At 36.0% G+C, this 144,179-nt stretch overlaps 5 protein-coding genes across 8 annotated transcripts in view; all 5 read left to right on the forward strand.

Annotated features, from left to right (window-relative positions):
• Positions 1-2,264: 2,264 nt before the first annotated feature.
• LOC106882920 (galanin receptor type 1) lies at positions 2,265-5,343 on the forward strand. The gene has a single exon (XM_014933761.3). It carries the CDS (start codon positions 2,743-2,745, stop codon positions 3,757-3,759), a length of 1,017 nt encoding a protein of 338 aa, XP_014789247.1. The 5' UTR covers positions 2,265-2,742; the 3' UTR covers positions 3,760-5,343.
• A 19,281-nt stretch (positions 5,344-24,624) lies between these two features.
• LOC106882979 (gamma-glutamylcyclotransferase) lies at positions 24,625-32,946 on the forward strand. Of its 3 annotated transcripts, none has more exons than XM_052968561.2 (4): positions 24,625-24,761; positions 29,741-29,864; positions 31,812-31,945; positions 32,567-32,946. In XM_052968561.2, exons 2-4 carry the CDS (start codon positions 29,760-29,762, stop codon positions 32,838-32,840), a joined length of 513 nt encoding a protein of 170 aa, XP_052824521.1. In that variant the 5' UTR covers positions 24,625-24,761; positions 29,741-29,759; the 3' UTR covers positions 32,841-32,946. The 3 variants fall into 3 exon arrangements, with proteins under 3 accessions (XP_052824521.1, XP_014789316.1, XP_014789324.1); XM_014933830.3 differs by lacking the exon at positions 24,625-24,761 and adding an exon at positions 25,273-25,481; XM_014933838.3 differs by lacking the exon at positions 24,625-24,761 and adding an exon at positions 27,903-28,050.
• Positions 32,947-39,470: 6,524 nt separating this feature from the next.
• Positions 39,471-84,841, forward strand: LOC106882966 (dnaJ homolog subfamily B member 12). 2 transcript variants are annotated; one of them, XM_052968560.2, is made up of 10 exons: positions 39,471-39,612; positions 56,177-56,366; positions 60,518-60,663; positions 60,930-61,064; positions 62,995-63,051; positions 64,816-64,880; positions 72,711-72,854; positions 81,301-81,410; positions 82,456-82,619; positions 83,764-84,841. In XM_052968560.2, exons 1-10 carry the CDS (start codon positions 39,480-39,482, stop codon positions 83,874-83,876), a joined length of 1,257 nt encoding a protein of 418 aa, XP_052824520.1. In that variant the 5' UTR covers positions 39,471-39,479; the 3' UTR covers positions 83,877-84,841. The 2 variants fall into 2 exon arrangements, with proteins under 2 accessions (XP_052824520.1, XP_014789306.1); XM_014933820.3 differs by lacking the exon at positions 72,711-72,854.
• A 14,794-nt stretch (positions 84,842-99,635) lies between these two features.
• LOC106883014 (protein lifeguard 1) lies at positions 99,636-137,991 on the forward strand. Its single transcript, XM_014933877.3, has 11 exons — positions 99,636-99,864; positions 122,520-122,614; positions 124,482-124,560; positions 127,040-127,093; positions 128,691-128,781; positions 129,006-129,043; positions 129,449-129,494; positions 130,275-130,316; positions 132,016-132,105; positions 133,590-133,637; positions 134,966-137,991. Exons 2-11 carry the CDS (start codon positions 122,539-122,541, stop codon positions 135,116-135,118), a joined length of 717 nt encoding a protein of 238 aa, XP_014789363.1. The 5' UTR covers positions 99,636-99,864; positions 122,520-122,538; the 3' UTR covers positions 135,119-137,991.
• Positions 137,992-142,891: 4,900 nt separating this feature from the next.
• LOC106883006 (pre-mRNA splicing factor CWF19L2) overlaps positions 142,892-144,179 on the forward strand; it is a 41,795-nt gene continuing 40,507 nt past the window's right edge. Inside the window, exon 1 of the mRNA XM_014933869.3 lies at positions 142,892-143,017. Coding sequence (XP_014789355.2) covers positions 142,931-143,017 — 87 coding nt within the window. The 5' untranslated portion in view covers positions 142,892-142,930. The remainder of the gene's footprint in view (positions 143,018-144,179) is intronic.

Here is a 144,179-nt window from a genome sequence, read left to right on the forward strand (position 1 = left end):
GCCGACTTGACCAGCACTGTCTGGCATGTTTCCGCTCAGCTTCCGAGCCTCGCAGGGGAGCTAGGCTCAATACAGTGCCGTCACTCGCAACTGCACTCAGATTAATAGCGACTGCCTGCTTATTGGCGTTTCCCTGAAGCTTGATCTCCTGATCTGTGAGCCTCGTGAATGCTGCTGCGGAGGATTATTTCGGCCTCCACCGTCACAATGCTGGCCGCCTTCCACGCCATATTGCCTTTAACATGATCGTAAAGCACCGCCTAGACATCGCAGGCTTCCCTTTCCAGCTCGAGCCAGCGGGGCTAGACCGAGTGGACGGTAAAAGGTTGAATGGTATGACAATTTTCCCGTTCTGTGATGGTAGACCACTCATTAGGGATGAGCAGATTATAATTAATAAATTGTGTAAACTTGAAGACTCTGTTAATATAAACAATATCTGTGGCGTAATGTTACAAGAAAGAGATAATTTTATAATTAAAACAGTAAATTAACAATTAAATTACCTTTTTGCTCATAAATATAACCAGCGGACCAAATGACTTCGGTGTCAAATCGCAGCATACGTGAATGCGTGTTTGTGAATGTGTATATGTGTGTGTGTGTGTGTGTGTGTGCGTGCGTGTGTGTGTGTGTGTGTGTGTGTGTGTGCGTGTGTGTGTGTGTGTGTGTGTGTGTGTACAAAAATCGGAAATTGATGTTTCTTCGCAGGGTCAAATAACTTCTATCTATCTATCTGCTTTTATGGAGATAGACCTTTATATACATGTGTGGTTTGGTGGTTAGAGTGTTGCACTCATGACTGTGAGATTGTGATTTCGTTTCTTGGACCGTGTGACACGTTAATTTCTTGAACAAAACACTTCATTTTACATTGCTCCAGTCCATTCAGCTGGCAAAAAAAAGAAGTAATCCTGCTCTGGAATACCTCTGTTCGAGCTAAATTTAACGATTTTTATGTCCCTTTCTTTTAGGGACAACTTGATGTATTGATGAACAGTCAATAGCATTGGAAGGTATAAAGATTAAGGCTGTACTTCGGAAAAAGCTAGTTGACATAGAGGACCGGAAACCATCTAAATATTGGAAAAGATTTACCTGTATCATGATGAATCGTGCCGGGTATCAAAATGCCGACATCATGACTGCTGCTCGATGCTCTATGAACACTGTGAAGGCTGTGAGACGAGACATAAACAGCAACAACGGTGAGAACGAAGCGTTGGCCAGCAAGAAGAAGCACAGCATGAAGATGTGGTTGTTTCCATCGTCTTTCTGGCGTCGGGCTGACACAAATGGCCTCGAATACGCTCTCAATGTAGAGATGCAGCAGCTGTCTCTTCTCCTCAGCCGTGCATCAGCGGCCATCAACCCTCAGATGAGGCGGCATGCCTGCCGAACGCCTAGTCCTCACTAGTGAACACACGCCGGATTTTATCCAACAACCGCAGCACAAGAACCATAGACCCAATTCAGGCAGCTATAGGAAGCTGCTGGAGACTACAGTCAACCCCTGGCTAAAGAGAGTTGCTGCTAGAAGCAAGTGGTTATCGGAGAATTTCTACTTCACCAGCCCCAATTTTTGGCCTCCTAATCCTCCCAATTGTAATTGTAATCCCATGATTTACTATATGTGGGGCGCGGTTTAGAAATACACCAACCGCTCTACCTGCAACATCCAGGCAGAGCTGGTGGCCAAGATCAAGGAGGTATTCGAAAATCTTCCTACAGGCACAGTGAGGAACGCATACGCCATCTTGAGACCGTAGTGGAAGCTGAGGACAGCTATTTTGAGTAAAATGTAGACCCCTTGCCTCAATCTAGTTGATATTTTTTTATTTTAAATTTTGGCTAGGGTATTGTGTTTTCTTTTCCTTTCATGCAAACAGTCAAATTTAGCCCGAATACTCTGTGTGTATGCCACTAAATCCGGGAAACCGGCCTTATGAACGTATGACTAGGGGAGGATTTTGATCGTTTTTTATATACATGCATGCACAGCAAGTTTGATATTAACACACTATTTGATAATATAGAATCATCCACGCAGATATACAGACGTCTACATGCCAAATAAGGTCAATAGTTATGTATTCCTTACCACTACCACAATTATATGTAATTTGAACTAAGGATGGCCTAAGCATTTTCAAAATAAACATTATCTTGCCGTTAGCCGGAAACACTTACACCCTATTTAAGTAGTTAATTACAATGGGGAATTTATGAATGCACTTCATAGATGTAAATCGTAAGTACTCGCAGTGTTGCATTTGTTTGACCGGGAAATATGATTAGGAAACCACTTTAGAATTACTAGAAAAGCTTTATTCTGTAAATATTTGAAAATGTCATCAAAGATTTTCCCACTCACACATTTTCATTGTTCTAGCTTAATCAAATTTTATCTCTTAATCACATGATCTCTTCTTTATATGTTTGCTTTTATTATTTGTTTTTAATTCAGATACATATTGCCCCTGAGAGTATAAGTATGTTTCTTCGTCTGTGTAGCTGAAAATTTGAGCCTGATGACGCTATAGGATAAAATGTATAAAACTTTATATTAACATTTTGTATTTGAAACATTGAAGTACTTCCTTTCGATTCAAGTTACGTTACTGAATATAACTGTAATCCAATGTGAAGGAGAATTATCGATACAGATATTAAATTTATGTGGAAAGTGAATATATTCCAGCTGGAAATTCATAAACAAAAAACACAAATTAAAATAACAAGATGAATAACAGTAACAACACAATTGAAGATATTAATAGAGAGTATTTTAATATTTTGAAACCAGCGTTTATTTTCGTCTCTATTTTATTGCCTATTGGTCTAGTTGGCAATTCTGTGGCCTTATACATTTATGGTTTTCGTTTCCAGAAACTACCAGTTCATATTTTCCTAATTTCTTTGGCTGTTTTTGATATGATTGGCTGCATTTTCGGAATACCACTAGAGATGGTCGCATTGTGGTATTCTAAGATGTATCCTAGCAACATTCTTTGCAAACTGGAAAAATTCTTTATATTCTACAGCAGCATTACCTCATCTATAACCTTATTTGTGATAGCAGTGGAGAGATATAACAAAGTCTGCCGCCATAACAGAAGACAGCTTTCGGTTCGACAAGCTAAAATAATGACTGTGACCATTGGTTTCTTATCTGTCGGATTCGCCTTACCCGGCGCCTTATTCTTCCAAAGAATGAACGATCCATTTTCAGTCAATTCAGTCGAACTGATTTGCTTTTATAAATATGGGTATGAAATGCTCCAAAATTATTTTCTTTTATCTCTCGGAATTGACTTACTTATTTTAACAATAATGTTTATTTTATATCATCGCATCTGGAAGGTGGCCAAGGAACATTATTTACCTACAAACTACGCGGTAAATCTTAACCTTAATAATATGAATGCGCGCAATCAAAACACAAGAACCTACGCAAAAATCAGACAAACCAATAAAATTCTCGTATGCATTACATTATTGTTTGCTATCAGCTTTATCCCAGGTTTAATACTCGGAATTACTTACCCACTAATTGAAGGTAAACACATTCCAGTACTTGCGGAGTATTTCAGACACGTGGTCATTCGAATGTGGATCTTAAATTGTACAATGAACCCTATAGTCTATGGATTATTAAATACTCGCTTCCGTCGGATTGCCAAGAACATATTTTTCAGAATTGTTTGCTGGAAAACCAATGAAGCAGAGACGACTGCCTCCTCAGATACTTCACGATAAACGGAGAAAATATCCCTTTTCACTAGTAAACAGTGAGAATTAGCTTCATTTTCATTTTAACTGTCTGTGTTTTAACATACCATTATCATAGTATCAAACTTATTGAAAACAATTCATGTCACAATGAATGCTGACAAGTGGCAAAACATTTCGGAATAACTATACATAACGTTTTAGTTTCGAAAAAATTATATAAGTTTCTGTGTACAAATACACATGCTTATACATACATACATACATACATACATACATGCATACATACATATATACATACATATACACACATACACATGCATACATACATACATACATACATACATACATACACATGTGTGTGTGCGTGTATGTATGTGTGTGTGTGTGTGTGTGTGTGTGTGTGTGTGTGTGTGTGTGTGTGTGTGTGTAGGCGCAATGTCCCAGCGGTTAGGGCAGCGGACTCGCAGTCGTTCGTGGGATCGCGGTTTCGATTCCCAGACCGGGCATTGTGAGTGTTTATTGAGCGAAAACACCTAAAGCTTCACGAGGCTCCGGCAGGGGATGGTGGTGAACCCTGCTGTACTCTTTCACCACAACTTTCTCTTACTTCCTGTTTCTGTTGTACCTGTATTTTCAAAGGGCCAACCTTGTCACACTCTATGTCACGCTGAATCTCTCTGAGAACTATGTTAAGAGTACACATGTCTGTGGAGTGCTCAGCCACTTACACGTTAATTTCATGAGCAGTCTATTCCATCGATCGGATCAACTGGAACCCTCGTCATCATAACCGACGGAATGCCACGAATATATATATACTCACACACATGCAAAGTGTAGAAACGTATACATGTGCTTATAAATGTACGACATATACATTCATATACATCAATACATCCATAAGTGTGTGTGTATGTGTGCATAACTATTTATATGTAAAATATATTTATGTATACATGTATATATATATATACATACATATTTATGTATATGCATAAACATCTATATATCTGTGTGCATGTGTGTGTATATATATATGTATATATATCTATATATATTATTTTATTTAAAAGAGTTCCAACTCTGTCTGTTTTTTTATGTTTTTTATTTATATTCTTGTAAAATTTATGTGGGATATAGAATATGGAATATATAATATATAAAAAGAACTCTACCAGGAAATAGAAGAGAGATATAACACCGAATTTAGGAAGTGTATAGAAAAAGCATCGACAACAGATTAAAAACCCAGAAGTCCGCCAAATACCACTGAGTAACCATCTGGCAACATGTGGTCATCAAACTGCCTTTATATATTTATATATTTAATCCTTTATATTGAACACTCAATATTTCATATATTCAATAAGACATATTCCATATATTCAATAAGACATTCAATACTTCATTTCATTGTACCATCCATCTTTTTTTATATTATATATTATATATTCCATATTCTATATCCCACATAAATTTTACAAGAATATAAATAAAAAAACATAAAAAACAGACAGAGTTGGAATTCTTTTAAATAAAATAATATATTCCTCTATACACGATCATACAAAACCCTTTTTTTTTGTATTTATTTTTACTCACATATATATATATATATATATATATATATATATATATATATATATATATATATACATACATCTCTTTCTCTCTCATTCAAAAGAATTCAAACTCTGTCTGTTTTTTATGTTTTATTTATATTCTTATAAAATTAATGTGGGATATAGAATATGGAATATACAATATATAATATAAAAATGGATGGTACAAAACCCTTTTTTTTGTATTTATTTTTACTCACATATATATCTATATATATATATATACATACATCTCTTTCTCTCTCATTCAAAAGAATTCCAACTCTGTTTTTTATGTTTTATTTATATTCTTATATATACATATATATATATATAAATATATATATATATATATATATATATATATATATATATATATATATATATATATATATGTATATACATATATATATATATATATATATATATATATATATATATATATATATATATATATATATATATATATATATATATATATATATATATATATATATATATATATATATATATATATATATATATATATATATATATATATATATATATATATATATATATATATATATATATATACATATATATATATATATATATATATATATATATATATATATATATATATATATATATATATATATATATATATATATATATATATATATATATATATATATATATATATATATAGTGAAACTATTATATCACATTACAATAGAGATGTTATTGTTTTACTTTTGACACGTAATACAGAAACAGTCTAAGAAATTGCTCCGGGCTCGCATTAAGGAAGAAGTTGAACATTTTTTGAGCCCATGACACTCCATATATATATGTGTGTGTGTGTTATATATATATCATACCTTGATACTGTGTGGACTAAGATCTCCATTGACAGGTCGCTGGTATTTATAGTAATACATGCGTAAAATTTGAATGAAATCGGTTGGGTAGATCTCGAATGTGTGTGATGCACACACACATACACACACACACGCACTCACACTTACATACATACATACATACATACATACATACATACATACATACATACATACACGCACACACACTCAGTTTTATGTATATAGATTAAACAAACAAATGCCTGATACACAACATATTACAAGGGAAATAACTACGATTGAATTATAAAATGTTTGAAATTTTAGACGATGTGAATTTAAATTTTAAAAATGAATAATATTTTTGTTTCATTATTCTACCCACTTCAGAAAGTACATTATAATAATGAAGCTGAAAAAGAAAATAAAAATGTTAATCTGTATCAAAGGGTTGCAGGAGGACAATGGAAAATAAACAACGTTTATCCTTTGTTGATACTCGTCATTTCACTAATGGTAATCAGAACAACAATTGCATATTTCTACATATCTCTACATTCGCGTATTGCTGTAATTGTTGTTTCTGTGATCAAGATTTCTCAAATCTTTGGTATTTATAAACATTCAATGCATCGCTACGCGCGTTTCCGCAAGTGACATATCTCTTAAGATCACAGTGTGTATTCCTGGCATGATTGCAGCATAATGCTTAGTATCCGTGGGCATCAGGTAGATCATTTTTTATGGATTCATTTCTTCAGGTGATATATAAATATATATGTACCCGTCCTAAGAATTGAAATCATGATCATTGAAATCATGAGTGCAACATCCTAACCACTAAGCCATGCACTCTCGCAAGCACACACACACACACACACACACACACATGTATGTAAGTACGCATGTTGTATGTATGTATGTATGTATTGGAGGAAAAAGGACAACAAAAGTCAAGGTAGGATGAGTATCTCAAGTCATTTCAAATATTTAATTAGGGTAAGGTGAATTTAAAGTCTAACGGATGACCGATTATAGCACTTACTCAGCGTACCTATTCGTTTAGATCACCAGTGAACTAAACCCTTCATATTCCTCATATATATATATATAGTTGACGTCACAAGAACTTTGGAGAGAACGTGAAGTATTTCTTTTTTGAAACTGGTTCTCAAAGCACATATAAATATATAAATAATACCATGCAAATATCTACATACTATGAGTTACCGTTTCATACATCCACTTCCTAAAAAGAATTACAGATATATATATATATATATATATATATATAGATATATATATATATATATATATATATATATATATATAATCTTTAACTTTTTTCAGTTGTTAGGGTAAGGTCATGCTAAAGCACCGCCCTGAGGAATTTTAATCGAGTTATCGAACCCAGTACATATGTCTCTTTTTTTTAAGCCTGGTAGTTATTTTATCGGACACTTTGCCAAACCGGTAAGTTTCGGGTACATAAACACTCCAACACCAGTTGTCAGAAGTGGTGGGAGGCAAACACAGAGAAAAGCACACACACACACACACACACACACACACACACACACTTTCTTTCCTTCCCTGAGCGTCTGCTAATACTTTGCATGTACCATGTCCTCACGTTGTTGTTTTTTCTTCGTTTTGGGAGGGATTTATATGTATATATATGTATACATATATATATATATATACATACATATATATATATATATATATATATATATATATATATATATATATATATATATATATATATATATATGTATGTATGTATGTATATATATATATATGTATACGTATATATATATATATATTTATATATATATATATGTATATATATATATATATATATATATATATATATGTATATATATATATATATATATATATATATATATATATATATATATATATATATATATATATATATATATATATATATATATATATATATGTATATGTATATATATATATATATATATATATATATATATATATATGTATATATATATATATATATATACAACTGACTTCTTTCAATATCTGTCTACTAAATTCACTCACATGGCTTAGGTCGGCCCGAGGCTATATATATATATATATATATATATAAATATATATATATATATATATATATATATATATATATATATATATATATATATATATATATATATATATATATATATATATATATAGGTCGGCCCAGGCTATATATATATATATATATATATATAAATTACATACGTACATACGTGTGGTGGGTAGAGAGAGTGTGCTCGCGCACATGTGTGTGTGTGTAAGTGTGTGTGTGTATATATGTACGTATGTATGCACTTGTTTACACACACAGACAACATATTGAGCAAAGATGCTTTACCTGTTTCGCCTGATATATATACGACGACTATTAATCGTTGATTCTTCTCTTTATGCATCCAATAACATGATTCTTTGGATATGTTCATCGCCAAATGTTTGAACCATCTCGCCTTCATGATCTTCAATATAATCATTTGTAGATTCATTGTCCAGTGGACACAATAAATCATTTCAAACCTGCTGTTTTATTTTTTACTTTTTCTTGAAGGAGAACAAAGTTGTAACATACTGATTAAGAAGGTTCCTAATTCTTCACCAGTATGTTTTACTCTGAATGTTATTCTGACCACTATGATTCTGCTGGAATGCTCACTGACTTTGGTGTAATATAAAATTTATTAAGTTTTAAAAAATGATGCTAGAAACGAACGTCAAATATACATTCTGAAATAATGTAAGGGAAATAAACGTTAGTCAAAACAAAAAAGTATCTTAGTTATCTCCCTTACATAACAAGCTAGCCGATTCTTGATCTTTATAATTTGCTGTAATTTGGTCCGACGCTTTAATATTCCGAGTTTAAATTCCACTGAGATTAAACTTCGTCGTTTATCCTCTCAGAATCAATACCATAAAGTACCATTCACATACAGAGATCGACGACTTTGACTATAGCCCTCCCGTCAAAGCTACTGGTCTAGTTCCTATATCAGATACCATTATTAGCAGAATATTGGGGAAGTGACTCGGAGGAATAGTTCGAGCATTCAAGGAAATATCTCGCGGTATTTTTTCCGGCTTTTTGTACTTCATTTCTGCGGGACCGATCAAATAAAGTACCGGTCCAAACAGTGAGGTCAATTTAAACGACTAACCATTCCTCCAAATTTCTGGCCAAATGCCAACGTGAGAACAATTATTGGCAGAATATTATTTTCTGGCTCTTTACGTTCAGGGTTCAAATTCCTACAAGGTCAGTTTTGCCCGTCATGCTCGCCCACACACATGCACATGTGTTCGCCCAAACACACATATACACACGCACACATTATCCTCTTACACATACATGCTCGCGTACACAACTTTAGCCAGTTATTTTGCCATCCTTGCCTCCAACCAATTCGACATGTGCAACCGTTCATCGACATACTGTTTTCTCTGTCCGGCTTTTATTTTTCTTCCTTCCATCTGTTCTCTTTTATGGTCCCTTTTCGGAGAAAAATTGAGCCTCGAAACCTCAAAGTCTCTTCCACTTTTCCTGAGTGTCAAACTAATATACCTTGCTTGTTGTTCCTGTGTCTGTCTTTGTTTTTTGTTTATTGCACAATTTTGTAATATATTTGTAATATATATATATATGCGCACACGCGTGCATGCACACACACACACACACACACACACACACACACATACACACACGTACACACAATTATCACTAATAGTAACTGAGGGTGCATGGTAGCACTTACATTGGTAGAAATAACACTCAAAGACCCTTATAACCACAAACATAGCACAAGTCTATGTACTGACAGGTGAGTTAACCACCCCACGACGAAATTGAAGTTCATTAATACAACTTATCCGTCGCTGATAGTTAAGTTAAATCCAACCTGTCAGTACATAAACTTGTGTTATGTTTGTGGCAATATAAGTGCTACCATGCACCCTCAGTCACTATTTGGTTTTATATTGCATCTAGCAACCTTTTGGTGCACCAGCATGACCGCAGCCACTTGGCTGAAACACATAAATAAATATATATATATATATATATATATATATATATATATATATATATATATATATATATATATATATATATATATATATATATATAAAAACATATAAACACACACACACACACACACACACACACACACACACAAACACACATACACACTGGGTGCGGCAGAAGTAACGCCCTTTTGCATTTATTTACCATAAAAGTTATTAAATGCACAAAGGGCGGATCTATTTTAAAACGGGGGCACCAGTTTTCATTTATGTTTTATGTAGTGTTTTTGGTACCGAAAGACTTTCAAACTTCGTATACTTATCTATTTTGTGTTATAGAATAGAAAAATATTTTTGTATTCGAATTTATTTCATGTAAAAAATTGTCTTATTTCGATAATTTCTACTAATCACTGACGTCTATTCAGTTGAAAACAGTTAGCGCTGTAACGGTGTATATCGTATTAATCCCCTAACCCTAACCCTAACTAGACTGTTAACCGTAACCGTAACCCTAACCCTAACCCTAAAACTAACCCTAACTCTAGAATCCGAACTCTAAAATTGTTACACACATAGATACGCACAGCGTAATTTATTATATAAACAATATATACGTATAAATTACGATTAAACCGGATGAAATATGTCACAGGGAATAACATTTTTATGACCGCCCAGCAGTAACACTATTGAGCTGAATAGACGTCAGTGATTGGTTGAAATTACAGAAATACGACAACTTTAACATGGAATAACTTGCGAATTCCTTTTTTTTTTTTTGTTAAGAAGACTAAGAGTAAAAGATGTTTTATATGACACATTCTACCAGTGTCCCAAGTTTCAAAGTGTTTCGTTAGTGTTTCGTTAAGAAAATACTGGTGCCCCCGTTTTAAAATAGATCCCAAAGGGCCGCCATAACATATCTTTATTATTGTCACTCTGCCTTCTGCGCAGACGTGCTTATAGTTGGTATTATTGTGGTCACGTGATCGAAGTTTGAGCCTGATCGCGCCATTTTTCTTTCTGGTTTTACAGTGTAAGTGTAAGTTTGGCTGCTCCACTAGCAATGTGCACCAAAGAAGAACAACGAGCAGTGATCCGATCAACAGTGCAAGATACAGTGCTTTGCTAGCCAGTAATTCGCACCAAACGCCGAAGCTTACATTCGAAGAAAGTTTGGTTATTACATGACAATGCACACCCACGTACGGCCGCCCAGACCGTTGAAACCATTACCACCAATTGGGTTTTGGAGTGCTGGAACACCCTGCCTATAGCCCTGATCTCATCCCTTCCAACTATCATATATTTGGACTGCTCAAAGATGGTTTATGTGGTGGTCGATTGCCTACGGATGAAAATGTGAAGGAAGCGGTGCATAAATGGTTGCACGACTAACCGAAAATCTTCTTGGGGAAAATACGCAAGTTTGTAAATCGCTGAACCAAGGTCATCAAAAAGGAAGGTGACTATACAGGAAAATAATGTACCTGTTTATCCTCTACTTTTGTGTAAATACATCGAAAAAACAAGCGTGCGTATAATTTTTGACTCTCCTCGTATTTATATATCTTTTATCTTTTACTTGTTTCAGTCACTTGACTGCGGCCATACTTGAGCACTGCCTTGAAGGGTTTTAATCGAACAAGTTGAACCCAGGTCTTATTTATTTTTAAGCCCGGTACTTATTCAATTGGTCTCTTTTGCTGAACTGTTACGTTATGAGTTGCAATAAATTGCTTCAGGATAGTATCCAGGGAACGCGCCCTACACGACGCCGAGTGGTTAAAAACAGCTGAACGTCACAGAGTAGTCGGAGACAACTCACCTCGGAATCGCCGAGAATGGTAGATTCCGACTTCACTCTATCTGGATGTGAGTCACAGACCAGCGATTCATTCCGTTCGAGATGATCCGAGTAAATGGTATTGATAAACCACAATAATGGCGAAATGTCGATATCTACCACTTGTTTATTCTGAGACAAGTTGTCTCACCTACTCTTTGATATTTAAGTGTTCTTTAACGATCGGCGTTGTATTGGGAGCATATCCTGGATGCTGTCCCGCACCAAATTTAGCGTACAAACAAAACACGTACACACACACACACATACATATGTGTTTGTGTGCATGCGTGGGTACGTGCGCGCGCGTGTGTGCCTGCATGTGTGTGTGTGTGTCTGTCTGTCTGTTTCTGTGTCTGTGTCTGTGTTTGTCGCCATACATCGCTTGACAACCGGTGCTGGTGTGTTCACGTCCCCGTAAATTAGCGGTTCGGTAAAAAAAAAAAAAAAAGACCGATAGCATAAGTACTAGGCTTACGAAGAATAAGTCCTGGGTTCGATTTGCTTGATTAAAGGTGGTGCTCCAGCATGGCCACAGTCAAATGACTGAAACAAGTAAATGAATAAAAGAATAAATGAACATATGTATATATATATATATATATATATATATGATAGATCGCTGACCACTACATTTATATTTTTTTCTCTTTGTTTCTCTCCTTGTTTCTTTCTGTGTTCCTTTTAGTTGAAGAGCGTAGCTTGAAACGTCAAAGACTTTCTGTATTCCAGAGCGTTAAACTAATACATCCATTTGTTGTTTACACCACCTGTCTTCGTCTGTTGTTTTTTTCGTAAATTCTCCCATATATGTGTGTGTGTGTGTGTGTGTGTGTGTGTGTGTGTGTGTGTGTGTGTGTGTGTGTGTGTGTGTGTGTGTGCGTGCGTGCGTGTGTGTGTGTGTGTGTGTGTGTGTGTGTGTGTGTATTGTTGATGTTGCTGGTAAGAACAGTGTCTGAAATTGGAAAAATTTGAAGGTTTGCTTCGGTCAAGTGGTTGAACGTCTGTGAGCTGTATTTGATTCGAATTTCACCATCCCATAGATACATACACATAAACACACACCCACACACACACACACACACACACACACACATACACACACACACACGCACGCACACACACACATACATACATACAATCTCCCGCCAAATTTGGCGTATAAACAAAACACGTACACTATGTATGTGCGACCGATATATATATATATATATATATATATATATATATATATATATATATATAAGATTTAATTTGTGTATACAAATTTAATTTGCGGTCCATGGGAAGAGCCGTTTTAACGATGCGTCCTGCCCTTCGAAACGCCGGTGTTAAAACGGGGGTAGCTGATGAAGTAGAATGTTCTCTATGTGGCTTGTGTGTTTTCTCGTCTCTGTTTTGTTTGCAATGTCCTGTACCCAGATATGCACCTATACATACAGGTAGATGTCGGTATGCACATACCTGTACGTATATATGCATATACTCATTTACTATTTGTTTATATATATATGTGTGTGTGTGTGTGTGTGTGTGTGTGTGTGTGTGTGTGTGTGTGTGTGTGTGTGTGTGTGCGTGTGTATACGCGTGTGTGTGCCTGTGTGTGTATGTGGGGTGTAGTGACTGTATCGACCGGACTATTGTACATTGTTATACGTTGTTGGTCACAGTGCACATCCAATTCATTCTTGATCGCGCCATTCTTTTCCACCTTGGCCTAAATCGTTTAACTAAGTCATCTTCCCATCGTCGTCACCTTTTCTGATCACATGGATACCGCTCAGCAACAACGTGAATCCATCTGTTGTCTGTGAACCTTGCGAAATGTCCCGGCCTAGCGGAGCTTCTGTTTCAGTGTTCTGCGATCGCGTCGTTTCACTCAGCACCGTTTTCGAAATACTTCATTTCGGTTATATTCACGGAGTGATATTCTTAGCATGTATCTCTCCATGACCCTTTGCGTTATAGCCAGTCGATGTTCCTCCCTCTTTTCCGTATCCCACTGCTAAAACTGCATCACAATAACCAAGACTCCTCTACAGGAGAAGAAAAATCTTCAGGACTCCAGGTATCTATTCCATCTCAATCACAGAATTTTTAATTATTTTTTTTTTTAACTAAACAGTTTGAAACTTCGAATACTGGTAGAATTTCTCACGTAGAACACGGTTTACTCTGTCAAAAACGTTCAGAGTAAACCGTGTTCTACGTGAGAAATTCTACCAGTATTCGAAGTTTCAAACTGTTTAGTTAAAAAAAAGATTCATTAAAAAATCTGTGATTGAGATGGAATAGATCCCTCATCGGTTACTAAAGCACTGCAAAACCCAATAATACCACCACCATCAACGCAATCATACTATCAACAACATCACCATCGCTAACATCACTAATGGTATCGCCACCACCTCGCCACGAACACCACCACCAGCTCCATCCCCATTACCAACAGCACTATCAACACCACCAACATCAACACCACCAACAACGTCGGATCTTGTTCAAAACGAGGGCAGCAGTTTTCATTTATGTTTTATGTAGTGTTTTTGGTACCGAAAGACTTTCAAACTTCGTATACTTATTTATTTTGTGTTATAGAATAGAAAAATATTTTTGTATTCGAATTTATTTCATGTAAAAATTGTCTTATTTCGATAATTTCTACTAATCACTGACGTCTATTCAGTTGAAAACAGTTAGCGCTGTAACGGTGTATATCGTATTAATCCCCTAACCCTAACTAGACTGTTAACCCTAAAACTAACCCTAACTCTAGAATCCGAACTCTAAAATTGTTACACACATAGATATGCACAACGTAATTTATTATATAAACAATATATACGTATAAATTACGATTAAACCGGATGAAATATGTCACAGGGAATACATTTTTATGACCGCCCAGCAGTAACTCTATTCAGCTGAATAGACTTCAGTGATTGGTTGAAATTACAGAAATACGACAACTTTAACATGGAATAACTTGCGAATTCCTTTTTTTTTTTTTTGTTAAGAAGACTAAGAGTAAAAGATGTTTTATATGACACATTCTACCAGTGTCCCACACATCCTGCATCCTTTCCTGCACCATCTAATCGACGTCTTTGAAGGATAAATGACGATGCTAGCTTATCTTTTTCTCTGAAGCTCAAATTTCGCCAACTTCGACAGAATTTCAATTCAGGACGTAAAGTCGGATGAAAATGCTGCAAAGTCGACTATGGAGGCGGCGGCAGCGGCGGTTAAAAGCTACCAACGAAGGCGCTCCCTCGGCCCAACAATTGTTTCATTCATTATTTACAATGACGTCAACGACAGAAGAAAATCTCAATGCTGTCAATTATAGAAGAGTAGGAGTGGCAACGTGAGTTGTCATCACATATGAGTATATTTATGTCGAGTGTGTGTGTGTGTGTGTGTGTGTGTGTGTGTGTGTGTGTGTGCGTGTATGTGTGTGTGTGTGTACACGCACATATATATGGGATCTTGTTCAAAACGGGGGCACCAGTTATTTAAGAAAATACTGGTGTCCCCGTTTTGAACAAGATCCGTTCTCATTCCAAAGGTATTTTTTTATGTTATTATTATTATTATTATCATTATTATTATTATCATTATTATTATTATTATTATTATTATTATTATTATTATTATTATTGTTATTATTATTATAACATCAAAAAAAAAATACTAATGGAATGAGAACCCAGGTCAACTTTGCCTTTCGGGGTCAATGTAATCGATTATCTCCATCCCTTAAAATTCCAGGCATTGTGCCTATAGCAGAAAGGAATATTTTATTTTATATTTAATATATTGATATTGAATTTTTAAAAAAATAATAATAATTTTAGAAGAGTAAAACTTAATTACGCTTTTTTCTTTCTTAATAAAAGTAGCTGGAGAGAAACTAATACACTTGATTATCTAATATCTTTTACTTGTTTCAGTCATTAGATAGCAACCATGCTGAGGCACGGCATTAAAGAATTTTAGTTGAACGAATTGACCCCAGTACTTATATATATATATATATATACTCTCTCTCTTCCCCTTACACCGGCATGGTCACATGCTTCCGGTCAATAATCCTTTTCTTCCTTGGCTATCGCCGAGCAAACACGCGTAACTACTTCGTCCCTTTCAAGTTCGTGCCTCACAGCGTTCATACACAAATAATTTTTCTCGTCTGGCCGTAAAGCCTTTTCTGTTTGTTTTCCTGTCTTGTTTTTTGTCCGCCACTACATTCCTCTATGACAAGATTTAATTTGTGTATACAAATTTAATTTGCGGTCCATGGGAAGAGCCGTTTTAACGATGCGTCCTGCCTAGCTCTTCGAAACGCCGGTGTTAAAACGGAGGTAGCTGATGAAGTAGAATGTTCTCTATGTGGCTTGTGTGTTTTCCCGTCTACGTTTTGTTTGCAATGTCCTGTACCCAGATATGCACCTATACATACAGGTGGATGTCGGTACGCACATACCTGTACGTATATATGCATATACTCATTTACTATTTGTTTTTATATATATATATATATATATATATATATATATATATATATATATATATATATATATATATATATATATATATATATATTTGTAAAGCTTGGTACTTATTCAATCGGCCTCTTTTCGCGAACCGCTAGTGTTACGAAGGCATAAACACACCAACAATGGTTGGCAAGTGGGACGGGGGCAGACACACGTACACATGGATGGACGGATGGATGGATGGACAGATGGACGGACGGACGGACGGACGGACGGACAGATGGACGGATGAATGGACAGCCGAACGGACTTCTTTCAATTTCTGTCTACCAAATCCACTTACAAGGCTTTGGTCGGTCCAGAGCAATAGTAGAAGATACCTACCCAAGGTACCATGCAGTGGGACTGAACCCGGAACCATATAATTAGGAAGCAAACTTCTTAGCACACAGTCACGCCTGTGCCTACTAGCTGACTCTAATCTTGGAGTTTTACAGTATATAAGCTTAATGAAGGAAAACCAAGAAGCGATAGAATGTAATAATGAAGGAAAATAACCAAGTATGGCAAAGTTAAGTAGGTTAGAGGAGAAGGGAGTAATCTGGTGAAAACATACACTGAGATCGAATACTAAAGTGACACTACACAGTGGTCTAACCTGCTAAAAATAGCAACCGAATCTCAAACTAAATCTCTTAATCACACCCTATTCATCTTAGTTCCTGATATGCAAAGACAGGACAGCCACGATGGAGACACATTTGAGCGTATGTCTGCTCATGTAGAGATAACAGAAGAGCAGTAATGGACAAACTGTGACTCACAGTACTCACTGAATAGTATGCCTAACTAAAAAATTACCTTGAACTTTTTTTTATAGTACATCAAGCTTGATGGTAAAGCACACCTCAAGCAACTCATTGTTGGAAAAATAGGTCGTATAATATTTGCCTCAGAGCGAAACGATTTCACAGATTTCACCGTCAACAATTTCAGTCACCCTGTTTATTTATTATCTACAGCTGACACTCTGACCTTTCCTTGCTTACAAGCCCATATCAGACTTGTTGCTACCCAACCATAAACCACACTTACATTTTCTTTCCCCTCCCTCTGTTGTTAGAACAGTCTACACTCATTCCACTAAAAGGCAAAATATTTGTACATGACACCCAACACTACTGCATGTCATCAATACTGTGTCTTTGACATCCATTGTATCTTTTCTTCCCTTTGTTGCTCATATCTTTAGCTGTTTGATCTGTTTCTATGGTCTACTAATCTCCCTAACATCTTCCATTCACATATGTAACGACCGTGCGACCAGGAGAGGTGACAAGGAATGGCTCCTTTAGTACATCGCACGGTCGATACAAATAAAAATATGAAAAGAAGATAAATGCTGTATAAATGTCAGAAGGAAAAGAGAGACACAACTGGTAGAAGGCTTAAGAGAAGATTTTATTGATATGTCAACTTGTGTATGTCTGTGTGTGTGAGTGCAACATATAAACATAATAATAGACAGGCTGCCCTGTAAACCAAGTATATGTGTATACAAACATGGATGTATGCGTGTGCGAGAAATACAGAGCATAGAAAAGAGTCTATAATGAATTTAGAAGAATGTCCAGACACAAGGATGGTAAAATACCAGTTCATAGTCAAGGTACACAGTAGTTGAGGTGTTGTAACAAGAAGTTGCGGCGGCAATGCAGAGCCGGAGGAGAGGCACATGCCGTGTAAGAAGTCGAGGCTTCAATGCTGTTATATTCGTGGATAAGTGACTAACCAAAATAAGTGGAGCTATAGTTTAGGAGAATACTATTAACTTGTTTAAGCCTTGTACTGGATAAATTGAGAAAATAACTAAAATAGTTCAAATACTAAGAAGTAAGTATACTCAATTTCATTTTTACCAAATAATTTACGAAGGATGGAATGGGTTATTTCCCTTGGAAGCTTAAAATATTTACGCCTGCCGTTCAACTGCGCCCAAATGTTATTCCTCCCACTGTTTACCCAAACATTTTTTCAAAATCAATTTATACTTAAAACCTCCCCAGACACATAAGCAATGTGTCTGTGAAGTTTAAGAAAAATCGGTCGAGCCGTTTTGGCGCAAAATGAGGACATACCGATACACACACACAGAGACATTTTCAGTTTTAATATGTAGGATTAGAGAGAGAGAGAGAGAGAGAGAGAGAGAGAGAGAGAGAGTTGTATTTCAGGAGGGTCGTTATGCCAATAATATCCATACGCACTGGCTTTATTTCACTTTATTATTTGTCAATTGTCAAACTAATCACTCGTTTGACTGGTCATTCAGTCAATCAATCAATTATTCGCAACATCTTCAATGACATGCCTTCTCTACTCCAATGCGTGTGTTCATTGTTAGCATAGTGATCCACCCAAGATACAACAAAATCTATTTCAACACACAAGTTCACATCAAGAATCGTGCAAACTAATTACAAAAACGATGTGTATCGATGCTGCATGCGAGCATGCATGCTTGTGTGTGTGTGAAATATAAGCTAAGAGAAACAACTCAAAGTGACCAGTTCCATTTATCTGAACAGCAAAACCGAATAAGAGTATATTATATAATGTACACAATAAATTTGTAGAGGCGCGTGGCTTAGTGATAGGGGTGTTGGACTCATGATCATAAGATTGTGGTTTCAATTCCTGAACCAGACTGTGCGTTGTGTTTTCTTGAGGAAAATATTTCATTTCACGTTGCTCTTATCACACAGCTTGAAAAAAGGAGTAATTTTGCAACGGACTGGTGTCCGATCCAGGTGGGGAATATATACGCCACGGAAACTGGCCCTGTGAGTTTATCTTTATCTTTTATCCCTACAAGATAAATTGATTTATTGATATTATCTCTGCTTCCAGAGAAGATAGAACTGTTTGGTGGAAATTGGAACCAGCACCAAATGAGGAGAGATAATCTCAAGAGTCAAGATTTTGTCTGTCTAGAACAAAGACAACTGTTGGTTCATGTTTCTACCTCGATAGTCATCATTAGCACAACAGTAGTTCTTTGAACATGTTTATCAGCCAATGTAAATTGGCACAATTAAAAGAAAAATAGCTAAGTGAAATATATGTATCTATGATACACAAATCGTTGTATTTGGTCTCTCAGCATTTGAAACCATTGTTGGTTTGTTTATGTCCTCATAACTTAGCAATTCAGCAGCAAGAGAATGATAGAATAAATATCAAACTTTCGCCTGACTGGCCTTCGTGCCGGTGGCACGTAAAAGCACCCACTACACTTTCGGAGTGATTGGCGTTAGGAAGGGCATCCAGCTGTAGAAACTCTGCCAGATCAGATTGGAGCCTGGTGTAGCCACCTGGTCCACCAGTCCCCAGTCAAATCGTCCAACCCATGATAGCATGGAATGTGGACGTTAAACGATGATGATGATGAAAAAACAGAATGAAATAAAAACAATTACTGGATGTGATTTGATCAACTAATATTTTCAAGGCAGTACCCTATCGTGACCACAATCCAGCGACTGAAACAAGTAACAGAATAAAACGAATACACATAGGCTTGTCCTAAATTTTTCTCATTATTCCCCATTCGTTCTCACAAAGACTTGAGTGCTTCATTGTTCATGTTCTAAAGTGTTTATACAATTAAATACTTCAGTGGACTATTTGTATAGCGTGAGAAGGGTGCCAGGCATAAAAGTGGAGTAGGACCAAGAGCGATCAAAGTTTTGACGTACACAAAATAAAAAGTAGAAAGAGCAGTCGTGTCAGGCTCTGCTTGTTGAAGGGGAAAATATCCACCACATCTCTTTCAATCAAACACAAAATATGGAATTCAAGAAAAAAAGAAATTTAGAGAAACAAAATGTCTTCTTTTATTCACTTGCTATATTATATAACGCTATACATATATCTAGATATCTGAATGTAGGTTTGTGTATGTATATTTGCATGGGTGTATTTATATATGTGGTGTTATGGGCTGTGACGAGCTATGTGTTGAGGTGGAGAGGGGTGAGGCAAACAGAGGTGAAGCCAGACCAGAAGGGCCAAACCGGAAGGGTCAGATCGGAAGTCGGCGACACGCGGTCGAAGGCTAGCACGTGGGGCCAGTGAGAAAACAGCGACTTTACGAGAAAGACGTGTTCTGATTAGGTGCGATCGTGTACCCCGCTGCGGTCGGCAAGGTAAGGTCCAACGCTTCATTCTGTCCTTTTGCTTCTTGTTGTCTTCTTCCTCCATCGCACCACAAGCTATTTCGGCCCATAAGAAAAAAAAAAAAAATTATGAGTGTAGTCAGGATTGCTAGTGACATAATTAAGCCGTTTTGCGGCGACACGGACGTAGTCGCATAGCTAAAGAAGATGAAGCTAGCCGCGAAGCTCCAGGGAATATGCGACTTGGCAAGTTTTCTACCGCTCTACTTAGATGGTCCGGCGTTGGCGCTATTTTTAGAGATGGAAGAGAGGGACCAAGTTAGCGCGGAGAAGATAGAAATCCGCTTGATGGAGGCCTTCGCAGAAGGGATGTTCGAGGCGTACGCTCGCCTGGGGAGAGCGAGGTGGACCGGCGAACAGGTTGACGTGTTTGCCAACGAACTTAGGAGGTTGGCTAGACTGGCGGGGTACGAGGGAGAATCGCTGGATCAAACGGTAAAGTTGGCGTTTGTGACTGGGTTTCCTGACCACCTATCGGTCGAATTGCAGAAACTGCCGGACGTGAGTATCATGCCCATGGCGGATATAATATCGAGAGCTCGTATGTTAGTTTCCTGTCGTAGGTCGTCACCGCTGGTAGCAGCAACGACAGCAAAAGGTGGCCGGCCAAGGAGTGGCGGAGAGGGGTCGAACAAGGAACGTGCGCGTCCGTTCAAAGGTCAGTGTTTCCGGTGTCAGGGCCCGCACATGGTCCGAGACTGTAAGTTACCTAAGCCGTTGTCGTGAAACGGGGCATATAGCCACCGAATGTCTGCAGGGAAACGGTCTAAGGGAGTCTACTGCGCCAGCGGTCTCCTTTTCAGATCATTAACGGCGCAAATTTTTCTACCTGTTGTTGATGTGCTAGTGGATGGGAAGATGTCGCGTGCCCTTGTGGACACGGGTTGTACAACGACCCTGATGACTCCGGGAGTGGTAGAGACGTGGAGTGGAGAAAGCAGTGTGAGGGCAGTCGACGGAAGAGAGGTACGCTGTGAAGGCATTACTGACGTGCAGATTGAGGTGCAGGGAGCAAAGCTAACGCTGCAAGCAATTGTAGTTGGCCGCTTGGTGGATGAGATTGACGTGGTGTTGGGGATGGACGCCATCAACCGTCTTGGTGGCGTTAGGATTGCAGGAGATGAGGTCACGTTCGGAAGCGTGGGGGCATCGTGCGCCGTGAGTCGTGACCGCCAGGGAGAGCAGAGCCCCGTCGAGGACAGCGCCGCTTACACCATCGAAGACAGATTTTCAGGCGGCGTTTGATGGTCGGAGGTGGACGATAGAGTGGCGATGGAAGGACGAGCCCCCACTGCTAAAGAACAGGGTGAGCTGCTACCAGCATACGTTGAAAGGTCACGCCGGCGTCGAGTTCGACGAGGAGGTAGAGAGATGGATCAAGGAAGGAGTCCTTGTCCCGTGGAAAGAGGAGGTGGTGAGTGGAGTGCTGCCCCTGATGGCGGTGGTGCAGCCGACGAAAGGAAAAGTCAGACCGGTGCTGGACTTTAGGGAGCTAAACGACCATATATCGTGCCACACGGGAGGCGAGGCAACGGACGTTTGCGGTGAGACGTTACGTGTGTGGAGACAGTCGACCGGGGCAGCGACGATCGTCGACTTGAAGTCGGCATATTTGCAGCTCCGTGTGAGTGACAAGCTGTGGCGATACCAGCTGGTGCGGTACAAGGACCGGACGTACTATTTAACCAGGCTGGGTTTCGGGCTGAATTCCGCTCCGAAAATTATGGCGATGGTGCTCAAATTCGTCCTAGGGAAAGAGGAGGATAAGGAAGGCCACCAGTTCCTACATCGACGACATTTTGGTTGACGAGACTGTAGTGCCAGCCACCGAGGTAGTGAGACACCTGGAGAGGTTCGGGCTGATTGCGAAGCCGCCTGAGTCGTTGGTGGGGGGAGCTGCGCTGGGGCTGAAGCTACAAAAAGACAGATCGGGCGAGCTGGTGTTCCGGAGAGGAAACGAGATCCCTGAACTGGGCACCAGCGTGAGTAGGCGGGAACTGTTCTCAGTGTGCGGGAAGCTGGTGGGACATTACCCGGTTGCAGGATGGCTTCGGACAGCATGTAGCTTCATCAAGAGACGAGCCGAAGGAGCAAAGTGGAATGACAGAGTTGGGGAGAAAACGACCGACATGATGCAGGAAGTCTTGGTCAGAGTGAGAGCAGAGGATCCAGTGAGGGGCAGTTGGTATGTTCCCAAATCAACGAGTGGGATCGTTTGGTGTGACGCCAGTAGCATCGCAATAGGGGTCGTCTTGGAAATGGGAGGCACCGTGGTGGAAGATGCAGCCTGGCAGATGGATGACTGCAACCATATCAACGTGGCGGAGTTGGATGCCGTGCTGAAGGGGGTGAACCTGGCCTTGAAGTGGGGGCTGTGTACCATCGAGATTAGAACCGATTCGGCCACTGTGCTTGGTTGGGTGACGACAGTCCTCACCGATGAGCGGAGGGTGCGAACCAAAGGGGCTGCGGAGATGCTGGTAAAGCGCCGATTGGGAATATTGCGGGAGCTAACCGCTGAGTTCGATCTGGAGCTGAGCGTAATCTTTGTGCCTTCCGAAAAGAACAGGACAGACGTCCTAACCAGGGTAAAGCGAGCTTGGTTGCAAGTGCCAGAGGATGCGGAGCGGGCTGTGGCTGCAGTATGCTGTCTGAGTGACTTGGAGTTGAGGAGACTACATACCATGCATCACATGGGAGTGGACAGGACGTTGTTCCTCGCCAGGAAAGTTGACTCCGAGGTAACGAGGCGGAGCGTGCAGAGAGTGGTTAGCAGCTGTGACAGGTGCCAGTTTATTGACCCTGCTCCGGGCGTACATGAGGCGGGAAGTATTCCAGTGGCCCACAACTGGAAACGACTGGCAGTGGACGTAACACACTACCGGCAGGGGACGTACCTCTCAATGGTTGACTGCGGACCGGGGCGGATGGCCATATGGAGGGAGATGAAGACGGGGACTGCAGAGTAAATCGCAGGAGTGTTAAATGGGATATTCCTGGAACGAGGCCCCGTGGATGAGCTGCTGCTGGATAATGGCACTGCATTTCGCTCGGAGGCGCTGAAAGAAATGCTTGACAGGTGGCAGGTCAGCCGCTTCTTCAGGGCGGCATACCGGCCAAGTGGAAATGGAGTGGTGGAAAGGCATCATCGTACCATCAAGACCATGGCAGAGAGGGGTCGCATTTCGCCAATCGAGGCCGTATTTTGGTACAATATGTCGCCCAGGTCAGGACAGGCTGAGGAGTCGGTGTCACACAGGGCAATATTCAGGTACGAGTGGAGGCACCCGTGTATTGCATCAATGCTACTCCGGGGAGAAGAAGAGCACGCCTTTGTGCAGATCGGGGAAGAAGTTTGGGTAAAACCCCCAAATGCACGGTGCACATTACAATGGGGGAAAGGAACTATAACCTCCATCAATTCGAAGAACAACGTCTCAGTCCATGTTTTGGATGTGCGGAAGATTGTCAGTGCTTCAGAGGATAGAACCAGCTGCAGTGGGCAGGATGATGAAGACAGCAGCAGTAGGCAAGATGATGAAGGCAGCGCGCCAGGAACTCAGGCCAGTCCCGGGGTCGCACAGCGACCACAGAGGGAGCGGTACCCTCCTCCCTGGTTGGCTGATTATGAAACCAATTAAGGTAGTTCGGGAGCGAGGAGTGAGTGGGAGAGCCGGTTGAATGATCTATAGATCGGGGGGGGGGCGTGTGGTGTTATGGGCTGTGACGAGCTATGTGTTGAGGTGGAGAGGGGTGAGGCAAACAGAGGTGAAGCCAGACCAGAAGGGCCAAACCGGAAGGGTCAGATCGGAAGTCGGCGACACGCGGTCGAAGGCTAGCACGTGGGGCCAGTGAGAAAACAGCGACGTTACGAGAAAGACGTGTTCTGATTAGGAGCGATCGTGTACCCCGCTGCGGTCGGCAAGGTAAGGTCCAACGCTTCATTCTGTCCTTTTGCTTCTTGTTGTCTTCTTCTTCCATCGCACCACAATATATATGATAAACATATACATACATGGTTTCAGGTTCAGTCCCACTGCGTGGCACCTTGGGCAAGTGTCTTCTACTATAACCTCGGGCCGACCAAATTCTTCTGAATGGATTTGGTAGACGGAAACTGAAAGAAGCCCGTCGTATGTGTGTGTGTGTGTGTGTGTGTGTGCCTGTGTACCCCCACCGTCGCTTTTCGTCTAAAAATATTCAGTTTTTTTTTTTTTTACCGAGAAGATAGGGGAGGGGAAAGAAACCATTTTCGAAAATAAGAATTTTTTTTTTGTTAAAAAGGTGCCCCAGATCATTTCCAAGGGCACAGTGAACAAAAATCTGAAAAATCTCCATCAAAACAGAGAAATTCCAATTTGGTGCTACCTATCTCCGACGTCCGCTCATTACTTGTTTTTCATGTGACTATTTCCGTTCACCAGATTTCTCAAATGCTCCAGCTCGGATAAGAAGCACTAAAAGTTCACTTTATGCCTGATAAATTTACTCCCAGATGATATAACGAAAATTCTTTTGTCATTCACGACGTATACGATTTTTGTCATGAGAACTTGACTAATAACTGTCAAACTGCTATAAATAGAATGTAATTTTCCCAAAGTACTGTTAACGACGTATTTACTTGTATGAATCTCTTCTAACGGGTAAGTTCTGGATCTTTTCACTGCTCGCTTATCTGATTCAATTTAAAGTATCCTTTCCGGTATTATTTAGTCAGAATGGGATTTGAGGAAGATTTGGTTGATATTTCTAGCAGTTCGAGCGAACACATTGCGGTACAAAGCTTTTTATTTAATGGCTTCAGATGTTCTACATCGTTTATTATTTACTTGTTCAAAAAATAACGTGTTTTCCAAAAGAATAAACGAATTTTAAATGAGACATTAACACCGTGGCCGATAAATCACAGGAGAAAAAAGTCTTCTTCAGGTGTCTTGGGGAAATTTCGAACCTGGGTTCTCATTCCTAAGGAATTTTTCGATGTTGTTATTATTATCCCGGTCACTGCCTGGAATCGAACTGTATGAGCAATTTAAGAATGTTTCACGCATGCACAGAATTCTACTGAAATAGCAGACGTCAAAAATATCAGACCACCACCAGAAAACCCGACGTGCTAGAAACAACAGCTAAACGATATTATTTCTGGAAAAACTTCCCCGCTTTCTAAAATCTTAAAGTGAAACATTCGGAGAGGATCTTTCTGATTTAGCGGACGCCAATTTTTATTTATGTATTATTTATTAGAAAATCAATCTTTTTACCGTCAAATGTGATGTTTTGTTGGTGGTACTATAATCATTCAAACAAAAGAATTTTTTCAAACACTCAACAGATAAGTGACCTGGATATAATAATGCACAATAAAAGATGAAAATAGTAATTAGAAGGAGGTACAGCATTGGTCACACTGTCCCAACGAGATAGCTTTTAGTGGAACTTATCCAGCTCTGCTAAATCTAACAAGAAATTTCTCCTAATGATTCTAGCAATTATTGAAAAGTAGAATGCTCCTAGCACAACCAATTATTCCAATGCTTATCTATTTGGGATTCCAAGTAGGCTCAGATTAACCATCAAACAATTTAAGTACATGCTTGGAGCACCACAGGTGTTTTAATTGTGTGGGCTTGATTTACCATGATGCAAATTGACAAATTATACATTTTGAAGATATAAAAAAGAAAAATAAGGGTTGAAATTTGCTTCTTTTTTTTTAATTTTTTAACTTTTTTGCCCTTGTTATAATAAATTATTTGCAAGTGCAAGCAATCATGTGTGGGTAAGAAGCGTACTTTGCAAACGCATGATTTTTAGTTCACTCCCATTGCGTAGCACCTTAGGCAAGTATCTTCTACTATAGCCCCAGGCTGACCAATGCCTTGTGAGTGAATTTGGTTGATGGAAATTGTATGAAAGTCTGTCGTATGCATGTATATGTATCTCATTGTGTCTGTGTTTGTCCTTCTCCCCATCATCTCTTGACAACCATTGTTAGTTTGTTTCCTTTTATCCCAGCATATATAAAGAATGCATTGAAATCGAGAGATATTAGAAAGCAAACATGAACGAGGCCAACTTTTCTGTTTATTTAATAGAATTACGAAGGCGGAAGTTTTAGTAGTCAAGGGAGACTACTTTAAATTTATTACTTTCAGCCAATGAGGATTCAGTCAGACAAATTAACTGTCTCTTCATAAGGATAGTTACGTTATTAGTATAGTAAAGTAATTTAGCCATGGGGAAAAATATGTCAGCCTGCTATTATAAGCATCTTTATTACTTTGTCGTCTCTTTCTTTTTAAATTTTCAGTTTTCTGTCAGTTCTGGATATGATGTAATATGGAAAAACAGCTGTCAACCTACTGTTAGAGTATCTTTATTAGTCATATAAAAAACTTCTTTTTTTTTTTTAATGAGAAATTATTGATTTCTTCCATAGACACACCGTATTGCAAATTTTGAGAGATGGGGAAAACTGTCGATTGCATGACTAGATCTCATTTCATCTCATCTTCGCTCACTTATTCTTGAGAGGGTCGTGACAGTAAAATCCTCAAGCACGCCTTCTATCATGTTCTGTCAAAAGCAACTGTCTCTAATTGACCCTGTTGGATTTCAAAGCGAGACCCACAGGGCTTATGGATGTTATCAAACCACCTTGCTCGCGGTCTACCACATTCACTCATTGAGCATTGATCTATCTGAGACTGTGAGAATGAATACTGCTTCAAAGCAAACTTCTTAACTAGACAGCTATACCAGTGCGTGGATGTGTGTATAAAACATAAGGTTTAACTGTAGTATGAAACAACTATAGTACTCAATACAAAAATATTAATATATATTTTATATACATTTATACGGACTACAGATTATCCATCATGATTACTTTGGGTTTTTGTCAAGGAACATTCATCAGGTCACAGTTTTTGTACACCTCAACTTTTCTAAGGTGATATTGAAAAAATTAAAATTAAAATTATAAATTTTGTGTAGGAAACAAAACTCTTACATGATTGAAATTAGTTATTTTCCCTTAACAGTACAATTAAATTTCAAAATGGATTGGAATAAATGAATTAACAGACGCAAAGGAAGAATTATAGAAGAGCAAAGAATTGTGAAAAATAAATGCACAAAGAACAGAAAAAGGGGAAGGAGGTAAAAATGAAGACAAAGCAAAAAAATAAAAAAGGAATGGAGAATAAGGTGCATATACATACATGCATTTACATATATATGCATATGTTCATTTGTTTGGAGAAAGTTAGCTATACAAAATGGATACTTCTCAATATGTTTACACTTTCAAAAATTTTTCATCTGGTATACCCTAAAGATCATAAAAATTATATAGATTTGTAAAAACGAGGCATTTTTCTGCAGTGCAAATTAAAAATGTTTTTTAATTCCATTCTGATTAAACTTTGGTCTTGCAATAATCATGAATTTGATATGATTAATGGAAGAATGTAATCAACTAATTTTACTGGAATCCACTGAATGATGTCTAAAAGATGAAGTATGGTTGTAGAATCTTTATATGAACCCTCCTTCAGTTATATCTATGCATTGTTCACAAGCCTCTATGGAGGTATCACTCCATTATAAGTGATGGCTTCTACATTGCAAGTCACATTTAGTAGACATACATTGCTCTTTCCACATGACATTATAGTACTAGATACATATATACATACATAAACACACACGTGTTTAGATGTATGCGTGTATATATGTATCTTTTTTTTTTTTTTTTTTATCAAAATTCTTTCAAGAAGAAACAAGTTAGTTTCTAACAAGAACATAAAGCTTCATTCCTAGAATTTGGATCACAACAGTGACAAATGTTACATGTTGAATTGTAGAAACTTCCTCTATATTGTTCTACTTATAGATTATGTTAGCCAGTCCTTCCTTTGCATGAAAATGTATATGCCTCCGTGTGTGTGTGTCTGTCTGTCTGTCTGTCTATCTGTTTGTCTGTCTGTCTGTCTATGTGCCTGTGTCTGTGTATTATGTATAAAGATTACAGGATTACACAGTATAACTTTTAGTGAACTGTTGGCATTAGCAAATTGAGAAGAAATTACAGATAACAGCTAAATACCTTATATTAAACTATATTCATTTTCTGATAGCCATGTAGTCTTTGACATTAGTTGTTATTCATTGGTCTGGTTTAACATGCTCAAATTGGGGTTTGGACATGCAGTGCAAAGGTCAAAATAAATTGAATTGTTTTGCTTGGGATTAAAGAGTGCTAACAAATGGTGTGGAGATTCTCAATAAACAAGAATAATAGCTCTTTGATTCATTCATAAATGTTAATTTGTATACAATTGTGTTTTTCTTATTACAACTTGAATTTCTAAATATATATAAATGCAGTCTGAGTTCAAATTCTGCCAAAATCGACTTTGCCTTTCATCCTTTTGAGGTCTATAAATTAAGTACCAGTCAAGTACTGTGGTCAATGTGATGGACTTGCCCCCTCCCCACAAATTTCAGGCCTTGTGCCTACAGAAGAAAGGATTATCATCATCATCATCATCATCATCATCATCATCATCATCATCAAGATAGCAAGACTGCAGAATCATTAGCACACCAGGCAACATGCTTAGTGACATTTCATCCGTCTTTTCATTCTGAGTTCAAATTCCACTGAGGTCAATTTTGGCTTTCATCCTTTCGAGTCGATAAATTAAGTACCAGTGAAACACTGGGGGTCAATGTAATCGACCATCTGCCTCCCAGAAAACTTCAGGTCTTGTGGATTATTATTATTATTATCATTTTCATCATCATCATTGTTGTTGTTGTTTAATTAGAATTATTTGTTTAAACAAGGTGCTTCATATTTATTTATCTTTTTGTTTCATATTTGTTTTAAAAGATAAAACCAAACTTTTGAAATGACTGACAAATTCTTCTACTTTGCTTTTGCAAGCAACCTTCTGAAAGAACGCCTTAGCATCAATAATAAAACGGCTGTCTTTAAAACAATTGCTAAATTGGAGGTAAAGGAATTATATTCATTTTCATTTTCCTTTGTTTAATTATTTATCCATATCTAAACAATATTTAAAGGTGATTACATCGACAGTGCTCTAGCATGGCCACAGTCTTTGGGCTGAAACATAAAAAGAATAAAAGATTAAAAGTAGCATTGATTCCTATGGAAAAACCATATTGATGTGGTGATAAACATTACTTACCAGTATGGTTACTTTTCTAGAAATTTTCTAACTAGTTACTTTGCTTGTTTCATCTCTTATACTCTCTCTTTACTCTTTTACTTGTTTTAGTCATTTGACTGTGGCCATGCTGGAGCACCGCCTTTAGTCAAGCAAATCGACTCCAGGACTTATTCTTTGTAAGCCTAGTACTTACTTTATCGGTCTTTTGCCGAACTGCTAAGTTACGGGGATGTAAACACACCACCATCGGTTGTTAAGCAATATTGGGTGGGGTGGGGGGACAAACACCGACACACAAACATATACACACACATAACTATATATATACATATATACCATGGGCTTCTTTCAGTTTCCGTCTACCAAATCCATGCACAGGGCTTTGATCGGCCCGAGGCTATAGTAAAAGACACTTGCCCAAGGTGCCACGCAGTGGGACTGAACCCAGAACCATATGGTTCGTAAGTAAGCTACTTACCGCACAGCCACTCCTACGCCTATAGAGATTTTCTAACAATAGATAATTCCTGTTAAGTATGACTTGTGATGTAAGAGTAATTTTGTAAAATGAAGTCAAAGACCTCAATTCTGTTTACAAACATTAATAGATGTGAGAATGCTGAAAATGATATGGATCTTCAAATGTATGTCTCTATACAGATGAATGGATGGACGAGTGGACCAGTGGTTAGGGTGTTGCACTTACATTCATGAGATCATGGTTTCAGTTCCTGGACCAGGTGGTGCATTGTGTTCTTCAGTAAATCACTTCTTCTCCTGTTGCTCTGTGGTCACTTCAACTCCTGACATGTGGTACACCGTGTACCTGTTCGGGCACTAAGGATTTCATGGAGGGCATGAACTAATGGACAGCACATGCATTTGATCACTACAAACAGATCATTTGAGCAGGCTGTTCAGCAAGAAATTGTAGAACTGTGTGTGTGTGTGTGTGTGTGTGTGTATGTGTGCATACATGCATGTATGTATATAGTTAAATCAAATAAATGAACAATAAAATTATTAATAACAAACCACAGGAGGACATGCACAAGGAGTGTATTAGTTTGACACTCAGTAAAAAGAGAGAGTTTTTGACGTTTCAAACATAGCTCATGTATCTATAAAATGATTTGGTCAAATTCACAATATTCATCCTAAACAGAGAATCAAACCCATTTCTTTATGATTAAGAACCTAGTTATATATATATATATACACACACACACACACACACACACACACACACACACACACACACACACATGAGTGGAGGCGCAATGGCCCAGTGGTTAGGGCAGCGGACTCCTGGTCATAGGATCACAGTTTCAGTTCCCAGACCGGGCATTGTGAGTGTTTATTGAGCGAAAACACCTAAAGCTCCACAAGGCTCCGGTAGGGGATGGTGGCGAACCCTGCTGTACTCTTCCACCACAACTTTCTCTCACTCTTACTTCCTGTTTCTGTTGTGCTTGTAATTCAAAGGGTCAGCCTTGTCACACTGTGTCACGCTGAATATCCCCGAGAACTACATTAAGGGTACACGTGTCTGTGGAGTGCTCAGCCACTTGCACGTTAATTTCACAAGCAGGCTGTTCCGTTGATCGGATCAACTGGAACTCTCGACGTCGTAAGCGACGGAGTGCCAACAACAACGATATACACATGCATACACACACACACGATGAGGATTTTGAATTTTTTGCAAATCTTTCTAACTTTTATTATAAGTTTATGTATTTTTTCTTTTTTTCTTTCTATTCCAAGAATTTCCAATTAAAATTTGCATATCAGTCTTCTCGTTGGTGTGGCCATGTAGCCACAATTGCTGAATCAGAAGGTGATGTTGTATGGGGAGTGGTCTATGAAATGAGCATTTCAGAAAGGGACTCATTAGACAAGTAAGCATCATTAACTAATTAACTGCTATTTAATTTATACACAAGCCTTCTTGTAACAAATTTCTACAGCTTGATACCTTTCTTGTTGCCAACCTTCACCTTGGTCGAACATGTTTTCACAGGAGACTGGAAACAACACTGCTTGTATAACAGTGACACTCATTTACAACTATCTCATGCAGTCAAGACAAGGAAACACAAACATGCACATATTCTTTTATTTTGTTACTTATTATTATTATTATTATTATTATTATTATTATTATTATATAAAAATATTAGATTTATAAGCCCTAAAATTCACTCCATACAGGCATATGGCGTAGTTGTTAAGAGCACAGGCTACTAACCCCAAGATTCCGAGTTCAATTCCATGCAGTGACCTGAACAATAACAATAATAATAATAATAACATTGAAAAAATACCTTAGGAATGAGAACCCAGGTTCGAAATTTCCCCAAGACACCTGATGAAGGCTGGAGGGTATATCAGCCGAAACATTGTGTTAACAACAAACAAGATGAAGACAAATATCCATCGAATGTAAATAATGTAAATAATTCCTCATCTCTGAAATATAGAACTGGAATGTCTTCTGACCCTTTATTCTTTTTTTTCAGACAAGAAGGAGTTGACAGAAATATCTACCATTCTACAGATATCAAAGTGAAGGATCCCAACGATGTGATATATGAATGTCGTACATACCTACTGTTGAAAAAGGACTTTGGGAAACCATCCCCTCAGTATAAGGATATCATAGTGCGAGGAGCCTTGGCAAATGGTTTGCCAAATGACTACGTGGAATTCTTAAAATCAATACCTGACAATGGATACAAAAACAAAGTGCCGCTTTACAACAAAATCCTTACTTCATTAGAAGATTCAAAATGATTCAATGAACTTATATTTATTTATATATTTTATATCATATTTTAATGATTTCGGAATTGTTAAAATTGATTTTCTTTATTAAAAATGTTTTAAAATGTTCAAAATATTTTTACTTTTTAAAGTTTTTGCTTTGGGGAGAAATTCCAATTTCTTTTCTCAGAGGGTTTCTAACAGTAATATTTCAAATCACGACAACACACACGTGCTTGTGCACATGCATGTGCATACATATGCACACGGACACACACACATGCACATGACATGCACATGTGCACATTCATACATTATCATCATCATTTAGCACCTGTCTTCTATATTTGCACAGAGTGGACGATCTGACAGAATCCAGCCAAAAGAATGCATAAAGCTCCATTATTTGCTTTGGCATGGTTTCTTATGGCTCGATATGCTTCCTAACACCAACTACATTACAGAGTATACGGGGTGCTATATTCATGACACCACACAAGTAAGATTGCCAAGTAAGTCGCAGGGAGGAGGATCACTCTTAACTGAGTAGGACTGTAGTAGTGGCTGAGGTGACTTTATGCCATATTGTTTTGAATTAATCATGCATTATCTTGTAGCTATGAGATTTTGAAGAGGTACCTGTTAATTTTTTGAATATTGTGGGATTGAGGTGAGAGGTCACGTTTGGTCAGTTTGGACATCAAAACAGGTAGAATATTTTGACTGGATATGGCCAGTTTAAATGCTAAAGGGTTAAAAAAAAATTTTCTTGAGAATACTTTAGCAGAGCCATTTCCAGCCAAAGTGATGAGATGTACAGCAAAATAGAAAGTATTCTGCAAATTGATTCGGAACTTTAATCCATTTTTGAAAATCAATGTGATTGCTGCTCATGTTCACACACAACATATATCAATATGTATTGAGACAACTTTGGTATTAAAATAAAATGCTTAAATTTCTTTTTATTATACATTGTATTAAGGTGGAAAACTAGTACAGTGATTGGTACATTGGACAGAGTGCTTAGCAGCATTTTTTCTGGATCTTTATATTCTGAGTTCAAATCCTGTTGAGGTCAACTTTGCCTTTATTCTTTTCAAAATCATTAAAATAAAGTACCAGTCATGTGCTAGGGTCAATGTAATCAATTAACTCTTCCCCCAACTTACAATTATATATTGTATTATTCACCTGTGCTGATAACACGTAAAAGACACTCTAGAGGGTGGTTGGCATTAGGAAGGGCATCTGGCCATAGAAGCCAAGCCAAAACAGACTCGAGCCTGGTCCTGCTCCCTGGCTGACCAGCTCCAGTCAAACTGTCAAACTGTCTGACCCATACCAGTATGGACAACAGACACGAAATGATGATGATGATGATGATTAGTTTTATCTCTCACCCACTCTGTTTCATCTGCTGGTGCTCTCTCTCTCTCTCTTTCTCTCCCCTCCTCTCTCTCTCCCTTCTCTCTCTTTCTTTCTTATTCACCTGAGTGACAGTACACTGTGTAATGTGGTTGGTGAATGAGAAGAGGAAATGTTGCATCAATAAGGCTCTTTAGTCTTGTCATGTGTTGGATATGACGACTTCTCTAGTACGAGTGTACTAATGCCATGATGCACCCAATACACTCTGTAAGGTGGGTGGTAGTGATAGGAAGGCATTTAGCAGTAGAAACCAAAAGTGAAACACACAAATAGGGTACAGTCTTGTGACCTGTCTGTGAGGGTAGTGTCTCTCACTTGCTAACTTGGACTTTGAGGATCTGTCCAACCCACCCAACATTGAAAGCAGGCACAAGCATAATGATGATGATTTTCAAAATAAAAGAAAATTAATATTTCATACAAGAAGCAAGGAACCTCTAAGACAATGAGACTACAAGCCTCATGTTTTTTGGGGGAGCTTGTTTTCTTCCTATTTTTTTTTCTCTGCAGATCAAATGGTGGCTACAGTTTCAGTTGCAAAATTATTGATCAGCAATCAATACTGTTCTGCTTCAGGTTGAAGATGTATTAGTATAAGCTTGTAGTATATATCCTTTGTTTTTATTCTTGGACTACATGTGCTGAGTATAACAGCTTTAGATTCATAGCAAATCTAATATAGTACTTTCCGATACATCTTCAGATAGGGTGTTTTGTTAGTTACATTAGTGTCAGCAGCTATATTAAGTTGATGGGTTGGACTAATTCCTAGATGTCCCATTAATCCTATTATTTTTCTGTATCAAGTTACATTTAGCCATTCTACTATAATTAAATATTCTCACAGTAAGTTAAACAAGGCTACTATATATATATATATATGCAAAGTCTTATGTCCCATCCATAATCATAGAGAATGTATTTAGCAGGAAAATATATGATACATCTATGCATTTCCCAACAAAAATATATTGACCAGACCTCAAACTTTTACAATAATTCTTTGAAAAGAAAGAAAAAAAAAAGAAAAACGAAACTGGATTTAAAGAGAAATTAAAATACATATCAAACCTAAAGAACAACTGATTCAGAAAAAAGAAATTATCTGGTTCAACTCTTCTTTCAGCTTGAATGAAGCCTTCGACATTGATTAGAAAACACTGCACCACTAACCTCAAAATGTTTCAAGCTGTCTGTTTTCTCCAGGGAAATTGATTTTGAACTTTTTGTTTTTTTTTTCATGCTTGGCATTGGTTTCTTTATTTGTTCAATCATCTTTGTTTCAATGTAAGCATGGGTTAGATGGATACATAATACTGAAGCATTGTCTTTCCTGTTTCTAACTATTACCTGTACTTCAAGTAAAGGAATTTTCATTCTTTTCATCTTTGAAGATGCTGATATTGTGGATGCTTTGTTGCAAGGGAAATATTAGCAAATGTCTCTGCCTGTGGCTCAGTGATTTTTCAGAGAAGCACAGAGTGTAAACACTTGTACACGCCCACCCACCCCATCCCTCCACCCCACATACACATGAGAAAATATTACCTTGCTCGGAAACAGGTGAAGGTTGGTGACAGGAAGTGCATCCAGTAAAGAAAATCTGCCTCAACAAAGTCCATCTCACTCATGGAAGCAGGGAAAAAAATGGAGTTTAAATGATGATAATGATGTACCTAAGGTACAAGTGTTAGCTTTAAACTGGATGACTGATTAGTTCCACCACTCAAAGAATGAGGTACGGTCTGATAAGCTTCCATACATTTTCCATCTACTCAAATTTCACTCACAGGACTTGGGTTGAACCAAGATTGTGACAAAACACAGATGTTCAAGGTGATATGGTGTGAGATCAACCCCAGTACTAAGTGATTGCAAAGCAAATTTCTTGACCATATGACCATCTTACAGCCATTATGGTCACACTTAGAACCATTAAGCATGACCATGTTTACAACCAAACTGTCAGGAATAGGTATTGGACAGATTTACCGAAGACACATCAACAGCTTGTTCAGAGTAAGATCTACTTATCAGTATGAAATCAGATCTAAGTATTGAACACTTTGGACAATTGCCTGAATCCCTTCAATGAATTTAATTCCAAAATCCATTTTTCAAATACACTCCCTCTCAGACTCAGAGGCTTTTTTCTTTTCCTTTCTTTATTTTGTCATGCAAATTGCTTGGCGACTTCACTAGTGATGGTGTCATGAAAAAGCACCTACTGTATTTCCTGATTGAATTCATCCCTTTCTCAAATGAATTCGTCCCTTTAGTATTAAAGTCTGATTTAAAACATAATTATCCAAGCAGGATAAAAAAAGAATATTGTCTGCTTTCAGAAACAGCGACAATTTACCAGAAATATAGCATCAGTGGTGCTTTTCCCTGGCATGAACCCAAACTGCATCTCCTCTCCCTAATTAGTTGGATTATGACCCTCACCGTGACCTTCATTACCTGATCCAACAACTTGATACCTCTGTAATTGTTTGTGTCTAAGGCGTCACCTTTACCTTTGTAGCAGTTGACTATGGTGCTGCTACACCAGTCATTGGGTATGACTCCTTCGTGTATCACCTGATTAACTATATGGGTGACTAGGCTATAGCCAACACTGCCAGATATTTTGAGCATCTCTGCAGTGATTCCTGATGGGCCGGGGGCTTTCCTTGCCTTCATACTCTTAATTGCTTTATCTACCAAGGTATTATCAACTTGGATAGCTGGTCCCTCTGTTGGGTCGACATTCGGCAGACTCTCTTTCTCCCATTCATTTTCTTTATTGAGCAACCTTTCATAATGATGTTGAATCAAATTCCAAAACATTATGAAACAAGTCTTTGAAATAAAGGACACATAAGTAAGCCATGCCTCCTTCGATGAAACAACTTTCAACAGTAATAAAATGTTACAATAAACAGCTTTTAAAATAGCCTCCACAGAAAAGAAATAAAAATATAGAAGTACCTTATTATATTCAGGGGGAAATAATCCAGCTTCTTCAAATGTTTCTAACCAAGGGCACACGGCTGCAACTACTTAAGAGGGTACTGACATGCTTAATATTGCAAGCCTATAAAATGTAATAAATAAAAATTATGCCTGATATGGGGAGAAATAGCCATTATCTTAACGACAGAAAAAGGTAAGGAAGACAACCCCAATTCTAAATAAACTAGAATTGATTAGAAATTGAATTTGGTGGGAAGCGAGTTTGAACTAAGGTAATAGAGTGACTCTGCCTTATTTAGACTGACCTCTTTAACAAAGCATAGTCTTCTTTGCATTGTTAATATCAGTAAGAGCTGAAATTTAAAGAAAGTTATAACAGACAACAAACAAAAGGCTTCAGAGTGCAACGGCTCTTAAAAAACATTTCTGACGTTAAGAAGAAAGTTTATTTGAGAGAGAGAGAGAGAGAGAGAGATCCTCTGATGTAGTATCATAACTAATCAATAGAATTCTCTCATTACCCCAGAAGCAAATTTTTATACTAAATCAGATGGTCACCTGAACTAAAAACAAAAGTTCACAGAAGAAATGTCCAGAGAACCAATACCACAGATATATAATTGGATAGTGAAGGTGCATGCCTCAATGGTTAGAGTGTTGAGCTCACAGTCATGAGGTAGTGAGTTCAATTCCCGGATCAGGCTGTGTGTTGTGTTCTTGAGCAAGACACTTTGTTTCATGTTGCTCCAGTTCACTCAGCTGTAGAAATGAGTTGCAACGTCACTGGTGCCAAGCTGTATCAGCATTTGCCTTTCCCTTGGACAATGTTGGTGGCACGGAGAGGGGAGGCTGGTATGTATGGGCGACTGCTGGTCTTCAGTAAACGACCTTGCCTGGACTTGTGCCTTGGTGGAGAACTTTCTAGGTGCAATCCTATGGTCATTCATTTATAAATTGGACAGTCATGTATTGAGTAGCAATGAAAAAAGCGACAATTACATATGATACAATTTCTGTTACAGAATTCATGTTTAGGAAAGAAACTGTTCAACTGCTTTAAAGATAGATATTCTGTTACGTTTTTATATATATCTATGCCCAACCATTAACACAAAAAGCACAATGGGCCACAATCATAGTCATCAGGCACAGGTCAACAGGCCACAATCGTGGCCCAGATAGATGCATTTAATTTATGGGTGTTTGTTGGTGTCTAATGTCACTCAAATGTTCTGATACGCTCCAGAATGCAAGATGACAAATAGTTCAACTAATGACGTTTCAGATGATGTAAAACTTGCCACCATTATATACTAGGAAGATATTTTAACTATTTTTTGTTTTTTATGTGTGCATGGTAGTCTCATTTTCATAAAATGTGCTCAGCAGTCCCTGCTATGTAAGTGCAAATCCCAGCACTTTATGAGTTAATATATATATATATATATATATATATATTATCTTTTACTTCTTTCAGTCATTCGACTGCGACCATGCTGGGGTGCTGCCTTGCAGGACTTTTTGTCAAATGCATTGACCTCAGTACTTATTTTTTTAAAGCTTGGTATTTATTCTATCAGTCTCTTTTGTCAAAATGCTAAGCTTGGTCAGCCTGAAGCTATTGTAGAAGTCATTTACCCAAGGTGCCATGCAGTGAGACTGAACCCCAAAATATGTAGTTGAAAAGCAAGCTTCTTACCACACAGCCACATATACATACATACATACATAAATACATACATACATACATATATATGTATGTATGTATATGTCTATGTATATATATATATATATAAATATATAAATGTGTTTATATATATATATAGATATACACACACATACACATACATTGTGTGTGTGTGTGTGTGTGAGAGAGAGAGAGAGAGGGGGGGGATTTCTTTTCAGGATGAAATTACTTGTCACTTAATTGCAAACTCATGAACTTTCCACCATCCACACAATAGCAATCTTTACTCTTTATGTATTGAGTTCTCTCTCTTAGAGGTAGTCCTTCCCTGTACACTACATATATATACATATATGTATATATATAAATATATATATATATATATATATATATATATATATATATATATATATATATATATATATATGTATGTATATATATATTTATATTTATATGATAAATATCCTCATATCAAGTACAGACGATGATATTGTCGGCCATGGGATAAGGTAATGACGTAGTGTGTCATCGAAGCCAATCAAAACTTGCGTTACTGCGGAGTTTCACTTCCCGTCGAAGGCTTTACAGTCAAGATGGAGGGCAATAAGGATGAGAGTGAACGGTGTATTTCGATCGCCGAAAAACATATAGCTGATGGCGAAAAGGAAAAAGCGTTAAAATTTTTAAACAAAGCAGAGAAACTATATCCATCTGTGAAAGCTAGAGGTAACGTTGCTAATTTAATTCTGCCTAAATCTTGTGATGAAATGTAAAATGGTTAATGGTGTAACTCAGTTGATTGAATATTTGGAGACAACAGTTAATGCGTATGAGTCTTTCTTCTTTTTAGGCTCTCATATAATGTCTGAACTATTGTTACATTTATAATCAAACCGTGTTGATTGTGTTGTTCGTTGTTTAGTGTGATATACTTCTTTTTTGCCTGAAATGTAACCCAGTATACGAAAATACTTTCTCGGCAAACATCACTGGACCTACCGCTTAGTGGAATACGTACGTATATATATGTGTCTATATATATATATATATATATATATATATATATATGTGTGTGTGTGTGTGTGTGTGTGTAGATTCAACACGGTTTATTATGTACGTAGTGTTTAAAGTCATCTATTTTAAAACTAAATATTCCATTTTAGCTTCTCAAATAGTCAACCCATTTAATAAATGTCAATTAAAATAAAGGTTTCCTAAGCTGTTTTAATTATTTTTCATAGGTGTCAGTTATGTCATCTTGTCGGGCTACGATGGTTGATCATCATATTCTAGGTTCATTGTGCTACTTACTCATTTTTGCTGAGCTTTTTTTTCTTTTCATTATTATTATTATTATTATTACATATAAGTTCAACGAAAATAGCTTTGTGAAAGAATCCATATTCTGTTTGATGGCCATGTTTGTTATTATAATACATTTAGAGAACTCTATAATAATAATAGCCTTTTGGGGCGAATTGGGCATCAAGCTAATATTGGTTTATACCGAAAATATTTGCGATGAGGTAGATATGTATGTGAAATGGCTGTGACTGGAAGAACGGTGAGAAAAAAAAAAAAGAAACGATTAAAATGATGTGTATACGAAAAGTAACATCACGGGTGCTTAAACCGGAGGAAAAGTTGATGTCAACTTTGTTGTAGACCTAAATTACGCCACACATAATTTCCTGTGTGTTTAGTATCGTATAACAATTTCACCTATTTTTCGCTTGATCGTTTTTGTAAATGGATATTTCATGTAAGAAATAACAAATTTGTTGTCTTCAGTGTCGTTTTTAATCACTGGTTAGGTTAGATCGGCTGTTAAATGATGTCGTGGCATATGCTGAATGGAACAAAAAAAAAAAAGAAATGTTAACTGGATTCACATTTAGAGATATACTGTTATTTTTTAATTAGGTCAATCAGCTGGTTGTATTATAGAAAATCCACAGACTTATGGGGTCAATTTTATTCGGAATTTAAACGAATCTAGCACATTATGGTTTCCGTAATAAATGTGCATTAGTTTTAATTGATTATTTATTTTCTTTTGTGTTTTTTTCTTCTTCTCCATATGAATGATGTAATAATACTATGTTTTCCTTTTGAAATTGTAGCAATTAATGATAGTTGTAGGTAGAACGTAGGATGTGTCTGAAACCTGATAAACGTCGTAACATTTACTTAATGTTTTTCCGTTCAGAGTTCAAACCTTTCAAGCGGTAGATTCCATCACCCTGGATCGATAAAATATGTACCAGTAATATGCTTTTCGGTACAATCGTGCTAGTAAAAGGACTTCCAAACAGAAAGAAGCTGCGACCTCAATCCTCATTTAATATCAGAAGATGAGAAGTAATAGAATTAGAGTCACACACTGTGTTGTAGATGGCTTAGCCACACGCCACCTACACTTGTAAACTTACATGGAACTGCAATAGTATATGTAATAAACACACATCTTATAATCACTAATTAGATATTTAATAATTGTACCAACAAAGTACACCTCAATGTCAATAACTTGGATAACAAGATTTAATTTTCCAAAATTTCGCTCGTTATTAGAAATCTGTCTTCAGAGTTGAGGAATGTTATTGATTTGTATAAATAAGCAATACATCAAAGTCACCCATGAATATACCAGAGTACAAACTTATAGATGGAACTGTAAGTATTGACGGGCAATGCCTTAAGACTGTCTGCCAGTCTGGATCCCCAAATCAATGTCGTATCAAGAATCTCGGCAAGATTAGAGAGAGACATAATTTTTTTGTTTGTCAGCCCCCTCTTGTTCATCATAATCCTTCAGGCAATAATAGAGGAATGTAAGTCGGGCTGCTCCTGGGACTCCTCTATGCTGATGACTTTGTTCTTACAGCTGAATCACTACCAGAACTGGAGAAAAAAATTCAGGAGTGGAAGCAAGCTCTGAAATCAAAGAGCCTCAGAGTTAATTTAGCATAAACCAAAGTTTTAGTAAGTAGGAAAGCTGACAAATCACTAATCCCTTCAGGTAAATGGTCCTACTCAATATGTAGAAACTCCATAAGGTGTATCTGGTGCAAGCTACGGATACGTAAAAGGTACAGCAGTATCAGAGGAAGATTAACAGGGAAAATAGTTTGTATGTGTGGCAGATGCATAGTTACAATAAACATTAGAAATATACAGAAAATAGACTCTATCAAATGCCAGGTGGGATACCTAGAAGTAGTTGATAGCTTCCTTTATCCAGGTGACCAAGTCAGCAGTGGAAGTGGATGCTCCGAGAGCATAGCTGCTAGAATAAGAATAGGGAAGGGAAAAGTTCAGAGAGCTTCTACCTTTGTTAGCAACAAAGAGTCTCTCCCTCAGAGTGAAGGGCAGATTGTATGATGCCTGTGTGCAAACAGCTATGCTACATGGGCTGTGACTGCAGAGGACATGGAAAGTCTTGAAGAATGAATCTAATTTGCTTTGCTAGATGTGCAATGTCAGTGTGCATGTAGGACAGAGTGTAAGCATCTTGAAAGAAAAATTAGGTATAAGAGATACAACTCTGCTGGTATGGTCATGTGATGTGTATGGACGAGGATAGCTGCCTAAAGAAGTGCTGATCTCTAATTGTGGAGGGAACTTGTGGAAAAGGTAGATGCAGGAAGACTTGGGACGAAGTAATGAAGCATGATCTTTGAATGTGGAGTCTGACGGAAGCAGTGACAGGTGGTCATGGCTTTTGGTGATTTGCTGTGCTTGAGAAGACTTGTCAAGCCAAGTGAAATCGTAATTGTGGCTAGTGCCAGTGACACATAACAGCATCTGTGCCAGTGACATGTAAAAGGCACCTGTGCCAATGACACATAAATGGTACCCACTATTCTTTCAGAGTGGTGGGCAATTAGAAAGGGCATCCAACTATAGAAACCAAGCCGAAGTCAGACTGGATCCTTGTGCAGCTCTGGCTTGTCAGTTCTAGTCAAAGTGTCCAACCCATGCCAGCATGGAAAGCAGACATTAGAGGAGATGATGACTGTCTCAAGAAAGGGTGGATATTGACTCAGATGCCCAGCATGTACATCTTAAACACAGATTTTCTGGTTCGGATCTTGGAGAGCACATCAACAATACTGGAAACGGAAAATGATTTTTCTTACCATGAAGTCATTTCTTTTCATATTGAATAGGTTGTGGTTAAAAAGTTCACTTTGCAACCATGCGGTTTTGAGTTCAGTCCCATTGTGCAGAAACTTTTAGGGAACCCCCTGTGTGTATGGGTGTGTGTGTGTATGAATGTTAATATCCCACACCTTCGTTTGTCAGTAGAATGTGTTGCACTCAAGAGAAATAGAATATTTACATCTCTTGTTGACATTACGACTGATCAGCTTGCACTTTCAAAGATCTGTGGAATAAAGATTTTCTTACTTGGAAAACAGGCAAGGGTTGGTGCCAAGAAGAACATCCTACCATCCAATCCATGGTAGCATAGAGAAATGGACATTAAGAAAACAAACAAATAAATCCCATTGGCCAGAATGTCCAAACATTCGTCCACTAACAGGCAAAACATCTAGTCAGCAAAGGAAATTCAACAAGTAAACTTAGAACTTGTAGATTTCCAAGAAACCTACGTAGTATGTTCCAGGACCAGATGCTATTGCATTTGGACAAAAATTGAAAAATTCCACTTCTCAGCATCATTTTGATGTGCATTTCTACTAAGATTGAAAATTGTTACTAAAAGTCCTAAATATCCAAAACATAAAAAAGGAGGTTCTGCTTAAAACCTTTAGGTCCAACACACACCCAGACTGTAAAGCTTAAAATACAAAACAAGTGATGCAAAAAAAGGTGATTAAAGATTTTAATGATCAACAAATATCTTGAAAGCTTGAAATGGTATTCCTACCTCCATACAAATACACTGCAAAAGTAAAAGAGTTTTTTGTCTGAGGGAGTGCTGGAAAGTTCCTGGTTTTGGGTAGAAGAAAATACAGAAGGATAAAATTAATTATGATTTTATTCAACACTAGCAGAGATACCCGGCGTTGCCCGTGTTACATGCAATTGAAGGATGAGACTTTTCTCTTATATTTTCTGTAAGGAACTGGAATAGATATTCGAATTTCATCAAAATTGCACATGAGGGTTCTTTCCTCTTTGCACACCCTAAAAAAATTCTAATCATGAGACATGTATCCCATACTATTAATCTTTATGCACATATTCCAAAATTTCAGTCTTCTGGAACCTGTAAAAAGGATTTTGCTCCTGAAAAATGGAGCTCATGGAGCTCTAAAATGTGGGAATGAAGGCCCCTATTGGGGGTGGGGGTGTTAATGTCAACCAGAGAAGTTGAATTGTTGGGAATGTTTTTAACTTGGGTCTTAAAGTATACCTGTATATATGTGAGAGTATAGTTTCAGTATGAAATTGAAAGTATTAAAGTGAAAGTATTTGAAATTACAGAAGTGACATGTTATTGTTTCACTTTTGAGATGTAATACTGAAATAGTGGAATAGTTTCAGTGTGAAAGTGAAAGTATCTGACATTACAGTAGAGAGATGTTATTGTTTCACTTTTGACACATAATACTGAAATAGTGGAGGAGATATGATATTGGTGTGGGCTTGAACTATGCAAGAAGTTAAAAATTGTTTTGGCCTAAGACACTACATGGACCCTAAGTAAGGCATGTGTTAATTTCAAATGACATTGGTTGTGTAGTTCTCGAGTTTTATGGATTCACACAGACACATATTCTCATCTTTATATATCTGATATTTATGTGCATATTCGAAAATTCTAGTGTTATGGACCCTGTAAAAAGGATTTTGCTCATGAAGAATGGAGCTCTTGGAGCTGAAAAATGTAGGAGTTAAGGCCCCTATTAGGGGTGGGTGTGTTAATGTCAACCAGAGAAGTTGAATTGTTGGGAATGTTTTTAACTTGGGTGTAATATGTATTGTTTGAATTTCTTTGAAATAGGAAATATATGTATGTTCACTGGGTTTGTAAAAGAGAGCAAAGGTACAGGAAAGCAAAAGACGAATGATCACGATAATCAGTCGGCTACCCGAGCATAGTCGTTATTACTCCCCAATGTAGGATTCCTCACCATACAGGTGACAGGCACAGCTGTAAGATGCATTACGGATCTATAGCAATTGGAAGGGCATGACCCAATTGAAATAAGAACGTGTGACGTTTGGAGTAAAGGGAAATGAAAGTGTCGCCTCTGGAGTTTGCAAATGACCACTATACTGATAGATAACTGCAGAAAATATTTACAATCGATAAATGTCTTAGAACAACCAGTCACTCATCTGGGAAGGCCTTGAAATCAATGTTACCAACTGGGGACTATATGTGTCGCAGTGGTAATAAAAAGACTCAAAGGAGGTCTGCAACGAAATAATTTTACTCATCACTTTGCAAGTGAATCAGTGGAGGCAAAGATGCGTCTCATTTACTTGACAATTTATGCACCACATTGCAGAAATCACAATGTAAGTATATCTGAAAGGATAGTCTTACACTGTTGTACCGTTGAATTACAAATAATGCTCATCTGTTATGTTCGGGTGATCCTATAGGTTCCAATAGTACAACTGTATTCGTCTTTGCTTAGGAAAAAATGACTAAATTGTGGGTGTGAAGTCCCCATGAAGGGGGTCTTTGTAACTTCTAAGAAGAAGAAATTTTAGAAATATTACTTTATTTGTGTGTAATCTGTATGGTTAAAATTTCATCAACATCAAAAATATATGAATTTTCATGGGGGTTATGGCCATTATGTATAGAATATAATTTCCAAATTTCATAAAGATCTATTCAGTACTTTTTACGTAGTTTTGGATAAAAAAAAACAAATGACTAATGTGTGCGTTTGTGTACATATACATCTATATGTATACATGTGTACATATACATCTATATGTATACATGTGTACATATACATCTATATGTATACATGTATACATATACATCTCTCTCTCTCTGAAACCATTAAAGTGAAAGTATCTGTCACTACAGTATCGAAATGTGATTGTTTCAGTTAGTGGAATAGTTTCATTTTTAAAGTGAAAGTATTTGACATGAGTGTTTTTGTTTCACTTTTGACACGTAATACTTAAATAGTGGAGGAGATATTATGTTGCCGTGGGCTCGAACTCTGCAAGAAAGTTAAAAAATTTTTTTGACTAAAACACAACTGGAACCCTAAGTAAGGCATCTGTAAAATTTGAATGAAATTGGTTGCGTAGTTCGAGTTTTAGGGATTCACACACACACACAGACAGACACACATTCTCATTTTTATATACATAGATATTCCCCTCTCAGATTCACATACTTATTGCAGCAGTCCTTCAGTTTTTCTAAACCTTGTAAAAGAACTTGAAAGATTGGGCCTCCAACCAAGCCTTTCGCAATACCCTTAAAGCCAAGAACTTTTCAGCACTCGCTTGTACATGATGAAGCACTTCCAACCATAGAAACCATGCCGTAACTGACAGTTGGAGTCTGGACTGCTCCCTGCTAGCCAGCTCCATCTCAAACCATTCAACCCATGCCAGCATGGAGAGTGGACATTAAATGATGATGCTGATCTGTGGTTTAGTATCAATAGATACTTATTATGATGGCGAACTCCTTCACTTAACCTGGCAAGAATCACTAGCTTTGGCCTCATATAAGTGGATGCACAAGGAATCCTAAGCCTACTTAATAATCTTAGCCCACTTAATCAATAATATTGCATCTAGTGTAATAAGCCCAGTTATGTTTCACGTGGATTCAGAGTTACTTTGTAACCATGCAGTTTTGGGTTCCGTCTCACTGCATAACACCTTGGGCGAGCGTCTTCTTCTATAGCCTGGAGTTGACTGATACCTTGTGAATGGAATTGGTAGATGGAAACTGTATGGAAGCCAATCCTGAATGCACATATGTGTGAAAGTTGTCATTCCTCATCTTCACTTTCAGAGGCCAATAGAGTAAAATATCCTTTACTTGAAAAATAGAGAAGGGTTGCTGACAGGAAAGACATCTGGCTATAAAGGGCTGCCTCAAGTATGTCCTTGTCCAACCCATGCCAGCATGGGAAAACAATACAAATGAATGGGCAAATAACAGACACGACACAGCATTCACTGGACACTGTATGTTTCTTTAGATTGGCATAAAGCCCAATGTCCTGCCCATTAATGAAAAAGCTTCTCAAGCTCACCCACTAAACTATAAAGCCAAATATCAGTTACGCCTGTCTTCTCTGAAACAGAGTCTCAAGCAACACCAGCAACTATCTGACATTCATTGATCATTTCAAGGATATCCAAATAGTACAAAGTGCTTGTTCCACCTAGATATTATTAAACTGATCAATGAATGTCAAAATGACTTCGGAGTGCAACAGCTGTGAATCCTATCCTCTATCAACAGCACAAGACCTGGCAGAAAGCTAGGACAAAAAAATAGAGATCATTATGGTTGTGATTGAACTAGATTTTGCAAAATCCTATGAAAACTATATTTTAGTGAAGTAATATATGAATGTAAATACTACATATTGAATATTAAGACTTAGAATGGATAGAGTTTTGATTAAATAGTAGTGCTACAAGTAGTTTGCAAATCAGTAGTAACTACTATACTATCAGGAGTACTACAGGGTTCTTTGCTGGAGGTACCCTCACTGTTCCTGTCAGATTTACCTAAAGTAATTATCTCATTAAGTTTGCAGTTGATATCTTGATGTATAAACACTAACATAGATTTCTTACTGTAAAATCTATCATTATTAAAGGTTTGGATTGGTATATTGCAGATGAAATTCTATGGTTCCAAATGTGTAAAGGTGACTGTTGACCTGCTACAACATGATTTTCAATACTGACTCAATGTGCTTCCAGAAAGATGCCAATATAAATATTTTGGTGATCCTTATCACTTGCAATCTGAGTTTTGACTTAGAACTTCTCTCAGAGAATGCAATAAAATCATACACATGCTCAATAGGTTCCTCAGAAAAAAACTGCAACAAAGATTTTGACATACAAAATCACTTTTAGATCATCATCATCATTTCATATTTGAACTTCCTTGCTAGCTTGGGTTGGATAGGTTTTTTTCAGACAGTGTTTTGTGGCTAGATGTTCTTCCTGTGTCGATTCTTTTGATTGCTCTTTACATGATGTGAGGATGGGTGCTTATTCCCAAAATAGGATATACACAATACTTGAAAAGGAAATCCCCTTGGAATCAATACAAGGAAAAGCCTTCATATTGGCACATGACAGAATGGTGGCTGAAGGATTCATGTACTTGGAAAAGAGAAGACATACAAAAGATTTTTTACTATGGATGAAATTATGCCGTGCATTGGATACTGAAAACATGTTTGGCATCTTTTAAAGAGTACAATAAGATCAAAAATGCATACAAACTTTAATTGTATACTTAATAATATTCTGAATAGCAACATGTAACCAAGCGCTGACTTGAGACAATATGTAACTCCACAACTAAACACTGATTGTTAGTCGTGTCTCTGTGTAAGAAATCAATATATTCAATTATGCCATGACCATCCTATAAGTTAAAATAATCATGTTTGTTTGACAAACTTGTTAGGTTACAAATCTTGACATTTGTAGCTATGAAACAACCATGGTATTAAAGCAAATGGACTATCTTTCTAATTTATTATGTAATATCATTTTTCCATAATTTGTTTGTTATGCATATCTTACTTTGAGATTGTTTTACTGTTTATTATTGTGTACTAACCGTTCCAAATTATTGTGTTAAGTTTATCAAATATCTATGAGTAAACTTAATTTGTTGAAGTACTCAAGACATAGCAGTGCAATTCTGTAGTGAAGTCAATTAATAAAAGGTTTGCAGTGCACAGGAATGGCTATGGTTAAGAAGTTCACTTCCTGTCCACGTTGTTTCGAGTTCAGTCCCACCCTAAGGTACCTTGGACAAATGTCTTCTACTATTATCCTAGATTGCTTTATTGTTTATGAATAGATTTGATAGACTGAAACTGAAAGAATATCCTTGTGTGTGTGTCTGTGTTTGTTTATATTTGTCCTTCACCAAAAATCTGAGCCACAAGCAGTGACATTGTTATCATTTCCCATGTCAACAAATCTCCCATTAGCTTTGTGCTTGTAGATAAGGTTTAGCAATAGGAAGGGCATCTGGCTTTAAAAGAATACCTCAGTAATACCCTCATCTAACCTATACTTAAACCCATTGCTCACTATGGAGCATAGGCCATTGATGACTTTTTTCCCACTGTTCCCAACTATGGGCTGTTTTTTCTGTTTGTCTCCAGTTGGATCCCTGTTTTTTCAGCTCTGCTTTAGTCATATGTTTCCTGAAGGGAAGGTTTTCCTCTCCTAGGTTTTGTTGGTCATTAATTGTCATCAATGCTTTTGTAACTTTGCTTTTTTTCTAGGTAAGAGTGTTGGCCCTATGCAAATCCATTTTTACCTCTGGGAAGAGGCAGTCCTTATTCAACTGACCCCTGTCCTTTGTTTGACCTGTCCAGCATAGGAAACCCTATCAGGAACTACCACTCTGCTGGTATAACACATACTACCTTATCTCAACAAGAACTGAACCTTGTAAAATCTAAAAAAAAATGCCTGTAAAAAGAATGAAAGATGTTATTCTTATCTACACAAAATTAACTTTGATATTGAACTGTGTTCTTGTGCTTGCGGATAGCACTCGGTATTTTCTAATTTCAGGTTTTTGGTTATTCTCTTCGTCATTATTATTTTAGCTTCTGTTTTTTTCAAGCATGGATTGAACATGTCTACAGAACAGCCTGCATCCATTCATTTTGGTCATGTTTCATTGTGTTTGTGGTGCACTTTTCTCATTTCTTATCACTTCTCATGTCTTCCTGGTCCCCCTCAAATACAAGTTACCTTCAACAGACTGCTCACTGTGCTTTTATACTCAGTTTATGTCCACCCTTTTGTTGGCAGTTATAAATAGATATAGTTAGATCAGTAGTTCTTCAAACTGTCTTCGTATCTCTTCATGTAGGAATGAATCGGTTTGTCTGCTAACGCTGATGTTTCAAACTAGCAACTTTATGCCTGCTCAAACTGTAAATACTGTTAATGAATAACCACAAACACAAGCCATAGTTTAAATATAGAAAAGAATTTATAGCAGTGTGATTACTAAAGTTGTGTGTCTATGTATATTTATATAGGGTAATCCAAAAGTCCCTTTAGCATTAAATATAAACCAGCTAACTGAAGTCAGTCAGGCTTCTTAATGTGTGTGTCATTCCCTCTCACCTTTTCACAAGAACCTTTACTCATTTACTGTATTTATTAAATCCCTCAACATCAGTTCATTGGATGACTACCACAGCATTTTGAAATGACAACAGTAGATCAGGGTAGCCGATCTATTGCTCTGCCGTTTTACACTGCTAGCCACTCAGATCAGCCTAAGCAATCGAAGAGCATTACTATTATAGTGTATCCAATTTTTAGGACAATGAATATTATCTTTTGATTATGGCATTTTTCCAAAGTACACGAAGTAGTATATATATATTGTCATTGTTTTCATTTTAACATCTACTTTTCCATGCTTGCAGTAGATGAACATTAAGATGGATTTATCTATGGCTGGGTACTCTACCTGCCATCAACTCTTACCTACTTCCAAATAAAGTAATATTTCCTCTAGGTTGGTTTTACCATAAATAGCAAAGTGGCCAGAGTTGTTTTCATCAAGGATTGCAAATGAGCAACACTACTTGTATGATAGGGGCCATTTGTTTACAATCAATGCATGATATCAAGACAAGACGATACAAACACAGGCACACATGTCACACACACACATATATATATATATATATATATATATATATATATATATATATATATAGGTGCAGGCATGGCTGTGTGATAAGAAGCTTTCTTCCCAATCACACTGTTCTGAGTTCAGTCCCACTGCATGGCACCTTGGGCAAACGTCTTCTGTTATAGCCTCAGGCTAACCAAAGTCTTATGAGAGGATTTGATTGATGGAAACTGAAAAAAAGTCCATCATATATATGTGTGTGTGTATATATATATATATATATATATATATATATGCTCGCAAGGAATGAAGCCAGTATGCTCCGATGGATGTGTAATGTCGGTGTACATACTAGACAGAGTGTAAGTACCTTGAGAGAAAAGTTGAACCTAAGAAGCATCAGTTGTGGTGTGCAAGAGAGACGATTGCGCTGGTATGGTCATGTGGCGAGAATGGATGAGGATAGCTGTGTGAAAAAGTGCCACACCCTAGCAGTTGAGGGAACCTGTGGAAGAGGTAGGCCCAGGAAAACCTGGGTTGAGGTGGTGAGGCACGACCTTCGAACATTGGGCCTCACCGAGGCGTTGACTTCTGACTGAGGCCTTTGGAAATATGCTGTGCATGAGAAGACCCGGCAAGCCAAGTGAGACCTGAATCCAAGGGTGTAGCCAGCCCACTTATGCGTACCTTTCCTTCATAGGACGCTAAACTCTGCTTGCGAAGACCTGTTGAGGCAAGTGAAATCGAAATCGAACTAAATTCGACGACTGGCACCCATGCCAACGTCGTCTCCTTCATTGGACATGAAACTCGGCTTGCGAAGACCTGTTGGGGCAAGTGAAAGCGAAATCGTGATCACACCTGTGCCCAGCGTCGCCTTCCTGGCACGTGTAAAGACATTCGAGCGAGATCGTTGCCAGTGCCGCTGGACTGGCTCCTGTGCAGGTGGCACATAAAATACACCATTTTGAGCGTGGCCATTGCCAGTACTGCCTGACTGGCCTTCGTGCCGGTGGCACGTAAAAGCACCCACTACACTCTCGGAGTGGTTGGCGTTAGGAAGGGCATCCAGCTGTAGAAACTCTGCCAAATTAGATTGGAGCCTGGTGTAGTCGTCTGGTTCACCAGTCCTCAGTCAAATCGTCCAACCCATGCTAGCAAAACTGAATAAAGTATTATATTTGACAGAGTAATCTGAATGCTAAAGTGGTTAAACTGTGGCAAATTCAGTTTATATATTTTTTTAATTTCCGTGTCTGAATGTTATTCATCGATATGAGAATGAACTTGATTATGATCCACAGTGGAATAGACAGAACTGTAAAACCAAAAATATGTTGAGTGACACTGATGATGATTATGGTACAAAGTTGTAAACTGCCCCCCCCCCTTTTTTTTTTGTAGGTTTGACCATTTTATTCTTGGTAACTAAATCCTATATCAATTCCTGTTATTGATCCAGTCTAATTTTGTCGGTATTTTCATAAAGTTTTAAGCTTACTTGGCTGTCTGAAGAAAGTGTATTTAAAAAAGATATTTTGTTGTGTAATTGTTATCATCTGTTTAACCTGCTAGATTATGATGATAGACGGTTCTCAATAGTAGTGTGCGATATATATGTGAGTAAAAATAAATACAAAAAAAGGGGTTTTGTATGATTGTGTATAGAGGAATATATTATTTTGTTTAAAAGAGTTCCAACACTGTCTGTTTTTTATGTTTTATTTATATTCCTGCAAAACCAATGTGGGATATAAAATATGGAATATACAATATATAATATAATATACAATATAAAATAAAAATGGATGGTACTATGAAATAAAGTATTGAATGTCTTATTGAATATATGGAATATGTCTTATTGAATAGATGAAATATTGAGTGTTCAATATAAAGGATTAAATATATTAAATATATATACTTGTGTTAGCTGAACTGGGAGGCCTATGGACTTATGAAAGACTACTGACTGGGCATGACAGTAAATATCAATTGGTTTGCCCTGTTGAATTGTAATCGTATCCCTTTGGTATACAGTATCATTTAAGGGGGGCTGACAGTAATATACTTTTATTCTTACTAAAGATAGGACTTGACCTTGTTTGGTTAAGCAGCCAAGTTTTTGTTCCACTGTTTGTTACATATTTACTGCTGTTAACTCGAGCATTTTCAAGATAAAAGAATACTCTTTAACCGTTAATTCTTCAAAAAACAATGTTCCTAGAAACCGATCATTGTATGATCCAGTTCCTTCTTCCCCTCATTCTCAGAGGAAAAGACCTTGGCTCATAGTTTTGCATTATGTAATTGGTTCTCATAGCAGTAGTTCTAAGAACACCCATGTTTTTTTTGTTGTTTGTTTTTGTATATATACACAAATAGCCAAATGGCTTTTTTTTTCTTTTTTTTTTTTTGTGCTCATTGTTATGGCAGTGGTGTTTACAGAAATAGTTTTTTTTTGCTCCTCATTTTTACTTTGAAATGATCTTGGTAGTCTTTATTCAGTTAGTTCTAATGAATAATTGAATTGTTTGATCTCGTATTTTAGAGTAGTGAGGAAATAGATTTACAGCTCAAAGACAAATCCTAGGTTCATTTTTTTTTTTTTTTTTTGTTTTGCTTAATGTGTAACTCTATCAAAATTAAACTGAAGTTTGTTGTTTTGTTTTTTAAATGACCGCATGAATATTTCACTTGCAACAACATAGTCACCATCACTTCTCCAATCTGGCATAAATAACTATGTAAAACTGCCTTATCTTACCATAGGTTTCTATATTATTTGTAGATTTTTCTGCAAGGTTTAACTGTTTTGGATTAGATTTAACCATATGACCTTCAGTTTTCTTTGATTTGACTTTGAATTTAGCCTGTGCCAAGTGAACTCAACACCATTGTATGAATCATAAAATCCAGTGCTTTATACTTGTTCCTATCCATTTACAGTAGCTCATATGCCACTACTATGCACCATCACATTTCTGATGCTATATAGATTGTTTCCTGTATAAAGTAAAGTAATAATTTCTTTAATTATTATGCCATCAGAAGAGATTGGTAATATAAGGATGAGGAAGTTCGTGAAGGTCAAAATCAGAAATACAAATGTTTAAATGCAACTGGACACTGGTAGTGATATCACCATTATAAATGAAAAAACGTGGAAATATGTCAGTAAGCCGAAATGAATTAAATTGAAAAAGGTAGCACATGGTATTACAGGAAAAAGATTATATTTTCTTGGTGAATTCATATGTAATACAACATTTCAAGGTCAAATGAAAAAGGCAAAGATATATGTGTTAAAAAGTTCACTTAATATATTCGGCACAGAGTGGATGAAACTATTTAAAGTATAGAATACACCCATAAGTGTTTTGTGTGGAAACATATTCGGTTCAGTCGAAGGTTCAAATGTGGCCGAGGAACTGAAACAAAAAAATTGCAGTAAAACAGAGTGGAACACCTGTATGTAAGCCAAAATGGTGTGAAAAATTGCCCATGGTAAAAAATAAATATTGTTCAGTAGTAGATGTTCCATGGTCGAGACTACACATTGATTTTACTGGTCCTTTAAACACTTCTTACTACTTAATGGTAACTGATAGTTTTTCGAAATGGCCTGAAATTTGCAAGTGTAAAAAACCAACCCCCTCAACTGTGATAAATGTGTTTTACATAAATTGTTTGCAAGATTTGGCATTCCAGACAAGATAGTGTCTGACAATGGAGTACAATTTGTGTCTAGCGAATTTTTTAAATTTTGTGAAACATTCGCGGTAGAACATATAACTGCAGCACCATACCATCCCAGATTGAATGAACAGGCAGAACGCTTTGTCAATACCTTCAAAAGAGCTCTAAGAAAGTCAAAGAAGTCCTGGATGGAGGTGGCTCTACAACATTGTTTAAGAGTGTACTATGTGACACCAAATCCAAATACACCAGTGAGTAACTCACCAGTGGAGCTGATGTTTGCAAGGCAAGTAAAATCAGTTTTTGATAAATTGCTACCTTGCAAGAAAAGAAAAAGTGCCAGGGAAGACATAGCAAGATTCTTTAAAGTTGGTGAAAAGGTGTATATGAGGGCATACAAGAATGGAAAGCAGAGTTGGGAAGATGGCGTAATCACCAAATGCATAGGTAAAATGATGTATTGGATAAAAAGTAGAAAAGTCATACAAAGGAGACACGGGAACCAACTGAAAAAGAGATTCGAGGAAAGCAAACCAAAGAAGTTGGAGGAGTCAATGGAATGGTTGTACGATAGGTTCCAAGTACCAACGCCACTGCAGGTGTACAAGTGAGAGAAACAGAAAACATACAGAGTTCTTGAAAATAGATGCCAAGCACAAAAAATATTAAATTGTACAAAACAAAACACAAAAAATCTCAAAAATGGGAGGTGAAGTGAATAAAATACTTATTTCTAAATAAAATGACACTTCCTAAGAAAAACTTAAAAGGAGAGATGTTGTAGGGAATTATTAATAATGGTACACCCCTCCCATATGACAAATGGAATAACCTAGTCACTATAAGTAAAGAGAGTACATAATAGATGGTGAGAGATAGTCGTGTCTTTACTGGTTTTACTAAGTATACTGTAGACTGAAGTGGGCGTTATAATAATCCAACATTTTAAGGATTATAACACCTTGGTTGGTTATGGTCAGTTAGAGGAAGGTTATCTGCAACCTTCCTCAATTTCAAAGCTTTCATCTCCTTTACACGATTTTTGGAACCACTGGTAGCTAATCATTCCACTTTCCAATGACCAGTGTACATTCAGGGTCCTCTGGCTGAAATGCTTGCAAGCAGTTTCTGCTACTTTTGATTCTGTTTTGAAAGGAACAAAAAAATTCACTTAAATTTACTTTTTTTTTTTTTTTTTCATGTCTTTAATTTTACACTCTAAAAGAAACAAGAATAAGCAGTTAAAGCAAAATCCATTTTGCATAACTCAATAGACCAAAATCTGCACTTAAAAATGGTATATTACATGAACATAAAAATATATTTGACATGGAGCACCAACATTTAAAATTGCAAAAGCTTGCAATTAATTTTGCACTCACCTAATATTACATGTATAACGGATCATGTTTCCCTCATTTCTCTCCAACTTCTGTAGATCTTCTATATCTTGTACCCATCTTACACATTTCAGTCTACTTGTGTCAGAGAGAGAAATAGTTTGCTGCTACTGTTTGATTTCAGGTTTACTCTGATTAAGTAGACCCATGATAACAGCATTCCAATCATGACCATTCTGGTTTTTTCTAAGGATATGTTAGACTACATTGTCTAAAGTGTTCTGTCTTAATGCATGACGGTAAGATATGTTTTGAGGAAGATTTAGATGTTGCCTCCAGCAGGTCGTGATATCAGTTAGAGGCCTCCATCTTTGACCTGCATCTATCTATAATGTTCTTTTTATTTATCTTGCAGACCTTATGGAGAAGCTGAGCAAATTAAATGGTAGCACTGCTGGTCGCAGACAAAGTGGTGATGGTGCAGACAACAATGTACACAAAGATAAAGCTACCAAGAATAACAATCGTTCAGAGAAAGGTGGCTCAGGCCACCCTGGAAAGTCACCTGATGATTACACAGAGGATCAGTTGATAGCTGTGAAAAGGTTGGCTTGCGAAATAATCTTCATTACCTTTTTTTAATATGGATATTCTGATTTAGATGGTGGGGAAAAAATGACATCTGAAATCCTTCCCAATAAATTGCCATTGGATTAGATTTTTAAAAAAATATAATTAGACTTTATTAAGGATAAATGGTTTTCAACCCTCTTCTTTATATTTAGTTAAATAATGTTGTACACGTCGATCGTTTCGCCCGGCTAGGTTCGGAGTCCCCTCGATCGGGGCGGGTGCCAGGCCCATTCAGAGCTGGCGGCGATCGGCAGTATTCTTTTCAGCCCGAGAGTCGGGTTGCTTGGGAACGCAGCCCAAAGCGAGTGGTAAGCTCCATCCAAGTCCGATAGCCAACAAGAGAAATAAAATGGCGGTGCCCCAGCATGGCCACAGCTCATGAGCTGAAAGTAGATAAAATGAAAAAAAAAAAAAATGATGATGATTACATTTACTGTCTATTAAAACACCTTAAATTACTCATAAAATGTATCAAAGTTGCTTGTAGGACTAACAATATGGTCAAGCATGTGAGATGACTTGATACCGAAGGAAAATTGTATACTGGTTGTATATATCTATCATATAAAATGATAAAAACAACAAAAAAAAAAGGATGATCTCAAGCTATAAAGTGCCTATGTAGCTTGCAGACTATAACTGTTTTCATTTGTGAGAATGGTTGGGTGCTCTTGAAAATTTCCATATTTTACAAAAGGGTCGTTATAGAAATGACATGTTTCATAGCTGTTTGGTTACTACCAACCACTTCTATTCACATCTAAGTGGAGTGCTATACTTTAAAATAGAGGCAATAGCTAGAGCAGTTCTGAACTCCTGATTTTGTTTTGTTAATTGTCCATCTTAGATCTGTAGTCAAAACTTTTTTCACTTTGCCCTTATGCTGTCAGCTACTTCTAGGGAGCTTTCTTGAAAATTGAAGGAATTCTCATCATGAATGCTCTTAGCTACTCTCGTGCATCTGCTATATATAAAGTGTTTCTCCTTTGTCAGCCTACCTGTGCTCGCTCTATATCTTTTGTGCATTCATTGTTCACAATGAATGTATTGTATGTGATTTCTAATTTCTAGCTACTCTTTTTCTATACATTGAGCAAGTATGGCCAACTCCAGTTGAGAGAGTTCTGTTATCTTTCTTGCTAAGACTTCTTAGTAGCAGATACATACAAATAATTAACAGGTGTGAACTCATTTTAAGGGATAACATCCAGGTACTTCAGTTGTTTCAGTCACCATTGAGAAGATCCAAGACAAAATTTGTGTTGATAACTTCCTAGACAAATGTTTCTGTGATATAGGAGTGGTTCATCAGACACTGTGGTTGGATGACCCCTGTATTGGCTTGTTGGTTGAAAGTAGTCTATGGCTACATGTAGAGCAGCTTGATAAACAAAATGGGTATAGAGTTCAATTCCGTGTTCAAAAGCCATAACTAAATTCAGATTATTCTTCATCTGAACCTTTCTTTTTATTAATGCTGGTGTCCTAGCATGGCCGCAGCATCTGGCAGAATAATAGAATAAGATAGTAGAATAATAGAATACAAGCAGCTATAAAATATATTCTTTCAAATGCTTGAGAAGCTCCCAAGAAGTTTGTAGCTTTCCTTATCTAGATCACCTAATTAGCCATGGGGGCAGATGTTCGGAAAACATAGTAGTTGGAGTTAAAGCAGGGTGGAGAATGTTCAGGAATTTACTACCTGTGCTGCAACAAAGAGCTTGTATGCTGCTTATGTAGAAAGGGTGACATTGCATTATGGTAGAACATGGGTACTGAATGTGAAAGATGTTTGAAGGGTGGCAAGAAATATAGTAAGCATGCTCTGCTGAGTGTGTAAAAATGAATGTTGCATGAGCAACAATGCAAATAGAGAGAAGAACGTGGGGAATAAGATGACTCGGATGTAATGTGCAGAGAAGAAAGACATCCAGTAGAGACATGCTTCACATATAGATGATGAGAGTTGGGTGGAAAAAAGTGTCAAGGAATCTGCAACAGAGGAACACATGGGAAGAAGTGATGAAGGCCCATTTCAAAAGGCTGAACTTCATGAAAACGACCCTGGACTGGGACAAATGGTAAGATGCTGTGCTCGAGAAGGACCATCTAATCCATGCAAACATGGAAAAGCAGGCATAAAAATGATCATGGTTATTTTTTTTTTCTCATAATCTCTATATACATTGATATCTCTTTCTTTAATATTTAATCTAATTCTAGTTATTAAACTACGGACTTCAATTATTTTGTCTTCATATATTTTTCATCTTTAGCAAACCACTATACTTTACAAGTTTAACCCAATTCTAGTATCATAGTGGGTCATTGATAATGGAATGAAGAGAATAATGTCAAGAAGTAGTGAAAGACAATCTAAACTAGACTGAAAAGAAGGCAATTCTACTGATTGGCAAACGTCCAACCAGCAACACACTGCAACTACTCTAGTTCATATATATATATATACTCTTACATCTTGCTCCTCTAAACTAGCTAGTTGCACACCCTCTCCATCTATCCCTGCCCGTTCCACCTGTTTCTTCTCTTTGCAATGCTCTTACTCTACTTGGAATCCCCTTCCTGCCCCTGTTTTTCCTGCAGATTTTCTGGGCACAACCCCTAATCTTCTGACTCTCATAAAGAAAGGTCCTAACATGACTTTTTTTGTTCTGCCTTCTTTTAATTCAGCTGGCAAAACATGTTCTTTAGAGATAGGTCTAGTGTATTCTTCAGAGATGGTTGTACATACATATCAGTTGGTAATTTCACTCTAAAGGTCCATCACCATCAATTTGCTTTTTTTCCATGTTGGCACAGGTTGAATGGGTCCTTTCTGACCAGGCTAAAATCTTTTTTGGTGTTACCATTTTTGGCATTGTTTCTATAATCGCCAGTCACTTTATTGGACTACTTGTTGCATCTTATCATATTACCAGAGAAGTTCTCAGCAAAATTAGTCCCCTCTACTCCACACTATCTCTTTTCATCCGTTTGTTCATCCAGCACTAGAGAGATTGTCCTCACCTCTGGTAAGACTATGGAAAGTCATCTCTTCCCTTCACTGTCTCTGTTCATCTAGGCCTTTCTTTCCCATACTGCTGGGTGGGAAGAGAGCCAAAGTGAGAAAGTGACAGAAGAAAGAGACATGAGAGAAAAGGAAAACGAGTGAGAGAGAGAGAGAGAGTGGAACTGGTACGTGTCGGAGCTGTACCAGGCTCCAGTCTGGTCTAACCTCATTTCTATGGCTGGATTCCCTTCCTAATGCCAAACACTCCAACAATGTAGTGGGTGCTTTTTACGTGTCACTGGCACAGGTGCCTTTTACATGTCACCTGCACAGGGTAATGTGTAGTAATAAAGATGGATAATGATAAGAAGGGGAGAGACTGGAGGATTTCAATGGCAAATAAAAGAGAAAGTAATGGGAGTAATGTGACAAAGCTGTTTGGAAGCAGAGAGCCTTAATATAAATATAATAGAAAGGTGAGACTGAAAGGTAAACATCATACATCCCAACTTCCACCACCATTTTACATCCAGTTTTTTTTTTACCATTTCCTTTGTGAGGTTTGTTCTCTTGAGAGCTCAGCTTACCACTTCCTAAGTCATCCTTGGTCTCCCTCTTCTGCAGATTCCGTCCATTTGGATTACTCTGCACTTCTCTATACAGCCGTCATTCTCAATAGTTTATGGTTATAGTAGCCACGGTTTTCTCTCCTGTCCACTTCATTCCTGTTCCTCTTATATCCAATTTCCCCCCCTCAATTTATTTGTACTTCATTGTTTATATACATATTACTCATCCAGCAAAGCATGCTTGTCTCATTTCTTTCCAGTCTTTAACATCTTCCACTTTGTAACCCGTATCTCATTAATATGCAACACCACACTTGGGGAAATTTCGAACCTGGGTTCTCATTCCTAAGGTATTTTTCGATGTCGTTATTATTGGACAAATATCCGTCAATTGTAAATAATGTAAATAATGTACATAATTCCTCATCTCTTAGATATAGAACTGAAGTAAAAAGTTGTTTTAATTTTGTTATTCCTTTGCACAGAGTTTTTTTTTTTTTTTTCAGTGCCTTATTTCAAGAAACTTTTCTTTTTCTTTTTACAGAATTAAAAAATGTAAAGATTATTATGAAATCCTTGGTGTCTCAAAGGATGCAACAGATGTTGATTTGAAAAAAGCATACAGAAAATTAGCATTAAAAATGCATCCTGATAAAAATAAGGCTCCAGGTGCTACTGAAGCCTTTAAAGGTAAGCTAAACCATCTTTTAATTATTAGCCCTTTAGATCAGTGGTTCTCAACCAAGTCCAATCAGGCTGAAAGTTCAAGTTCTTCAATATTTCCTTCTGAGCACTTCAGTTCACAAATTCTGTGGAACTTTGAGACCTCATGAACACGAAACCTCTCACTCTAACTTGTCTCTAAAATTATCATTTCCTCTTAAAATGTTTTATGAAGTCTTTTAAAATTTTATTCCTCCTAGTTATGTTAATTTTATTTGTTTCTGTTGTTTTAGCTATTGGAAATGCATTTTCTGTATTAAGTGATGCCGATAAAAGGAAAAAGTATGATCTCTATGGAGAGGATATTGTCCATCACTCTCGGAATTGTAGTAGGGACGAGCAATTTGACTATTCTCGGGGCTTCGAAGGTAAGAGGGAACTTTCTGGATTCAATTTCCCAAATTGTCATAAATTTGATTTTTTTTCATTATTTGAATTAACAAGAATATATATACATCAAGATTTGCTTTATTCCTTTATAAGGCGGTGAGCTGGCAGAAACGTTAGCGTGCCGGGCGAAATGCTTAGCTGTATTTCGTCTGTCTTTACGTTCTGGGTTCAAATTCCGCCGATGTCGACTTTGCCTTTCATCCTTTCAGGGTCGATTAAATAAGTACCAGTTATGCACTGGGATCAATATAATCGACTTAATCCGTTTGTCTGTCCTTGTTTGTCCCCTCTCTGTGTGTGTAGCCCCTTGTGGGCAGTAAAGAAATAAGTGTTGCTTTATTCCTGCTGTGCATAGCATTTTGAATTTCAAATTGCTGATCTTACAAATCAAGCTATGGATAAAAAAATATCTAGAGACTTGCTATCAATTATTTAGTGGCATAGTTTCATCAATTCTGAAATATAAGCACAGGTATAGGTGCAGGTGGAGCTGTACGGTTAAGAAGCTTGCTTGCTAATCACATGGTCCTGGGTTCACTCCTACTGCGCAGCACCTTGGGCAAGTGTCTTCTATAACATCAAGCTGACCAAAGCTCCGTGAGTGGAATTCGTAGACAGAAACTGAAAGACGCCCATTGTGTGTGTGTGAACATATGACTTGGTTATCTATAATGTGTTGGACATACTCTTGTTGAGACATCTTGTGATGGATTTTAAATGAACTTCGTCATACAAGCAAGGTTGTTCATTTCTAGTCTTCTGTGAAAAACATGTCTAATGTGTATACGTGAATGTTGATGAAGTAGTTGTATGCTGTCAACTTAATGTGACAGTCCCCTGAAGGGAATAATACTACTGTTGGTTAGACCTAGGAAGCTGCATTAAGTTGACAGCATACAATTACTTCATCGTATCACTACTGCATAAATCTCTCTGAGAGATTTAGAAGCGTATTATTTCTAAATGTGAATGTTGATGTTTCACAGTTTCACTTGTCACTGTCTCAACAGCATTTGAACTTAGATTGTAAAGACTGATGAAAATGCTGCCTCAGTATTTTGTCTGACATCCTAATGATTTTGCTAGCTCACCCACTTAATAATGATATAATAGTTTCGATTTTTGGTACAAGGCTGGCAGTTTCAGAGAGTGGGGGTAAATCGATTACATCAACTCCAGTGCTCAACTGATACTTATTTTATTGACCACAAAAGGATGGAAGGCAAAGTTGTTCTTAGCAGAATGTAAAGACAGACAAAATGTTGCTAAGCATTTTGTCCAGTATGTTAATGGTTCCTGCCAGCTCACGACCTTAATAATAACAATAATAATAATTATTATTATTATATAAAAATAGTTTCAAATTTTGGTACAAGGCCAACAATTTTGGGGAAGGGAGTAAATCAATTACATCAACTTCAGTGCTCAACTGTTACTTTATTGACTCTGAAAAGATGAAAGGATATAGTCTTGGTTGCAATGACAATCAAATGATGAAATCTTTCCTTTTTATGGTTGTGGTCTGGTAGTAAATACTTGGTGAAATAAATTCATAATTCAGTTTCAATTTCTTAATTAGAACTTTCTTTAGTTATGTCACTGATCCATCTGTGAAAGCCTGGTCGTTATAACATCTTCCTACATTTATAACAATGCCTGAGATGATACTGATGCCTAAGGTGGTGGATTTTCCTTTGGACAACATCAGTGTCACGAAGAAGAGAGACTTGCATGCATGGGCAACTGTCAATCTTCCACATAAACACCTTGCCTAGATCTGTGCATACATGTTTAGATACATGATCAGCCTTGACCAACGGAGGCCCTGGTTAATGTTCTTTGCTTATTTTTTTTTTTAGGGTTTTGTCTCCATATATTTCATTCAGAGTCAATTGTTTTCTATTTCAGGTGATATATCTGCAGAAGAATTGTTCAATATGTTTTTTGGTGGAGGGTTTCCCACTGGTAAGCATTTATTTTTTTCTATTTCTCTTCCAACATTGAATTACTATACATTTTAAATATATTTTAATGACCTAGTAATTTTTATCTTAACCTATTGAATGCTGTAAAATTCAAATAAACCTCTAACTAAACTAACATTTAACTATTCAGTTATAGATTTGGTAGGAAATTGGGGAACGGCTTCCGTGCCGGTGGCACGTAAATAGCACCATTTGAGCGTGATCGTTACCAACGTCGCCTTCCTACGTGAAAAGACATTCGAGTGAGATCGTTGCCAGTGGCGCTGGACTGGTTTCTGTGCAGGTGGCATGTAAAATACACCATTTCAAGCGTGGCCGTTGCCAGTACCGCCTGACTGGCCTTCGTGCCGGTGGCACATAAAAGCACCCACTACACTCTCGGAGTGGTTGGCATTAGAAAGGGCATCCAGCTGTAGAAACTCTGCCAAATCAGATTGGAGCCTGGTGTAGAGGTTCTCAACATGGATGGTACTGCCCCAAGGAGGTGCTAGGCTTGTTGAAGGGGGATAAGACTTTAGGTGGTGGTGAGAGGGGCAGGGGGATAACATAATTAACATACTAAATCTTACTTATAGTAGTAACTATATTATACATGAAAAAACTAGTAATGGTTGTAACTGGCACCTGTGCCAGTGCTATGTAAAAAGCACCCACTAACACTCTTGGAGTATCTTGCCTTAGGAAAGGTATCCAGCTGTAGAAACCTTACCAGAGTAGATTGGAGCCTGGCGCAGCCTTCTGGCTTGCCAGTCCTCAGTCAAACCATCCAACCCATGCCAGCATGGAAAACGGAAGTTAAACGACAATAATGTAGTACATGAACATGTATGTATGTGTGTGTGTGTGTATATATATATATATATATATATATATATATATATATATATATATATATATATATATATATATATATATACATATACATACATGCATATGTACATACATATATCTATACATACACACATAGGTGCGGGGCATGGCTGTGTGTTAAGAAGCTTGCTTCCCTTCATGTGGTTTCAGGTTCAGTCTCAGTGTATGGCACTTTGGGCAAGTGTCTTCTACTATATCCTTGGGTCAACCAAAGCCTTGTGAGTGGATTTGGTAGAGGGAAACTGAAAGAAGCCCATTGTGTATATATTTATATATGTGTGTGTGTGTGTGTCTTTGTATCTTTGTTTATCCCACATCACCACTTGACAACCAGTGTTGGTGTGTTTATATCCCTGTAACTTAGCAGTTCAGCAAAAGAGACTGAAAGTACTGGGGTCGATTTGTTTGACTTAAAAAAACCCTTCAAGGTGGTGCTCCAGTATGGCCACAGTCAAATGACTGAAACAAGTAAAAGAATATACAGATATGTAGGTGCACATGAATGTGTGCTTGTGTTTATGCTTCCTTGTACTGACATTAGCACACTTATTGTAAATAGTCTGCATTCATAAAAAATAGTGCCTTTGTTTGCAATCTTCCCATAAAACATGTTTGGCCATTGAGCTGTTTTGTGTTGGAAAGACAAAAAAGAAACATTACCTTGCTTGGAGACATGCTGGGTGTGACAGGAAGAGCATCCAGCTGTAGAAGAAGAATCTGCTTGAACAAATTTCATTTGACCCATGCAAGCATCGAAAAGTGGACATTGATGCTATGGTGATAATTGTGAGGCCAAGATGGATCTGAATTTGTATTTATTACCTTTGTGACATACTTTGAATCTAGAATTGTAATTGCTCATTTCCTTTTCCAGGTAATGTTTATGTTCACCGGAGAACACAACATAATGGACAGTATCAGAGGGCTGCTCAGTCAGAAGTAATTATTCCTTCATTTTTAAAATTCTCTCATTTATTATATGTACAAAAAAAAAAAATTTTTTTTCATTTTAACAATTTTTATCATTATACATTTATGCATTTTTGTATTTCTTATTAATGGTAAAAGTGTATTAATTTGTCTATTTTTATTTTCTTGCATGTATTTTGTTGAAATATATCGGGATTTAACTGAAGATTTCAACATTTACAATGCAAGACTTATCAAAGTTTATTCATAATTTATCAATATCATTTCACAAAAATCCTTATAATATTAGTAACTTTGGTTTCATTCTGTAAAAATGTACTCACACACACACATTCAAAATACTGATATATTTACATCAAAAACCAAATGTTCATGAATTATTTCCAAGTCCTACCTTTGCTTATTTTAAAATTTTGTACTAAAGTTATCAAGTTAAACATATCTTAAAGAATACCATTGTTTCATAAAGCAAATGATGGAACAAATACATTTGCCATGATGCGTTGCCCTAACAAAAACAAATGCTCAAAACTACTAGCAAGCTTATTATATTTCTAGCAGATTACTACAATGTATTGGTTGTAGTTGTTGTGACATGGAGTGTATTGCTATCTCGGGTGAAATTCTGCTTGTGTAGCACTTATTCTTTCCAAAATAGATTCTTGTTGTTGAGACATATATAGAGAGTTGCATGTCAGTCAAAGCCATACACTATGAATAATCTGTAGAAAAATATCTCATTTAATCTAAGAACAATATTTATTTAGCTTTATTTATTAACCCTATAAAAGGGTAAAAAATCCCTTCGGTCATGAATGACTATGGGATTGCACCTAGAAAGTTCCCTTCCGAGGCACATGTCCAGGTAGGGTTGTTTATAGAAGACCAGCAGTTGGCCATTGCGTACCGGCCTCCCGTCTCCATGCCACCAATGTTATCCAAGGGAAAGACAACGGCCAATACAGTTTGGCACCAATGACTTCACAACTCATTTCTACAGCTGAGTGAACTGGAGCAACGTGAAATAAAGTGTCTTGCTCAAGAACACAGCACACAGCCTAATCTGAGAATTGAACTCACTATCTCATGATTGTAAGCCTGACACTCTAGCCACTGAGACATGCGTCTTCACTTAACCATATCAGAACAATCTTTATTTAATACAATTCTATATTTAAGAGATGAGGAATTATGTACATTATTTACATTTGACAGATATTTGTCCCCATCTTGTTTGTTGTTAACACAACGTTCCGGCTGATATACCCTCCAGCCTTCATCGGGTGTCTGAATCTGAAGAAGACGAAGAAGACGAAGAAGAACCACCACCACAGGAATGAGAACCCAAGTTCGAAATTTCCCCAAGACACCTGATGAATGCTGGAGGGTATATCAGCCGAAACGTTGTGTTAACAACAAACAAGATGAGGACAAATATTCATCAAATGTAAATGATGAAAGGCATTCCAGTCATGCCTATTCCATCTATTTTTGTATCTAAGAATAAATTATCAAATGTGTGCTTTATTTTTAAAAGAGAATTTGCTGCCATTTTTAGTAAGTAAAGTCAGTGTATAGAGCAACGTTTCTTAACCGGGGTTCTGCAAGAAAGAGTGAGATGCTTAGTGGCATTTCGTCTGTCACTGTGTTCTGAGTTCAAATTCCACCGAGGTCAACTTTGCTCTTCATCTTTTCAGGGTTGATAAATTAAGTACCAGTGAAACACTGGGTCGATGTCATCAACTGGTCCCCTCCCCACAAATTTCAGGCTTTGTGCCTTTAGTTGAAAGGATTATTATTATTATTATTATTATTATTATCATCTTTCTATTTAAATAATTTTTTGTCAAGAGTCAAAGCCACTTTTCTTTCTTGTTTTTTTTTTTTTTTTTTTTTTCTGAGGAGAAGATTGTGGTGAGCAGAATCCTCCACTTATTATTAATATATATGAATGCTAGAATAGGTTTATACTGAGACGAGTGAGGTACAGACTAGATATGTTAAAGTTTCTAATCAAGCATTTTATATGATTCAATGATCATCTTCATCATTTTCATCGTTTTTTTTTTTTTTTTTTTACAATATGGATTTCATTTTACCGAGCACAAAACCAATTTTGCTTGGTTAACGATATGTTCAACTCTTTAACATTCAAATTACTTTGTCAAATGTAATGCTTATTTCTTCACATTGATTTGAATTAATCATGAATTAGCTCATAGCTCTGTGATTTTAATGATGTGATAGTCTGTTTTTAGAATGACATTGTAAAGTAGATGTGAGAGGCCGGACCTTGCTGGTTTGAACCTAAAATATGTAGTATATTTAAGTCGGATATGGCCAGTGTTTTTTACGTGCCACCGGCACAGGAGCCAGTCGGGTCATTGGCATTGGCCACGTTCGGATGGTGCTTTTTATGTGCGACCGGTACGGGAGCCAGTCTGGCAGCTCTGGCATTCAATCATGTTCAGATAGTGCTCTTTACGTGCCACCGGCACAGAAGCCAGTGGAATAAATATTACCTCTGAGTATTAATACTGCCTCTGTTGCTAATATATCTTTTTTAAGGAGCCCACTGGCTAATCATGACACCAGTTCTTATTCAGGTACTGTTTTTTTCTATATATTGCTGGTGGGGAGATGAGTCACTGCTATCTCTAGCGGTTGAGCCTCCATCATTGACAAAACCAAGGAGGGTCAAAATCATGTGATCTGGTGGTTTTGGCACTGGAGATGGTGGAGATTTATTTCCCTGCTAGCGATATAAACAAGAGCGCATTTTGCACCAAAAGCTCATATGAGAGGTTCTCTCATGGCATCTACTGCAGTATAGTTTGTTCTGACAGAACATCCAGGGTTAAGTGAGGATAAAGATTACTTTTCAGTATTAATACTGTTTCTGTCAATAATGTATATTTTTTAAGAGTACACTTTATTCTACATTGTCTCAGTTCACCCATCTGTTGGGGATAGGTCAGTGGAACTGAACACCCATTGATAGAAACCACTGTGACACCCTTTTGTTATAATGAAAAGTATATTTTATTTATTGAGTCTGAAAAGATGAAACAGCTGAGTCGAGTATTATTTGGACTCAGTACATTAATGTATCTAAATTGCAGAATCTAATTTGGAATTTTTATTGAACTGACCAAAGAATATCTAAGAACCACAAGAGAAAGAATGTTGCAAGAATTTTTGAGATGCAGGAGAGAAAAGATTTTATTTTTAAGTAAAATGTGATAGCAGTTAACAACCACAAAAGTCTTTGTTTATAGAAACAAAACAGAATTTATATCAAAGCCACATTCACACATTTATAAATAATATGGCATTGAAATAATCATGCTTTCTTCATATGCCAGATATGTCTTCAACAATCTTGTTTGGAGACTTTTACATGCTCCAACAGCTGGTAATCTTTCATAAAGCGCAAATATGCCCTGCTAAAATATTTCTCCTCTGAAATAAAGCATGCACATACATACATACACATGCATGCACATGCACACAGACTGCATCCAATAAAGATATGTTTGCTTAAGAGAAGAAATGTTTGCTCACTTGAAGAAATGAATATATTATCAAGCCCTTTCTTTTCTTAAGTATCTCTTACAAGCTTCTGTAATGACCTGTGCTCCTCTATAATGCTAACTCATGCTCAGCCAGCTAAACCCATTCAATTTGCTTGCACCTCCTTTTGTATTGGGCTAGACCCTCTACTAAGCACTAATTCTTCTGACCTCAGAATTGTATTTTCCTGCAACTTATTCCTTACTCAAAATTTCTTGCTATTTTCAACAATTCCAATTAAGTAACAGCAATACTAACTTCTTCCCTTTATCCTGATCCTTGTCTTGGAGAGCCATGGGATCTATTAGATTTTGTAATGTATGCAAATGGCAACAAGATGAAAAGTGCTATCAGGTAACTTCTGTGCAAAAAGTTGCAACTAATGGAAGTTGTATTTTGGAAATGATAACTAGAGTTGGCATTTTTATGTAATTTGATTTAAGTAGAGGAGGTTTAGATAAATTCTGACATTGTAGCATTTTCCAAAACTTCCTTTGACATTGAATAACTATAACAATGCAAATGAGCAACAGGTATATAGTAATTAAATGTGAAATTCATTATATTGACTAAATTTAAATTTCTTTTCTTTCTTTTCAACAAATTATTTTCTTTAAGGATATATAGAAAAACTTTTGTTTCACTCTTCATTGAATGTTAAGCAAGGACACTTATGCTTCTTTGGGGAGAGAGAATATGAGTGGTATTATTTCCAATTTGCAACCTAGGTAATAACACCCTTCATAGTCTCTCTCTCTAGACAAGGACAGGTGTCAGAAACAGATCTTTTCACCCCTCGTTGCAACATAAAAATTAAATTCTTATCTGAATGAACTAAAAGTTGTCTGTCTATCTGTGCTTGTGTGTGTGTGTGTGTGTCTCTCTCTCTCTCTCTCTCTCTCTTTCTCTCTCTCTTTCTCTCTCTCTCTCTCTCTCTCTCTTTCTCTCTCTCTCTCTCTCTCTCTCTCTCTCTGACTTCATATTCCACACATTTCTTAAGTAAAACATTAGTGATGTTAATATTTATCTGCATTATGATTGGTCGATCTTCCTTCTCAAAAACTTTTGGAATCACGAAATCCCTTACTTGCAAAAAGGTAAGGTTTAGCATAAAATCCTGCCTCAAATAACTCACCAGGTGAATCCATGCTAGCATAGAAAAATGGCCATTATGCAAATGAATATATATGTATGTATATATGTAGAGGACTCAATATATGAGTATAATACATTTTTACTATTTTTAGTTGGCAGAAAGTTACAAAAGTGCCTCAGGGGCTGAAAGTTTCAGATATGGCTTATATGTATATTCAAAATTCCTTACTGGAATTACTACTCATTTGAATGTCTTTGTTATTGGATTATTGGAACAGTATCTCTTGCTCATTTCATATAGCTGTGGTTTTTCAAAATACATTTCAAAATTAAAATTGAATAGAGCAAATTTGATAAAAGTGGACCTACAATGTCATACAACTAAAAAAAAAAAAAAAAAAAGTAAATGAATTTTAGTGTTAAAATTGTCAATCTATAAAGAGAGAGATGACTTAAGTGACTTGACTGGATGATACACAGGATTGGTTGGTACTTTGTCGGTAAAAGAGTATTTCGCTAATTTTGTAATATTTCCCACTGAAGTGTAAATAAATGGAAGTTTGAGATGAAGTAATTAGATTAGAATAAAACATGGCTTCACAAGTGAGGTGATAGTAGATTGATATATGTTGAGAGATGCTGTATTACACAGTCGGCTATGCGTTATAGAATCACATGATGAATTAATGATAAATTAATCCTTAAAATTTATTGATAATATTAAAAATTTAAGTTAAACGATTTGATAAGGTAATGAGTGCTTGTGCGGTTAAGAAATTGACTCTGCAAGTTTCCGGTTCAGTTCCACTGCATGGCACCTGGGCAGTTGTCTTCCATTGTAACCATGCTTCAACTAAAGCCTGTGAGTGAAATTTTGTAGACGAAAATTGTGGAAGGCCATTAAAGGAACCCTTCCTGTCTTTGAGTGGTGGATGTAATTTGTTGCAATGTTTAACACCAACACTTTCCTAGGTGGCCCTTTTAGAGAACTTCTCTCTATTGAAAGTATCCAAGTCGGGTTGTCTGTCTGGAGGATAACTTCTTCCTTTCTTTCCAAAAGTCTCAAAAGCTCTGGGTAAAGCCATAGACATTGTTTTTTTCTCTTCTGTCAATATGTATATTTATAGAAAGAGAGAAAGAAATCTACTCCTGCTTTATATCATTTAACAAAATATTGTCCATCAGATTCAATGTAATTGAAAAGTTTTTATTTAACCCTTTAGCATTCAGATTACTCTCTCAAATGTAATTCTTATTTATTCACATTGTTTTGAATTAATTGGGGCTTATCTTGTATCTTTGAGGTTTTGATGATGTAGTGGTACATTTTTAGAATGACATTGTAGGGTAGGTGTGAGAGGCCAAATCTGGCTGGTTTGAACATATTGACAGGTAGAATGTTTGAGACAGATATGGCTAGTTTAAAAGCTAAAGGGTTATTATATATGAATGCGTGTGTGTATATGTCTGTTCACCCATCTATCTATCTGCACACACACACACACACACATACATAAATTTACTTATTTATGGGTACAAGCATGGCTGAGTGGTGAAGAAGATTTGCTTTGCAATTTTGAGGCCTTAAGTTTGGCTCCTCTGCATATCATCTGGAGTAAATGTCTCTATCATCACCTCAGATTGAATCAAAATTTGTGAGTGGAATTAGGTAGAAGGAAACTATACAGAAGCTTATTGGATGTACCATGCCACTCTGATTCTACTCAAGAATTACATTAAAAGTACATGTCTGGAATGCTAAATTGCTTGCACACTTATTCAGACGTATGATTGATTGCAAAATGGATAGTGGTATTATCAATTGGATGAATGTATTTCAGTTCATGATTTTTAAGGCTTAATGACTTTTTGTTTTTTCAAGCACCTTACAGATAAAATAAGTGACTTCCCAAGTGATATTTTAACTTGAATCTGCTTATCTTTATTTTGGATCTTCAAATATATTGTCTGTTAACCATTTTTTAAATATTTTATTTTATTTTATCATCATCTGTTTTTGCACACAATCATGAATGGGAGAAAGTTTGTAATTCTCAGTACCTTGCCTTCTTGATGCCATTTCAAATGTAGAGAATTATTATTTGTTTTCTTTTTGTCACAGATGGAAGCAAGCAGAATTAATGTACCTTACCTAAGGCACAATATGATAGTTATAAGGTTTGAACTTGCAGAAAACATTCATTATGAATTTCATAATCAACAAACCTGTTTTTTTTTCGACTCAGAACGTTTGTTTTTATTTTTAAGACAATCACTCCATTACTAAGTGCCGTTTCTGTAAATTCAGTTTGATTCCTTTAATTATGACAACTCTGCAGTTTATTTTAGAAAAGGATGATATTATATTTTAATGTTGGCTCCGTACCGATTAGATAATACAGTTCTATATTAAAAGATATGTGGCTAAACCTTGGCTCCAGGTACAAAATCAGTCAGTAACTTACAGTGACCTATCTCATAGGAATGCTAACCCATCTTATCTACATAATCAATTGTCTTTTTAGATTTTCCTACACTCTAGTTTGTGTCCATAGCGTTCTGCAAACATCATGATGTCTTCATTTCCTTTTGCAATTTTAGTTTTTAACTTTGTAGCTTTAGTTCTACGCCTATCATTGATTACATCCATCTTACATTTTCTAATATTTTGATTCTATTGATTTGTGGCAGAAGAATGTTCTGTTTATTAATTAAGTTAATGATCAGATTTATTAGCTTATCTTACTCATTTGTGAACCAAGTGATCCTTGAAGGGTGAAAATGGACCAACAGATCTTAAATTCAAATATTTGGCGTTACACTTTTGTCAATTTCACTGTTTTAATCAGGAGGCTTTTCTATACACCAAGATCTTACACTGTGTTCTTTTTTTATTAAAACACTTTAATTTGATATCAAGCTTTTGATTTCTATTTTTATGAAATTAAATATTATTTTAAACTTTTTTAATAATCTGTTTATTTTCCCTGAAGAGAAGAAAACGTACTTAAGTTTCATAACCATATGAAATATTTGTTAAAAATGTGTTTGCCTTAACTTTTTTTTTTTTTTTCACCTGAGAAAAACTTAGGCTAAATAACAAATTCTTTATACCATGACATTTTTTTTTTGGCTATGGGTTGGACAATTTGTTGCTACTATTTTCAACAGAAATTCCGTACAAGGCAACACAAGTTTTTCGTTTACAAATCTAACTTGTCCTCCTCTGCCACTCGAAGTGAAAAGAACAAGCAAGTTCCCTCTAACAATGCTGCTGCAGGTATTGGTAGAGCCTTCGTATTACGTACACGGGCGGTAAGCATTTTGTTCTAGATAAGAGGGGACTTTTCTATCAAAGAAAAAAAGTTTTTATTTTTTGGTTTGATATTTGATAAAGATTCTCTCTCTCTTCTAGTATTCAAACTGGAATGCCACTTGTTTTCTGCATGTTGTTATCGCTGTTTGCTTAAAATATGTGTGTAACATCTTTGTACAGTTCTAAGAAATTGAAACACTCTTTTAAGGATTTAGCAAAATTCAACATATTCCAATGTATTCATTTGATTTCTATGAATGGCATTTCAAATTTTATTGTGGGTTACATATAAAACAATTCATATGCTCATATTATATAACATTTTTCTTGAAGTTTTGGATAACTTTATTCAAAGTATTTCTTTCAATTTTCATCTAATTGTTTGCAAACTTAGTCAAAGGAAAATCTAGATTATATTTATACATTAACAAGATTAGATAGTAAAAATTATGACTAATTTAGCTTTTTGAACAAAACCGTTTGTCAAACATGTATAATTTTCCCTGCTCAACTTTAGAATCAATACTCTTTTGTTTATGTTTATATATTCATGATAAATTTCTATATATAGAAAATTAAATATTTGTTATTTTCTTACTTTCATAAAATGACATTATTATACTGTTTAACTGAAAGTCATGACCTTGGTTATTCATGTGTCACACATTTATATGAATTAAATACATGGAAGACTGTAACCTACATTTGATATCTAGCCTCAGCACAAGAGTTTATTTCCACTACTTTCAGATTAGTAAGGGTTTGTATGAGCACAAGTGTATGTGAAAGAGAGAGGTGGGAGGTGTTTGAAGCAGCATTCTATTTCTAAAATTGCCTTTTTGAGATTACTCTTCACCTTCTGTCACTTGCTGCTAATTTCTCTATCAAACTCTACTCTTTAGTGCCTTCATCTTCTTTTCATCGGACCCATATATATATATATATATATATATATATATATATATATATATATATATATATATATATATATATATATATATATATGGCGTTAGGAAGGGCATCCAGCTGTAGAAACTCTGCCAAATCAGACTGGAGCCTGGTGTTGCCATCCGGTTTCACCAGTCCTCAGTCAAATCGTCCAACCCATGCTAGCATGGAAAGCGGACGTTAAACGATGATGATGATGATGATGATGATGATGATATATATATATATATATATATATATATATATATATATATCTCAGACATTAGTGATTCTTTCTTGAATTTTTAGTTGAAGGAAGTTAAGTTTCACACTTGTAAGAGATAGAAAAATATATTGTCTTAATTTATCTGTATATAATTTTTAACCCTTTGACGTTTAAACAGGATATATCTGGCCTAAATATTGTGTTTTAACGTTCAGACCTGCCAGATCCACTCTCTTGAACCTGTCCTAGAATATCATTCTAAAAATAAACAATTGCATCAAGTGATTAATTCAAAACAATGTGAATAAATAAGCATTGCATTTGACAGGGTAAAGTAAATGCTGAAGAGTTAAGAATTGCTTTTAACCCACGCTCACCCCACCCGCAAAAAGTATGCTTAGATTGTGAAGCTTATATGAGCCACATTACGATTGCCCTGTTAATAATGCTCTTTGTGTATACATCACACAAAAAATATATATAATTGTTTTGTTAATATTAAGTAGAAAGGTTTTTTTAAATAAATGTTTAGCTCTAACAGTTCTTTTGAAGGTCTAATATTTTATTATGACTTTTGTCTACCTATTATATGAAATAACAATAATTAGTGTTGTTGATGCTTCACAGACTAAACTTTCATTAATATAGGATATGCAACCTACTCTTGTGATTAAATATTAATTCTACATTTTGGTGATAGGACCATTGTGATATCCTATTATATCAACCTTTTCTTGTAACTGATTCTAATGAGTTTGTAAGATTGGTACATCACTTGTAGCTATTGCAATCATGAATTTTTGTTTCTTGCTTTGACTTGCTTTAACTCGTTAAAGTTTAATTTGATGCACTTGTAAAATCTATTCGTTGTTCTTCTCGACATTGATTTTGTTTATTTCTTTCATCATTTTATCTGGTTTAAAAAGTTAAAAAGAGCTTTAGGAATATTAGTTTACATTCTTCTTGTCCTAGTGTACTTTTGGAAAAAAAATGTAAGTCTAAATTTTAATATTATGTTTCTTTCTTACAGCAGAAATGCTAAACTAAAATGGCTAAGTGTTTGGTTAACTGTTACACAATTAATACATAAATTCGTACGTTTTTACTGGATTAGTTTATTCACTTAAATAAGGCGTAGACAGACTTTGGAGAATAATTGCCACATTAATCTTTAAAAAGGTGGCATTAGGCAAAGCATTCAGTTGACTAAAGCTAGCTTTGTGAATTTCTTAGAAAACAATTCATAAACTAATTTAACTCTTCCGCCAACTATGTAGCATCAATGGTTTTACTCCCCTGTTCTCAACTCAGGGTTGCCTTTTCTGTTCTGCTTCTCTCCAGTTGGATCCCTTTTCTTTGCTGCTTCCTTCCCGATTTTGCTGTATTTTCCATGTTTCCCTGAGGGAATGACTTCTCCCTTGTCTTGGTTTTGGATTGACATCAGTGCTTCTGTAACTTTGTTTGTTTCTAGGTAGGGATGTTGGCCCTATGCAGACCCATTCTTACTTCTGGGAAGAAGTAGTCCACATAAATATGGCTTTTGTCTTTTGATCTGTCCATTATGGAACACCTTGTGAGGCGCTTGCACTCCACTAGCACAGCTTTCAATGTCATTGAGGCACACAAGCCACCACACTTCAGCAAGGAGTGGACCTTGTGATGGTGAATCTATAAAGCTTTCTCATTGACATAGAAAAGTAGGTATAAAAGAACATTTATAAATATCTTTCGTCAACTGTGAACTAGCAAACTACAAAAGAGTTGTGAATAGTGATTGGCATGGCATCCTTCATGAGATGCTTCTAAGAACTCTTGTAGTTTGGATATTGAAAGAAAATCTCTAGTGCAGAGAATTGATCACTACCAGACCAATACAATTTTTTGTAAAATATTGTAATATTTGAGACTGTTGCTGGCTGTCATTGTGAAGGTTCATTACCATAATTTTATTGACTTATTTTACATATATATAACGAAATATGTTTTTTTTTTCTCCCTACAATTCTGTTGATTGGCTTTTCATTGTTTATGAGGCAAATTGGTTAAGTTTTTGAAGCATCCAGTAGATTTCTTTGCAGTAATTGTTCTGGCTCTCCATGTTCCAAGGTTAGATACTACTGAGGTTGACTTTGCTTTCCATTCTTTTGGAGTCATTAAATAAAGCACCTGAACTGTACTGGGTCAGTTCTTTTTCTTTCTGTGTTGCATTCTGATAGAAATTAGCTGTGTTCAGACTGAGAGAGGGATGGACTCCACCAGGTTTGAAGATGCCCAAGACGTATGTTATGGTGGTGCTTCTGTGACTCCATCAGAAGTTGAGAGGACAGGACAAGACATTTACACACACACATGGGTGCACATCCTTTGCTTAAGATAGTCATTCTGTATTTCATAGTTCTGGGTGTCATCCCATAGTGCAGCACTGTAGGCAAAAAGTTTCCATCATAGCCTCAGGTCATCCCATGCTTTGAGAATTAATTGGTTAGATAACTGTATGGAAGCTTCTTGAATAGAGTATAATTCAATGACCTAGTCATGTCACACAGTATCATACCAATTCTGTTGTTGGTTCAAATTCATCAAATAGACGCTGTTGATCAGTATCTATTTGATGAATGTTGATCAGCATCTGTTTGATTCATCAAAATGCTTTTGATCAAACTAGAACATTTGTTCATCAAAATCAATAAAAGAATGCATTATGCAGAGTAGTTTATTGTCCGTTTCCTAAACAGCAAGAATTGACTGCAGTCCTCTTTATTCTTTGGACATTTAAAATATTCTGTTTGTATTAAGAGTGGTTGCATGTACCATTTGGTTTCAGCAGATTTTTCTCTGCCTAGCTGGTATTCTCTATTCTAATTATTGAGATATTGTTCTGTTTTGCTAATCAACTAATAACTGTTTAGTTTTGACTTATTTTAAAATAGTGGAATAATTAAATTGCTTTGTTTACTATTGTTTTTGCACTGTTTTCTAACTATACTTGAAAATGTTATATTCCCAATAAATACTTTCTTAGCCCCCCCCCCTTTTTTAACTCTGTCATGTTTAACCCTTTAAATACCTATTTACAACTACCCGGGATCCTATATCGACCTGCTTAAAGCCACCATTATCAAAGTATTTATATTTAAATTTAATCTCAAAATTTAAATATACAAACAAGAACCCAAAATGTAGCTTCCATGATGGTTTTTATGTGAGATCTTTTTTGTTAAATTCTATTCCAAATCCAAATTAATATATTAAGGAATGAAAAATTACAAAATGGACAGTTATTTTTCTACTCTTCTCCCAAGCTTTTATTTTGAAAATTAAGTGAAACAACATTGTTAATAAAGCCCATTATTAGAATGGGTTGGATGGGTCTGTGTCCACTACACTATCTTGCTACTTGTCATTGTCCATCGTCATTTATTCACAACAAAGAATATGTCTTTCTTTGGCATGGTTTTTTATAGCTGGGTATATCTATCACGAATCAATTTAGTACATGTACTAGATACATTTGTGTGATTGGTACTTCAGAGGATGTTTTCTCTGTCTTTTTTTTATATATAGTTATGATGTATTTTTAGTGGTGGTGGTGGGGGGGGGGGGGGTTAACAAGCCAAACTGCCAATCTACTATGCTGTGCACACGTTCACAGTGTGAATTTACTGGGCTTTATTCATAAATTTTACATCATCAGTCAATGACATAAATCCATCAAGTTCCATTCAGTTTGTTATCAAGTATTCATTAGTAATTACTGAAAAACATTTGTTGATAACAGTTTGGGGAAGCGAGAGGGAATAGAGATTTGCAGTAGTGATTCTTAATCTGATGTGAAATCTGTAATAATAGTTAATATAAACCAGGTTAGTAGAGCAATGTTATGAATTGGATTATCACTGTGAACAACATAACATTTCGATGGAGCTCGTTAACTTTCTTGACATTTATTACTGACTCAGCTAATTTATTGGCCAGTTTATTGGTTAATATTTAGTTTCATTATCAGTGAAATCTCTGTTGATGCTGCTGCTGATGATGATGATAATGGATAGTATTTTACTTCGCTTTCTCTATCCCTCTATCAAGGGAGACAGATCACATAAACACACACACACACACACACACACATTAATGTTTGTTTTTATGTTATAAAAATAATTTTACTTTAAGCTGAAAGGCTGCTCAATACATTTGATAGAGTACAAATGTATTATTCTTTAACAAGAATAATATTGACAGTGACATATCATCATCATTGTTTAACATCCATCTTCCATGCATGGGTAGGATGGTTCACAGGAGATGGCCAGATAGAAAAACTACCCTATGCTATTGCGTCTGTTTTGGTAGGGTTTTTACGGCTGAATGCCCTTCCCAACACCAACCACTCTGCAGAGTGGACTCAGTGCTTTTTACGTGGTGTTAGCACAGGTGAGGTTAGTTTTGACATGGTTTTTACAGCTGGATGCCCTTCCAAATGCCAAACACTTTAGATGAATGATCATGGATTGCACTTAGAAAGTTACCTTCCGAGGCACAAGTCTGGGCAAGGTTGTTTATAGAAGACCAGAAGTTACCCATGCATACCAGCCTCCCCTCTCCATGCCACCAATGTTATCCAAGGAAAAGGCAAAGGGGCCGATACAGCTTGGCACCAGTGACGTCACAACTCATTTCTACAGCCGTGTGAACTGGAGCAACATGAAATAAAGTGTCTTGCTCAAGAACACAACACACAGCCCGGTCCAGCAATTGAACTCACTACCTCATGATTGTGAGCCTGATGCTCTATCCATTGAGCACACACACATGCATATCTGATGGGTTTCCACTCAGTTTCCATATACCAATTTTACTCACAAAGCATTGGCCACCCCAAAGCTATAGTAGAAGACACTTGCTCAAGGTACCATGCAGTAAACCCAAACCTGAATCATGTGGTTACAAAGTGAACTTCCTCACTTACTGCTGTGCTTGTGCTGTATATTTTAATGTTGCTATTATTTTCTCTCTTTTATTAGATATGTATGCCGCCATTTCATTTAGCCCTATTTGAGTACAAATCTATTATCAAAAGTGTTGAAGTCATGGTCGTTCCATTTTTTTAAGCTTTACTGTAACTAAGACTACATTATTTTATGTCTTTCTTCCTTTTAAAACAGAGGAAGATTTGGCTGCTATTTCTAGCAGGTTGCATAACCTTGTAGATGCCCTGTCTTTGATTCATTTTAGTGGTGGTTATGTGAGCCCTAATGAGGCTAATCTATAATCAAAGATATTGAAACTGTGACTATCTTGTCATTTTAGGAGTATCTAGGACATTATCTAATGCAATCTTTCCTTTTTTTCAATACAGTAAGGTGTCATTTGACAAGTTTTGGCTGTTATTTCTTACAGGTTAAATGAATATGTAGTTTCCCTCACTGATTTGAAATATAGATGTTGGAAGTACTGGCATGAGTGGTTTCAATCAATTCAGAAGTTTTTCTATACCATATAAAATCGCTGCCATATTTTCTTATTTTAACCAGTTTTTGTTCATGGGTTCTTGTGAGATATTTATTGTATTTTTGCTTTGATTATTGTCAGGTTTCCTCGGGGCAGGGCCATTCTATCAATCCCCTACTCTGGGTTGTGACTTTTTTTTTTATTGATCCTAAAGAAACAAGAGGCAAAGTTGAACTCGGTAGAATTTGAACTTAGAAATTCAGAACAAAACTCCCAAATCATTTTGTCTGATGCATTAACCTGCGTTGAGGCAGAACATTTTTTTTTGATGCATCCTAACGTTTTTTTAAATCACTCTATCACTATTCATTGGAGAAACATAGAGACTGGGCAAACAATAAATAATTAGTTTGTACTGGTGATTTTCAGTTGACATATGTAAAGTTCAAAAGTTGTTTCATGAACCTCATAGGATCAACTTGACTTGTACTTCTGTTTTCTATAGTGTTAAAGAACCTTGGATTAGGTGCCAGTCTATGGCTAGTAACTTCTTCAGAGACCTGGCAAAAGAGTACAACCCCTGTTGTACTCTTTTGCCCCAACTTTCTCTCACTCTTCCTGTTTCTTGAGTAATGCTGCGATGGACTGGCGTCCCGTCCAGGTGGGGGGAACACAGCCTGGCTAGGCCTTAAAAGGACGCATAAATAAATAAAAAAATAACATGAATTAACTATCTAGCTTCTAAAATTAGACTAATAAATTGATCTTAAATTACTTACAGTCATCAACATGCAACATTTTATATATACACCAAATTTACTAATCTGTTTGCTTTAACCAATTCTTTCTCTATATTGTTTGTCATATTTCTAGTATGCATGTTTTGATTCCAAAATTTAACTAATGAGAAAAATTACTCTCACTGTTTTCTTTACTTTCAACATTTAAGAAATCTGATTGTGTAGGAACCATAAATTGATGGTAAAGATCAGTTATAAATTACATATATATGCTTAAAACACACCATATTATAGTATTGTTGTAGAATGAAACTCTTTGATAAACCCCAAGTTATTGGCAGCACTGTGTGGTGTATTGAACATTCTCTGGTTCCTGTGATGTCTTCTGTGAGCCAAGTTATTTCTTTGTGGCTATAAATTAGTTCTTCTCAGTAAACAGAATTAAATAAATTTTGAGGAAAATTTAAAGGTTTGAAACTGTAATGATTTCAGTAATTCTGGATATTCCTCCAGATTTGATCTGCTAGCAACACACTCTTTGGTATACTGAAGTTTTGAATTTTCAGTTGTGTTAATGTATTAGCAATGAATTAATTTCTCCCATTTAGGTAGTGTTTTAATTTACTGTTATCAGTTGTGCTTTAGCATAGGACTTTACATAATAAGTTGCACATGTATATTGTGGTTAGGAGCTATGATTACATAATAACATCATTATTATCATAGCAGCCTGCAATAAGGATTAAAAGAGACTTGTGCCAAAATACGAAAGGATTATTATACAGCCCTTTTGATCTGAACTTACTTGATATCAAACATTTTCCTCTTTCCATTTGCACTACTTGTAAATGAAGAACAGATTTAAAAAGGAAAATATTTTGTTGATTTGAGTTCTATCTAGTTTGCAGTTTGCGTTAGCTTCTACTCTCTACTGTTGATTGTTAAACATTTATTTTGAGACTAATTTTGTAAAATGGATTTGTAGGAAGAATTAAAAATGTTAATGGAAAAAATGTTTCATAAAATCTGATTTATTTTGCTATGATATTTGCTGTAATGTATCAGAAGAAATATTTACAAAATTTCCTTTTTTTTCTTTTACAGAGTGGCTACAATCTTCTTGTACAATTGGCTCCTGTGTTGATATTAATATTCTTATCCTTAATGGGAAGTTTCCTTGTACCAGATGCACCTTTCAGTTTACATCGATCACAGTGAGTGTTAATCTACAACTAAACTACAAACTTCTAATTATATTATTGTATTAATGTGGATGCTTCTATCTACATTTTACTTGAGATCTATTTACTGAAGGGCTGACATTAATATTTAAAATGCTTACTTAATATTCTAAAATATTTTTCATAAGAACTATATGAAAAGGTAAACTAAGCTCAGGGAACAATTACTACCTCTGCTGGTAACAAAATGTTTCTCTCTTATCATGAAGAGCAGATTGTATGATACTTCTGTGCAGAGTATGATGCTGCGTAATAGCTGGACTGGACATGGGCCTTGAATGCAGAGGATTTGCAAAGGTTGGGAAAAGAATTGAGTAGATTATTCTAGATGTGTAGTGTTAATGACCTTCCCAGTTTAATACCACAAACTAGTCCGTGAATACTTTAGCTGAGTCCTCTCTGTTGCAAGAATTTAGACTAAGGTCTCAAGTTTTAGAATAACTTCTTTCCTCCTTCCTACCATATCAGAAGTAGGAAGTAGTTGGCAAATGAATAGAGACAATATAGGGTAGAGAGGATTGATTCTTTAAAACCAGGGACAAGCAAACCTTGGACCTAGTGTCATGATACAGTGCACTCAGTACACCCTGTAAAGCAGTTAGTGATAGGAAGGATATCCAGCTGTAGAACAATGTGCTAAAAATGAAACATATGAGTAAGATCTGGTCTATGTTTTGGAGGGCAGTAACCCTGAATAAGGGAAGTGGCTTAGTTTTTGATGACCCAGAATGTTAAATGAGAATGTTTTATAAAATCAGTTTTGAATCTCAACTGTAAACTATCCTTCAACTTATTTCTTTTTTGCAATGTATTACTTAATTACCTGACTTTGTGCATATGCTGCATTTCATCATATAAATTGACTGTAAATTTGGGCTGGTTAAAGAGCATATCTGCTATTTGTAACTGATATATTGGGCTTTGAACAAACATTATATACTTAATAAAAATTGATTTATATGCGTTACATCTCGTGGTAAACTATAATTGCTATCTTGGTTGTATTTTCTATTCTCAGGAAATATTCAAATGAAAAGAAAACAAATCAACTTAAAGTACAATATTTTGTGAAAGACGATTTCCATATCGATTCCAATTATGATTTACGGAGAATAGAGAGACAAGTAGAGGATGAATATGTTTCAAATCTACGTACCAGTTGTTTCAAAGAAAGAAGTTACAGTAAGTTTTTTGACATTTTCATTAGACAGAGAACATTTTGTTTGTTTGCTAGTTTTTTTTTGGGGGGGGGGGGGGGGGTTTAATGGATTTTTTGGTGGTGGTGGTGGTTAAAGTTCATATTTTATTTTTACACATCTAAATAATTATTTCTTCTAAGGTTACCATGAGTGGACAAAATCCAAACCCTCCTGTATCATCTATCTTTTACTTGTTTCAGTCATAAGACTGTAGGCATGCTGGGGTACTGTTTCGAAAGGTTTGAGTTGAACAGATCGATCCCCCCCCCCCCAGTACTTATTTTTCTAAAGTTTGACAGTTATTCTTGCACTAAATTGCTAAGTTATGGGATGTAAACAAACTAACACCAGTTGTCAAGTAGTGGAGGAGGAACAAACATATACTCAAACACTCATGGTTTCCATCTACCAAATTCACTCACAAGGCATTGGTCATCCCAAAGCTATATCATTGAAGACACTTGCCCAAGGTTCTGTTCGGTGGGACTGAATTCAAAACCATGTGGTTGCAAAGTGAATGTGTTAACCACACAGCCATACCTTATCATCATTAGTTGTAAATTATCGTTGTATAAAACCTTTCACTAGAATTTTATTTGGTCATGAAGATCCTAGTATATATCAGAATTCATTCTGATTTCATCATCATCATCGTTTAACGTCCGCTTTCCATGCTAGCATGGGTTGGACGATTTGACTGATGACTGGTGAAACCAGATGGCTACACCAGGCTCCAATCTGATTTGGCAGAGTTTCTACAGCTGGATACCCTTCCTAACGCCAACCACTCCAAGAGTGTAGTGGGTGCATTTACGTGCCACCAGCACAAAGGCCAGTCAGGTGGTACTGGCAATGGTCATGCTCAAAATGGTGTATTTTACGTGCCATCTGCACAGAAGCCAGTCCAGCGGCACTGGCAACAATCTCACTCGAATGTCTTTTTTTATAGGCTTTAATTAAAAGAATTTTTTTTACTTTATTTCATTTTTAAACATGTCATCATATGAATTGATTATAACTATTGTAAATTCTTTCAGTAGATTTTACAATGTAATTTTTTTTGTTTAGTTCTTCAATCCTTTTAAAAAACCTCTTACATTTTTCTTATTTTTTTCTCCTTTTTGCAGAAGAAACTTTGATTTGGCGAGCAAAGAATTATGGTGATTCAAAATTATATAAGAAAGCTATGAATATGGAAGTTCCTTCATGTAATCATCTAAACAATTTGTATGGAGGCTGAAACCCCTGCAGTGTGCCTATTTGGCCTAACCCACTAACTTTTTTTAATCTGGCCAGTGTGAAGGATAGTTATATAACTTTTGTTAATGTTGTACAAAACTGGAACCTCTGGCAACAAACATCCCACATTAATTATGTATAGACATACGCTATTATTTAAAAAAAAAAATATAAATAAAAAAAATAAACAAAAACAAACCTAAAAGAAATTTCAAAAAAAAAACAAACAAACACTCATGTCAAATCTGTTTTGACATAAAATCACTTTTTGCAACTAATGTCCACTGTAAATGAAGGAAGGCTGTATTTCTGAATATGCTCTTTATGAAGTCTGCTCATGGCTCTGGGAAATGTACTTTGATTGTTTAGTATTAAGCTAAGACTATTTCATCAGAGAAGACAAGCAAGTAAGGCATGTCCAGCATTGGGCTGGGCTCCCTCTTTCTCTCTCTCTCTCTCTCTCCTGCTTTCTCTTTTTCTCTCTCTCCTCTCTCCCTCTATTTATTTCAGTTGCTCCCTTATTTCATTTCTATCAATAACCAAAGATGATTTAAGAATCAGGACATAATAGATTACATATTCCATCTTTATTTTTTTTTCTTTTCACTTTTTTTTTTGTTAATCTTTTAATGTTCTTGAAATTGTATAAATTAAACCAAAAGGTAAAAATGGAAATTATTTACTTTTACTTCAACTATATATATATATATATATATCTTTCTCCCTTTTTCTTCTTTTTTTTTGGTGGGGTAGTGTTTAAATAAGATTAAAGAATGCCAAATTTATATTCTCTTCTATACTGTTAATCTCATTTCATTTAGGTGAAAGTCCTCAAGTCCATGTTTTACAGCTCTTCAAGTGATTTCTATAACATTTGATTGTTTACTATTATCACGTTTTGTTGGAAGTCTTAATGTAGACTAAATTATATTTTCTTTTCCAAAATAAATTGTCATTGTTTCCTAATATTTATGTTTATGAATCAATTTAAAATTTTTCAATCAAAATTATTATTACTACTACAATGAGTACTACTTCTACTACTACTATTACTACTACTATTATAAATTTTAAATATGTATATACTTCTCTAAAATTTCACTCGAGTATATGTATTTTAGAGAAAGGAATTTATTGGAATCTTTTTCAGAATTTAATTTTAGGACTTTTTTTTTTAATTGCTATACAGTTGGGTTTTTTTTTTAATCATTTTGTTTGTCTACATAAATATACTCTAACAACGCATTTGATCTAAGATGAATTTTCAAAATTTGCTTGGCTCTTTTATGCAAAATGTGTGGTTTACCTTTTTTGATTTGATTAGTTGAAATTATTAATCAGGGGAAACCATGTGTAAATCTTGTTTTCTTTTGCCGAAATCGTCAGTTTTGAAAGTGTTCCTGACATCAGTCTGAGTTTTTATACCAAGCCAAGCAATTTTTCGGTAGACAGCCTTCTGATGCTGCACAAAGATCAAGTCTTTGTTGGTGATATTTTTGCACTTGCTGTCACTGTGTACTGTCTACTATGTAGACCTACACCAGCAGTTTTTTTTTTTTTTTTTTTTTTTTTTAGTTAAAAAATTTTTTTTTTTTTTTTTTTGTGTGAATGATTGGCTTTCTTGCTGACAATTACTTCATACCATGAAGTTAGGTTTTCGCCCACCTATCAGTCACTCCTCTCTTCAACAAACAGCTTGGAAAAAAAAAATGATCTACACAACACATATTTCTATAATTCTTTTAACAATACTCCCCCTGTCTTGTTTTAATTTATTAAATTTAATTTATTTATGTACATACACTTCATAGAATTTTTTTTTAATTTTAAATGATTAATAAATGCTGGAAAGATTCGTTTTTCTGTTTTCTTTCCCCTGACCCACCCCCCATGTTCTACATCAAATAAGAATTAGTAAAGAAACAAAAAAAAAAATAGCAATTTTTCTTTTATAAGAATATAGCATTAAAATAGGACTAATCTGCATGGAACATTATTCTACATTTCTATCAATATTGGAATATTGTAATAAAACCACATAATAATTGAAGTATAGGCAGAACATTATTTTAATTTAAATTTGTATATAGTTAAAGTGGAGTTTGGTCATTTTAGTTTCTTTCTATCCATCCTTTTATTCTGTTATTTTTCTTTTTCCAGAAAATGTGTATAACTGTCTCAATGTTTAAAATAATCAAAATAATAGTATTAATTAACGTTTAGCTAACTATAAGAAACAGAAATTTTCTTTTTGTCATAAATCTGTGATAATATCTAATTAATTTATTGATTTAGAGTATTGTTTTTTATTTCACATAATAATAATAATAATAATAATAATAATAATAAAAGTACCCTATGGTTCTATGCACATTAATCAAAAATCTCTTTATGAAGTTAGTTGATGAATTAAATATGTTTCTTTAAATCACAAGTTTTGATTAAGTATCTGAAGTAGAAACAGAACTGCAGTAAATCTAGTGACTGCCAGCCTTAAGAAACTGGCAAATAAATTACCCTAGAAGATAACTTGACAAGAAATAAGCTTTTGCATACCTCTCTATCAGTAAATTGTTAAAAAAAATTTTTTTATGCATGAAACAAGCCTTTATTACATGATATATATATATATATATATATAGTGCAGGTATTTTTTAAATTTAGTTTTTGACCGATACACACACACACACACATATAGCGCAGGTATTTTTTTAATTTAGTTCTTGATCGATACCTTTCCTTTCATATATTTCCTGCACTATATACGTGTGTACATATGTATATACATAATATTCTTATTTAATGTCCATTTTTCCATGCTGGCATGGGATAGATGAATGCATATTATTGAGGCATCGTTTTACAGCCGGATGCCCTTCCTGTCAGCAACCCTTATTTGTTTATCAAATAAGAGGAAATTTTTATTCTACAAAAGTGCAGAGCTAGAGGATGGTTTATTGACAGGGAATGTAAATTCATTGTGTGTGTGTGTGTGTGTGTGTGTGGTCCCCTTTCAAACACTTTAATTCATCTTTTCCCTCTCATCTGTTAGCATAAAGTTGCCCTCTCAGGGTTCGTAGTCTTGCAAACTCTATGGAGGCACAAAAACAAAAAAAAAAAACACTCTGTACACACTATAAAGTGGTTGGCATTAGGAAGGGTATCCAACTATAGAAACTATGCCAAGGCAGACACTGGAGCACAATGCAGTCCTTGTGCTCATCGGATTCTGTTAAACCGTCCAACCCATGCCAGCATGGAACATGGACATTAAATGATGATGAAATACATATACACACCACACATATGCACACACACTCATAATGTGTCGTTGCATTATCTTATTCAGAAATTCTTATATTCTAGCATTATGAATTTTCAGGCAATCTATGATTTTATTAACTATTTCATTGACAGCAATAATTAGCCAATCTAAATACACTGTTTTTCATGGTACACCTATTGCTATATATATATATATATATATATTTATATATATATATATATATATATATATATATATATATATATATACATACATATATATATACATGTCTATATACAGATTCAAAGGTACTAACGTATATGTTCTGCACATTCCTTTTCCTCCCTAACTCACGTGGCTGCAAGATATTTGTGATTCTTAAGTAAACTAGAACCACTTTTAAGCATAGTTTTATAGCAGTACAAGCGTTACTGCACATTGTAGATGGTGTTGGTATCTTTGTTAACTCTGACCAGGTGAGTTGATAGTATCATTTTTAGATTGTTTTCTAGCCATTGTTTCCATGCTAGCATGAATAAGATGATTTTTTATTTATTTATTATTATTTTTTTCTATTAGAGCAACTGTTTTAACTAAGCACTCCACTGTGAAGTAGGAGAGGAACTAGTTGTCAGCCAGGCAGTCTGAGGCAAGCAGTGTCATATGCTTTGCCTTGGGGCGTAACTCATTGACTGTAGTAAGGTTTGAATTCATGACTATATAGTCAGTAGTCCAGTACTTTAACCCCTACAGTAACTGTGCCTCTTGGTTGCCTATTAATTGACAGTAATGTATTGTATCAAAACAAAACAAAAACAAAAAAAATTGTGCTTTGTTTTTTTTCTGTAAATTATTTCATAACCTCTAAGAGTCCTAAAATTGGAAATATGTTGGCATGAAATTTTTATGTTAACTTTGTTTTACAAATAAATAAATAATAAAAACATTACACTCACCAATATGGATATGGCTGGAATAACAAAAAAATTTAAAAAATAAAAATATATCAATAGAGTTAGGAGGTCGCTGGTTTGACACAAATGTTGACATTCAGAAGAATACGACAGCAGAAGTGAATTCCCTCACATCAGATAAGTTTTTTTTTCCCCTCCCACACTCTCTGGTCTCTTTCGAAAGTTTATATGAACCTTGTAACAAGAGCAGTTGACCAATTAAAGACTTTTCTGAGAATAATAGTTAATAAATATGTTGATTTTATTATTGTTGTTCATTGAAATGTCTTTTTTTTTTTTGCACCTTTAAATATGTGGTAACTAAATAATGGAAATATTTGTGAGTTTTTCGGTTCATTCTTTACCGAAGATGGCATTATGTTGTTCTGTGAGAAAATTGACCTGCATTAATTGACTGCTCTCGAAGTTGGTTTGTTTATTCCTTTGTTCAATATGCTTTTTCTCCTTACCAGCATGGGATGGAAAGTGACATGTTTGGGGTAAGATTTTACAACCAAATGCTCTTCCTGTTGCCAACTTTTATCTGTTTTTCATGCAAGAGATTTTTTTTTTTTTATTCTACAGGTCTTTGAAAGTGTTTGGTCACAAAGTCATGGAAGAATGTTAACATCTTAACATTTCACTCAAATGAATCTGTGAGATGTCAACATTCAGGTGCAGGCATGGTAATAAGATTGCTTCCCAACCACATGGTTCTGGGTTCAGTCCTATTGCATGGCACCTTGGGCAAGTGTCTTCTATAGCCTCGGGTCAACCAAAGCGTTGTGAGTGAATTTGGTAGAGGGAAACTAAGAAAAGCCTGTGTGTGTGTCTTTGTCTGCTTTTGTCCCACCACCACTTGACAACTGGTATTGGTTTGTTTACATCCCCATAATTAGTTGTTCAGCAAGAGAGACCAACAGAATAAATATCAGACTTAAAAAAAAAAAAAGTACTGGGGCCAATTCATTCAACTAAAATTCTTCAGGGCAGAACTCCAGCATACTGCAGTGTGACGACTGAAACAAGTAAAAAATAAGAAAAAGAGATTTAAACACTTCTGTGCTCTTTCTCTCTCTCTCTCTCTCTCTCTCTCTCTCTCTCATCCCATACACACACAGTGGCTATCTGCTCCATGCAGCGCTTGACTTCTTGTACTTATAATTGTTCTTTCCTAGCTTGAGATCTTGCATGGCTTTTGAGCCTTGAAAGGTGTTTGAAGAGCTGATTACATACACTGCAGCATTGATTCCTTTTTGTGCTCATCTATTATGAATGTTCAAGTGTCACTTCAATCTTCTATGTGACCTGCTGTTTTTGTTTTGACAGAATTGGCATTGAAACCGGTCATCCAGAATGAGATTCCAATAATCAATGTATGCCTTATCCACATAAGCATACTGACATGATCTCATACCAGCATGAGACATACATACTTTTGTGCACAAAGAACATTTAAAGAAGGGATGAGAAACTCTCACCACGCTATAGATATTAATCTCAGTTTTATGAAATTTTATTTTTATTTCTCTGTCAAGCTTAAAATCTCTAATACCACTGCAAATTGTAGCTCTCCATATCTGTTCCCTAGCGAATTAAGACTTTTGTAACATAATTTAAGGCAATTATATATATATATATATATATATATATATATATATATATATGAGTTTCCTCCAGTTTCTGTCTACCAAATTCAGTTACAAAGCATTAGTTGGCCTGGACCTACAGCAGAAAACATTTGCACAAGGTGCTATGGAATGGGACTGAATACACTACCATGTGGTTATGAAACAAACTTCTTAACTATACAACCAGGTGTGGCTAAATAAAAACGTCAAGACATATTAACACTACCTAGTTATTCTCACAAGGCATATTTACACTCCATCTTGACATTAGTATAAATATTAATCTTGTGAATTCATTGGCTGTTGACAATATCCATTTTGAAATCAAGAATGAATTTTGTTGTGCCAGCATGGAAAGCAAATATTCTTTTCATTCATGGTGCTGGTACCACATAAAAAGCATCTGGTACAAGAGCAACTTCATGTTTTATCCTTTTGGTGTTGATGAAAAAAAAACTCCAAACCAGGACCTTGAATTGATAGAACTATAAAGATGTCAGACTGGATGCCTTATAGTATTTACTCCAGGTCTCTGCATTTTTAGTTAGATTCTATTTAGATGCCTAAAAGGAACTCTTGCTAACCCATGAGTAAGGCAAGTAAATTCTCAAAACAAAAACCAACTATCCAGTACCATCTGTCTAGACCAGTGTTTCTCAACCTTTTTACCCTTGCATAACCCTTCAAATAAATTACATGTTTCAAGAAACCCCTGCACAAAAAAAATTATATACCATATCTTTCTCATATTTCTTTCACACGGTGGTGCACCAGCATGACCGCAGCCACTTGGCTGAAACACATAAATAAATAAATAGTTCATGTGGTAAATATATATATTTATATGCACACACACATATATATAGATAGATAGATAGTTGTTATATGTTATTGGTGGCAATTGATTAGATTGGCTGTCTATATTACAATATAACAATATGTTGTGTATGTATAGTAATATTACGATTGTGAAATTAGCATTAGCTTACTCAATCTTTCTAAGGAACCTCTAGGAAACTTTTGCTGAACCCTGGTTGAGAAACGCTGATCTAGATGGAATTGAAAGCGGGGATTCCCTCCAGTTAGAAACGTGTGCCCTGGCAATATAATGTATTACAAACCAACACGAGTTAGATTCTTTCTAACTTGTGTCTTCGTTAAACATGAAATTAATTTTATGAAAAAATGAGGAGTGAACATTTGAGAATGCATGTGTATTGAAACTCTTTTCATAGATCTTTGATGTCTACTGGGCAGGAGTGTCTCTATTTCCTAGACATTAAAATGAATGAGACACCCACTCACCACTTCTTAATTAATATGCCAGTCTATAACAGATAGAATTGAACTCAGTACTACATATCAATAAAATGGTCATCTCTTTTACAGCATTGGCATGGCTTTATGGTGCCTATTTACTGCTAGTAAGTAGTCTTGGCTAACTGAGAATTGTCACTTGGCCACCATAAGAGACAAACTACCAACTTCTCAAGCTAATTGTCGCATATGCTTTTCATTCGCCTATCTGCCTTCTAATTACACAAACCTTGATATATCAGGTACTGTTAGTGAAATTGAGTCAAACAGCAATGTGTCTCACATTAACTCAATTATTCCAGGATCAGTTTAACCCTTTCACTACCAACCTGCTTGAGACAGCACAAGATTCTCGGTTACAAATGTCCCATTTTAAAATTATCTAAATTTTAAAAATTAAAAAAAATAACAACCTTCCTTTGAAATTCCATGTTCATTTATGCTCCAAACATCACCGTAAAAAAAAGTTGAATTCATCAGTATTTTTTTCTTAAATATTTGAAGCAAGGACAGTGTATGCCAACAGAAGTTTGGTTATAAATTGGTTCAACACAATATTTGCAGCAGAGTTATGTCTTAAGTGTGTTATTTTATCCATTTTCTCAAATATTCTACATTCATATAAATACATTATTTACATCTGACAGATATTTGTCCTCATCTTGTTTATTGTTAAACATGATGTTTCGGCTGATATACCCATCAGCCTTCATCAGGTGTCTAGGGGAAATTTCTTACCTGGGTTCTCATTCCTAAGGTATTTTACGATGTTATAATCATCATCATCATCATTATTATTATCATTCAGGTCACTGCCTGGAATCGAACTTGGAATCTGGGGGTTAGTAGCCCGTGCTCTTAACCACTACACCATATGCTCATGGGCATATGGTGTAGTGTATTCAGATAAATGTTCCCTAATTTTTAGAACCATCCATTCTACGAGATGGAAAAAAGATGCTGTATTTTATAAAGTGGGGCAATGTTTAAAAGTATACGAAGGGGTACTGAAAAGCTTCTGGTTTTAAGGGTATCGTGAAAGGCATGGTTGGAGGTCCAACCTTGTGAGTTCTTTCACAGGGCTTAGTAAAGCTGAAGGACTGCAGCAATAAGGGTGTCAACATGAGAGGGGAGTATGTTGAATAAAATCATAACTGGTCCAACTGTATTTTCTGTTACCCAAAGCCAGTAACTTTTCAGCACCCTTGAGGCTTCTTAATGCTGATAAGTTTAGGTGTTACACAACATTTCTTTCAAAGCCAGCTTTGAAATTGCAAGGGATGCCTCTGCATCAGACAGCCTACAAATTCTCCTGCATCTCTAACTCCAGGCGACCCTTTTGGTCTCTTGTCAAAAGGATCTCTACCAACTTTGCAGAATCTTCTTTGCCTTCATGTTTGCTGTCTACTTTGTATCCATCTCTACATTGCACACACACACACTCACTAACTGAATCTCCAAAATTGTCCTTTCCCACTCCAACAAATTCACCACCATGCTTACACATTTACTTCAAACCAACAAGGCCACCACTCCTCAAAATGACCCTTTCATTATTTTCATACAATGCATCCCAGAGCTAACCTCTCTCTCTCTCTCTCCCTCTTTCTCTCTCTCCCTCTTTCTCTCTCTCTCTCTCTCTCTCTCTCTCTCTCTATATATATATATATATATATATATATATATATATATATATATATATATATATATATATATATCTCACACACAATCATAGATATATATCTCCTTATATTTGGAAATCTTTTATAGTATGTCCTTTGTTGAAAAAGAACAACCCCTTTTGATGTTGCCAGCTGTTATTTCATCACAATTCTAACATCTCAAAAGTGACAACCCTTGCACATCATGTTAAATCTCCCTTTCTCCTTAGTAACCACATATACAGCTTTCATAAAACCAGATCTACTAGGGTCTTATTCTCCTTTCTCTGCTACCAGTGGGCTCTTGCCCTCAAGAAATTTAATGAAAACTGTGTTTGCTCTTGATGTGAGCAAAGCATTCAACTGTTGTCTGACATGCAAATTTGGTAAAACAACCCACCTATGTGCAACACCTGTCTCTTGGACTGGTGACTTCTAATCAGATTACACCAATCTTTTTTGTCTTTTGTTTCAGTTATTTGACTGCGGCCATGCTGGAGCACCACCTTTAGTCAAACAAATCAACCCTAGGACTTATTCTTTGTAAGCCTAGTACTTATTCTATTGGTGACTTTGCTGAATTGCTAACTTACAGGAACATAAACACACCAGCACCAGTTGTCAAGCAATGGTGGGGGGACAAACACAGACACACAAACATACACACACACACACACATATATATATAAGACAGGCTTCTTTCAGTTTCCGTCTACCAAATCCACTAGCAAGGCTTTGGTCGATCCAAGGCTATAATAGAAGACATTTGCCCAAGGTGCCATGCAGTGGGACTGAACCTGGAACCATGTGGTTGGTAAGCAAGCTACTTCTCTCACCCCCAACATTCTGTCAAGTCTGGTAGGGTCTGGTTTTTGTCCCCTACAACAATGCCCACTCCTATTCGTATGATACCATCTCTAACCTTCCACATACAACTTTGACATCTCAAACCAAATCTTCATCGGTTCCATGTACAGAGATCTCAAAATCATCATCCTTTCATGTGACAATGCCACTTGCATTGTCCTCCACAACTCAAAAGCACAATCATTACAAATATCAACGGAACATTATTGCAGTGAGGCTGTTACTCACAAATTACAGTATGAAATAAAATAAAGTGTGATGCCATAGTAAGGAAGGGAGATAATTCTTTCAAGTTGTTTTTAAAATATGCTAATGATTCTGCCAGATTGTCACATTCCTCTTAATTATGATAATAATTCTAGAAATACATATATAAAAGCTATTGCCATTGATCGCTTTTTTATAATTTGAACATTTTCTTTAGCAGTGAAAAGAAGGTATAGATTAACTAGTATAAATCAAAAGGAGCCTTATTAGAAAAAAGTCATCAAAGACAGCAGTCTCTTTCTGTGTTTGCACCATGAACCAGTTTTATGCAAGAAAATTTTTCCACAGACTTGGAGGTAACAAAAAAGTGTACAATATATGTTAATTATTTCATATATAAAACATATGTAATGCAAAAACACCCTGCACTTGGCAATAGTCAACGAAATAGAAATAAATTTGAAAATTTATTCTGTGTACCAAATGATCCACAGCTTGGTGGCTAGGGACTCCTGATCCAAAGGAACTTTTGCCGAACTGTTAAGTTACAGGAATGTAAACAGACACACACTCTCATAGATATATATACATACATACATATATATATATATGATGGGCTTCTTTCTACCAAATCCGCTCACAAGGTTTTGGTTGGCTCAAGGCTATAGTAGAATACACATACTCAAGGTGCCATGGAGTGGGACTGGGCCCAGAATCATGTGATTGAGAAGCAAACTTCTTACCACACCTGTTAAATTTCTTTATATAAGTCCTCAAAGTTTAACATAGAAGATACTAATCCATGCTTATATTTAAAAAAGAGATACACATTTGGTGGAATAATGTAAGAAATATATAATAAACTACAGCTGAATATTTTTTCTTTTTTTTTAGAATATAGGGAGAAGGCATTTGTATGATGGTGAAAGGGATTTCTGAGCTACTAAAAAAGGTTGTGTACCACTACACTAGGGCATATCTTGTATAGTTGTTTATAGGTCCCAAAAAGATGGAAAGTAACCTTGACTTTGGAATTTAAACTCAGAATGTAAAGAGCCAGCACAAATATCACGTGGCATTTTTTCTGATGCCCTAATGATTCTGCTAATCAATCCCATGCAATAATTGTTTCAAAGTTTGGCTCTAGCTCAGCAATTTTTGGAGTAGAGGACCTCAGTACTTGACTGGTACTTTATTAAACAAGAACCTGAAAGGATGAAAGGCAAGTTTGACTTTGGCAGAATCTTAATTCAGAGCATAAAGAGCTGGAAAGACTTCAGCTAAGAATTCTGCCAGCTTGTCACTTTCCTCTTAATTATAATAGTAGTAGTAGAGTTCCTTCCCAAGTCATATAGACTCATAGGTCTGGTTTCCATGGCGTATATATTCCTCACCTGGATGGGAAACCAGTCGATCACAGGATTACTCATTTTTGCTATCTGAGTGGACTGGAACAACGTGAATTTTTGCGTAAACTAGTGTTACAAATAGAGTTGGTACAGAAACAATTGCAACAAATCATTAAAGATGTGTTAAAGAATTTCCTTTGTCTTCTTATCATTTGGATTATATATATATGTGTAAATTTCCAATAAAAACGTTTCCAAAAGCTGAAAGCCCTGTGTTTCTCTCAAAAGTATTCTTGCCTTTTGAGAAACAAAGTATTTTGTATGCCAGCATGCCAAAGAGAGTCAAATTTTATTCAGAAGATAGAAGACAAAGTTATATGTAATTATTCTTGTAATTTCATTTCAAGAATGCAGTGTGATGTATTATATGTAATATAATCAGTGCTGGCGCTGGAAACGGTTCTGTCCAATTAGAGAATTGTCAATCCCAGCCAAAAAGCGCTCAGGACTTGACATACTAAAAATTCATCATAGCGTCCTCCGTTTCCGCATGTGCACTAGGCCCTCTCTTAGTGTGGGTCCCTCTCTTAGCACGGGACCCAATTTGAACAAATCTAATTGGCTTAAAACGACCCTGAATATAATACGTGTAATTTACTCCTGAAATCAAGTTACACACGTTTACAACCATCCGACTCATCTTCATCAAAATTTCTGAAATTTGCGATTTCGTAGTAACGTGTTTTTTATTCAACTTCGTAGAATTTACTAATATCTCATATTTTTGTTGGTACACAGTATTTTTGTCTTTCTAGCGAACTGGCAGAATCGTTTGCACGCCCGGCGAGACGCTTCGTGGAATTTCGTCCGTCTTCATGTTCCGAGTTCAAATTTCGCCAGTGTCGCTAAAATAAAGTACCAGTTGAACTGGAGCCGATGTAATCGATTTACCCACACCCTCGAACTTGTTGGCCACGGGCTACAAAAATTGAAATCATTTAAGGTGGAGAGTTGGCAGAATCGTTAGCACGCTAGGTAAAATGCTTAACGGCATTTCGTCCGTCTTTACGTTCTGAGTTCAAATTCTGCCAAGGTCAACTTTGTCTGTCATCCTTTTGGGGTTGATACAATAAGTACCGTCTATGTGATCGACTATTCTCCTCTCCCATCCTTTCTACTATAGCCCCTGTGCCTATAATAGAAAGGAATTTTCTAGCAACTAATTTTTTTTTTCATAATCACGATCAATGACTTCAACAAAATAGATTTTTGAAAACAGCTGTCGTGATAATTTGATTTCGTCATGCTTTGATTTTAAAAAAATAAATAGAGAAAAATATTTCACTTCAACTCTGTTTCATTATCTATCTACCTATATTTTATCTATCTATCTGTCTGTCTTTCTGTCTGTCTATTATAGGCAGAATTTCGGATTAAGTACCTCACATTCTGAAGATACTTTTTGGTGGGGAATCTTAGATCCTCTTACTGTCGTATTCCGGTGCTTCGAACAACAGTTAGGTCAAACAAATCTGATTCTTTTCTTCTTCAGAATTCCAGTTTTTCTCATTCCACTATCTGCTGTGGCCCGGAAACGAAATTTGCTTAGTAGGTACAAACTCAGATCCGATAGTTTTTTACAAACAAGGCCGATTATTTTTCTGTCTTAATATCAAAACAAATATAGGTATAATAATTTTTCTTTTTTTATTATTGTACATGGAAGAGTAATGCTTCAAGATCATTCCAAAAATTTTTCTATACTCGCTCGTTTTGGCGATGAAGTTTTCCAAGAGGATGTCCAAAGTGTTTCCAATGTACAAGCTTTTAATGTTCATGCATTACAGCACTGTGTCAGACGGTGTTGCGCTATTGTGGGACGGAGTCAGGTCTTCAAACAGCAAAGTTTGCTGAACATTCTCTCGCTTGATGCAACAAACAGAGGCTTGCAACATGACAACGGCTCTTGATTGTGAAGCTTATTAGGTTATCAATTGTTCTTGTATTGAAGAATGACTTCCGATGCTATTGTTTAGTTGTGATAAGGGTGGTAGCAGTAGAACAAGATGACAACGATGATGATGGATCACGTGGTATTCCGAGAAAACGAGGAAGTGGATAGCCGAACTATGAAAGGCTATTGATTGTAGAGTTCATCAGTTGTGTTAGCGTTGAGGAGTGGCCATGGTTGTTGCTGTTATTGTTATATATACACAGATATGACAGAAATAGATAATCGTTAGAATTTATTTAAATCTGAAATTATTTGTTAATTATTATAATGTGAATATCCAATATTTAGTAGACATGCCCTTTCCACTTTTTCAATGCAAGCACCCTATTAGGCATTCTCCTGATCAGATGACGAATATTCTCTTGCGGAATTTCTTGCCAAGTTTCATGCAGTAATCTCAAAGATCTGGCTTTGAAGATGCTTTCTTGTTCTTTTTACGAAGTACCCTGTCCATTATGTCCCAGAGATGTTCAACAGAATTCATATGTGGTTACTGGCTTGGCCATGTCTTTCTCTTCCAACCAATCTTAGGTCTTTTAAACTGTGTGGCAAGGAGCCCCGTCTTCCATAAATAAAGGGTCCTCTTTAATCATTTCACAACTGGAGAAATTTGGAAAGAGTCCTTTCTGCAATATGGACACATATTTATCTGAGTCTTTTGTTTCCCTCACACTCCACCAGCTCTGATCGACAATTGCTCCACATACCATCACAGAACACCCACCGTGTTACATTGTTGACTGCAATCTCTTCGCATCAAATTATTGATCACAGATTCTCCAAACTCACACTCGACCACTGTCAGAAAATACAGCAAATCTGGACTCATCAGAGAATATGACAGTGTCCCAAAATGCTTGTGGCCTCTCCACCATCTCACTGGCCCAATCTTTTCTCCGCTTGATGTTGGCTGGTCGAAGAAGTGGCTTCCTTCTTGCTGTTCTGCCATAGTAGCCAAGTTTGTGGAGATACCTGACAGCTGTTCTGGGACTGACATCAAATTGTTTTGCTATGTCAGAATACACGTCGTTGATTGGCTAAAATTACCCAAATGCGACAACTTTAACACGAAATAACTTCTAAAATACGAAATTTTATCAAAAACGTTTAAAGTAAACCGTGTTCTGAATGAGAAATTCCACCAGTATATGAAGTTTCAAACTGTTTAGTTAAACAAGAAATTAATTTAAAAAATCTGTGTGCCAAACTGAACAGATCCGGCCAGCGCTGTCTTAAGGCATAAACATATTGAGTAGTTGCTCTGGGGCCCTGCAGGTCAAGGTACTCAGTTTTAATCTATGTATGCTAAGGCTTGCTGTCAATAAATACATAAATACTATAAGGCCAGTGCATTGATTTGCCCAGGCGCCATACGTGGCTAGCAAAGATGTGGCATGACGTCACTCCGTGATCCTAAACGAGGATTTGTGGTTGGAGAGGTGCTGCTTGAAGGTGTTTCTGGAACACCGGATGTATTTTTGAATGCTGCTATTGGAGTTGCTGCTTCTGCTGATGTTGACGCTGTGGATAATGGACATTAAATAAATAAGAACAGTAATAAACGAGTGAAGAAAAAATATATGGCAAAATCTATATATATGTTAAAAGAAAATAAAATGACCATTCCGAAATATCTGTTTCAACACACGATTTCACATCAGGGATCTTGCAAAACGAATTGATAAAATAAATAAATATTATTGGTATAAGTTGTATCTCATTTTAAAAGTATAGCAGCTCCAGAAAGCAGCATGGGTTAGCTTCTAGTTTAAGTTGTAAATCGGCTTGCGACTGTAAGTTTGTGCAGTAAAATTCGAGGTAAGCTGTAACATCGAGTTATGGCGTCGCAGCTGCAATGATTGGCAGTTCCATAGTGACTGTCGTTAGGTGCTAGTGTCAAGAGAGGCAGTACCAAAAAGCATTTTCTGATTAGTCCTTTCCAAGAACGAATAACATAATCTCTCTCTCTCTCTTCCTTCTCTCTATATGTGCATATATATATATATATATATATATGTGTGTGTGTGTGTGTGCCTTCTACTATAGCCTCGGGCCGACCAAAGCCTTGTGAGTGGATTTGGTAGACGGAAACTGAAAGAAGCCCGTCGTATATATGTATATATATATATATATATATATATATATATATATGTATGTGTGTGTGTGTGTGTTTGTGTGACTGTGTTCCCCCCTACACACACAATCACTTGACAACCGATGCTGGTGTGTTTACGTCCCCGTAACTTAGCGGTTCGGCAAAAAGAGACCGATAGAATAAGTCCTGTGGTCGATTTCTCGACTAAAGGCGGTGCTCCAGCATGGCCGCAGTCACATGACTGAAACAAGTAAAAGAGTAAAGAAATATGTGTGTGTGTGTGCAACAAATGTAGGTTTACTTCCCTTTCCAATATAAACACCTTGCTCAACCAAACAGGTAACCTACACAAACACGCACGTAGTGTCTCTCTCCCTATCCCTCTCTTACATACGTAAATCAGTATTTTGCTGTGTGGCGCCCTCTAGCATCGCAACACGAATAAATAGACACTGGTTTCTCTTAAGGGCAGACTACTCGCACTTTCTTTTGAATGAAAGAGATTGGTGATTTTAGTCATTTTCACTCAGTTTCACTTAACAGAAGACGCACGTCGAGTGTTGGACTAATTCCTCATCTCAACCATTTTCTTCTTGCCTATATTTATATATTATCATTTTTTAATTGAAGGTGAGTATATTTCATGTGTTTATTTGACAAGAGAACAGAGGAAGAAAATATAGCGTAAAGAATTTTTCCCAAACCAAAGCAGAAAACATGAAAGAAATTGCAAGCAGAATATATTTATATCTAGAATTTACTATCTCTATTGACAGATTTCTTAGTCACGTACACATAAATATAAATATATAATTTAATTTTCGAATATTTATTTCGAGTTCGTTAGATTATTATTTTTTTTCTAGTTGAAATTATGCGATCAATTTTCTTTCATTCTTTTAAAATATTTATATATTCGATTACTACTAGATTGGGTTAATAAATGCTTGATTTCTGGATACAAAAAATATAAAGGAAATATGCCGTTTTTATTGCTTTGAATTTAAATTTGTTGTTTGGTTTGAATTTTTTTTTTCTTTTATTTTGTATGAAAGCTACATTTTCGATTTCTAGAATAATAATGTCACCATCATATTGATATTTTTCAACGTGGATCTCTATACTTCAAACTCACGTATACACTCACGCGCAAATATATATATATTTTTTTATATAATGTGTAAATAGATATTGAGTGGTGTATACTCTGAAAAATCGCAGTCTCATGTACCTGCATGGACATGTACACTAGAGAGTATATTAAAATATTTGACAGTTCACATATATATTCACATGTTTCATTGTGCAAACGAATGATGATATATGATGTTTGTGTTTAAATCAAGCTTCTTTTTCGTTGCTGCTTTCACGGTTCCGCTTTTGAATGCGACAATATTCAGTAATGCCGAACTTGGGGGTAATGACGAAAGAAAAAGCCTTCCATTCATACACAGACCGTCGCCTTTCATCATATTTTTCATTTTGTCTTTTCCACCAAGTGTAATTCCAGAACGCAATAAGTTTCTTATTTACTTTAGATAAATATGTTGGCGTCAAGACCGCGTTTGGAATTCAGCTAAAAGAATTTTTGCTCTTGTTGTTACTTGATAATAAACGTTGCGATTTATGGATGTTAACATAATTATTGTTCAGTATTAGGTAATTAAAAATAAGTTATGAATTATCTTAGGATAATTAACTTGTGATAATTTTCGACTAAATGTCTTAACGTTAACTCAGCAAAACTGATTTCAATGAAACTGTCATATGTGCGTGTACATACACACACACATACATATATATATATTTTTTTTTTTTCTTGAAGATGGTCGTTTTATGGTAGAGGATTATCCGCGGAGGGTTTCTAAGCTTTGTTTTTTTTTTTTGTTTGTTTTAGAGTTGTGTTTATGAGAGTTTTAAAACGTACTTGTGATCTAATTCTTCTTTAATGATTTATTGCCAAATCATTTTTGGTAAATATCACTCTTAAATGTTTATATACATACATATATATATATATATATATATCGTCTCTCACCATTTTGACTCTTGGGGTAAATAAATACATGTATTATCAAAGCACGTGGGGAGATATTTTGTGGGAGTGTCATCTTTCTAAGCTCCAACTTGTGTTCTATCCCTTATAAACTTCAATCAACAGGTCCATATTAAGAGGTATCCCAGCTGTGACCCTCCCCTCTTACTGTTGGGTATCTTGGACTGCATTAGCGAAAGACAGTTAGCTACTGTTTCTAGCTAATCGACCGACCACATTGGCTACTGTTGGCGATAAAACAAAACCCAGGAAATCGAAAACCATTGAGAGAAAAAAAAAAAGAGTAGTGGGGTAGGGGTGTTTACCTCCGAACTCATTTCTAAAAAAAACATGAAGTTGCTGTTCTCCAAGAAATGGTTATTTTTTCCCTAGAAATCTTGTACGTTATCTCTTGAGTCACACGGTGGTAGTTGTGGTTCTCGTGAACTAACAAAAATGAACTTCTAAATTAATAACCATTGCGCGCACTAGTTGAGAATATTCGTTCTGTTAAAATTTAAAGTTTATAAAACTCAATTGACATTTCAGTTTGTAATCGAATTGAAAGTGGAAATATTGATATTATTCGGCAACAGGCGGACGTATCGAATTGGCAGGTACTCTATTTTTTTCTCCAGAAGTTTCTTCAGATGCCTGTGTTTTCAACAACGGAGATTACGATTTTGTCGTAAAAGCTGCTTTTCAGATTTTTAAAATTTTCACCCCAATTTTTTTTTTCTGTTTTATTTCTAACCATCTCTTGATAGTTTTTTGGGGTTTTTCAAAAAGGGCTATAGTTTGTGTGGGCGAAGGGTAAAGACTACGCACGCTGGGTATTTAAGGTTACGCCGAAAACGAGTGGTGTGCGTATTCTTTACGTCGGCAGTTCCGGGTGATGGTGAACCTAAAAACGAAAAAAACTTCCCGCTTTCAATTTGTGTTCATAAATCGAAAGAATCTTACCTTTTACATTATAAAAGGGGTACCAATGTGTAACGCGATTCCATCATTTGCATGTTTTTTTTAAAAGTGTGATTAGTTTTCGTAGAAGCTCCATCACATTTATACTTTCGTTATTTCAAAGCCTAATATCGTAGTTCGATTGGCGACTATTGATTTGTATCTATTGCTTTGCTGAATATAGATCAAGTAAAAATAAACAGATGAAAAAAATTTTAAAATACGATTACCTGGTTTAAGTGATATTACTAGGTTAATGAATTCAGCACTGAAACTTCTAGAAATATAATCTACATGCTTTCAAATTAGAAAGAGAAAGAAATGTGAAGTTGTGGCGTTTATTCATATTTTTTTCTTATCAGTGTAAAAAGAAACTACAACTCAAAATTGAAACGAAATTAATCAAAAGACACGTGATATAGATAATTTTTGTGGTTTACGTTTGTTAATATTTCTCTAAAAGATTTTTCTTTATCTGTATTTAAACGATGTGGTATTTCGTGAAAGAAAGGACAACGATGGATTTATATTTTTAATTTTAACTTAATTGCGGAATTGGAAGCAAAACATATAAAGATTATGCCATGCCAGATAGATTCAAAGCCTAATATCGTAGTTCGATTAGCGATTATTAGCCGTTCGAAATAGCACCAGCCAAATCCCTCAAATCGCATTTTTATTTTAAGAGAGGGACCATTGGATTATGTAACTCTAGACATCCCGAAATAGTTGCGGCCGCTATGCCTTTGGTCTTAAGTCTACTCTGTGTTAACCTGCGATTAAAAGACCTGCCTCTATGACAACAAAGGAAGACTTACCTTGTTGAATGAACCAGCAATGTACTTATTAATCTTTTTACCTAGCAAATATCTATTTTTTTCTAAAATTCGTATTGTAAATATTCTAAACCAGGCCCCTTGTTTATTGGTATATTTTACCCATTGGAATAATTTTTAATGTTCACTATTAACATAAATAAGAGAGATGTGAAATTCATTCTCCCACCCCTTCACTCTTTAAAACCATTTTACGCAATTACTTGCTTCTTTCTCCAAATCATGTTTTCAGTGCTACTGACTCTGATTACGTTTTGTGAGGGGAGCCACAATAGTGCTGGTGATAGCTGCAGAATCTTTCTGAAAGCGCACCATATCTTGAGAGAAAGAGAAAAATAGTTCAATGTCAAGAAGAAGGAAAAAAAAAAAAAAACTCAGGTTGGTCATGATTGGAATGCATTTGATCATGGTTCTGTTTGATCAGGTCTCACTGTGAGCTGAACAACAAATACGATGGAAATTTGGAGAAATTTCATAGAAAATCTAAGAATTATTTCCAAATAATTTATTGAAATATATTTTTTAAAAAACAAAAATAAGTTTTTTTTTAATAATGTTTAAACAGCATTGGCAGGGTTTGTCTCCTATTTTAGTAACAGGTCGAAATGATTAAACAATGAAAATGCTGAAATACATACCTTTGTATACTCGTTTCTACGAAGGCATATGCTTTAAATTTTACTGTCTTTAATAACTCAATCTGAAATAACTCAAAAACGTTCTAGCCATGGCAATCCAGTCAATTCATAGGCCTTTCTATTATTTCCTATTAAGACATAACGGACATGTTCTTATAGTTGTGCATAAACATAAGCACACTTCATTTTCAATTTGGTTTCTCATTTTTATTTCTGGAGCGTTTTGAAGTGTTTCTAAAATAGGAAACAACTCATTAACCATTCTTACGTTATTATACTCATGTCCCTGGCATGGGCTTAATTACTATTATGCTTTACGACATTAGCATAATGGTTATTGATGATTAAGCTTCTTAACAAATGCCATTTTAGTCGGATTGCTCTCAGTTCCTATGGTAGCCTAGAATTTTGCTTGTCTAAGCCATCCAACTTCAAAGGAGAAAAAAAAAAATTAACTGAAATAGCAAATTCTAGCTTTGTTTAATAGCCATATAAACACTTGTCATGGGAAGCTATAAACTACATTTTGTCTTTTAGCCTCAGGTCAGCTCTGAAGCAAACCTTTGAAAAAAAGGTATTCCAACCATGACCATCTCATCCCTTCATCCAAGTGCAGTGTATCTAGGACTATATTACCCAATGTCTTCTCCACTTGAGATTAGTGTAGTTAAAGAGAGATTCAGATAGAATTTCTTGCAGATAAGCGACCATATGCAATTGATGACAAAGCATTTCTGTGTGGTAAGAATAGGCACTGGCGTGGCTGTGTGGTAAGAAGCTTGCTTCCTAACCACATAGTTCCAGGTTCAGTCCCACTGCGTGGCACCTTGGGCAAGTGTGAGCTAAATCGAAGGATAAGGGAAATTATAGAAGGCTGATTTAAAACTTTATGTCGGCTGGCCTCATCTTTTACCCATTTCAGTGTGTTTGTGCATGTGTATTTATATGTATGTGTATAAATATATATATATACACATATAGGGTTGGCCAAGAGTCACCTGACAGTAAATCAAAATTCCATAAATACTTAATGTTCAATTTTATTTATTCATTCCAATTATGAAGGTTTACTAATTGAAAGCTATGAGTCAAAATCATTTTATTTTTTTTCAACATTTGTCTATTTATTAACGAAGTCTCATAAAATAATTTTTTGTATTAATCATGGGATTAAATGGTTTTGATTTACTGTCAGGTGACTTTTGGCCAACCCTGTATGTATACATTATATCATCATTTAGTGTCTGTTTTCTATGCTGACATTAGTTAGATAGTTTGATTGGAACTAGTAAGTTGGAGAGCTGTACCAGGTTCCTATCTGATTTGGCACGATTTTCAAAGCTGGATGCCCTTCCTAATACCAACCAGTATGTGTGACTGGTTTAAATACTAAGGGGTTAAACCAGGCAGTTGATTAAGTCTGTCACCTAATTAATCCATGGTGGGATTTTAAGTCAGAACAGGGATCCAGAACAAATATCACAAGGCATTCAGTTGAACATTCCTATCAATCCATTGTTCTAATAGGAACTATTTATTAACTCTGAAAGGATGATAGGTAAAGTTGACACTGGCAGAATTTGAACTCTGAATGCAGAATTGGAACAGATACCATATTGTACTTCATCTAATACATTAATGGCTCTGCAAAGTCTTGCTGTACACATTTGAACCACATCCTTTATTAGGGTAGATCAGCATTCTGTTGTCCATAGCAGGAATGTGTCTGGCATGAGTGTTACCAAACAGGTGCTTTGAGTAGGCCAGAAGCTTCAACGGTTGAGACATTATGACTTTATCAACAATGAAGATGAAGGACACTCGTCCTAACATATCCGTGCAAAACCATTAAAGAAAATTACAGTTTTGTTTCAAGAGGTCATTGCTGTGGTTACAGATAAATCTGCAATCAAATGTAATGAGGCAATTGTTTTGTTTTCTGCCTGTTTTGTTTGTTATATTTTTGTTGTCAAAACAAGTCAAACTAATCAATAACTTTCATGTCTGCTTTGACAGTTCTTTCAGCATTAGTTTGATGAAGGTCTTAGTTTTGGATCTTGTCCAAGTCATGTCACCAGCTTTCCACTGTCTATTTTCTTGTTTTTATTGAAGTCACAAGGCTATTGATCGCATGTGTATTTTGCAATGCATTTATTTAATATGACTCACATTGTAACTTGATTTGATTCTATTTTATGATACCACCCTTTGTCAATATACTCTCATTACACTTTAGTTTGTTGTGTGAGTTGGCTCTGTTCACCGAATCCTTGTGGTTATTTGAGATGTTTCCTTTACATTTCTGGGAAACCGTTTCAAGCATACTAGGTCCTCAGGACCATTCTAATTAGTCTATATAACCAGCATTGTCCATTCAAATTGTTATCTCTCCTGCACACTTTAGCTACTCTCTTACTGCTGATTTCTATCTAATCTTCATACAAGCTCTCTACAATTAGTGCCAATTTCTGAGTAATATGCAGTAGTAACGCTTGTTTCATAGTCTTACATATAAAGAACCCTTTTTTACTACTAAATTTCTTCAACTCTTTTCCAACTCTATCTTCTAACATAATTTTCTAGGAGGTTCAGCATGACACAAAATGTGAGAAGGCTGGCCTTTAGAATTACAGGTACAACTCCTTTCTGCCAGCTGAGATGACTGGAGCAACATGAAATAAAGTGCCTTGCTTAAGGACACAATGTGCTGCTGGGAATCAAACTCATGACCTTATAATAGCAAGCTGATTACCCGAACCACTAAGCCAGATACCTTCACACCTGCTGTATATTCTCTGCCTTCTCTACCTGCTTCTCGGAGCTGGTTGCTCTTATGCAATATCCGTTTAGCATGCTCAACTCACTGTCTCTCTTTGTCACCCACATTGTAACTGCCCACTAATCTTTCCTTGCTAGTCTTTGATTGTGATGACGATGGTCGTTGCTCCTCCAGTCTCTTTCTCCAGACTAAAAGAGAAACTCCACATCAAGACACAAACCTTGGACACCTTCCTGCATGCTACATTCATTGCTAACTATCACTTTGCAGACACCACGCCTCTGTGCATGGGCTTGCATGACCCTCATAAACTATTCACTTCTTGTACATTTAATTTTCTTAGTGACCAACCAGCAACATTTTGTAGTGTCCAGTTAAAGGCCTTCTCCATGTCAACAAATGGTTGGTCTCTCACTGCTACTGAGATACCTGCAGACGTTTTACAGCAAGAAGACAATTATACCTACATTACTTTATTATAGGTCTATTGTATGTACTTTAATTGATATTTACATTGTACAAGAGTAAACAAAGTACATATCAGGTCTAATGTTTACTGTCTCTCTCTCTCTCTCTCTCTCTCTCTCTCTGTATACACCAGTAGAAAAGTGTAGTATCTGTGGATTTAAAATTAATGCCTAAATCAATAAATCCATACAATGGTTTCTGGGTGGGCATTAATCTGAGTTGATTTGCTCAGTCTCTTTCTCTCTTTTTCTCTCTCTCTCTCTCTCTTTCTCTCTCTGTGAATGTAAAGCAAAGATGGTATTGATGGTTCACTTTAACTTAGACTCTGTGCTAAGTTAACCAATTCCAATTTTGTTCAATTGCTATGGTTTTCCTTGATAAATCTTTGTCTGACTTACATTTAAACTTAGACCACCACTCTTTTCTGGCCTATTAGACATTGGTCTGAGTTATCCGATATGTTCACTTGTTTTTATATAGTTAAGTAGTGAGTCAGCAACTGCATAAATTTCCTTGTTGGCTTGACTTCACGTTTTTTTTTTCCTCTCTAATGTGGCCACCACTAAAATGTACAAGCATGGCAGAAACAGACAAGATAGTGTGAAGGAAGGAAAGCAACATGCCCAGGTTGCAACACTGTACCACATGTCATCAACCACTGCCTCTCTAAATATGCGATTCGGTGAAGATGCATAGCCTAGTGGTTAGTGTTCTGCTTACGATCATGGCATTGCAGGTTCAATTCTTGGACCTGGTGATGTGTCGCGTCCTTGATTTCACATTATTCCTGTCTGCTCAGCTGAAAATAGTAACCAGGTGAGTGTTGGTGCAGCTCTCTCTCCTTTCAGCTCTCACATCCTCAATGTTCCATTGGGTCAAAGGTGGGTTGGGGTGGAGTGGGGGTAGAGGACAAACAATATCTCTGTCTTCTTGTGACTACATTGGTACTTTAAACAATTAGCGAAAGTATGGTATATTCTTTTCTACTCTAGGCACAAGGCCTGAAATTTTTGGGGAGGGCGGGGCAATCAATTAGATCGACCCCAGTATGCAAACGGGCTTAATTTATCAGCCCTGAAAGGAGGAAAGGCAGTTCCCAGCAGCACGTTGTGTCCTTAAGCAAGGAACTTTATTTCATGTTGCTTCAATCACTTCAGCTGGCAGAAAGGAGTTGTACCTGTAGTTAGTGTCACATTCAATCTGGATTCATATAGGTAAGTGATTGGAGGATGACTATAAGAGATAAGAACAGGGTTCTTTTTTTTTTTTTTTTTTTATGAGAAAGCATTCTAGTGGGGAAAATGCACTTACAGGTGATATACAGTTAATTATGAATAAGCTGGTGCAATGAAGAAACAAAAGTATATAGTCCAGCATCAGTAGGCCAGAGCAGATGATAACTTTGCCAAAAACAATAATGAGCTGAGGTATACAGGAGACAGTTTTATTTTAGTTCTTTTTAGTATTCATTATATTTGTATGTGGGGATGTATATACACACACACACACACACACACACACATATTTGTAACTTATTTGCTTCTCTTGATTCTTTGTCTAGCATCTCATTAACCCCCTCAGCCTTCAGATTTCTCTATCAAAATAACCATGTATTATCTTGTGGCTTCAAGATTTCAGTGATGCGATAGTATATCTGTAGAATGACATTGTTGGGTGGGTTTGAGAAACTGGATCTGGCTGGTTTGAACATAAAACCAATAAAATTTTGGGGGCTGGATATGGCTGCTTTAAATGCTAAAGGGTTAAAGAGGCTACATCCAGTCCAAATATTCTACTTGTTTTGTATTCAAACTGATCAGATCCACCCTCTCACACCTACCCTACATCGTTGAGATTTCGAAGCTATGATATAATACATGATTAATTCAAAACAATGTGAATAGCTAAGCATTACATTTGACAGAGTAATCTGAATGCTAACGGGTTAAAATATGATTGAGCTATTGTCTATAAAAGGAAAAGTAATTAAATGGTTCAATTCTTTAGATTTATTTCATCAGTTTTGCTGTTTATTTTATGTTATATTATCTGAGTGGTTAAGAAGTTAGCTTTTCAGACATCAAGTTCAATGTCAGTGCAGAAATCTTGGGCAAGTGTCCTTTATAACCTTAGGCAAACCAACACCTTGTGAGTGAAATTAGTAGCCACAAACTATAGAAGCCTCTCATAAATGTGTTTATATGTTTATCTGTACCTGTCTTTGTGTTAGCATCACTTGAAAAAAGCAGCATCTGTGTTTCTGTTCCTTAACTTAGCAGTGTGCCAAACAGAGTTCACTAAAATAAGTACTGGAGTCAATATGACTGACTAAAAGTCCTTCAATGACTGCAGCCAGTATAAGTGCTTGTGTTAGTCAAAAGTGGTGGAATCAGTACCCATCTATTAGGTAGACCGTAGGCCAGCATTTCCAAAGTCCCCAAAAAGTAACCTTCCCCTCCCCAAATAAAAGTCTTGGATTGGTTGAGCATTCCAGAAAGTTGCAGTTGCAGGAGTGTTTATCTAGTTAGAAAACTATTCTTGAGTAGAACAGGCCGTTGTTAGAATCAGTAGAAAGGTCATGGAGAAGAAACAGCACATCTGTAGCAGGCATATGGTTGTAGTAATGCATTGGTGTGTGGATTACAGCAGCCAATCCTATCTTAAACTATAACTACAACAACAACAACAACATACAGTGTCTGAGATTATAGATCTGTTTAATATGTCAAAAAAAAAAGAGAGAAAGAGTAGGACAGACAGATGAGGGGTGGATTTCAGTTTACAACAGGCTTCCTACCCAACCAATGCTTTTAACTGATTTATTCTTATTTTCCTTTCTATTATGTTTGGCAAACTTAAGTATAAATATTTATTTAGAATAGATATTTTCTGAAAGTACATAGTTCAAGTATGTCGGTGTATTATTTTCTATACTTGGTGGTGGTGGAAATTGAATTAAAAAATTTTTTTTTTTTTATTAATATGTGACTTTTCTTGTTTGCTTAGTTTTGCTACGTTTTTATTTTCTTTTTCTTTGTGTGTGTGTGAAAATTCTGTCAATTTCAAGAATGGGGATCAATAAGTTATTGATCTTTTTTGTTGACAGCAAATAAATTTCCACGAGGAAGCCATAACGAGTTGGCATATTTTTATATCTTTTACTTGTTTCAGTCCTTTGACTATGGCCATTCTAGAGAACTCCTCGAAGAATTTTAGTTGAATGAATTGACTCCAAGACTTGAATTTTTTTTTTTTTTTTAAGGCTGGTACTTATTTTATTGGTCTCTTTTGCTGAACTGTTAAGTTATGGGAGCATAAACATACTAACAACGATTATCAAGTGGTGATGTTGTGTGCACACACACACACACACACATACAACAAGGCTTTTTTCAGTTTCTGTCTACCAAATCTACTCGTAAAGCTTTGGTCGGTTTGTGACTATTGTAGAAAACACTTACCCAAGGTCCTTGCTGTGGGACTGAACCCAGAACTATATGGCTATGAAGCAAACTTCTTACGACACAGCCATTCCTAATTCTAATTTTTTTTTCTTAAATAAAATTTCCATTAAATAGATTATTTAAAAGATTTTGAAGGGAAAATGATAGAAATATCTAGATTGAACTTACGAATGTGAAAATGTTTAATTTGTTGCTTATAAAGAAATTTAATATTTGTAATAAAGAAGCTCTGAAGTAGCTATTTCTTTTTGTCTATCAATCTGACGCCACTTTGTTTACAAGAGTTGAGTGAGTTTTTTAAAAAGTACTTCCACTTATCTGCAGTAATCTTAGTATAATGACATGGAATGTAATTCAATACAAGGTCTGAAATTAGATTGACCCCATTATGCAACTGGTACTTAATTTATCGACTCCAAAAGGTTGAAAGACAAAGTCGACCTCAGCGGAATTTGAACTCAGAATGTAAAGACAGACAAAATACCGCGAAGCATTTCTAACAATTCTGCCGGCTTGCTACTTTTCAATACAAGTAAATTGTCTCTGGAACTAGAACTAAAAGACAGAAATTTCTGATCAAATTAAGAATGAAAAGTTTGTTTCCAACAATAGATATTAGCTTAAAATGAGTCCATTATCATTGTTTTAGGCTTGGTGTAAACTAAAACTAATTGCCCATACAGATTCTGTTCTGGTTTTGACCACATGATGTGTGTATGTGTGCGTGTATATATATATATATATATCATCATCAATATGTATGCACACTTTTTCTTTTTTTTAATATCCTGTACTTAAATACCCTTTAATCCTCTTCCTAACAATGTGACTATAATCTCTTTATATGGAATACTTTAGTGTCTTTTGTAGTCTGCATTAAACCTCGAGTTTCAGTTGGATTACTTCTCAAAAATTTTAACCATGTATATTTCAAAACACTTTTCCACCTTGTGTGTGTGATTCCTTATCATAATAAGTTATGATTAGCATAATTTTGATTCTTTAAAAAAAATAAAAATAAATAAAAATTTATACATAAAGTGACTTTATAGCTGAGAAGAAAAAGTTAATAAAATTAATTTGTTGAATTAAACAAGATTCTGATTTGACATCCATTACAAAGCATAAAATGTTTTTGTATTAAAATCATTTTGTTATAACAAGATAAATTATACAGATAACTAATGTCAGTTTATCAATAGAGAGACAGTACAATGCTGAGACACGTGTTACATTCTCAATAGATAGCATTTAGCATAAATGTGTCAACTACTTAAATCAGAATCACTGGATTTTTTTTTTTTTTTCAGTTTCTGTGTAGAATATATATATATATATGTGTATATCCCTTTATCATTCAGATTACTGCCAAATGTAATGCTTATTCATTCACATTGTGTTGAATTAATCATGCATTTGATATTTCAGTGAGGTGGTTGTTTATTTTTAGAATGCCATAGTAGGGTGGGTGTGAGAAACCAGATGCTGGTTTGAACATAGAGAAAATGTATGCTAAAGGTTAATGTTCCCCTTGAACCATTTGTAAGTTAGCACTGTGGAAAAGGCATAAGCAGGAGGATGGAATTCTAGGGGACTGACTTATGGGAAGGAAGGGCTGAGCATAGTGATTAGCATGGTGGCCTAGGGGAGGGGGTTTGACATAACAAGAGTGACAAGTGGCATCAGCCCAACCAGCTCCAAGAATCCGAGGCCGTTATAGTAATGTTTGAAAGGTCAGATGAAATAGTGCTCTTGTAGACCAGAGGCTGGAACATACGAGTGGCTAGCCCTTTCTTATATATGGTCTAGGATATCTGTGCAGTAGCAGCTTCACCGACAGCACTACACCAAGGCAATACTCAATTGTGGGCCTCAGAGTTAAAATGAGAGTGAAAGTTGTCTGTTGGAGTGAGTGTATTGATGGACAGGTTGTTAGTGTAAGGAAGAGTGTGGGTTGTGTAATTAATTCCTGAGGCATGCTGCAGTTAACCCACAAGGTGCCATAGGTAGGCAATTCACCTAAGAAAGTCTTGTGGCAATAACATTGCTTTTTATAGTGTATTCAGTTTCGCAGTAGTTCACATTGAACAGTTTTAATTAGTTGGTCAACAGTTTCTTTGTAAATCATTTGAAAAGATTTAGAATATTTGCTTTTCAAATATCTTCCGTGTGGTTTCTGTTTAGAATAGATTAAACTTAATAGATTAAAATTGATCTTAAGCTAATTCTGCATATATATATAAATGAAAAATCTCATTTATTTGGTTATTTTCCTTTTAAATGAATGATACAGCTTTCCCATCTTCAGAATAGTTCATTTTTTTTACTTCAAGGCAATTTGTAATGTTATGTAGTAATTAAAATTTTTTTGACTAATTAGTTTGGAATTAGATTTACTTATTATTGGTTTCAAATTTTGGCACAAGGCCAGTAATTTCTGGGTGAGGAAGTAAATTGATTACATCAATCCAATGCTCAACCTCTACTTATTTTATCAACCCTGAAAGGATGAAAGGCAAAGTTCAACTCAGAATGTTCAAGATGAATGAAATGCTGGTAAGCAATTGGCCCATCACATTAATGATTCTGCCAGCTCACTGCCTTAGATTTAGAAATTATTAAAATTACTTTTTAGTTGGTTTTATTTTGCCAAAATGATGAACTGTTCAATTTTTATGTTTGCTTCTGTTTGAATATTGCAAATATAGATTCTAATGTCAGCAGATTACATCATTTTCAAATAATACTTCATTCTCCTCCTATGCTGGTTATGACTTGGATCCTGCTTAAATAATTTTCTTCCAAATATTCTGACCCATCACCCTTTTCTATTAATTTTTCCAAGTTACCCTTAGAACTATACCACTTCAGATTTCTTTCTATTTTAAGTTCTGCTAGTCACTAGTTTTAGATACTTCATAAACTGCTATAAAAAATAATGTAACAGCTGGTTTAGTTTCTGCCTTATTTTTTCTATTCATTTATCTTCTACTAGCTGAGACACCTGACGTTGCTCAGGATTAGGATAGCACGTTTTTTTAAAAACTCTTTTACTTGTTTCAGTCATGTGACTGCTGACATGCTGGAGCACCGCCTTTAATCAAACAAATCAACATCAGGATTTATTCTTTGTAAGTCTAGTACTTATTGTATCGGTGTCTTTTGCCGAACCATTAAAGATTAAGTACATGTATTAAATGTTAATTGAAGGGTTAATATGTTACTGTAAATAGCTTGCAACATTGTAACTGTTACGATAATTATTACCTGGTAATCGAATGGTAAATGTGTAAAATAAGATGATCCTAGTGTTATTACATTAAAATCGAAAGTGAACGAATAAAAGTGATAGACTATTATAGTCTTATCACATTAGAAATTAAAACTGGAGGAATAAAGGTGAAACAATATTATTTCACAATAGAGACGTTATTGTTTCACTTTTGACATGTAATACAGAAATTGCTCTGGGCCTGCATTAGGCAAGAAGTTGAAAATTTTTTGGGCCCATCATCATCATTGTCGTTTAACATCTGCTTTCCATACTGGCATGGGTTGGACGATTTGACTGAGGGCTGGCGAGCCAGAAGGCTGCACCAGGCTCCAATCTGATCTGGCAATGTTTCTACAGTTGGATGCCCTTCCTAACGCCAACCACTCTGAGAGTGTAGTGGGTGCTTTTTATGTGCCACCGGCATGAGGGCCAGTCAAGTGGTACTGGCATTGGCCACGCTCGAATGGTGCTTTTTATGTGCCACCAGCACAGGAGCCAGTCAGGCGGCACTGGCACGAGACCAGCCAGGCAGCACTGGCATCAACCACGCTCAAATGGTGCTTTTTATGTGCCAATCAGGCGGAGCTGTCATCAGCCATGATGGTGACATCACTTGCCTCAACAGAACCTTGCAAGCGCAGTGTATTGCCCAATGATTGAAGGGTACTCTTGAATGGGCTGGTTATGCTGCACTGACATAGGCCACGGTTATGGTCTCACTTGCTTGCTGGGTCTTCTCAAACACAGCATATCTCCAAAGGTCTCAATCACTTGTCATCACCTTGGTGAAGCCCAACATTTGAAGGTCGTGCTTCAACACCTCATCCCAGGTTTTCCTGGGTCTACCTCTTCCACAGGTTCCCTCTACTGCTAGGGTGTTACACTTTCTCACACAACTGTCCTCATCCATACACAACACATGACCATACCAGCGCAGTTGTCTCTCTTGCACACATCTGATGCTTCTTATGTCCAACTTTTCTCTCAGGGCACTTACACTCTGTTGTGCATGCACACTGACATTATACATCCAGTGGAGCATACTAGCTTCATTCCTTGTAAGCTTATGCATGTCTTCAGCAGTTACGGCCCATGTTTCACTGCTATGTAGCATGACTGTTCACATACATGCGTCATACAGTCTGCCTTTTACTCTGAGCCAGAGTTCCTTTGCCCACCCTATTATTCTAGCAGCTACACTCTCAGAGCAACCACCCCAGCTACTTACTTGGTCACTTAGGTAACGGAAGCTATCAACCACTTGTAGTTTTTCTCTCTGAAATGTGACGGAAGTTGTTCTCTGCACATTTTCAATGTTTATTGCTCCTGAGCATCTTGCACATACAAAAACTATCTTCCCAGTTAGCCTTCCTTTGATATTGCTGCACTTCTTGTGTGTCCATAGCTTACACCGGGTACATCTTGTGACTTTCATTTCCTGATCCAACAGCTTCATACCTCTGTAATTATTTCTATCTAATGCATCACCTTTACCTTTGTAGCAGCTGACTATGTGGTGCTGCTATACTAGTCATTGGGTAGGGCTCCTTTATGTATCACCTGAGACACATAGACATATATTCACACATGTCAGTCATCACGTATGTATCTGTAGATGTGTGTGTATGTAATAATATACCTAACACGGAAACAGTCACACAGACATGCACTCATGTACAAAATGTGACGTCACTGTGGTATTAAATGTCCTTTACTATCTCGTAGGTATTGAACGTGCTAACACACACACACACACACACACACACACACACTCATATAAAATGTCTTGTACTATAGTTGAGTATAGAGATATGTTTATGTAACATATTTACACACTGAAAAACTCTCACACATACACTCATACACAAAATTTGACATTGTCGTTGAATGCAGAAACACACACACACTGACATACACATTCATACACTCACACACATACACACTCATATAGAAAATGTGATGTTGTCATCATTGTCCTATATTTTTTTATAGAAAGCTTATCTCTATAAAATGTTATATTGTTTTAATCAATTAATGAAATAGAAGCTCATGTATGAACTGGTAATTTAACGGTAAATGCCACAATAATTATTATAAATTTCTTAATATATATATATATATATATATATATATATATATATAAATACATACATAAAAGTACATCAGGTTTGGTAAAGAAAAGGTGATCACGTACCTACCTTGTTGCTGTTGTGATTATAACACCTCGTTGTAAACAATGTTCCTCGTTTTTTCCTTCTCAAGCGTATAACAGAGAGGTTTGTTTTGCCTCCAACTCTTGAGCAGCCAACATCCAATTTTCCGTTCGAAAAACAGGACTCTTCTAAGAAAAGGCCGGCCACAGACTGGGCCTGACCCTGGGATTTATTAATTGACGTCGCAAAACTGAGACAAAGGGGGAATTGCAGTCTTCTGAATGAAAATGGAATTTCTGCTCCTGATGGGGTAAGAGGAATTCTTGGAATGAAAACGTCATCACTTTTCCACATCCAGAAAGAATGATAGCCTCAATAACATGTGACATCATTTTCTTTATCATGAGTCGTGTCCCATTGCAAAGTCATGGCAGTTCCAGATTTCAGAGCAACATTACAGGAGTTCCAATTTTGTCATAATATGTGGGGAGGTAGTCTGGGAGGCTCCAAGAAATTGAGAAATTCTGGAGGATAGTTCACTTTATTTTGATCTGGAATTGTATCAAGAGACTTGTAAATGTGAAGACTGCCAGGAAGAGAATGCATGAGCTGTTTAAGTTTATTAACAGTGCCGTTTTTTTGGAGCCAGTATTGCTCTGTTACACAGCCAATTGTGGTTTTGGTAATTTTCTGTCAAGTTGGGAAACACTTTGTCTTTGAGGTCATCTACAGAATGATCAATAGTAGAAAATGGCCATACTTCCATTTCTCCTGCAGCATCAAGAAATACCTTGCCATCGCCAAGTGTCAAAATGTCCTGTGCAAACTTTGCGGACATTTGGTTGCCATGTAGTTGAGATCTTGTGTTAGTGGTAAGAGTCAGGATCATAACCTGACGCCACAGGGGAGAGGACTTCAGGCACGCTTGGACCTCATCTGTTCTGGTGCCTTTGGGAATGACAGGAAGGGTCTGCCTGAAATCGCCTGACAACAGAAACATTACACCTCCCATTGGAGTCAGACAGTCTTGATGTCTTTAAAGGATGTATCTAATGCTTCTAGAGCTCCCTTGTGAGCCATGGTGCATTCATTCATTTGATGAAATAAAACCTAAGGACCTGCCTCTGTTGCATGAAGGCGTCTTGGCTGCTGCTAAATTGAGAGGTAGCTTAAAAAGTCAAGTGTGCTGTCTTGCCACCTGGCAACAAAGTAGCTGCAATCCCAAAGGAAGTCACAGCTACCGCGATATTCTGGTGCTGCCTAACTTATACAAGGAGGAGCTTTGTAACAAATGTTTTTCCTGTCCCTCCAGAAGCACCCACGAAGAAGATACCTCCCTCGCAGCACCATACACTGTTAACAATAGTTTTGTAGGCATGCAATTGGGTCGGAAGTAATTTTGACTCGTTTTCAGCCACATACTTGGAAAGCACATCCATTTTGTAGGGTATTTTGTGAAGGACAGCGGTGTAAAGGCTTTATGACCCTGACCTGAGTGTTTGCAGTAGGCCATAAAGTTTTGGAGGAGGTGGAGATGAAAGAATCGCTTGTGGAAACATATGTACTGTTCTTTTTATTTCATTCTGCTGTGTGTCATTGTAATATTTTCTAAAGTTTTGCTTCTAGTTTTCTTCAGATATTTTTTTTTTCTCTAACTGCACAAAAAGAAAATCTATTTTCATTCGTTTGTGAATCTCTCCAGATGGTTCTTTTGAGCTAAATGTAATTTAGATCTTCTTTATGAAATGTATTCATAGAAAGGTTTTAAATCTAGGTTCATAGCTTTGAACAATGGTTCTCAGTCTTTTTGATTTTATAGCATACAACAGGTCAAATAATAATGGTTTCAAATTTTGTTACAAGGGCAGCCATTTTGGGGAAGGGGATGAGTTGATTATATCGACCCCGAAAGGATGAAAGACAAAGTTGACATTGGTGGAATTTGAACTCAGAATGTAGCGATGGGTGAAATACTGCTAAGCTTTTCATCCAGTGTGCTAATGGTTCTGCCAGCTCACCACCTTAAATAATATTAATAATAATAATAATAATAATAAACCGTCCAACCCATGCCAGCATGGAAAGCAGACATTAAACGATGATGATGAATCCTTTTTACTATAGGCACAAGGCCTGAAATTTTGGGGGTGGTGCAAGTCGATTACATTGATTTGCTGTGAAGTGAATTGAATGTAGTCCTCGATATTCTAGAATTGTTATATGTCGTTAAGATAATTACTAAAAATGAAATGTGAGATCACAAGAATTCATTTACAGCAATGCTTGTCACTTAAAAAAAGTGGATGAAACAACTGTTAGCCAGAAGCTTCTGCAATGTTGGAATGTGTCTTTGGTTAGTCATATTCTTGAAATTATAGATTTCAAGAGCAGTACAACTTACAAATGTTGATATTCATCCTCATTTTACCACTGCACTTAGTTAAACACTTAAGGACTATCATAAACAAGTTAAACACTTGATTATAACCCTCTTAAATAGCTCTTATTTTCCCTCTTTATTGTATTATTTTAGAATTGTCATTCTTTCATATTAAAATTAAAGTAGTATTGTAATCTGTTGCTCATGTTTTTTTTCTTTGTGTTTCCATGTATTTGTAGTCAAATAGAGAATTATGCTTGTCATTTTAGATTTTTCTAAATACTGTCTAAGCAAATATTTTAAAAAAGTATATATTTATAATCATGTGGTATGCTTTTGTTTGAAAGCATCTATTGTTTATTTTGCCAAAACAAATTTTCCAGTGATATTTTAAGTGTTATGATGATGATGGTTTCTGATTTAGGCAGAGGACCAACAGTTTTTAAGAGGACAGTGTTAGTTTTTTTTATATCAACTTAAGTAAATTAATTTGTACTTTTTATCAACCCTGAAAAGATGAAAGGCTTAGTTGGTCTCTGCAGGATTTGAACCTAGAATGTAATGAGCTGGAATAAATACCACAAGACTTTTTTTTTTCCATTGCTTTAATGATTCTACCTACTCACTGTCATAATTGCTATTTCTAATTTAGACTCAGGGACAGGAATTTTGAGGGGCAGTGGTAGTCGATTACATTGATCCCATAAATAGATTGGTACCTTTTTTTTTTTTTAATTGACATTGGGTGGATTATAAAAGGCAAAGTCGACCTCGGTAGGAGTTGAACTTAGAATGTAGTGAACTGGATTATTGCAAAGCATTTTCTTCAATGCTCATTTGATTTTGCCAGTCCAGCAACCACAAAGAAATATTGCAAAGCATTCTGCCAATCATCAACCACATATTTCTAATGTAGGTACAAAGCCAGAAGTTTTGAGGGGAAGAGATTAATCGATTATATCAACCCTTCTCCCCAAGTAATAACATAAACTCGTTAAACTATTTATCTTTCGTCAAATTAAAATTCCCATAAATTTAAATACTTTGATTTGATATATCAAAAATATTGTTAGTATCCATTTTTGCATGTTTTTTTATTCAGTGAAAAAACCAAAATTTTTATGCCAAATAGTTCTTTTAAAGTTTTCTTCAGATATTAAGCATGCTGTGAAAGTTTTTTTTTTCCTTTGTAACAAGATCTTATTAAGTTAGTAAGCATATTATAGTGACATAATTTCAGAAAAAAATTGAATATTTATCATAAAGGTTGCATGGGGATTATTGACTGCTAAGCAGGATAATGTGAAATTGGATTTAGAAAACTTAGTGATTGCTATATAGAAATCTATTGGATAGATTTAAATGCACCAAGCTAGGTTAGTGTTGCAAAAAAAACAAAAAAACTTTAAAATTTGGTTTTTGTGAGAAAAATGCTTGGTTCTTCATTAAATTGTTAGAAACTGTTTTGTACTGTAATTTGCTGCCGAAAACAGAGGAAGCATTCTGGTTCTAATTACTCTTATGACTACCATATTGTTTTTAGGTTGCTTGTAGGATCTGGACTTGTGAAAGTAGTAATAATTGACTTAAAAGGTTAAAAATTGTTACATTTAATGTAAGAGTTCATCGTTTTCCTATGTATTCATTTTAAATTCATTTATTCATTCAAAAAGGATGCATGTCAACATTTGTAAGTTGTATCACTCTGGAAGTCTTATAGTTTTAAGGAGAGTATAACTAATCAAAGATATATTCTAACATTACAGAAGTTTTTGACTAACAGTCGTTTCATTCACTTTTTTTTAAACGGCAGGCATTGCTGTGAACGAACTCTTGCTATCTTGCAATATTCTCCTTTTAGTAATTATCTTAATGACATAACAATTATAGAATACTTAGCATTATATTCACTGCTCAGCAAACAAAGAACATTTAGAAGAAATATCAAGAGTTAGTTTGTAACTGGTTGGTACAATGAAACCAAGTAATTAACAACAGGAATTATAGCAAAAAGTAGTAGTTGTTGTTTCTCATTAGTACATATTGTAGTTATTAAAATCGGTAGGGATTCTTGTTGTTTTGGTCTGTTAGGATTGTTGGTTGTGATTTGAGTAAAGCAAAACCTAGTAACTAATCCAAAGTGAAGCAGTCATTAGGACATACTATAATCATTTTGTCAAGCAAGTATTCTTATTCTTTTTTGGTCTATTATAATTGTTCATTGCAACTCTGGTGGTGATGAATGAAGCTGGTGCCATTGTTGTCATCCTCTATTTCCAAAATTGTCATTCTTGTAAGGGTGGAGATTGGCTGAATTGTTGGCACACCTTGTGATATTTCTCTTGGATCCTTTACTCTTAGTTCAAATCCTACAATGGTCAACTTTGCTTTTCATTCTTCCAGTATTGATTGGTGGGAGTGAGAAACTTTAGAGAGAGCTGAGCAGTAGCAGGTTCTTCAGAGAACCTCCACCCTCATGCAAGTCTTCTGGCCCTCGACTCCTTACATTCTAAGGGAGTTGGGCTGCATCTTGGTCATGATTCCTGGGTATCCTTCTGCTGTTACATTTTGTAGGACTGTTTGCATTGTAAACTATACCTACCTGGATAGTTAAGGTGCTCCAGAGTCATGGTACCTTGGATGTTACAATCACTTTGGTCAGAGTCACCAGTTGAATATAAGGTGGATTATTCATTCAGAAAAATCATTTTCATTCTTCATTGACTAAATCCAGTTGGAACTCTTTTCAGCTGCTTTTACTATTGCCTTAAGAGCTCTGGCTCTTTTTTCCTGGAAATTGTGGACCATTTCAAAGATTGTTGGCAGATTTGCCCCAAAACTTCTTTGTAGTGAAGAATTTGGCTTAGATGTGAAAATGTCTCAGTTTCATGTCTAAACTGTCATATTTCTCAGTCACACAGATGTCAGCTTCCTTCAGTCTGCTTTCAAACGGCACAGTGATTTCCATCAGAATCATGTGTTTTGATGAAAATGATTGGAGTACAATATCTAGTCAATTACCACTCTTGGCAAATTTTCCATTCTGGAAGGTTTGCTGAGTGTTCCCAGTCTTCCATTCCATTCAGTAGACCATGTTTCCACAATACAATTGGCTGTTCCTGGCCACAGTCTTTTGCCTTCTGCCATGTAGAACATTGGTAATGTTTCTGGTTGCTCACCAATTTGCATGTTTGATATAGCTTTTCCTAATATTGATATCTTGCCACTTAACATCTGTAGAAACAAATATGTGTGCATGGTTTCTGTTACTCAACAGAGAATCTAGTTAAGGTGTTTGGCATCTGGTTCAGGCTGGGTTTTCAGGAGAGAAAAAATGTGGGAAGAAGTTGCGAGCAGGTTGGCCAGTCTCATCTAGAGATGGGCTGATAGGAAGCTGTCTTTGAAAGGCTTGGTAGAAGTGGCTAATGCCTATATTGTTTCAGCAGTGTACTGCTACCTGACTGCTTTGTCCTAGGAAATGTTTAGCCAAATTGGAGTGCTTGTGTGTTTGTGTTTGGCACAAGTTCAGTTTGTTAGGGGGTCCATCTGCAAATGCCCCTGTGATGGTGAACTGCTGTGGTCATCATTTGAAACCTGTCTTAATAGCTTAGTCTCTTTGACTAAGCTGCAGTGTTGGGTTAAGTGAAGACTTTTCAAGTAAAACTCTGTTTTATTGAGGAATTCTAATAGAAGTGAAGCAAGTTTAAAGTTATCCTATTTACCAAAAGTTACTTCACACTATATTCTCATTCAATTTTTAATTTGAATTTTTTTTTTTTTTTTTTTTTTTTTTTCATAGTTGTTTCCTTTGCCTTTCACAATAATTATTAATGCTAATTATTTTTCTTTCAATTTTGAGGAATGTCTTTTATTCTTTTTAGTTTTGCTTTCTGCTTTTTATTAGCCTTCTAATGTATAAGCTGAAAGAGTAAAATATTACTGCTGTAGACTATTTAGATAATTTCTGCATTATGAATCTAGAATTTCTGTAGTTCTTTAAAACCAGTAGTCCTCCATAATTAGATGTATTTGTGAGTTCTCTGAGTGTGAGAATATATCGTCTGTGAAGATTAAGGTCTTCTTTGTGAAAACCAATGAAGGTATTAAATTTCTAATGTGAACAATAAATGTTAGTGAAGATTTTGTCTTTTAAAGTTTATCCTATAAAGATATTTATTACACTGAAATCCAGAAATAATTTTTCAAATTTGATTTGCTTTTTCTCTTCCTCTGATAATTATGATGTTTGTAATGTTATACATCTAATTTTAATATTTTGACCTCATTTATTTAAACAGTTAATCCAAATTTTCAAAAATGTATGAACCAGAGGCTGCTAACAATGCATACACTGGATTTAATTTTGAATTCAGTGAAAAATCCATTCGAATGGGTAAGCTTATCATAAATTTACTAATTATATTTTTCCACTTCTTGTCAGCATGTTTGTGATGTCATTGTTATGTTATTGTCATTGTGTTTCGTGTGTTTTATTTGCTATTTTGTCTACCAGCTCAGTGTTAGAGCTTAGCTATTTAATTGAATGAAACTTCTGACCATAAAAGATTATGCAACTATGGCTTCAATTAAACAAAATTGCAATATGACATTGCTGTCAACGGTTAATGATTTTTCACTCCATGACCCAAATATGACAGAAGCTTAGTTGCAATAACTTGCTGCTACAGCAAGAAGAAAAGAGCTTCTAGATAGTAATAAAAACAGATTGCTTTTTTATCAAAAGCAAGTATGATGGCCATATGAATATTTTTTGTAATGGTGAACCTTTTGGAACTTGAAGAAATGGATTTTAGCAGAATAATGCCTGCAACAATGTCCCCAGTTAGTACTGCAAAAACTGATAATTGGTAATCGGATCAGATTCTTATCACATCAAAATCACAACAAATCAATTCAAAGCTATTTTTAGATTTAATTATCTGAATCAGATTGTTTTTATGAATTTGAAACAAATTGTGACAGATGAAGACACTCCTCAATGACATGCAACCACCTGATTATAGTTTTATACGTATATTACATGCTAACATGTGGTTACTACTTCAATGTCAGTATGGTTATTCTGTTGAAAAAGTTCTGAAAAATAAAAGAACACAAACAACTATGGCGGTGTTTTGCCTTGAAATTATTGGTCTTGTGCCAAAACTCAGAAATAACTATTCTCTTTGTTAAATATTTACATGTTACTTACTTTGTATTTTATTTGTTGAAGGGTTAAAACCTTAGCATTGCATTATGATTTTTTCTTCTTTTTTTTTGGTGGGGGCAGGTTGATTATTACAATGTCACATATAACTAGCTAAATCTTATGAAACTACAAAATATGTTCTGGTAGATTCGAATGTGAATCTTTGATTGCTGTTATTTTTCATCACCAGAGAACATCTCCCTCTAGATAATGTGTTCATTACACACTGCTGTAAGGGGACTTTGAGACTGCTATATTTTGATTTTATTGTGCATCTCCTCATTCAAAGCCATCTCAGACCGATGAATCTAATAAGAGTACAGGTTCTTGTTTAACCTTTAATATGTTGAGGTGCATCATGTTACTGTATGAGTTTTCTCCCCTGTAACTGGAGGTACATTGTCACATTGAGAAGGGAGAAAATTTGCATGGCAGCATGAGATGCTTACAGCATACAAAATGTTAAGGAAATCAGCACACAGCCTGTACTCTTGTTAGATTCATTGATCCAAGGTAGCTTTGAGGAGACAAAATAAGGTCAAAACACTGATGTCTCAAAGTCTCCTTACACAGGCGAATTGTGTGCGTTATGAACACATTGTCTAAAGGGCGGGGGGGGGGGGGAGATTTTTCTCTGAGTCCACACAGTGAAGTGATTGATATTAGGAAGGGCATCCAACCATAAAGAACCATGGCAAAACAGACAGAGCTTGATGCAGTCCTTTGACATGAGATCCTGTCAAACTGTCCAACCCATGCTAGCATTCGACATGGACATTAAATGATGATGATGAAAGCCAGTGGTCATCAGAAGTTCACATTTGAATTTTTTAGAACATTGAAAATGAACAGACATGTTATTGTTTGGATTCTTGCTGTTCTGTGTGCACCTCTTGAATTATGATAGTAAGGGTTAAAGAATTCAGTATAATTCCAAACTAACAAAATATATTTATTCACATAAATTAATGTCACACTTTGTATTGGATTTGCATATTTAGGAAAAAAATATTTGGATTACCATTTTAAACTTGTTAATTCTATTTTCCAGGTTTTATTCGAAAGGTTTATGGTATTCTGATGCTCCAGCTGATGGTTACTCTTGGCATCATAGCACTTTTCCTTTATGTGTAAGCTTTCCAATTTATTGTTTTTGTTTATTAACAGATGTTACCCAAACATTTTGCTGTAATGCAATGGCCTGTGCTGGTCATATCTTTAAGACAGTGCTGTTACATAAAAATGACTTAAAAGACATTCTACCGACTCATTCACCAATATGCTTTAACTACTGGCTCACACAAACAATATCATTGTTTTCTTTCTCTTCTATAACATCTTCTGCACTCTAAACTAACAGATTGCCTACCCTCTCTGCCCAAGCTCATTTGATGTTACACCTATCCTCATTCTGTATATGCAAGACCTTTGCTGCTCTGTATTTTCTGGCAGATGTCTACTTTATAGAAACAAGATATCCACTACATCGATCGCACATATCTGAGAGGGCCTACAAAGGTCATGGTAACTAATGAATTTAAAACCAGTATATACACAATAACTACTGTACATCTGATTTTCATTCTGGTATGGGTTGGACTGATCATTACATCCAAGTGTATTCTCTTTTAGAGTTACTATCCTTTAAATGAATTGGGGGACTATTTTTTACTTGTATATTTCATTTCTAGCATGGTTTTTGCAGCTGGACGGACATCCTTCAATCACTCTACAGTGTGTACTGGGTGCTTGCTATCGTGGTATCAGAATTAGAGAGGTTATCATGCACTTGGTGAAACTAAAGAGTCTTCTCTAACCAGTGTTGTCTCTTTGTTTAGCATGTACAGGGTGCATTTTATCGTGTCGCCAGACCAAGGGAGGTCGGATTTTCATCTATACGGCTAGAACCCTTTCTATATTGTTTATATAAAACAAACGTGACACTGTGAACAGGAGAGTAATGTCCATGTTGACCAAAGCAGTGTGTGTGAGATGAGTGGAAACGGTAACAGGGTAACAGGAGAGGGAGTGATAGTTGTATGTTGGTCAGGAAATTGAATAGGAATCACAAGCAACATGATGGGTTATGAGTGACTGATGGCTGGTGATAAAAATGAGTGGTTGTGAGAATGGTAGAAGATAGTTTTGCATGGGTCCTGGTAAAAAAGAGTGAAGGATAGAGATGAGTGATAATGGGTGATGGGTAGAGGTCGCTGCATTGAATTGAACTTTCATCTCAAGAAGCTGAACCATACGAAGATGACAAAGAACTGTGACAATTGGCAACATGCAGTGCAAGAATGATAAAACTGAATAATTCTTTCTACTAAAGGCGCAAGGCCTGAAATTTTGTGGGAAGAGTTAAGTCGATTACATTGACCCCAGTGTTTCACTGGTACTTATCAACCTTGAAAAGATGAAAGCCAAAGTTGACCTTGGCAGAATGTGAACTCAGCGACAAGCTAGCAGAAACATTAGCACGCTGGGCGAAATGCTTAGTGGTATTTCGTCTGCTGTTACGTTCTGAGTTCAAATTCCGCCGAGGTCGACTTTGCCTTTCATCCTTTCGGGGTCGATAAATTAAGTACCAGTTACGCACTGGGGTCGATGTAATCGACTTAATCCATTTGTCTCTCCTTCTTTGTCCCCTCTATGTTTAGCCCCTTGTGGGCAATAAAGAAATAAGAATGTGAACTCACAAAGTTGCAATGGGCGAAACACCACTAGGCATTTTGTCCCGATTGCTAACGATTCTGCCAGCTCGCTGCCTTAAACTCAGTAATAACTTAAGTCTTTTATGTTTTACTTGTTTCAATCATTGATCTGTGGCCAAGCTGGGGCACCGTATTGAAGAAATTTTAGTCAACTTTAGTACTGTTTTATTTTCTTTAAATTTGGCACTTATTCTATTGGGTTCTTTTGCTAAACTGTTAAGTTACCGGAATGTAAACAAACCAACACTGGTTGTCAAGCAGAGGTGGGAGACAAACACAGACACAAAGGCACACACACACATATACGACAGGCTTATTTCAGTTTCTCCTTACTAAATCTGCTCACAAGGCTTTGGTTGCCTGAGGCTGCCCAAGGTCCCATGCAGTGCGACAACCCAGACACCATGAGGTTGGGAAGCAAACTTTTTACCACAAAGCCATGCCATGCTTGGCACAGTATTTTTTTTTAACATGATTACATGTCTCTTTTTACTTTCTTTGTATGTAGGATTGCATTATTGAAATCTGTGTAACTGTTAGATTGATGTTATTTTGAAGCAAGCTTTAAGAATAACAATAGAACATTTACTGATGCAGGGCCTCGGTAGTGAGAGTAACATCAAATTTATTATGAATTTATTAAGTAAAAAAACGTGAAAGACTTTGCTAACATGCCTAGTGGTATGCTGGTAAAGATTCTGGCGGGAGAAAAAAAAGCTTTCTTTTTAACATTGTTAAATTTCATTGTTAATGTAAGACTGTTAGTTTTGGTAAAATAACAAAGACTATAACATTTTCACACTGTATGGCTATGAATAAATTATAAAAGGAAGTTAGAAATAATGTGTTAAAAGAAATTCTAATTGTTCTTAATGGCATGTGTTATTACTTTCAGAGCACCAGTCAAAGAATACTCGCATAGCAACCCATGGATATGGTATTTAGCGTTGTAAGTATTAAAAAGTGTAAACATTATGTAAAGTTTGAAATTATGTCAAAGAACTCCTTCCTTAAACATTGCTGCTATTCACCTTACAATTTAAATGATAATATAATTGTGAAATATGTAACTAATTAGATTACCATTTTTTCTGGTATACAAGCCAACATCACCAACTTTCCAAATACTGCATGGAAATTTTTGGTTTTGGTTCTCCAAAGCTGTTTTGATGTATAAGTTGTCCTACCATGTTTGGCTGTAAATTTTGGTCTGAAAAATTTGGCTTGTTTGCTGGAAAATATGAAAAAAAAAAAAAAAAAAAATGCAATTACCATAAGTGTTTTAATTTGGGATTGCCTACATCCAGTCCACTGCTGGACAAAGGCCTCAGCACGTTCTCTCCATCAATTACAGTCCAATGTGGAGGCTGTGAATTTGAGTTTTAGATCATACTGGTTTGATGAACCCACTCTGTCACACTTGCTGGACATGGTTTGCAGAGGGGTGCAAATAATAGTATGGACAGTGACAAATAACCCTTTGTCCATCACTGCGTCAGTGGTAGGAGAGCCAAGAGGGTGTCTGTTTGCTCACAGCTCTATAGGTAACTAAAGCAATAAGAGAAAGCATAGTATATACTAGGTCATGCTCGATTGCTAATGACAGATGTGTGTGTGTATGGCACCCTGGCACTTGTGCCAGTGGCACGTGAAAAGACATTCGAGCAAGATCGTTGCCAGTGCCGATGGACTGGCTCCTGTGCAGGTGGCACGTAAAATACATCATTTGGAGCGTGGCCGTCACCAGTACCGCCTGACTGGCTCTCGTGCCGGTGGCACGTAAATGCACCCACTACACTCTTGGAGTGGTTGGCATTAGGAAGGGCATCCAGCTGTAGAAACGCTGCCAAATCAGATTGGAGCCTGGTGTCGCTTCCTGGTCCACCAGTCCTCAGTCAAATCGTCCAACCCATGCTAGTATGGAAAGCGGATGTTAAACGACAATGATGATGATGATGATGAAGGTTGACTTTGCTTTTCATCCCTTTGGAGTCAATAAAATAAGTACCAGTAGAGCACTGGGATTGATATAATCAACTTACTCCTTCCCCTCAAAATTGCTGGCTTTGTACCAAAATTATAAGACATTTATATTGGCAGAAGCTATAAACTGTTGGCTACATAAAATATTTTATGGTATTTGTATAATTTCTGAGCTGTCATAATCATCATTTTTTAATGTCCATTTTCCATGCTGGCATGGGTTGGATGGTTTGGCAGGAGCTGTCCAGACTCCAATTGTTTGTTGTGGCATGGTTTCTACAGCTGGATGCCCTTCCTAATGCTAATGCTTGTGATTCACCAAAAATTTTATAATATAAAAGTAAAGCAGTTTAATTTGGAATGGTAGCTGGATTGAAGATTTGGTCCAAGAACTTCGCAGACAGGAATTGTTAGAAATATATCTACTTCTCATATCCTTGTATAGATTCCCTTTTTGCACTTTACACCATTTGTCTTTTAAGATTTCATACTTTAAATCTTTGTAAATATCCTTACAGTTACATGAATGTATTTTAAGACTTCTTTTCTGTATTTTCTTTTAGAGTATTAACCTTCGTTACACTTATAATGCTGGCTTGCTGCCCTGATATAAGACGACAGTTTCCTGTCAACTTCATCGTTTTGTGTGTCTTTGTAAGTATGCATTAAGCATTTTATTGATTTTATTTGTTGACTTTAATTTGTCAAAAAACTAATGATCTTGAGTTCACTCACAATTCTATTAAATAATGGTTCTAATTCATCTCATAGTTTTTTCTGTGAAAAATTTGAGTAATCAGTGAACATTTTAAAAATGTGTAGTCTTTTTGTTATAAAATCTTCAGCTCATTTATATGATTTAATTTATTGAATTCCAGACTGTTTGTGAAGGATTTTTACTTGGAGCAATTTCAAGGTGAGCAAAAATTATTTGCTGTTCTTGGTCAGGTGGATTTTTTAAGAATAATTTTATGAAATGTTATTTTAGAAATATATATCTCTTGTTAATCTTTATTAAATGTATTATTGTTTTCTTAATGCTTGCATCATTAAATATGTTAACGCAAACAACTTTTATTTCTGATTTGCATTGTATCTCTGAGTTAAGATTAAAAAAGATGGCATGGTTAAAAGTTATCTACTGATTTGCTCATTTGTCTGTAAAACTGTTGCCAGAAGTATGAAGGCTAAACATATCCAATTAAATACTGTTATTTATCTTAATGATGAAAAAAAAACATTTGAAAGTAAATCCTGTTTCCAAAATATTGTTTTTTGATATTCATTAAAACTTAAAATTCTCATTTGTATTGTTTTAAAGCCATTATGATCAAGATGCAGTGCTAATAGCTGTTGGTATCACAGCAGTAAGTATTACTTTTAAGATTGGTCTTAATTTTTCTTTATGTGCTCTGTGTACAGGCATCAGCAATCATGGACCTTCTGTGCTATACAAGATTTAGCAAGTTATTAGGTCAGTTTTTATATATCCTTCTGCTAATGTCATTGAGTATTTTCTCTCTGTGTCTTCTCTGGGTCCTTCCTTTCGCTTTCTCGGTTATCACTAAGTTTTTAAGCTTGTATTTTCTCATCAGAATTACAGTAAACTTAGCCTGTTGCCTCTTTATGTTAAATATATTGGTGGTTACTGCTTCTCTAAGGACATCAATATTTGTTACTCTGCCTGTATAAGATATCTTCAGCATTTGTCTCATTAATTCTATAGTTTTAATTACTTAATCAGAGGAGGTAAAGTATTGTCCATCACCCCTTTTTAGAGTCTCTAAGAGAGAAGGAATATCTTCAGACCAGCAACTGGTACAAATACTCTCAACAATCGACTCTACTGAAGAACCGTCTTATAGAGTACATAGTCTTACTAGTGTTGCTGGTGAATATAACAGGTTCCACTTTAATCTCCTCTTGCAGAGTCAGAATTCAAATTTGTGGGTGGATGCTAGCATGGAAAGCAGACGTTAAACGATGATGATGATGATGATGATGAATGCCTTTGCAATTATGTCTGGAGAGCCAGATGCACATTTCCTTTATCTTCTTGGTCACTTGGTAAAATTGTTTGAAATCATTTAATGATGTCCTAAAATTACCACTACTTCATGTTTTTCCTTTTGCTTTTTTTTTTCTAGCTTGTATCTGCTGCATTGACACTGTTTGCCTTCCAGACAAAAGTAAGTGTTGTATTATTAATATAAGACTATTTATTATTTATATATTGCCATATATATATATATATATATATATATATATATATATATATATGATGAGGATTATGATGATGTGTGTGTGTGTATATATAGATATATATATGTGTGTGTGTGTGTAGCCCTGGCTTTGTAGTAAGAAGCGTGGTTCCAGGTTCAGTCCTGTAGCTAGCAGTTTGGCAAAAGAGACTGATAGAATAAGTAGTAGGCTTCAAAAAAAAAGTCCTGATGTCGATTTGTTCAACTAAAACTCTTCAAGGCCTGCCCCAGTATGGCTGTAGTCAAATGACTAAAACAAGTAAAAGATACATATGTATGTATGTGTGTGTGTGTGTGTGTGTATATATATATATAATATTTCAAAAGGATGTGTTATAATACTGTTTCACAGCCACACGAACAATCCAACATACCTCCATCATCAGCTACCCCACAGATATCATTATGGTTTCAACACCTGGGCAGTACCATTCAGTCGGCGGTGTCAACATCCCTAAAATAAGTGTTGTTTGGGAACAAACAAACCAAAGAAGCCACAACTTTCAAATGCATTTACCCAATGTACAACCACTTCTAAATACATAACTAAACAGCAACAACTCTATTGAGTCATACAAAATTATAATCCCTACCGTCTTCCATAGTATAATACAAAAGCATAAGCTTAATAACCTCATTATTTCAATCAATCATTATATAGGCAGGATTAAACACTAACTTTACTAAAACTACAACTAGAGACATTTAAACCAATGTAGACTTAAAAGCACCCAGTCCACACTGTAAAGTGGTTGGCATTTGGAAGGGCATCCAGCTGTAAAAACCTTGCCAAAACTGACCTCACCTGTGCTTGTGCCACGTAAAAAGCACTCAGTCCACTCTGCTGAGTGGTTGGTGTTAGGAAGAGCATCCAGCTGTAAAAATCCTACTAAAACAGTTGCAGAAGTCTGGTGCAGGCTTCTGCCTGGCTGGCTTTTGTCAAACCAGTCTACCCATGCCAGCATGGAAAGTGGACGTTAAATGATGATGAGGATGATATAGATAAACAAGTGGACAAATTTATGTGGTACTACAGAATTTCCTCTGCTCCACTTATTCCCACCCATCTTGTACCTTGAAGTCCACCTAACTCCTGCTCCACTATTTTTATCACTTTCCAGCCCCACCTGGTCACTCCCTATCTCTCTTCCAAAAGATGAGTAGTCATGTCACTCCTCTACAGCAAGAAACCTTTTCTACTCTGGCCCCATTCTTTCATAATTTTACTCTCACTTTACTCCTCATCTCTTTGTATAAAGTTACACTGTAGGGTTTGTTGTCTTGCAAGCTGCATGGCAACTTCACTAATACTGGTAGCATGAAGGAAGCACCCAGTACATGCCATGAAGTGGTTGGCATAAGGAAGGGCATCACTATGCCAAAGCAAACATTGGATTGTGATGTAGTCCTTGGCCTCATTGCGTCTTGTCAAACTGCCCAGCCTTCTTCAGCAGTGAATGTGTACATGAATTGATGATGATGATGAAATTTTGTAGATTTTGAATTAGGTGAATTTAAAAGATTTCAGTATATTTTAGAATATTTTTTATGTATTTGTAATATTTTCCTGCTTCGGTTTATTAATTTTGTTTGCTTTTTCTCTCATTTTAAAAACATTTTATTTCAGTGGGATTTCACAACAATGGGAGGCCTACTGTTTGTGTTCCTAATTGTGCTCTTTGTCTTCGGAATCCTTTGTGCAATCATTCAAAACAGAGTAAGATCTTTTATTTTCATTTATGAATAGAAAAAATTAGTTATGAACTGAAATTTGTTAAAATTTCTTTACAGCAAAATAAAATTGTTGGAGAAATAGAATTATAGTTTCTATAGGCGCAGGAGTGACTGTGTGGTAAGAAGCTTGCTTCCCAACCACATGGTTCCGGGTTCAGTCCCACTGCATGGCACCTTGGGCAGGTGTCTTCTACTATAGCCTTGGGCCAACCAAAACCTTGTGAGTGGATTTGGTAGATAGAAACTGAAAGAAGCCTGTTGTATATATATGTGTGTATTTGTGTGTTTGTGTTTGTCCTCCCCACCATTGCTTAACAACTGATGTTGGTGTGTTTACGTCCCCCGTAACTTAATGGTTCAGCAAAAAGAGACCAATAGAATAAGTACTAGGCTTACAAAGAATAAGTCCTGGGTTCGATTAATTCAACAAAAGGTGGTGCTCCAGCATGGCCACACTCAAATGACTGAAACAAGGAAAGGAATAATATATTAGGTACATGTTGTGGCTGTGTATTTGAAAAGCATGCTTCCCATCAATGTGGTTTTGGGTTTAGTCCCACTGCTTGGACCTTTGGGCATGTGTCTTTTACTATAACCCCGAGCTCACCAAAACCCTGTGAGTGGATTTAGTACACTAAAACTGTATAGGTGTGTGTGTCATCTTGTCTTGATATTGTAAATGAGTGTCACTGTCATACAAGCAGTGTCATTCATTTCCAATGTTCTGTGAAAGTGCGTTTGGTCATGGGGAAATATTATTTTGCTTAGAACAAGTGAAAGTCGGTGACAGGAAAGGCATCAGCCATTGAAAATCTGCTTCAGTAAACTCCACCCAACCCATACGAGCATAGAAAAGAGAACATTGAAAATGATTTATTCTCTTGAACTGTCTCTAAGAGAATGAGAGGACTCAAAGAGCGATAGATACAAAGGTCTATGTACCATTAGTAGATCATCATCATCCTTTAATGTCTGCCTTCCATGCTGGCATGGGTTGGACAGTTTGACAGGAGCTGGCCAGGCAGAAGATTGCACCAGACTTCTGTAACTGTTTTGACATGGTTTTTATGGCTGGATGCCCTTCCTAACACCAGCAACCCTGCTGAGTGGAGTGAGTGCTTTTTATATGGCACCAGCACAGGTGAGGTGGTCAGATTTGGCATGGTCTTTTACAGCTGGATGCCCTTCCAAACACCAACCACTTTACAGTGTGGCTGGGTGCTTTTTACATGACACCAGCACTGGCAGGGTCACCAAGTAACTTGTGCCAGATGATGAAAGGTTAGTGTGACAGAGAGACAGAAACAAATAGGAAATAACACTTACTGGCCAAAGATAAAAACTCATTGTATACAGATTATTAATAAAAAAAATAATAACTTATTCTCTTTCAGTTTATATATGTTTATTTTCAATGAATCTTTGACAATTCTAATGTTTATTGTTTTTTTTTGTATATTTTTCTAGTATGCTACTTTGGCCTATGCTGCTTTAGGAGCTCTACTTTTCAGTTTTGTAAGTAAATTTTTCTTTCTATTGTTATTTTATTTCAAAAGTTACACTGTGTACTTGGAGCGCTTCAGCCATCTTAATAAAGATGTAGGAGGATGACAGCATTTTGTTGTAGCTTCTATGAGACACAGTGACTGGGGGCTTAAAATGATGGAATACCGACTACCTAGTAATGAATTTAAACTTTAATATAACCATTATCTGATAAATTCCTTTTGTGTCTCATAGTATGAAGAGCATCCAACCTTAAAAAATAATTGGTTAATTAGATAAATTGATTGATCAGGTGCAGGCGTGACCGTGTAATAAGAAGTTTGCTTCCCAACCACATTGTTCGGGTTCAGTCCCACTGCATGGCACCTTGGGCAAGTCTTTTCTACTATAGCTTCAGGCTAACCAAAACCGTGAGTGGATTTGGTAGATGGAAACTGAAAGAAGCCCATTGTGTGTGTGTGTGTATATATCCATGTGTGTGTGTGTCTTTGTTTGTCCACCCCCTCCCACTGCTTGACAACTGCTGTTAGTATGTTTATCTCCCTGTAACTTAGCGGTTTGCCAAAAGAGATCAATAGTTTCTGTCTACCAAATTCACTCTATCTACAAACCTTTTGTATGTGTGTGATACTTTACATTTACACATCTCTGAAAAAAAGCCCAACTATGTTCACATTCCCATGTCAAATTGTTTGATCGGTAGAATGATAACTTCCCTTTTTGTGATATAGGCAAGGGTCAGCAGTAGAAAAGGCTGTAAAAATAGTGCTTCAGTAACTTGTATTTGTCTAATCCATACGAGTTTGGTGAGGAGGCACAATGGCCCAGTGGTTAGGGCAGCGGACTCGCGGTTTTGATTCCCAGACCGGGCGTTGTGAGTGTTTATTGAGCGAAAACACCTAAAGCTCCACGAGGCTCCGGCAGGGGATGGTGGCGAAACCTACTGAACTCTTTCACCACAACTTTCTCTCACTCTTTCTTCCTGTTTCTGTTGTGCCTGTAATTCAAAGGGTCAGCCTTGTCACACTGTGTCACGCTGAATATCCCCGAGAACTACGTTAAAGGTAGACGTGTCTGTGGAGTGCTCAGCCACTTGCACGTTAATTTCACAAGCAGGCTGTTCCGTTGATTGGATCAACTGGAACCCTCGACGTCGTAAGCGACGGAGTGCTAACAACGAGTTTGGTAAGACAGACATAAGCAGGGCTAAGCACTGTACTTGGTGCATAAGTGTCAATTCAAATATAAATTGTAATTACTAGAGGCACATCAGAATAAATTCTGATGGTTTTTCATTAGATTGCTTTATACTGATATTGCTTTGTATTTATTTTCAGTATCTGGTATTTGATACCCAGATGATGATTGGAGGACGCCACAAGTACTCAATATCACCAGAAGAATACATTTTTGCAGCTTTGAATCTTTATTTGGATATTGTTCAGCTTTTCATGTTTATATTGACTATTGTTGGCAATGCACAAGATTAACGATATATATACGTGTGTGTGTATGCATGTGTGCGTGTGTGTGTGTGTGTATAAATATATATATCGCATCTTCAAAGGAAGTTATAGTATTTGTAAATGGTAAAAAAAAAAAGAAAAAATTATTTGATACATCCAAAGTTGGGTTTCTTTTGTGACTTATGGTATAACAGAGGATTGAATGCAATTGTTAATGCTATAGTTTCTCCATAGAATTATTACAATGAAACTACTTGCATACAATATTTGCATAATTTGATCCGAGTTAACTATTAAAATTTTGATCCTAAATTTTAATCTCAATATAAACCTAAAGATCTGTTATAACATTTTTCAGATAGATTCTCGTTAAAATATTCTCTACTATTTATTTCAAGACAATCCAAGAATTGTATTAAAATATTTAAAAAAGTTAATCAAAATATCTTTACTTTAGGATATGGATTGCAGTTGTTAATCTTTTTTATTATATACTTATTTATATATATATTAAACAGACACATATCTTTTAAAATTTAAATAATATTAAAAAAAATAAGTATTTAGAAATTTCAAGACTATTGTATATTGAAATTAAAATGAAACTTATAACTGTTTATTTCTTTTTTCATCAAATAAATAATATTGATCTGATTCCTCATCGGGATACCTCAGGTTTCATCTATAAATAATACTTATAACTCATCCATTTTTTTTGAAAAGAAAAATGATAGTAACTATAAGTCATTAGCTAGTAGAAAAAACAAAACAAAATTTTGTGGACAATATTAATGGTGAATATTAGATAGTAACAAGGAAATGTTACAAACGTTATAGTTGGATAAATAATCTGTTGGATATTTTCTGTCTTGTATCATTTTAGAAATATCTGATTTGTTAAATGAAAATAAATGGGACCATTTTAGAATAAAATGTAGTTTTGAATATTTGTAATGGAAATAAAGTATGTAGATACAGTTGTTATTCATGTATTCCTATTTAAAAATTGAACTTATATTATCAATATATAAATATACACAAGCATGGACGTTTGTGTTGTGTGCATGCGTATGTATATGTGTGTGTGCATACATGCACATATACAAACATAGATATATTCAAATATATGCGTGTGTGTGTGTGTGTGTGAGTGTGGTTTATACTGGAATTTATTGTTGTTGAAAGATAACTGGCACCTACAAAAATGTAGAATCTGATATTTCAGACCTTTGTCCAAGAATGGAAGAGACAAAACAGTGACGCTGTTGGTCTGTTGCTACCTGACCTGTAAGATAAATAAATGGGAGTGGAAAAGTGTGGGTTATAGGGAGAGTGGTAAGAGAGGTGGTGTGAGGGGCCCAGAGGTCAGATGAATGAAGTGAAGGAACTGCAAATTCCAGAATTGAAGTTCAAAAGAACCTGTAACTCGTTACCCTCTTCTGTCTATCTTGACCTTCCTCCTGCTTCGATTCCTCCTTCATTTATATTACTCTGACCTAAACAGAACTTCTATTCACTCTGTCTTCCTCACTCTTAGACAAAGGGTAACAACATGAAGCATTGGATTCTACACTCTTCACAGTAACTAAACTTTCTTCTGTGAACTTATTGTTACCGATGCAGACCGTCACAGGTTTTCTCGGATTCCAGATTTTATAACTTCTTAGCTATTTTGCCATCACATTTTTTTCTCCATCACCTTGTTTGAAAAACAAAGTTACCTTGTTAATTAATCCAAAGTAAGAATTTATGTTCACTGTTTCTAGTTTCTTGAAAGTTTCTTTTCTTTGAAATAGTTTTGTGTTATTCTCACAACTTTCCATGTTCCTTACAATTATTGTTCATGGAAATGTATCTAGCTGCCAGACTTCTCTCTCCTCCTATCATACCTCTACTTGGTTAGAGCCACTTGTTTTAACCTTTTCTTCATTGTAATATCCTTGTATGTTATTGTATTCAAAGCAGGTAACTGCACTTTTTCTTTTCCTTTTGGTTTCTGTTCGTTAAATGTGGAACTGTATAATTGCATACGCTATCAAATCATCCAGTTTATAAAGAAATATATTTATAAATTTCTCCTGCAGAAGCACAACCTGTAATAATTATATTTATTGGATGTATATAAAATATTTTTTGTTGTCTGTATATTTTTATATTTATTCTTTCCTCCCATTGTTGTTTTTTTGTTAGTAAAAGTATTATTACAAAGAATTTCTTATGTGTATCTTAATTTGTTTGTCATTATCTTTCTTTTCTTAGAATGAAAATTGGGTTGTTATTTCATGATTTATTCCAAAGATTTTATTTTGAAAGAAACCAGTATTATCATTATCTATTTGCTGTTCCTTTTGAAATTAAAGGAAAAAGGAAAGATTTTACTTCTTTCCCTTTGGCTTTTTTCTTTTGTTTTTTTTTTCCATTTTCCTCATAATCCACTCTTTGAGAAAAAAAATGTTTGTCAGTTATTTCCCTTCTTGCACCAACATGACACTCATTTTTTTCCCCACCTTTTGCTGTTGTCATCTGTAGACATGAAATCACCAAGTGAATAATTAAGTTATTGAACTGCCTACCTGCTCATGCAGCAAGTATTCTGTGTCTTTGGATAGGACACTAATGTTATGTGCCTCAGTTCAACCCAGTTGGAATAGGTGGTACTAGTAGATGTTCAGGAATTGTTACCTGTGATAGACTAGTTTCCTATTCAAAGGGAGACACATTTTATTTACATAATGCTACAGAATTCAGAGCTAAGCACCTTTATGAACCATTGCAGCTTGAGACATTTTGTTATCATCTATGAATAACTCCTCTTTCTTAAAATGGTTTTTTCTGTTGGAAAAGGAAAAGAAATGGAATTTAAAGAATGAAAAATAAAGTATTGGAATGAAATTTGATCTGTCTTTATTTTTTTTTTATTTTGTTATTGACATCTTTATTTTTCTTTTGATTGATGAGATATCCCACAAACCTCATGTGGCTATGTTCTATCATTATGTATTTCAAAACCATTGTTTTAATGTTCTTTTTTATGTTAGCATGATGAAATATGTTGAGGCAGATTTTTTTATGACTGGGTGCCCTTCCTGTTGCCAACTCTCACTTGTTTTCAAGTATTTGAATATTTCCCCTTGACCGTTTTTCACAGAAGATTGAAAACAGACAGTGCTTGCTTACCACTCTCACGTGATATCAAAGCAAGGACATATGTACATGCACATACACACACACACTGTGTGACACATTAGGTATGTGTCTTCTTCTATCCATGTGAGTGAATTTGGTTGATGGAAACTGAAAAAATCCTGATATAGGTGTGTCTGTTTTTGACCTCCACTATAACTTGACAATTGCTGTTGGTGTTTTTACATCCCTGTAGCTTAGTGGTTTGGTGAAAGAGACCAATGGAATAAGCACCAGGCTTTAAAAAAAAATGAAACACTGGGGTTGATTCGTTTGGCTAGAAATTCTTCAAGGCAGTGCCCCAGCATGGTCACAGCCAAATGACCAACACAAGATATACAAGTTTCTACCAAATCCATCACCAAAACTGCAGCTATAGTGAAAAACAATTGCTGAAGTTGCTATGCAGTGGGCCTGAACCTGAAACCATGTGGTTGAGAAGCAAACTTATTACCAGAGAGCCACATTTGTGCCTTTGTACCACACAGCCAAAGTTAATAATACCTGGTGTGACTGCTCTTCACAGGAACTCTATAGACATGGTGCTTTACTCCTTCATTTGCCTTCTAAAGCACAGGCAGTACTAAGACATGTAATGTTTCCATGCACATACTCTCCTTGCACTTTCTGTCTTGTATGTTAAGATTTATGGTTTGTAGTGACCTCATATTTATAAAATAGTAACCAAACTTTTGGCTTTCTCTTCCTGAGCAGAAACTTTTTCAGTTATGGACAGCTGCTGATCCTATACAAGGTAGAAGTACTCTGCACACAAGTTCTGATCACATTGCCTAGGATTGGTTAGCTTTCCATAAGCAAACTGTCAATCTGGAATACTAAACTTTAAAACATTCTCTAATTAGTGAACCTCCGATACACTAACAATACAACCACTGACTTACTGTATAACTCCTTTGTCTCTTTAATTTGTTACAACAACCGGCTGAAGCCATTATTTTGTCTCTTCTATCATTTATACTTACACCCACTGAAAACATTATACCCCTGTCTCTTCTATTGTTACTACAATGGTGTTAGCTCTTGAATAAAATAATTCGGATGCCACTGGTTAATTTTGTCTTTCATCCTTTCAAGGTTAATTTAAAAATTAAAAATATTAATTCATGGTGTTGGATTGATGGAAATGTAAGAATGTTTCACTAAATGCCTTACGGTATTTGTTCCAGTTCCCTTGTTTCTTTAGTTCAAATCCTGCTATTGCCTACTTGGATGATAGATTTAATCCTCTACCCGGCATAATACTTACCCCCTGACACTCTGGGTGCCTTGAGAAAAGTCCATTGTTTTGGAAGCATTCAGATTCGTTTTCTAGTTTAACCTCCTTGTATTTAAACCAGCTATACATGGCCCAAAAATTCTACCCATTTTATGTTCAGGCTGGCTAGATCCAGCTTCTCACACTTATCCTACAATATCATTCTAAAAATAAACTATCACGTCATCAAAATCTAGAAGCTATGAAATAATGCATGATTAATTCAAAACGATGTTAATAAATAAGCTTTACATTTGACAGAGTATTCTGAATACTAAAGGGTTAAGAATACCTAGTTTCAGAGACCCTGTCATGGGTACTGCTTTCTTGACAAACGGTTTATCATCCAATCCAATCCAGTCCAGTTTACCTGCTTTTCCTTATCACACCATGCCTACTAAGCCATAATCTTAAATCAAACTTGTCATTTAAATTCTCATTCCAAATATAGCAATCCTCTAGAACTTCTCTTATTTTCATAAAATTTTTTTTTTTTTTTTGTCTTGGAATTAAAATGCAGAACTTCAAACTGAATATCAACTCCATTGGCCAGAACATTCTGGGAAGCTCCACATGAGTTTTAAATTATTGCCACTCATCTCTCAGGATTTAAAAGGAGTGTCATCTATATACAGTCTAGACACCTCTTGCCAGAATGCACTGCTTCCATAAATAAACACTTTGAAAATGCTCTTAAATGGGGCAAAGAAACAATCTCGTACAATTCCACATTGATGAATAACAACAAAACACTGAAATTAATGCTAAATTTCACAAATTCTGATGATCTTTTAAAGCAACCATGCAGCTATGGCACTGCCAACTGTGTAGGATTTAGATATAAACTGAACAACCCTACAGCTTAGGGTTTCAAAAGGATTAAAAGACATACATGTTTTCAATAAGGGGTTCTCCATACTTTATATAGCTTAGGATCTTTCCAGCCTAATTCCAGCCCTGACTGTCAAAACTGCTGCTTTAGAATCAGAAAATATATGAACAGCCCTGGTTTGTAGCTGGTTTTCAACAACTCACAAGAGAAACCCTCACAGAAGTACTGCACACATATCTAAGATAATACAGCTGCTACACACACACAAATATCCTAGATTATGTAGAAAACAGTTAAGTTAGTGTTAGACATTAAACACTAAATTGGAAATAATTGTGGTGACATACAACATTAGCATAATAACTATTTTAATCTTTTCAGGAAGTACAGAATATAATTTTCAGTATGTTTCAATCTGATTAGACTTCGTCAATGAAGCATAGACTTGAAATTACTAGCTGAACTAATAATAAGAGAATCACAAATAATAGTTCTTCACTAATGTGGTCTAAAAAATAAAAAAATTTAAAAAAAAAACTAAACATGCTCAAAGTTGTCTTCCTTCCCATATAAACCCTCATTATTAGGCAATGCTCACCACATTAAATATGGCAACACTGACGTTTTTTTTTTCTTTTGTCTTGGAGTAATTAATTTCAATGATTTGATTTATTACTAGAGGTAAAAATGCTATCCAGCTGATTGGCAAAGTTTCAGCCAGCATCAGACTACAATTTATCTTTCCTGTTTATCACTTCTATAGAAGGTTAGGAAGACATGAAGTGTGGTATCATCTGTCTTGGAGTGGGCATTGCTGGACATGACAAGTAAGTTGCTGATGCATGGAGGTAAAAATGTGTGGTACACAAAGCTAAATCTTGGGTACAAACCAGAGAGTAGGTTGGAGAGAGTACTATGATAGTAATACCTAACAGAAAGCCACTGGTCAAAGAGATGACAAGCAAAGCCGATGTTTGAGAGCTAGACATGGTCAGAAACATCGTTTTGACTGTGTCAGCATACAAATAGTTTGTTTACATGAAGTTTCTTGAGGTCAAGTGAAACTGGTGAGTTGACATAGGAGAGTAGTTCTCTATTAGATCTAGTTTTACGACAGCCGTTGTATCGGATACTCAAAGGAGAGAAAGATTTAAAATAATAGATGCTGTTTAGATGTTGTGTGGTGGAACAGCAGTTGGTAGTCAGTGGCGTTTCTTGTTGAGGAAACAGGTCAATTTGTAGTAGGGTTCCTAAAGCTGGTTGTACTAGCATTGGTTTAAAACCTACATTTTAATCACACAAAAAAAAAGCCTCTACTCATGTAAATTGACTACTATTGTTTGGATAGTTCCAATTAAATATGTCCAGAAGTTAGGTTAAATATATATACATGCATAAGTACTGTGAATTCCTATTCTACAAACTGACAAACAATTCCGTGAATACTTTACCAGAGTAAGTCTAGTTACATCTAATATAATAAATGCGAAAACTAATTTTTGTGTGTCAGTGTGTCACACTTTGATCCCCTCTCTCACTATTCATTGACGCTCCTACTATTGCTCATGTTTGGGTGAGAGTAATAGTAGGCATAGAGACGCTAGTAGATTGATAGCTGTGATGGTAATGGGGTAATAGTAATAGTATGAACTGTAGTTGTGAGAGAGGCAGAGGTGCCGGTGATAATGGTGGTGGTGGTGGTAGCTGAAGCAGTCAGGGACAACGGTGATAGTAAGCGATGTGAAAGACAGTGGTGAAGAGGAAGGCAGTGAAGTCAAAGGAATTGATGGTGGTGGCGTCAGAAGTCTGAATGGTGTGTCTATGGTAATGGTGGTGGTACTGGTGATGGTAATAATTGAAAAGAAAACAATCAACAGAAAGAGAGTGAGGGAGAGAGAGAGAGGTTAGACGGGAAAAAAAAATTGTACTGACCCCTGAATGGGAAGACAAAAAATGTTTATCCTGCAGCTTTGCAATAAGTTCCAAGTTGACAAATTATTTCATTGTTTTGATGAAAATTGTTCATTGCTTGAAAAATATTGGTCAAGTTTAATAAAATTTAATACGTACTCAATACATGAAGAGTCATTGTTGGGCCCAAGGTCCAATGAAGAGCCCTCCACAAGAGGGTGGCTTTTAAGCTAGTATAAAAATAAACTTATTCATTTCATGATAAGCATCAAAAGTGCATCGTTGTTGAATGGCTGAAAAAAAAAAAGCTCTTAAGAGAAAAAATATTAAAACACTCAAGAATGTACAGGGTATCCACAAAGTCTGGGTACATGGGGATTAACACATACTTTAAGAAATTATTTAATTGTTTATGTTATGATTTTATTTACTCCATGTACCCAGACCTTGTGGACACCCTGTAGAACCATCAATTTCGTAAGGAGAAAAACCATTTGGGAAATAACTGAAATAAATGTTCAGTTTCCCTTGTCGGTAAAATATAATTGGTATCAATGTTTCACTAAACACCGTTTAGAATGGAGACTATTACACCGGTTTGATAAGAATTTCCTGTTGAAAACATTCAGAGAAAATGGAACCAATTGCTTTTAGAAGTTGTTTTGCGATCGAAGAAGAACGGGAGCAGTTGAGAAAGGCTCGGCAAGATGTCATTAAAAAGGTTAAGTCTTCATTAGAAAAATATTAACGCTTATTTTGTATTTTAACCGTGAGAGTTGAAAACTATAAAGGGAAACAAATATACACATTGAAATTGACAATCGACCCAGTCACCTGTTTTATCAATAATTAGTAAATAAAGACTTCCCCAACCACAAAATATTACATTATTTAAATATTTAATGATATTAGTAATTAATAATAATTTTTAAAATTATTATAGATTAAGTTTGTTTTCTCAGGTGTGTATATTAGTCGTTTTGAAATATATACAAACCTCTCATATAAATATCCAAGATAATCCATAACATTTGTTTTCCATTTCGAATGTCCTGAATTATTTTAATTTCGGGTAACTTTTGATCGTAAACTTCGTACAGAGATTATATTTGCGAAATTGCTTGATTTGTTTTTAGATTGATTGTTATCAGTATTATATTATTGTTTTCTAACAAAGTCACACAGCCTCAAAGTTTTGGACATCGAACCAGTACTCGTCTGAGGAATTTGAACTCGGAACAAAAAGAGACTGCAAAAGTACTCGGTATTATTTCCAGCATGGAAAGCAATTGTAAAAATGGCATAACTACAGAGTTCTACCCCATATTGTATTTATTATGTAGATTCCGAATATACAAAAATGTTCGGTGAAAGTGTTTTGGAATGGGGGTGGGGGACAATTTTCGGAAATTCCAACAGAGTCCACTTAAATTCTTCTTAACTTCCATGAAAATTAATATTTTTTCGTGAAATTTTCTACAAATATACCTTGATGTATGTACATTTCGAGCATGTAGGAATTTTGAAGGAAACAACTGCAGGTTATTTTTGAGAAGCGTTCCCCCCTCGGTGGTGTTTCGGAGCAAGTCGTCCATAATTGTTTCATTTTTCTCTATTATGTGCGTATGTGCATCCGTAGATTTCTAATGAAGTAATAAGCAGAAGAGAGAAGTCGTCATAAGAAAACTTACGTTAAAAATAAAATGCACACGATTTTTTTTTCTCAATAGAAGTAAATTCCAAAGTAAACGTTTCTAATAGAGAAGTAGAAGAGAACAGAAGCAGCATATTACTTCAGTACAAATCTACGGATGCACATACGCACATAATAGAGAAAAATGAAACAATTATGGACGACTTGCTCCGAAACACCACCGAGTGGG

The sequence above is a fragment of the Octopus bimaculoides genome, chromosome 6, assembly GCF_046866305.1.
Source record: "Octopus bimaculoides isolate indiv1 chromosome 6, ASM4686630v1, whole genome shotgun sequence".
Classification (NCBI taxonomy): Eukaryota; Metazoa; Mollusca; class Cephalopoda; order Octopoda; family Octopodidae; genus Octopus; species Octopus bimaculoides.

Excerpts from the sequence above, each read along its gene's own strand:
- LOC106882920 (XM_014933761.3), top strand. The coding sequence starts at position 2,743 with ATGAATAACAGTAACAACACAATTGAAGATATTAATAGAGAGTATTTT.
- LOC106882979 (XM_052968561.2), top strand. The coding sequence starts at position 29,760 with ATGACTGACAAATTCTTCTACTTTGCTTTTGCAAGCAACCTTCTGAAA. Across the intron at positions 29,865-31,811 it reads AAACAATTGCTAAATTGGAG|AATTTCCAATTAAAATTTGC; the intron begins GTAAAGGAATTA and ends TTCTATTCCAAG. Across the intron at positions 31,946-32,566 it reads GAAAGGGACTCATTAGACAA|ACAAGAAGGAGTTGACAGAA; the intron begins GTAAGCATCATT and ends CTTTTTTTTCAG.
- LOC106882966 (XM_052968560.2), top strand. The coding sequence starts at position 39,480 with ATGGAGGGCAATAAGGATGAGAGTGAACGGTGTATTTCGATCGCCGAA. Across the intron at positions 60,664-60,929 it reads TGCTACTGAAGCCTTTAAAG|CTATTGGAAATGCATTTTCT; the intron begins GTAAGCTAAACC and ends CTGTTGTTTTAG. Across the intron at positions 64,881-72,710 it reads AGAGGGCTGCTCAGTCAGAA|AAATTCCGTACAAGGCAACA; the intron begins GTAATTATTCCT and ends TATTTTCAACAG.
- LOC106883014 (XM_014933877.3), top strand. The coding sequence starts at position 122,539 with ATGTATGAACCAGAGGCTGCTAACAATGCATACACTGGATTTAATTTT. Across the intron at positions 128,782-129,005 it reads TCATCGTTTTGTGTGTCTTT|ACTGTTTGTGAAGGATTTTT; the intron begins GTAAGTATGCAT and ends ATTGAATTCCAG. Across the intron at positions 132,106-133,589 it reads GTGCAATCATTCAAAACAGA|TATGCTACTTTGGCCTATGC; the intron begins GTAAGATCTTTT and ends ATATTTTTCTAG.